Genomic DNA, 144,179 nt, shown 5'->3' on the forward strand with positions numbered 1-144,179 from the left:
ACTTGAACTGTTCTCAACTTAGAAGGTAAAATTACACAGCTGCTGTCCAAGAACATGGCTTCTATGTGAATAAATAGCAACACAACATTGCTGGTGGAAACAGGAAGTGCCAGAATCCAAAAATGCGTTCCAATGTCCAGATGTTGATGTCTGTTCAGCAATTGAACTCTTGACCAGAGCCACGAGCTTCAGCACAGACATGACAAGATTCCTGTACACGCATATTACTGCATTAACTGTACACACACACATTTTTGTGTTTCTGTACACACATTACTGCATGTCAACTGTAGACACACGCATTACTGCATTTCAATTGTATACATGTATTTCTGTTTCAACTGTACACACATGCATAACTGCATTTACTATACACATGCATTACTGCATTTCAACTGTACACGTGCATTACTGCATTTCAACTATGCACACGCATTACTGCATTTCAACTGTACACATGTATTACTGCGTTAACTGTACACACGCATTACTGCATTTCAACTGTACACAAGTATTACTGTGTTAACTGTACACACGCATTACTGCATTTCAACTGTACACATGTATTACTGCGTTAACTGTACACACGCATTACTGCATTTCAACTGTACACATGTATTACTGCGTTAACTGTACACATGCATTACTGCATTTCAACTGTACACATGTATTACTGCGTTAACTGTACACATGCATTACTGCATTTCAACTGTACACACGCATTACTGCATTTCAACTGTACACATGTATTACTGTGTTAACTGTACACACGCATTACTGCATTTCAACTGTACACATGTATTACTGCGTTAACTGTACATATGCATTACTGCATTTCAACTGTACACACGCATTACTGCATTTCAACTGTACACATGTATTACTGCATTTCAGCTGTACACATGCATTACTGAATTTCAACTGTACACACGCATTACTGCATTTCAACTGTACACATGTATTACTGTGTTAACTGTACACATGCATTACTGCATTTCAACTGTACACACGCATTACTGCATTTCAACTGTACACATGTATTACTGTGTTAACTGTACACACGCATTACTGCATTTCAACTGTACACATGTATTACTGCGTTAACTGTACATATGCATTACTGCATTTCAACTGTACACACGCATTACTGCATTTCAACTGTACATATGCATTACTGCATTTCAACTGTACACACGCATTACTGCATTTCAACTGTACACATGTATTATTGCATTTCAGCTGTACACATGCATTACTGAATTTCAACTGTACACACGCATTACTGCATTTCAACTGTACACATGTATTACTGTGTTAACTGTACACATGCATTACTGCATTTCAACTGTACACACGCATTACTGCATTTCAACTGTACACATGTATTACTGCATTTCAGCTGTACACATGCATTACTGAATTTCAACTGTACACACGCATTACTGCATTTCAACTGTACACATGCAGTAATGCATTTCAACTGTACACATGCATTACTGTGTTAACTGTACACACATGCATTTCTGTATTTTAACTGTACACACATGCATTACTGCATTAACTGTACACACGCATTACTGTATTTCAGCTGTACATGCACGCATTACTGCATTTCAATTGTACACATGTATTACTGCGTTAACTGTACACACGCATTACTGCATTTACTATACACATGCATTACTGTATTTCAACTGTACACATGCAATTAATTAATTAATTAATTAGTATTTTAACTGTACACACGCATTACTGCATTAACTGTACACACACATTACTGCATTTCAGCTGTACACGCACGCATTACTGCATTTCAATTGTACACATGTATTACTGCGTTAACTGTACACACGCATTACTGCATTTCAACTGTACACATGCATTACTGCATTTCATCTGTACACGCATTACTGCATTTCAACTCTACACATGTATTACTGCGTTAACTGTACACACACGCATTTCTATGTTTAAATTACACACACATTACTGCATTTCAGCTGTACACGCATTACTGCATTTCAACTGTACACACGTATTACTGCATTTCAACTGTACACATGCATTACTGCATTTCAACTGTACACATGTATTATTGCATTTCAACTGTACACACACATTACTGCATTTCAACTGTACACATGTATTACTGCATTTCAATTGTACACGCATTACTGCATTTCAATTGTACATGCATTACTGCGTTTCAAATGTACACATGTATTACTGCATTTCAATTGTACACACGCATTACTGCATTTCAACTGTACACATGAATTACTGCATTTCAACTGTACACACGCATTACTGCATTTCAACTGTACACGTATTACTGCGTTAACTGTACACAAGCATTTCTGTTTAAACTACATGCATTGCTGCATTTCAACTGTACACATGTATTATTGCATTTCAACTGTACACACACATTACTGCATTTCAACTGTACACATGTATTACTGCATTTCAATTGTACACACGCATTACTGCATTTCAACTGTACACACGCATTACTGCATTTCAACTGTACATGCATTACTGCATTTCAACTGTACACATGTATTACTGCATTTCAACTGTACACACATTACTGCATTTCAACTGTACACGTATTACTGCGTTAACTGTACACAAGCATTTCTGTTTAAACTACATGCATTGCTGCATTTCAACTGTACACGTATTATTGCATTTCAATTGTACACACACATTACTGCATTTCAACTGTACACATGTATTACTGCATTTCAATTGTACACGCATTACTGCATTTCAACTGTACACATGTATTACTGCATTTCAACTGTACACACGCATTACTGCATTTCAACTGTACACGCATTACTGCATTTCAACTGTACACATGTATTACTGCATTTCAACTGTACACACGCATTACTGCATTTCAACTGTACACGTATTACTGCGTTAACTGTACACAAGCATTTCTGTTTAAACTACATGCATTACTGCATTTTAACTGTACACATGTATTGCAGTGTTAACTGTACACACACGCATTACTGCGTTAACTACACACACACATTTCTTTTTCAACTGTACACACGCATTATTGCATTAACTGTACACACGCATTACTGCATTTCAACTGTACACATGTATTACTGCGTTAACTGTACACACGCATTTTTGTGTTTAAACTACACACGCATTACTGCATTTCAACTGTACACACGCATTACTGCATTTCAACTGTACACATGTATTGCAGTGTTAACTGTACACGTGCATTACTGCGTTAATTACACACACGCATTTCTGTTTCAACTGTACACACGCATTATTGCATTAACTGTACACATGTATTACTGCATTTCAGCTGTACACACATGCATTACTGCATTTCAACTGTACACACACATTACTGCATTTCAGCTGTACACATGTATTGCAGTGTTAACTGTACACACGCATTACTGCGTTAACTACACACACGCATTTCTGTTTCAACTGTACACACGCATTATTGCATTAACTGTACACATGCATTACTGCATTTCAGCTGTACACACATGCATTACTGCATTTCAACTGTACACATGTATTACTGCGTTAACTGTACACACGCATTACTGCATTTCAACTGTACACACACGTGTTACTGCATTTCAGCTGTACACATGCATTACTGCATTTCAACTGTACACGCATTACTGCGTTAACTGTACACATGCTTTTCTGTGTTTAAACTACACATGCATTACTGCATTAATTGTATGCATGCTTTGCTGCATGTCAACTGTAAACACATGCTTTTCTGTGTTTAAACTGTACACACACACACACACACATTACTGCATTTCAACTGTACACACATGCATTACTGCATTAAATGTTCACTAGGGATGTGCAAGACTAGTCGACTAAATGGTTCTGATGCTGCTTGTCGACACTGGAATTACTAGTTGGTTAATATTTCCCCCCATTAAACTGATCATCATTTTTACACATTTACGTTTGGCTTTATATTTTTACAGAGGCTGCACTTAAATTGTGGTTGGGGACAGTGGTGGCTCAGTGGTTAAGGCTCTGGGTTACTGATCAGAAGGTCAGGGGTTCAAACCTCAGCACTGCCAAGATGTCATTGTTGGGCCCTTGACCCTATTTGCTCCAGGGGCACCATATCATGACTGACCCTACACTCTGACCCCAGCTTGGCTGGGATATGTGAAAAAAAGGCTTTCACTGTATATGTGATAAATGATTAAATAGAATTAATAATACAAATATTATTTTAAAAAGAGGATATCTGGAGCAGATACAAAGTTTCATTTCACCTCATGCTGCACGTGCTTCTTCCCTCTCTCACTCATGGCATTCTGGAAAATGTCCTCTCGTTAGACAAGCAAACTCAGCAAAGTAGTTATGAAATCATTTAGGTGGTGGTGTGGGAATTGGATTTCCAAACGTTTGAAAGTCCCTATGGATGTTTTCACAAGCATTACTGATTTTCAACTGTACACATGTATAGGGATGCTGCGATGTGAGTTTTTGACAATGAGATTACCGTCTGAGAAAAAAATCGTGGTTAACCGGTTTTACGATTATTTGCAATTTTTCTTATTAAACAACAGCACTGATGCAACAAATGCATATCATATCACAACTGAACATCTTAGTGGACGTATTTCTGGGGGATATGTGGACGCTAAGGACAGCCCTACAATAAAATTCTTGCCGATGCAACAGGATAAAAAAAAAAAAGAATATTTAATTTAAAATGTTTTGATGTGTGAATTCCATGGTTATATTCATTGGTGTTCGAGGGCTCCTGTGGCTATTTATGGTACTGCAGACATTGTATTTTGTCCCTCTTCTCTTGCCGTACCGCAGCAGATTGGTGTGTAGCTGCTATAGGTATGTATGGTTATTCGCGCTCTAACTTTTTAACAAAATAATTGTGATGATATGTTTTAAGTGAATCTTTTTGATGCAGTTGCTTGCATACATGTATTTGAACAGATATATAATGCATTTAACACTTGAACATGGTTGTTGAGATTGTTATAAATGTATTGAATTTCCTCATGTGTCACGCGAGCAGGAACGAGTTAATTTCTTGTGGTCACTGTGTCAGTGTTTTAACATTCTGACAATTATTGGTATTATGAGTTGAGTGAATGTGTAATTTCTATTTTTCTAGTATTTTATGAATGTCTGCAGTAATCTGTCTTCAGCCAACCTGATTTGTGCTTCTTTTTTCTGTCAAAAAGATAAATCAAAGTTGAAAGAACCCCACGTGTGAGCGTGTCTATCCATATCCGTTACACCTAGCCTTTTATGCGACATCTCCTCAAATTCCGCCACCCTGCCCATCTCTGTGCACCACTCCTGAAATGAGCGTACGCCTGCCAACATCCATGCCCTAAGGAGGACCTGTCTGCCAATCATAACACTGGCTAGCACCCAATTTTTTATGTGCTTATCCTCTATATTAATGACCACCCCATTGCTTAAAATACAGAGTCTGGGGCAAAATTAAATTTGAGTGCCCAGTACGTCACACATAAAACTCTGAACCCTCAACCAAAATTCTTGGATCTTAACACACCACCAAAAAACATGGGTTGTGTCTCCATCTTCTGATTGGCATCGCCAGCAGTGGGCATGTCTTTAAGACCAAGCCTATACAATCTAAAGAGGGGTATAGACCAATAGAATCTATGTAAATTCTTGAATGACATAAGGCGCACCCTTGCATCTCTAGGTGCAGTTTTGATGTTTTTAAGAATCCTAGTCCACACCCCCTCCTCCAATACCAAGTTTAAATCTCTCTCCCATAATCTCTTGATAGAAGTTAAAGCTCTGTCCCCCAGACTCTGAATTAGCAGGGAGTAATACACTGATGACTCATGACCTTTTCCAAAAGTAGTAATCACCACTCCCAGAGTATCTGCTGCTTAGGGGGGTGTATGCTACTCCCAAAAACAGTACAGAGTAGGTGGTGCAGTTGTAAATATTTAAAGAACTGAGATCTGGGAATCCCAAAATTTTGAACCATATTTTCAAAGGATCTCAACACACCACTCTCATATAGGTCACCGAGTGTAGTAATCCCCCTCACAATCCACTCTGAACAGCAGAAAGGAGATTTATTAATACATAATTTTGGGTTCAGCGATATGCCCGAGGCAACATTTAAATAAATGTCAGAACTAAACACTCTGGACACTTTTGTCCATACCGAGTGCAAATGCGAGATAACGGCGTGTAACTTAACTTCTCTTATTAGTTTGATAGAAAAGCTTTGCAATGGTGAAATAGGGGCAAGAACTTTCTGTTCATTACAAAACCAGGGAGGGGCTCTCTCAGGTGGAAGTGACCAATGAGCCAAATGTCTGAGACCGAATGCATAATAATAAAACTAAATCTTGGGTAGGTCTAGCCCACCATGGTCAATCGGTTTACGCAACTTACTGAAGTGTAATCTGGGACGTTTACCATTCCAAAGGAAGGACTTTGCTATGCTATCAAATTGCTTGAAATAAGAGAGGGGGACATCTACAGGGAGAGATTGTAGCAGTGAAGTAATGAAGCCCACCTGCCCATATCGCTCAAACCTTTTTATTAAGGGGTCAAAATTAACTCTAACTAAATCACACAAATTTGCTGGGAATAAAATACCCAAATACTTAATGCCCTGTTTGGGCCACTGGAAGGTGCCCGGCTTAAAGCCTTTACCAGGCAGTACGCTGTCAGAGACAACGCTTCGGATTTAGACCAATTGACTCTGTATCCTGAGATCTTATAAAAGGAGTTAATAATTCTGTGGAGGCAAGGCACAGATCTAGTGGGGTCAGAGACAAATAATAAAATATCATCTGCGTAAAGCAGAAGCTTATGTGCCACACCTCCCGCCACCACCCCTGGAAAATCATCCTCCTTTCTTATCGCGGCTGCTAATGGTTACAGGGCAAGACAGAACAATAATGGGGAAAGAGGGCAACCCTGCCGGGTGCCCCTATCCAGAGTAAGCATTACTGCATTTCAACTATACACGCATGTATTACTGCATTAACTGTACACACGCATTTCTGTGTTTCAATTGTACACACATGCATTACTGCATTAACTGTACACACACTTTACTGTGTTTCAACTCTACACATACACATTACTGCATTTCAACTGTACACGCATGTATTACTGCGTTAACTGTACACATGCATTTCTGTGTTTCAACTGTACACACATGCATTACTGCATTAACTGTACACACACTTTACTGTGGTGGTGGCGTAGTGGGCTAAACACTGAACTTTGTAATCAGACGGTTGCTGGTTCAATCCCCACAGTCACCACCATTGTGTCCTTGAGCAAGACACTTAACTCCAGGTTGATATGGGGGGATTGTCCCTGTAATTAGTGCACTGTAAGTCACTTTGGATAAAAGTGTCTGCCAAATGCATAAATGTAAACTGTACACACATGCATTACTGTGTTCCAGATGTACACACATGTATTATTACTGCATCAACTGTACACACATGCATTTCTGTGTTTTAACTGTAAGCACATGCATTTTTCTGCATTTCAGCTGTACATGAGTGAATTACTGCGTTTCAGCTGTACACGAGTGCATTACTGTGTTTCAGCTGTACATGAGTGCATTACTGCGTTCCAACTGTATACACTCATTACTGCGTTTCAACAGTCTATGCACATTACCACATTTTAATGCACATTACTGCATTTTAACTGTAAACAGGCACTTTACCATGTTTCAACACCACACACATTACTGTTTCAACAGTACACATAACCATTACCATGTTTCAACTGTATACACACCCAGTACTGCGCTTCAACTGAACACATGTGCATTACTGCATTTCAGCTGTACACAAGTGCATTACTCTATTTCAACTGTATACACAAGCATTACTGTGTTCCAGCTGTAAACACACGCATTACTGCATTTAAACTACACGCATACATTACTGTGTTTCAACTGTAAATGCATTGCTGCGTTTTAACTGTACACACCCATTACCACATTTCAACTGTACACATGTGCATTACTGTGTTCCAGGTGCACACACATGTGCATTACTGTGTTCCAGGTGCACACACATGTAGGCTATTACTGCTTTAACTGTACACACATGCATGTCTGTGTTTAAGTTGCACACACACATTATTGCATTTGAACTGTACACGCATGCATTACTGTGTTCCAGCTGTACACACACGCATTGCTGTGTTTTAAATGTACACACCCATTACCGTGTTTCATCTGTACACATCTGGAATGTAGAGTTAACATGAAACTGAGCTGTTGAACTTAGTGCTCCAGCACAATCACATTATGACTGAAGAAAATGCTATATTTACACACATCTGTAATTAAAGTCTTTATATGAAGAGAGCTGGTGGTTTCCACTTGCATGCAATGGTGTAATTTGTAGTTCATGGAGTTGATGCAGGTTGAAGTTTGCACTGCACTCATGTATCACATCTGTGTGGGTGTGGATATTTGATTCCTTGTCCAATCATGATGTCTGCTCATTGTGATGTCATCATTATAAATGATGTGAGTGACAGAGAAACACACATTCACAGATCGACTCACGCTACGAGAAACATGAAGAGTATTACAATCCTGATGATGTGCTGCATCACTGCTGTGTGTGTGAGCGCAGGTCAGTGTGTGTGTGTGTTGTGTGATGTAGTTATGTAATGTGTACAGTGTTGTCTTGTTTTGAGTTGTTGTGCAGTTGTTTGTTGTGTTGTGTTGTTCTCCTCTAGGTCTTACTGATTCTTCACACACAAAATCAGTGATTGCTGCAGAATCTCCCAGTGATGAAGGTGACACTGTGTGTGTGTTGTGTGTGTGTGTGTGTGTGTGTTGTGTGTGTGTGTGTTCTTTATGTTATACTCTTTTTTTTTTTTTTTTTTTCTTACAATAAAAGCATCTAGTGGCAGCTAAGCTCCAAAAAAATGTACCCAAATTCAAGCTGTTATTCACTGAAAATTTTCCCCTGTTTGAACCGACACGAGGGTGAGTAAATGATGACAGAATTTATGATATTTTTGAGTGATGTGTTCTTTTACAGGTGTGTTTGTGAAGCGTGACATGGCGTCCACTCTTGTGAGACAGAGAAGAGCTGGAGTGGCTCCTGCAGATCTGTCTGTGGCTCAGCTAGAGAGGTACACACAGACACACTATACAGTATACACTACACTACACGTGTACAATATACACACTTGGCAGGAGTCGGGAACCTTTTCAGAAGCCATAACAAAAAATTCTTTAAAAAATCAATTTAAGAGGTTTGTCTTTTCAGAGCCAAAGAAGAGATAATGTCATTTGTATCACTATTTATTACTATGATTATTGTTATTATTATTATCACTGAATAAATACACAAAACAGAATGTATATTGTGCGAGTCCTTGACTTACAACACTTCACCTCGCTTGGATTTATTGAATCATGTGAACTACAGAACATCACACACTACTGATTGAACACTGCGAACTAAAGTTTATGAAAAATACAATAAACACTACAGATGTCCAGCCGTTCACTTGAGTTTGAATGAAGTAATCCATTTCTGTCATTCTCTCTTCAGTCTCAAAGAAGTGTGTGAAGCAAACGTGGCGTGTGAACACATGATGGACACTTCTGGAATCATCGCTGCCTACACTGCATACTACGGGCCCATTCCCTACTAGAGCGACATCTCATCAACCCTACAGCGACATCTTTATGAGCATCTGACAAAAATCATTAAAAAACATTATAGCTGACGCAATAATGCATGTCTTTTCTAGCCATCATGTGATTAAAAATCAAAATAAAATACTACAATATGAGTTCTGTTCAGTTTTAGCAATGTTTATTCATGATTTCTTTGATCTATCAGAAATATATCATGAAGATTTGCAGTGAAACACACTATAAATCACATAAAAACACACATTAATAGCAGCACAACATACCTGTGAAATATAAAGTTAATTTCCATTACACACATATAACGGAGACGCATGATACTGAATGAACTGAAAACAAATACAAACACAAAAGTGAAGAACAAACATACCAAAAAAAAGTGATAGTCAACATACAACTTGTATATAAAAGACACACTGATGCCAAACAAACAAAGAAAATGATGCAAGCACAATGCAGAGCTCTTCAGTCATGGCATGACCTTTGATCTATGAGGTCATCAGAGGTCACAGAGAGATGTTTAATTACACACTTTCTTCCTGCAGCTCAGTTTCCACACAAACACTTTTCATCAGTATTTCATATGACTCGCAGTGAGTTTGAATATAAAGTTAAGGCATGATTTCTTTATATAAAAAAGGACTTCTGTAAAGCTGCTTTGATTGGATGTTTGTCGTGTAAATATGTTGATTTCGGTTAAGTTTCATTTGTTCCTCATCAGCTTCTCGGTGTTCTTGTGAGATCTCACGTGCTTTGCACATCATGATAATGTCCAGTTTCAGATGTACTCATTTAGTCTTTTATTGAAAATAAACTCAAAACTGACCACGCTGCCGACGTCACTGTTTTAGAGGCGTTGATTGACAGCGACACAGCCAAACAGATCGCTCTGTCATTTATTTATTCATTATTCAATTTTCTCAGTCTCACAATTTTGTTGATTTGTTTGAGAATGGCCTTTCAGAAATCAGAACTAATGCCTGTTTATTTATTTATTATTATTTTTATTAAACATATACATAATCTCTAATAATCTGGGTGGGCACTGGTTCAATGACGCGTCATCAACAGGCAATTTACCACGACATTTTTAACTTTGTGTATAGAGAGACTCCTCGACAAACTACACTAACCATTTAAATGTCAAAACTGACTGGAGCAGTAATTATATGATAATATTTTTATGTTAACAATGTAAAGATTAAATGTGAAGAAATACAGTATATTAGGATATTTTCACAAATTTTCACTGGTCAGAATTATTTATTTATTTTGTGTCATCATCATTATCATCATTATTATCATCATCATCAGCTGTTAAATAAATAAAATAAATAAATAAATAAATAAAAACAACAAAGCGCTTCTTTTAATTCAACAGCTAAAAACAGTGTATTGTATATATTTATATCTATATATATGGGTTAGGGTTTTTCCATCTCTATATAATATATATATTATATTTTGAAATGTGTTTTGGTGTTTTGAATACATAATAAAAGTCCGGCCGGATGTGTTGCGGAGTGATGACGTGTTTCCGCTCAGTGTGCGGCGTTGGACGCGTTTATTGATCGGTGATAAATGTGAACATTTCAGATCGATTCAAGTGATTGAGGTGAGTTAGACTTTAATATAAAGCTTTAGTTTGGGTTTACTTACTGCGACGATGTGAAAATGAGGAGATTTCAGCGGTGTTCACGAGACTCATTTAACAGACACTTTTATCTCTATAATTTATCATCCAAAAGTCAACAATACCTTTAATAAATGTTTATCTTTAAATCTCTTTATGTGAGAGAAACACACTTCAATAAATAATGGACATTTATACTTACCGAATACTAATTGTAAAAAGAATGAATCCAATATTTTCGAAACATTAAAACAAGTTAATAAGAAGTACAGTGTTTGTATTTGAGTGTATTTAAAGATACAGTTCATACACAATATTTTACATCCAGATACTTAATGTACGGGGCTGAAGAAAGATATAATTAAGACCATTGTTATGTTTTTCTAAATAGGTTAGTTCTCCCAAAAACAAACATTCTGTCATCATCCTCATGTCATTCCAAACCCGTATCCATTTCTATCTTCAGGTATTAGTCAGTATATGAGCCTCAGTCACTGTTCAATAAAAGTGTCTGATATTAGTTGTGAAGTTTGGGTTAGTTAGTCAGGGTTAGGTGTTAATTTAGGGTTAGTTAGTCAGGATTAGATGAGAAGTTAGGGTTAGTTAGTCAGGGTTAGATGAGAAGTTAGGGTTAGTTAGTCAGGGTTAGATGAGAAGTTAGGGTTAGTTAGTCAGGGTTAGATGAGAAGTTAGGGTTAATTAGTCAGGGTTAGATGAGAAGTTAGGGTTTGTTAGTCAGGGTTAGGTGTGAAGTTAGGGTTTGTTAGTCAGGGTTAGGTGTGAAGTTAGGGTTTGTTAGTCAGGGTTAGATGAGAAGTTAGGGTTAGTTAGTCAGGGTTAGATGTGAAGTTAGGGTTTGTTAGTCAGGGTTAGGTGTGAAGTTAGGGTTTGTTAGTCAGGGTTAGGTGTGAGGTTAAGGGTTTGTTAGTCAGGGTTAGGTGTGAAGTTATGGTTTATTAGTCATGGTCAGGTGTGAGGTTAAGGGTTAGTTAGTCAGGGTCAGGTGTGTGGTTAAGGGTTAGTTAGTCAGGATTAGGTGTGAGGTTAAGGGTTTGTTAGTCAGGGTTAGATGAGAAGTTAGGGTTAGTTAGTCAGGGTTAGGTGTGAGGTTAAGGGTTTGTTAGTCAGGGTTAGGTTTGAAGTTAGGGTTAGTTAGTCAGGGTTAGGTTTGAAGTTAGGGTTAGTTAGTCAGGGTTAGGTGTGAGGTTAAGGGTTTGTTAGTCAGGGTTAGGTTTGAAGTTAGGGTTAGTTAGTCAGGGTTAGGTGTGAGGTTAAGGGTTTGTTAGTCAGGGTTAGGTGTGAAGTTAGGGTTAGTTAGTCAGGGTTAGGTGTGAGGTTAAGGGTTAATTAGTCAGGGTTAGGTGTGAGGTTAAGGGTTAGTTAGTCAGGGTTAGGTGTGAGGTTAAGGGTTTGTTGTCAGGCATAGATGAGAAGTTAGGGTTAGTTAGTCAGGGTTAGGTTTGAAGTTAGGGTTAATTAGTCAGGGTTAGGTGTGAGGTTAAGGGTTTGTTAGTCAGGGTTAGGTGTGAAGTTAGGGTTTGTTAGTCAGGGTTAGGTGTGAAGTTAGGGTTTGTTAGTCAGGGTTAGGTTTGAAGTTAGGGTTAGTTAGTCAGGGTTAGGTGTGAGGTTAAGGGTTTGTTAGTCAGGGTTAGTTGTGAAGTTAGGGTTAGTTAGTCAGGGTTAGGTGTGAGGTTAGGGTTTGTTAGTCAGGGTTAGGTTTGAAGTTAGGGTTTGTTAGCTAGCTTTCATCACACGTTCTTCATCAGTTCAGATTCTTCAGATGATTGACATTCTCTGTGTTTTTCAGGTGAAACAAAGTCTGCAGACATGGGGCGACGTTCCACCTCCTCCACCAAGAGTGGGAAATTTATGAACCCCACCGATCAGGCCAGTGAGTACAGCTGCACCCAACACCAACACTCAAACACTTTGTGTCAGATGATCAGCGTTCATGTGTTTGTGTGTGATTGTGTGTCTGCAGGGAAGGAGGCGCGCAAGAGAGAGCTGAAGAAGGTATGTATCTGACCTCTGACCCCCTGAACAGTAGAGACTGAAGAAGACGAGCTGCTGGAGGAAGTGTGATGCTGCGTGATGTACTGCTGCATACGATGTGTCAACCACCTGAGCATCGGTGTGGAGCAGAGACACCTCTTCATGACACTTTCACCGCTCCCACCACACTGCTCACACCTAGCCTCAAATTCAGTGTGTGCGTGTGTGCTGTGCATGTGTGTGCGTGCGCAGTGGCCACATGAACTGATGAACACTGACATCCACATGAACGCTTGGACCTGGAAAACTTTTCCCAGAAGAACATTCCCTCTAGCGGCTTGTCTTCTTGTTCTGAATGATTGGTGTATATTTGATCATCTGCAGGTATTGACGTGTGTGTGTGTGTGTGTATGTGTGTGTGTTGTAGAATAAGAAGCAGAGGATGATGGTTCGAGCAGCGGTGCTGAAGATGAAGGATCCACGTCAGATCATCAGAGACATGGAGAAACTTGATGAGATAGGTCAGTGTCAACATGTTAATATATTTCAAATGTGGCTCAGTTTACCTTAAAAATATACATCTCTCCAATAAATAATCTGTCTACTAATCTTTAGCATGATTGGTTCAGTGTGTGTTTGTGATCTGCTACCCAGAAGAAAACGGAGCAGGTTAGCGAGCCTGTGTAGCACAAGTTAACATGGTGATGAACACCAGCAAAACCCACTGCAAACTTGCCCTGAAAAGCAATGAGATCTGCTTCATGAGACAGGCCTGTGATGTGTGTGTTTCAGAGTTCAACCCGGTGCAGCAGCCACTGTTGAATGAGAAAGTTCTGCGTGACAAACGTAAGAAACTGCGTGAGACATTTGAGCGAATCGTCCGTCTGTACGAGCGGGAGAATCCAGAGACGTATAAAGAGCTTCGGAAGCTGGAGGTGGATTACGAAACCAAACGAGGACAGCTGGCACTCTACTTCCACTCTGTCAAGGTGTGTGTGTAGCACAATACACATCGTTTTAAAGCAGTAAATCAAACTGTAATGTCTTTAAGCCATCAGTGAGCGAGACAAACACTAGTGGAGAGTAATCTTGAGAGGAATCAGACTCGTCCTCTGGCTTTACCTTTCATGTACAGTGCATCCGGAAAGTATTCACAGCGCTTCACTTTTTCCACATTTTGTTACAGCCTTATTCCAAAATAGATTAAATTCATTATTTTCCTCAAAATTCTACAAACAATACCCCATAATGACAACGTGAAAGAAGTTTGTTTGAAATCTTTGCAAATTTATTAAAAATAAAAAACGAAAAAAAAAAAAAAAATCACATGTACATAAGTATTCACAGCCTTTGCTCAATACTTTGTTGAAGCACCTTTGGCACCAATTACAGCCTCAAGTCTTTGTGAGTATGATGCTACAAGCTTGGCACACCTATTTTTGGGCAGTTTCTCCCATTCTTCTTTGCAGGACCTTTCAAGCTCCATCAGGTTGGATGGGGAGCGTCGGTGCACAGCCATTTTCAGATCTCTCCAGAGATGTTCAATCGGGTTCAAGTCTGGGCTCTGGCTGGGCCACTCAAGGACATTCACAGAGTTGTCCCGGAGCCACTCCTTTGTTATCTTGGCTGTGTGCTTAGGGTCGTTGTCCTGTTGGAAGATGAACCTTCGCCCCAGTCTGAGGTCCAGAGCGCTCTGGAGCAGGTTTTCATCAAGGATGTCTCTGTACATTGCTGCATTCATCTTTCCCTCGATCCTGACTAGTCTCCCAGTTCCTGCCGCTGAAAAACATCCCCACAGCATGATGCTGCCACCACCATGCTTCACTGTAGGGATGGTATTGGCCAGGTGATGAGCGGTGCCTGATTTCCTCCAGACATGACGCTTGCCATTCAGGCCAAAGAGTTCAATCTTTGTTTCTCATGGTCTGAGAGTCCTTCAGGTGCCTTTTGGCAAACTCCAGGCGGGCTGTCATGTGCCTTTTACTGAGGAGTGGCTTCCGTCTGGCCACTCTACCATACAGGCCTGATTGGTGGAGTGCTGCAGAGATGGTTGTTCTTCTGGAAGGTTCTCCTCTCTCCACAGAGAAATGCTGGAGCTCTGTCAGAGTGACCATCAGGTTCTTGGTCACCTCCCTGACTAAGGCCCTTCTCCCCCGATCGCTCAGTTTGGCCGGGCGGCCAGCTCTAGGAAGAGTCCTGGTGGTTCCAAACTTCTTCCATTTATGGATGATGGAGGCCACTGTGCTCATGAGGACCTTCAATGCTGCAGAAATTTGTCTGTACCCTTCCCCAGATCTGTGCCTCGATACAATCCTGTCTCGGAGGTCTACAGACAATTCCTTGGACTTCATGGCTTGGTTTGTGCTCTGACATGCACTGTTAACTGTGGGACCTTATATAGACAGGTGTGTGCCTTTCCAAATCATGTCCAATCAACTGAATTTACCACAGGTGGACTCCAATCAAGTTGTAGAAACATCTCAAGGATGATCAGTGGAAACAGGATGCACCTGAGCTCAATTTTGAGTGTCATGGCAAAGGCTGTGAATACTTATGTACATGTGATTTGTTTAGTTTTTTATTTTTAATAAATTTGCAAAGATTTCAAACAAACTTCTTTCACGTTGTCATTATGGGGTATTGTTTGTAGAATTTTGAGGAAAATAATGAATTTAATCCATTTTGGAATAAGGCTGTAACATAACAAAATGTGGAAAAAGTGAAGCGCTGTAAATACTTTCCGGATGCACTGTATATGTGCCAATATTATTTATGTATATAATCTGTATTCATTGAGTAGATGTGATATGAGGGTAAGAATAATGATGAACTGTAAGTGTATTGATTAAGAGTCAGGTTTGACTGTGGTGATGAAAGCCGCGTTCAGTGAAGTGTCTTCTGCCGTCAGGCTGGTTGGAAGACTAACTGGCATTCATTTTTCGTCTCTAAATTGCAATTGAGAGACAGTGGTTGAAGCGCCCCTCACTGTCTGGTTGGCACAGCTGCAATAGAAGTCATCACTCAGCAACACTTTATTTTCACCGTCCAACAGATGTCGAAATATTTTATTTATAATTCTCATATGTGTGGATTTATTGCTATGAATTTGAAATAAGTTCTAAACGTTACATGGTGGTGTGACGATGCTGAATTATTAAATCCCTCACAAATAAAGACTGGTGTGTTTGTTTTTGGGAACATACACCGTTACATCAGTGGAAACACGTTCACAGATCCACAGACTGTGTGTTTGTCAGGACTTGTGTATTTTATAGTGTGTGTGTGTTTATGTAAATATGTGTGTCCATCAGAACGCTGAGTCTGTGGAGGTGGACAGTATCCCTCTTCCTGACATGCCACACGCTCCATCCAGCATCTTAATCCAGGACATCCCACTGCCTGGAGCTCAACCGCCATCAATACTGAAGAAGAGCTCTGCACTCGGGTCAGAACACGCACACATTTACATTTATTCATCTAACTGTCACACTTTATACAAAGCAACTTAAAAACAAGGAAAAGACAAAGAAGGACAGAAGCTTATGTAGAAGTGTGAAACAGAAGAGACCATGAGAGTTTTAGGAAGAGACTTTGAACCTTATTGTGATGGAAGCACCAGACGATGTTCACTCACTGATCACAGGACGAGAGGAACACACACACACACACACACACACACAACTGAAGGAGTGTGTTGAAGTGTGAAGCTGCTGTTTCAGGGCAGCTACAGTAAGCCTGGCTTAAAGGAATATTCTGAGGTACAAGTGAAGCTCAATTAACAGCATTTGTGTCATAATGTTGATTATCACAAAAATTTATTTCCACTCATCCCTTAAAAGCACAAATGTGTGTTCCAGTGAGACACTTACAATGGAAGTCAATGGGGTCAATCTGTAAACATTAAAATACTCACTGTTTCAAAAGTATAGACACAAGACATAAACAATATGTGTGTTAACATGATTTTACTGTCATAAAATTACTTACTAATCACATCTGTGGAAAGATATAGACAATTTTACAACTTTAATGCCATGACGACGTAAAATAACAAATATCAGCTCAAGTAATACACAATTTTTAACAGAATTAATGTAAGTGCTTTTATTAAATTATAAGGTTCATATTTCTGACTTTTAAACCCTCCAAATATTGACCCCATTGACTTCCATTGTAAGTGTCTCACTGGAACACACATTTGTGCTTTTTTTAAACAGAAGGTGGGAAAAGTCAAAATGTATTTTGTGGTAATCAACATTGACACAAATGCTGTGGATTGAGCTTCACTTGTATTGAACTCGGAATATTCCTTTAATAGTCCTAGCTGAAGGGCCGTTAACAGAGCGTTGCAGTAGTCCAATCTTGAGATGACAAGAGCTTCAGACCAGTAGCTGAACAGTATGTTTAAACAGGAAGTGTCTGATGTTTCTGATGGTGTCGAGTGTAAATCTACATTATCAGGCTGTTATGTAGGTGTAGTTACTGAAGTTCAGCTAGTCATGAAACTTTAACCCCAGACGCCTGCTGTTAGTGTTGTTGAAGTCCGCTGAACAGTGTTGTGTTTGACCGATGGTTGGGCTGCGTATCATCCAGGTTGTGTGTGTGGAGAAGAGCACTGAACACTGATGTGACTCAAAACTCCATGAGCTGAGACTCAAACCAGTGCAGTGCACTTCCTGTGATGCTCAGATGAGACAGAGAGGCTGCACAATGGGATCTGATGATTGACAGGTGTTGTAAGATGAGAACGGGTGATTCACAGATCTGCAGTGAGCGCTCTGTCCATTTTCATGTGACTGTGTGTGTGTTCCAGGAAAGGGTCTGCGGTGTCCTCAGCTGCTCTCGCTGGAGTTCCTCGTCTGCCGCCTGGACGAAAACCACCGGGACCCCCGCCAGGACCCCCGCCTCCACAGATACTGCTGCTGTATGGAAACACACGGCGAGCAGGTACACGCGCACACACACACACACACACATTTATATATACACCCCCACCACACACACGCTACAGTAACATGTGTTTGATGTCAGAGGGCGGTGGCGGTTCAGATACCGAAATGTTTGATGTTGGCGGGCGAGACACTGACAGCGAGAGTGACGCAGAAGACGACAGCGACTCGCAGGATGACAGCGGCGGAGAAAGAGATGACACAGACGCTGACATGAGAATGACGAGTGATCGCCATGACGACCTAGAGAACGAGAGAGCCGATAAACACACAGGTGAGACTATGTGTGTTTGTGTTTTTTTTATTTTTTATGTTTATTTGTGTTTGCAGTTCCCCCCCGCCATATTTATTCATACTAGGGCTGGGCGAGGTGTAAAAAATATTTGATCAATAATCGCCTTAAAAAATATCGCGATATAAATTATATCGTTAACCCCCCTGCCGAGGATCGGTGAATTTTTTTGCTTTATTGATTTTGTTTAAAAATTTGATTCATTTATTGAAACACGAAAAACATAAACAAAAGGCATTTCTAAATTCAAATTGCACTTTAAATGAAAAAAAGCAATAAAAAAATCTTATTTAACCACCTCCCCAAATCCAAACATATACTGTCTCCAACGGCTCCATTTACCATCACGCAAGTATCCATCAGTGACAACAGGTGCAAAATTACTAATCCCCTATAGATTAAGAACTAAAGACAATTATAAATGTAAAGATAATAATAATCAAAATAAATAAGCCTAATAGATTCCCTTGTGTTATATAAAATAATGCTGCAAAATGTGTGCTTATCGAATGTGTTTATGTTTTGGTAATACAGTTAATGCTGCCTAAAGAAAAGAAAATAATACTCAATATTAGGTTCAAGGTGAACATGTATTATTTATGATTGAATTACTTTCGTCTTTATTTAATACAAAGATATATATTACTGAATCTGAACTAAACTCACAGCACCTCCTGAGATGATCGGAGATCATTTGCAGCATTCTCATAAACAACATTATTCTTGCAAACAGTTTTCAGATGAATGAAACAGAGAAAAAGAGTGAAAACTCTACAAGCATTTGTTCCACAAGACAAGCTCGTGCTGCACGTCACTGAACAAACAGCGAATCAGACACAAGCACTGACAGCTTTTGGACATCTTGAGAACTGGATTCAGCCTCGTGGCGGGTGCTAGATTCACATCCTGGGCTACTGTTTAATATATTTGCTGACTTCACAGACACATGGTTTTGCCATTTCCCGATATTGCCGATCATCTTCTGTCAATGAGATCACATCTCAAAGACGGCAAGATCATGTAGATTTACACTCTACAATATCAGGAAGATAAGACCCTTCCTCTCTGAACATGCCACACAACTGCTTGTTCAGTCACTTGTCATATCTAGACTGGACTACTGTAATGCTCTCATTGCAGGCCTCCCTGCATGTGCAACTAGACCCCTCCAAATGATCCAGAATGCAGCAGCACGTCTGGTCTTTAATGAACCAAAGAGAGCACATGTTACACCACTCCTTGTCTCTCTCCACTGGCTACCGGTTGATGCACGTATCAAATTGAAGGCTCTGATGCTGGCATACAGAACAGTCACTGGGTCTGCTCCAGCATACCTAAAATCATTTCTGCAGAGCTACACGCCCACTAGAAGCCTGCGGTCGGCTAATGAGTGGCGCCTTGTTGTACCAACACAAAGAGGCACCAAAACACTTTCCCGGACTTTCAGCTTCATCATACCACATTGGTGGAACGACCTTCCCAACTCCATCTGTGAAGCTGACTCTCTGTCTTCAAAAACACATCTTTTCCATGAGCACTTAACCAGTCACAAATATATATATATATATATATATATTTTTTTGCACTTTATTCTGTTTTGAATACTATTATGATGCTAGTGAAACTTTGTAATACAGCACTTTTCATACCACTGTCTCCTTAAGATGATTCGCTTATGTGTTCCTCTCTTGTAAGTCGCTTTGGATAAAAGCTTCTGCCAGATGAATAAATGTAAATGTAATGATGTAAATGTAATTGAGTGTCACAATCGGCATCGGGATCTTTGTAAGATATCGTTGATATCCGATAACATCGTCCTATCGCCCCGCCCTAATTCATACTAAACAAAACACGGTTTTATAATATCTATGAAAATACAGTTTATTAAAACAATGCTGTTGTAAACTAAAGATCCGGTCAGTAACTGATTCAAACCAGTCACTTGTGAGTCTTTCTGACTGATTCATTTATACGAGTCATTGGTTCGTGAATCATATTAATCAGACTCCCAGTTGAGGGGAAACATCATGTCTGTTACCATGGCGCTGTAGATGGAGTTGCTCAGAATATTGTTTGTGTTTGTTGTGCACAGGTCGCAGTGTGCGGTTTGCTGACATGCCTCCACCTGGAGAGAAGAGGAAGAAGAGGGCGATGAAGAAGACCAAGACCATCACACCACTGCAGGCCATGATGCTGAGGATGGCAGGTGTGTGAGAGTGTGTGTGTGTGTGTGTGTGTGTGTGTGTGTTTGTTTGAGGTGAATGTTGAATACATGTTTACACGTGTCTGTGTGCGTGCACAGGTCAGTCAGTGCCTGAGGAAGACGAGGAGGATGAAGAGGAGTTCACAGACTCGGAGGATTCGGATGCTGATGATGAAGGTGTGACTGCTGAAGCTGCTCACTCATTGGCCAATCCCAGACTTCCTGCTCCAACTGCACCAATTGCAGCTCAGCAGCCTCCTCCACACATGCAGGCTCCACCAATCACAGGGCCTCCTCCTTTAGGACCGCCTCCTGCTCCTCCAATGAGGCCACCGGGACCACCATCTGGCCCGCCTCCAGGACCACCTCCTGGTGCGTCTCCTCACACTGTTAAATTCAGCCCTTATGTGTTCTTTATTATTGTTATTATTATTATATTGATGTTATTACTGGGCAGTGGGTTTTTGCATAGTCGAGCAACAGTCTTCATCTGTCTGAACATATGATATAATGGGTAATCAAGTATTTGAGGTTGTGCATCATTCCTGAGCAATTCCAGCATTATAGATGTGACATTTAACTTCTCATAGAAAGTACTCATTACCAGTTCATCAAACCATTTATATATATATAATCATAAACCCCTACAGACAGAGTCCAGACCTCAGAACGTTTTCAGTCTGACAGGTTCTCCTTGTGTGCTTTGTGGGCATGAAAAAATGAAATGGGAAAAGGAAAAATCATAAACACTTATAATGGAAGTCAATGGGGTCAATCTGTAAACATTAAAATATTTTTTCAAAAGTATAGACTCAAGACAAACAAAATTTTAGTGTGATTAAATCACTTACTAACCGCATCTGTGTAAACTTATAGACAATTTTACAACTTTAATGCCATGACGATGTAAAATAACAAATAACAGCTCAAATAATACACGAGTTTTAACAGAAGAATTAATGTAAGTGCTTTTATTAAATTATAAGCTTCACATTTCTGTCTTTAAACCCTCTAAAAATTGGCCCCATTGACTTCCATTGTAAGTGTCTCACTGGAACACACATTTGTGCTTTTTTTAAAGAAAAGGAGGGACGAGACGAAATTAATTTTTGTGGTAATCGATATTATTTCACAAATGCTGTCGATTGAGATTAACTTGTATTGAACCCAGAATATTCCTTTAAGGATTCTCGATTAATTTAAGATTGAAATCGCCACATGGCCTTGCATGATTACTAAACCACAAAAGGCTGCTTTTAAGAATATAGTCTGCATTCAGCGCTTCAGTTAGAGTGAATTGGCGGCGCACTAGCGGGTGTGTGCGTCACATAAGCAGTGGCAGTATCAGAAGATCTTATCACAAAACACAACATTTGTCCCCACTGGCTTTAAACGCAGCAAGACTGAAGCAGATCAATAGTCATTATCTGATTTATCACGGTATAAGAACGAGTGATGGAAGTTTGTGATTCACTGATATGTGATTTTGACATGAAACGCATTATTATGGATGTTTAATTAAAGAAGGAAGATCATTTGTTTATCGTATTTAACGTGCAATGCAGAGGCCAGTTACGGTTCGATTAATATGTTGGATGAAGCCGGACAGACGCATTATCTAGATCTGTTAGTCTGACTGATTGTATGTAAACGGGGTGTGTTTTAGTGTAAACAATCTCTGTGTGTGTTCAGGTGCTCCTCCGTTCATGAGGCCTCCAGGGCTGCCGGCCGCTCTCAGGGGTCCGATGCCGCGCATGCTGCCTCCAGGACCCCCGCCGGGCCGACCGCCAGGACCTCCTCCCGGACCGCCGCCAGGTCTGCCCCCCGGACCCCCTCCCAGAGGACCCCCACCCCGCCTGCCCCCTCCGGCTCCTCCAGGTCAATCTGTGTGTGCGTGTGCGTGTTTGAATATTAGTGTGTGTTTTTATGTGTTTTAATGTGAGATCTTGATTTGATTTGCAGGAATGCCTCCACCACCCCCTCCTCCCCGTGCCGGACCCCCCCGCATGGCTCCCCCACTCTCTCTCTTCCCTCCACCGCTCAACCCCAATGTGCTCAGTGCCCCGCCCAGCATCGTCCCGCGTCAGAAGCCTTCGGCGGCGTCTGTTTCCAGCGACAGCTCTCAGAACGCGTCCGCACGCCCCTCCACCATGCAGCTGCCCCCGCCCCCTGGCACCGCCCCCCCGCTCGCCCCCACCATCGAGAAACGCGCCAATATCTCTGGACCCCCTGCGGCACAGCCGGGCGGCGCCACCATCTCCGCCAAACCTCAGATCATCAACCCCAAGACGGAGGTGACACGCTTTGTTCCCACGGCGCTCCGCGTGCGCAGAGACCGCGCCGGCGCGGTGGAGAGAACGGGCGGCAGGAGAGAGGACGAGCGTGAGCAGCCCAAACAAGTGTCTATAAACCCATCCCAACCCACCGGTGCCGCCCCGCACAACATGAAGACTAAAGACCAGATGTACGAGGCCTTCATGAGGGAGATGGAGGGGCTGCTGTGACCACTCGTTTAATGAGTCAATAAACGAAATCTTCTGCGACACGTTTGTTTGAAGGTCATTGGCGCTCTTATTTGCATTATTTTATACATTTTCTTTTAGCAGCCATGTGTTTGTTACTGTCATATATGATAATGTTTCATCTTTAAACATGATTAAACCTCAAATCTCAAACTCCTGCTGCTCTCATTTATCATTTTGTTTATGATCATTTATTTGTAATAAATGTTGCTTTCATTTATAATCTTAATTATATTTAAATATTCTGATATTCACATCCAGCTTCAATCTGTTTTCATCAAATGAAACCTGGAGGAAATCTTGGAATAAGATCTTTTTCTCCAAGTACAAGCTAGATGAGTTCATCTTTAGTTCTTATGCAAACACAGTACAGAAACATGAAAGTGAAAACCACTCTGTGCTGACATACATGGCCAATTAATGAGAAGTACACAAAAATAGCAATGAAAATGTGAAATAATAGAAGAGTGCAGTATGTCGATTCATTTTTATTTTGAGGCAAGTGGCTTATTTTGAGCTTGTTTTTCCAGACCAGGTTGTTTGTTTCTCTTGTGAGATCTGGCAACACTATATTTCATCCATCACTTTAGTGCAGAGAGTACTGTCATTTTACAAATAATCATTCTTTTATTATGTTCTAACCGTTTACCATTTGGAAAGGAGGCTGCTGAACTTCTGAACCGGAACGAAATTTTATTTATTTATTTTTTGCTCGGAACGAACCGAAATGAAAAACTTTTTTTATTCCCTTTTGAATATGTGTAACGGTAGCAAGCTGGTACGTGATAGCTGTATGGTGTGTGTAAACCTCACTCCTTTGGCCTCAAGAGGCGCATTAGCCTCCTCGTTAGCACCCCGCCTCCCATGCCAGAGACCCCGGTTCGAATCCCGCTCAGGTTGAGCAGGACTGGTTACAGTGGTGCCGTGACCCGGATGGGAGTGAGGTTTAGGGGGTTGGGTCTAACATTAACCAGCTGGTTAGGGAGCTGTGTGGTGTGTGTAAACCTCACTCCTCTGGCCTCAAGCTGCGCATTAGCCTCCTCGTTAGCACCCCGCCTCCCATGCCGGAGACCCCGATTTGAATCCCGCTCAGAGCGGGTCGAGCAGGACTGGTTACATATGAAACCTACCACACTATGCTGCAAAATTTGTGGAACATTTTGTTCAGAGTTGAAATATTTGTATGTTTAAGTAAAATGTTTCAAAAATGTATTGAAATGTCATAAAACATTTGTTTATGGAGTTGAGAGTATCTTGAAGTGACTTACATTGGCTTACAGCATTGGCCTGGATGCTGCATTATTTATAATCAATAGTTTTCAGTTTCAGATGCCATTGTGGAAATTCACTGCACTGTAAACCAGGATTAATTTAATCCATAAATGAAAGTGTGCAATAACAGGACAGTTACTGAGATTAAGTAATTTTCAGATGATCATGTGATGCTAACATGGCTGCCCCCTTGAGGGTGCCCCCGCCCCATGTAGAATAAAACATATTTCATAAGGTTTCTGATATGACTGAACACTTCATCTCAAGTGAGTGGTCATGATTTCATACATATGTTTCAATATTACTGTTCATTCCTTTAGAAGTAAAATACTGAGTGCACCTTTAATGGTACTGGAGATATCTTAATAGGACTGTGAATATCGAACCTAAAACAACTTTACCGCGCTAAAGGAGATTCAACACAAGCACCTGAAAGATTGAATCACAAATGATCCATGAACATCATTTCCCAGAAGCCACAGTGCCTCACTTCCGGCCATGCGCAGAGTTTTCACCACGTAACGTGTGACGCGCAGCAAACATGTCGGAGCAGAGAGAAACATACAGAAGAAGAGAAAATAAACACAAACTGGCGAGGACAACACAACAGAAGACACACACAAGAGCTTCAGAGATCTGGTGAGATTCACAAGATGATTTGATTCATTTATTCACATCTGTCAGTTCTCACTCAAACTTTCTCAATCTTTGAGGCTTTTAATAATAGAAATGTATTAAAATGAGCTTCTCTACACATACAGTTAAATTAACATCTTTTGATATTCATGTATGAATAACGAAGATAAAATACTAGATAGGAAAGGGAAATAAATGTGTGTTTGTGTCTGTTCAAACATGTTTAAATATTCTCTCTAATATAGTGTTTAAAAAGACGTGTGTGTGTCTGTCTGTCTGTGTGTGTTTATGTATGTATGTATGTATGTGTGTGTGTGTGTGTGTGTGTGTGTGTGTGTGTGTGTGTGTGTGTGTGTGTGTTTTAGGGTGTCACTGAAGTTCTCTGTGAAGCTTGTGATCAGTTGGGATGGAAGAAGCCGACCAAGATCCAGGTGGAGGCCATTCCTGTCGCTCTAGAAGGTGAGTAGCTCCCAACACACACACACACAAACTCACGCAGTCACACGCACACACTCACACTCACTCACATACACAAACACACACGTCAAGCTGCCTTTTGCACTATTCTGAACATGTGTAAGTGTGTGAGCAGCTGGTTTTCTTGATGCTGGTCTGGAGTTTTAATGGGTTAGTGCTGTTACAGCTGCAGTGTGTGTGTGTGTGTGTGTGTGTGTGTGTGTGTGTGTGTGTGTGTGTGTGTGTGTGTTTCAGGACGTGATGTCATCGGTTTAGCAGAGACCGGTTCAGGGAAGACCGGAGCGTTTGCTCTTCCCATCCTGCAGTCGCTCCTGTCGTCTGCACAGCGGCTGCATTCGCTCATAATGACACACGAGAACTCGCCTTCCAGATCATGGAACAGTTTGAGGCGCTCGGATCCAGCATCGGCGTCAAGACAGGTACGCAAAAACTGGGGCTGTCGATTTAACATTTTAATTCAGTGCAAATAATTCTATAGAAAATAACGCGTTATTAATCATGCCCCACACTTTAATAAGACGTTTTCTAACCATTGGAGCAATTCAAGCTTGAAGTGGTACCTTCATGTCTCAGTCAGCGGGGGGCAGTAAGTACATACACTTTGTTAGTATTTGGTAGCATTGCCTTTAAATTGTTTAACTTGGGTCAAATGTTTTGGGTATCCTTCCACAAGCTTCTCACAATAAGTTGCTGGAATTTTGTCCCATTGCTCCAGACAGAACTGGTGTAACTGAGTCAGGTTTGTAGACCACCTTGCTCACACATGCTTAATTAATAATTAATTAATTAATTTATAATAATAATAATTTTCTTTATTCATCACACATTATACATTTTGCACATATACAGTGAAATTCTTCTTTTTTCACATATCCCAGCTAGGCTGGGGTCAGAGTGCAGGGTCAGCCATGATACGGCGCCCCTGAAGCAGATAGGGTCAAGGGCCTTGCTCAAGGGCCCAACAGTGGCATCTTGGCGGTGCTGGGGCTTGAACCCCTGACCTTCTGATCAGTAACCCAGAGCCTTAACCGCTGAGCTACCACTGCCCCGCTTTCAGTTCTGCCCACAAATTTTCTATCGAATTGAGGTCAGGGCTTTGTGATAGCCACTCCAATACCTTGACTTTGTTGTCCTTAAGCCATTTTGCCACAACTTTGAAGGTATGCTTGGGGTCATTGTCCATTTGGAAGACCCATTTGTGACCGAGCTTTAACTTCCTGTCTGATGTCTTGAGATGTTGCTTCCATATATCCACATTATTTTCCTTCCTCATGATGTCATCTGTTTTGTGAAGTGCACCAGTCCCTCCTGCAGCAAAGCACCCCCACAACATGATGCTGTTGGTGTTGGTGTTCTTCGGCTTGCCAGCCTCACCCTTTTTCCTCCGAACATAACGATGGTCATTATGGTCAGATTCTCGCGTGACGCCATGCGAGGTTTGGACATGTGAACGGCAAGCTCTGCACACTTTGCTAGTTTTTAATACTTTTTATGTCATAAACCGGCGTGATTCGATACACCCTGATTCTTAACTGTTTTATGAAGACAATATGTCAAAGAATTCAAATTTCTCGGGCTCTGGAAGACACTTACGTGCTCATGCTGATACCTCAGACAGGGCCGCACACCAGGGACTCAATTTGGACAGTGCAGTGGGAGAAATTCAGCGTCAACTGGCGAGCATGTCTGCAATGCTGGCGAAGGTCGTCGCAGACTTGGAGGATCTGTCTGTAATACGTCGATCGATCACATCCATGGAGACAAATTCTTTGAGTTGGTTACAAGATTGTCGGACTTCGAGAAACGGATCAATTATCTGGAGTCATCGGAGAGGGAATTAGCTGCTAACCCGCTAGCGACCAAGACAGACTTGTAGCACATTTGGGAAAAACTGGAGGATTTGGAGAATCGTAATCGACGAAACAATGTCCGAATTGTTGGAATTCCTGAGCATGAGGAAAGCAGAGATATGGTGAAATTCCTAGATGAGCTCTTCCCGAGTCTGCTCAACATAACAGGCCATAAGCTGAAAATCGAGCAAGCTCACAGGGTGTGGCTTGGGAGGCACTTAAGGTGGTTCTTAGGGGTCGGATCATACAGTATGCCTCATTCATCAAAAAATCCAAAGCATGAGAACTCGTGGAGTTGGAAGGAAATATTAAAAGTGCCGAGGCAGAGCTGTAGCGCTGTATGTCATCTGATGGCCTCAGAGAATTGACCCAATTGAAATACAGATATAATACTATTTTGTCGCGGAAAGTGGAGTTTTGGTTATTTAGGGCAAGACAGTCATACTTTGAGTTGGGAGACAAAGCAGGGAAACTTTTGGCTAGATATATAAAGCAGAGAGAGTCTTTTTCTACCATTCCCTCAGTGAAATATTTACCTCGGCCATTGATATTAATAATGCTTTTAAAGAATTCTACTTTGATCTCTATAGTTCCACGTCTTCATCTTCTGATGAAGATATTAGAAACTTTGTGGAACCATTAGATCTCCCTAAACTGATGGCTGAGCAAAAAAATTATCTTGATTCTGAGATAACCTTGGAGGAGCTTGAGGAGGTAATTAAGGCCTTGCCTACAGGCAAGGCTCCGGGGCCAGATGGCTTTGCCGCTGAATTTTTTAGATCTTATGCTACAGAATTGGCTCCACTTTTGCTAGAAGTGTATACTGAATCATTAAAGAATGGAAAGCTTCCTCCAACCATGACACAAGCCCGGATCAGTCTGATTCTTAAAAAGGACAAACTTTCCAAGCGAGTGTAAGAGTTACCATCCAATTTCCCTGATTCAGCTCTTATACATATAGATCAGGTGGAGTTTATTCGGGGCCACAGCTCTTCTGACAACATTAGGTGTTTCATTAATATCATGTGGTCAGTGGTGAATGATCAATCTCCGGTCGCTGCCATCTCACTTGACGCTTAAAAGGTGTTTGATATGGTAAATGGGATTATCTTTTTAAGATTTTGGAAATATACGGGTTCGGGAGTACATTTATTGGATGGATTAAGTTACTTTAGATGCCCGATAGCAGCAGTACAAACAAATGGATTAATTTCAGATTATTTTACTCTGGATAGGGGCACCCAGCAGGGTTGCCCTCTTTCCCCATTATTGTTCTGTCTTGCCCTGTAACCATTAGCAGCTGCGATAAGAAGAGAAGATGATTTTCCAGGGGTGGTGGCGGGAGGTGTGGCGCATAAGCTTCTGCTTTACGCAGATGATATTTTATTATTCATCTCTGACCCTATTAGATCTATGCCTTGCCTCCACAGAATTGTTAATTCCTTTTCCTTTACAGAGTCAATTCGTCTAAATCCGAAGCTTTGGCTCTGACAGCGTACTGCCCGGTAACGGCTTTCCAGCCAGGAGCCTCAGGGCTCCAGATGGTGACTAAAATGGTCGCAAAAGCGACCAAAAATAATTGATTGCAAAAATAATTTAAAATCTAGTCTCCACTGGCGACATTCGGGTTGTATGCGCTCATATGCGGTTTCGTCAGATATTATCATGTGAGTTATTGAATACATCTTTAGAGTGCCAGTGTGTCTTGCACCTCTTTTCACCCATTCTGTTTCTGACGAGCTCAATGCATGCAACAAAAGACCAAGCGCAAGAGAGTCGTGACTAAATGACTCTTTTGAACCGGGTCTTTTTCATGAATCACCTGAAAAGAACTGAGGGTTTGAACTCAGGAGCTCAGGTTAACAGTTTGAATCAGATTCACTTTCTCAGCGAATCAGCCATCGGTGAGCTCACAACTGGGAGTGCAGATGTTTATTTCGGGCTTCTTTATAATTAAAAGTCCCGTATTTTGTACCAGTTTTTTTCTTCTGGTAATTATTGATTGGGTTTGGAGTAGCACAATAAACTTGCTCTCTTGTAGTCTCTGTGTCTGGGGACATCTGGTAGCAGTAAAGAAAGACAAAAAGGCAATATTTTAAAACAAATATGTGTGTATATATAATCAAGCTTTTGACACTTAGGACAACTGAGGGACTTGTACACAACTATTAAACAAGGTGCACACATTCATTGATGCTCAAGAAGACAACACACTACTATATGCATACTATACTTTCTGTAAATATCTGTAATGTAGATTCTGAAGAGCAGTACTAAATAACAAAAATATTTTATCAGTTATATTTGTGTAAATTATGAAAGGGGTGTGAACATTTATGAGACAAAAGGGAATGTAAACTTCTCAATATATTCTGTTTATTAAACCTCCAGTTAATGGGTTATCAGCTGTCTTCCTTTTCTTTGGCTTTCTTTCTTATTTCTGAACAGCAGTGTAAATCGAGGAAATCTTTGATTTGGCTACTAAAAACAGCCATTTGGCTCCTTAATGTTTCAGTTTAGGGGCCAATGGCTCCCAAGTCATTTTTTTTTTGTCTGGAGCCCTGCGCCTTCCAGTGGCCTAAACAGGGCATTAAGTATTTGGGCATTTTATTCCCAGCAAATCTGTGTGATTTAGTAAATTCTGACCCTTTAATAAAAAGGTTTTCGAGCGATGTGAGCAGGTGGGCTTCATTGCTACAATCTCTCCCTATAGATGTCCCCCTCTCTTATTTCAAGCAATTTGATAGTATAGCGAAGTCCTATAGGTGGCAGGTAGGCTGGGGTTTGGGGACTTGTTTGTTAGAAAGTGGGGTAGTTACTCTCGGGGAAGGGATGGGGAGAGAGACGTCTAGTTTAGGGTTGGTGATTGGTGGGTGAAAAAAAACAAAAACAAAATTAAAAATAAAGTCTTCCAATGAACTTGAGTCAGCAGTATCAAGAGTTTCACCTCTTAAATTTATAAGTATAATATAATAGTCGATAAAACAATTGAATAATCATATTAAAATATACTTGTGACTAGTGGTCGACCGATATATTGCCGAAGCTGATAAATCAGCCGATATTCTGATTTTTTTATTATCGGCATTGGCCAATTAATTTTCCCGTTTGGCCAATTTGTTTCTTGAGGGTGCCAAAAATGTGAATTGACTGAGACATGTAAACGACCAGTCACGGTTCGTTTTGTTGTTATGTGCCAACGTGTTACTGCAATAATAGACCGGTGTGCAACATAGTGTCATTTAAACGGTCTACATATCAGAGCCGCGGCAGATGCGTTTGAGCTCATAATATTAAAGTGCTCACCTGTTTCATTCTCCCTCTCTCTCCTCAATAGTTCCCTGTAACTTTAACTGTCTTGTCTAATGATAAAAAGGCAAATATCAATCAAACTAATATCATATACCATTACGCATATCTCATTTAAACAGATGTAATAAATGAACCTCACACAACTTGAGCAGATCCAGCATCCTGTGGAGCGATCATTTATTTACCTCTAAAGCATGTATTATAACAGTCTCTCCTTAACAGTTCCCTGTCACTTTTCTAATGATAAAAGGCAAATATCAATAACATTAATATCATATACCGTCTGCAAATATGCACACATCTCATTTAAACAGATTTAATAAACCAACCTCACAAAACTTCAGCAGATCATCATCCTGTGGAGAGCTCATTTATTTACCTTTAAAGCACGTATTCTATCAGTCTCTCCTCGACAGTTCCCTGTCACTTTTCTAATGATAAAAAGCAAATATAAATAAAACTGCAAATATGCACATATCTCGTTTAAACAGATATAATTCACGAACCTCACGAAAATCCAGTGTTTTCTTCCCGTTGAGCGTTCATCTAATATCTTCCTCTGAAGTGCGTATTCTATCAGCCAGAATCAAAAACTTCAGGATCAAAAGTTCTTCTGATTCACAAATCATGCCAGTCTGACCTGTGACAATCCAAGCAGGCGATTCAGGCCGTTTAAACTGTCAGGAGATTGAGGCTCGCTCTGGATCCGCACGAGTGTGTGAGTGCATCTTCAAAGTAAAAGCGCTTCACGTGTGCTATAAATAAATGTCTTATTCACTATGCACTGTATGTGCAATTGGATTGATTCTGTATTTTTTTATTAAATGTGATTGTTAATGTGGATATGCCATCCATGGTTGCTGGACTACTGTGTGTGCTGTTATTTCCTTCCTAATATATAACGTATATTTTTTCAGAAATCTGAAGAAACTGCTATCTACCATTTAAAATAACAAAAATATTTTAAAATATCTTTTTTAGTTTAGTGTGAAATTGAGTAAATATATTACTAAAGAGTTTATTTATTTTTTAGCAATTTTATGTTTGTTATTTACTAAATTAAATTGTGTGATATATCGGCATTGTATCGGCCTATCGGTCACTCTGCTCTCTGGATATCGGCCATTAAAAAACCCATATCGGTGGATCACTGCTGGTAACTGTGGTGATTGTTCTCAATGTAAAACAGCTTTGAGTGTCGTGTCCAATTCATTCATTCATAATATGAAAATGAAAGTGTTGTTTATCTTCATTAAAGCAAGTAATATTTTAGTTTTAAATGTTTAATTGTATTATATAATATCAACATGAAAAAAAGAGCTCATTTAATATGGAGATATTGTTCAATTGTTCAATTCTTTCAATATTAAAAATTAAGAAGACTTTTCGCTTTTATTTGGGAGACAGAGAATAATAGCTGTGCAGTTTTAATTAACAGTATGTTTTTCATCTGGTGATGCATTGAACTGTCATACGGTCAGATCTGAATTCATGTTACTGTCTGTTTCCTGTCAAATGATGTTTTCGCTGCAGCAGTTGTGTTTGTGACGTGATGGTCATGAGCTTCTTTCAAGCTCTGAACAATCCAGCACCTGATTTCACTGAATCACACACTTCATGATCTGAACAGACAGCAGTCTACAAACAACACGTGGAAATGCTTCAAGTGTGTGTAGTTGTCCATCTAGTGCATTCTTACATAAAAAAGACGGATGCATTTGGAGTGAACGGCCCCCAGAGGTGGAGGTCTTTGGCGGTTGTGTCTTGCTCTCTTATGAGCGTCTCGCTACATAAGCATTAGATATGTAGACATACAGCTATATTTAATGAAAAACACTCTGGTACTGCAGGTGTTATAAAGCTGGTGTCTGTACTCGGGGCCGCCCATAAGGGGGGGAAAAGGGTACAGATACTGGGGGGCCAAGAGATATAGATCAACACCCAGAGATCGCCCGCCCGTGCGCTTGCATTGCCCGTGACAAATATCGGTGCACCAACATATACCAGCATGCTCAGCCAGACTGGTCTAATTTTTCAGGGGTCCAGTCAGGAGATTTGGCGGGCCTGTGTGTTCTATAGCACTGGAACCTCTAACAAGCTGCTGCACGACACTAACTTAACATAGAACAGTCTTTTGAAGCATTTTTCTTGTTTTACTTTTGATTTGTGAAAATAAACTGACTAACCCTTCGATCATTTTACACACATTTGTTAACAGTCAAATATGTTCTTTAAAACAGTCGCTATAACACCTCTGTTAAACCTGACAATAAACAGATTCTTGACGCGGCTCTTTAATGTGTGTGTCATTAATGTACAAAAGTAACGAGGTGATTCGTTCCATGCAGGTCTGTAACAGTACATGCACAGTTATTTAGTTCAACATGTTAAAGATGAATAAATCATATGTGTAGTGTGTATAAAATGAGTCATGTTCTCCCTGTTTTACTGAACCGTGACTTTCTGTTCTGAACTGAAGAGGAAATGTGGATCTGCTTTGAGGAATGAACTCAACTCACGTCTCAAGACAGTGTTTTCATTGATCCTGCATCCACAAATGACTTTTTACACTTATGTGTTATGTATCTATCTCTACTAACTTCATACTGTATAAATAAAACACTGTTTCCTCTGTGGCTGTCGCGTGCCAGGGATCACCCCTTGATGTGCCACAGTTAGCGACCCCTGCAGTGAACAACGGTCTGTAAGCTAAGCTAACGTGTGAAAAGTTCATTTGAAAAACTCTTGAGAATGTCACCTCATAAATCTGTCATAAATCCTCCTGTCTGTCATTCTATCTCTCAGCGACTCCGGGCCGATGATCGATCACCTGGAAGACACCAAAGGATTCAACCTGCGAGCGCTCAAATATCTGGTGATGGACGAAGCTGACCGCATTCTCAACATGGACTTTGAGTCTGAGGTACACACACACACACACACTCACACACACACACTCACACATTCACTCTCTCTCTCACACACACACACAGACACACATTCACTCTCTCTCACAAACACACACACACACACACACACACACACACACACTCTCTCTCACAGTGTGAATATTGTCGAGGTGTGAATATTGTTTTTTTTCTCTTACAGGTGGATAAGATTCTGAAGGTGATTCCGCGAGACCGACACACTTTCCTGTTTTCAGCCACAATGACTAAAAAGGTAAAATGATCAGTGTTTTAAGTGTTTAAACCAGCAGCTGAAACATGCAGAATAACGTTTCGACGTGCTCTCAATCGTTTCAGGTGCAGAAACTGCAGTGGGCGGCGCTTCGTGATCCCGTCAAATGCGCCGTTTCCACCAAATACTCCACCATAGAAAAACTGCAACAGTATTACATATTCATCCCATCAAAATACAAGGTTGTCTGAATGATGAGCAAATGATTGTGATGTTCTGAACTTTTATCAAACACATTAAATATATTGTTGGAATGTTACTTAGACAATCATTAGTTTCATAGTTGATCATAAACCTGTATGAAATGTGTTTTTGTGCTCTTACCTGGTTTCTATTCTCAATGAATTGGCTGGAAACTCCTTCATGGTTTTCTGCAGCACTTGTAATAACGCCCAGCGTCTGGCGCTGTTGCTCAGAAACCTCGGCATCACTGCCATCCTGCTGCACGGACAGATCAAATCAATCAAATCAAATCACTTTGTCACACAGCCATATACACAAGTGCAATGGTGTGTGAAATTCTTGGGTGCAGTTCCGATCAACATAGCAGTCGTGACAGTGATGAGACATATACCAATTTACAATAACATCAAATAAACACAACACAATTTAAACATCTGTTTTACATAATTACACTCAACAATATACAAATAATAACATACACTGTACAGTATACAATATGCACTATACAGATACACATTAATCAAAAATAAAAAATAAAAATATATAAAAGAGTATATATATATAGAATGTACAGTATTGTACTGTATTGACATTCAGGCTGTCGGTTGATAGTCAGTTGTTAAGAGAGAATATAATACAATAATATAATTTATGACAGTCCGGTGTGAGATATAAGAGTAATAAAGTGCAGTGCTGATGTATTTTGATCGTGGGAGATCAAGAGTTCAGAAGTCTGATTGCTTGGGGGAAGAAGCTGTCATGGAGTCGGCTGGTGCGGGTCCTGATGCTGCGATACCGCCTACCTGATGATAGCAGTGAGAACAGCCCATGGCTCGGGTGGCTGGAGTCTCTGGTGATCCTCCGAGCTTTTCTCACATACCGCCTGGTATATATGTCCTGGAGGGAGGGAAGCTCACCTCCGATGATGTGTCTGGAAGTTCGCACCACCCTTTGCAGTGCTTTGCAGTTGTGGGCGGTGCTATTGCCGTACCAGGCGGAGATGCAGCCAGTCAGGATGCTCTCTACAGTGCAGGTGTAGAACTGTGTGAGGATGTGGCGGTTCATTCCAAACTTCCTCAGCCGTGTCAGGAAGAAGAGGCGCTGATGAGCCTTCTTCACAACGACTTCAGTGTGGACGGACCATGTGAGTTCCTCAGTGATGTGGACACCCAGGAACTTGAAGCTGCTGACTCTCTCCACTGGTGCTCCATTGATGGTGATGGGACTGTGTTCTCTGTCTTTTCTTCTGAAGTCCACCAGAAGCTCCTTTGTCTTACTGACGTTGAGGGAGAGGTTGTGCTCCTGACACCAGTGTGTCAGAGTGTGCACCTCCTCTCTGTAGGCTGTTTCATCATTGTCAGTGATCAGACCTACCACCGTCGTGTCATCAGCAAACTTAATGATGGCATTGGAGCTATGTGTTGCCACACAGTCATGTGTGTACAAGGAATACAGTAGTGGGCTGAGAACACAGCCCTGCGGGGCTCCAGTGTTGAGGGTCAGTGATGAGGAGATGTTGCTGCCTATTCTAACCACCTGGTGTCTGTTTGACAGGAAGTCCAGTATCCAGCTGCACAGCGAGCTGTTTAAGCCCAGAGCCCGGAGTTTCTCATCAAGCTTGGAGGGCACTATGGTGTTGAATGCTGAGCTGTAGTCTACAAACAACATTCTCACATAAATGTTCTTTTTTTCCAGGTGGGAGAGAGCAGTGTGTATTGTAGATGCAATGGCATCATCAGTGGAGCGGTTGTTGCGGTAAGCAAACTGCAATGGGTCAAGAGAGAGAGGCAGCACAGAGCAGATGTAATCTCTGATTAGTCTCTCAAAGCATTTGCTGATGATGGGGGTCAGAGCAACAGGACGCCAGTCATTTAAACAAGTTATTTTTGATTGTTTTGGAACAGGCACAATGGTGGACGTTTTAAAGCATGTGGGGACTACAGACAAAGAGAGGGAAAGGTTGAAAATGTCCGTAAAAACACCAGCCAGCTGGTTCGTGCACGCTTTGTTGACGCGGCCCGGATTGCCGTCTGGACCCGCGGCTTTGCGGATATTCACCCATCGGAAGGATCGGGTTACATCCGCTACAGAGACGGAGAGTGAACTAACCTCTGTAGCTTCAGCCGCGAGAGCTCTCTCCGCGAGGGCGGTGTTATTTCCCTCGAAACGAGCATATAAAGTATTTAGCTCATCCGGTAGAGAGGCAGCGGTGTTCATGGCGGAGTTTTTATTCCCTTTAAAGTCCGTGATGATGTTAATTCCCTGCCACATGCTTCTAGAGTTGGTGTTAAACTGTCCTTCAATCTTGCTCCTGTACTGGCGTTTTGCGGTTCTGATAGTTTTTAGGAGGGCATAACTGGCTTGTTTATGCTCCTCCGCGTTCCCGGAGTTAAAAGCGGAGGTCCGCACATTAAGTGCCGCGCGAACATCGCTATTAATCCATGGTTTGTGATTCGGACAGATCCTTATTGTTCTGGTTGGAATCACGTCCTCCACGCACTTTTTGATGAAACACATTACACTATCAGCGTAAAGCTCGATGTCGTCATCAGAGGCGGACCGGAACATCTCCCAGTCCGTGTGATCAAAACAGTCTTGTAGCGTAGAATCTGATTGGTCCGACCAGCTCTGGATCGTTCTGAGGGCGGGTGCTTCCTGTTTCAATTTCTGCCTGTAAGCGGGCAGAAGCAGAATGGAAGAGTGGTCCGATTTGCCAAATGGTGGGCGGGGGAGGGATTTGTAGCCATCCCGGAAGGGAGAGTAGCAATGGTCCAAAACCCGGTCCCCTCGTGTGTTGAAACTAATGTGCTGGTGGTATTTTGGTGCGACTGATTTTAAACTGGCTTTATTAAAGTCCCCAGTCACAATGAACGTGGCCTCAGGGTGCGCGGTTTCCTGCTTGCTTATACTCCCATACAGTTCCTTGAGTGCCCGGTCTGTGTCGGCTTGTGGGGGAATGTACTCAGCAGTGATAATGACTGCTGTGAATTCCCTCGGTAGCCAGAATGGTCGACACAGAAGCATGAGAAATTCCAGATCAGGAGAGCAGAAAGACTTGATAGAATGTACGTTCCTCTGATCACACCAGGATTTGTTGATCATAAAACATACTCCACCACCTCTGCTTTTACCTGAGAGGTCTTTCGCTCTGTCCGCTCGGAGCATGGAGAACCCCGCGGGTTCAATGGCTGAGTCTGGAATCTCCGCAGACATCCAAGTTTCTGTTAGGCAGATAATGCAGCAGTCCCTCGTCTCTCGTTGGAAAGAGATCCGTGCTTTCAGCTCGCAGAGCTTGTTATCCAGAGACTGAACATTTGCCAGAAGAATAGTGGGCAGCGGGGGTCGATTTGCGCGGCGTCTTACTCTGATGAGAACGCCGGCTCTGTTTCCCCTTTTCCTCCTGCGTTTCCGCGGCCGTGCTGCCCAGACAAAGGGCTCCGCTTGCGTGTTTATAAACAGCGGGTCGGCATTGAGGAATTTGAAGTCCGGTTTACGGTGTGAGATTGCTGAACCAATGTCCAAAAGTGTTTGTCTGTCGTAGACAATAAGGCAGACAACATCCAAGACAAAAAACATAAGAATTGTGAACAAAACAAACAAAACATTACTATGTTGTGTCGGAGCTTGCAACGCAGCAGCCATACTTGGCGCCATCTTGAGTCCAAAAAGTCGAGTCAGGTACAGACGAGTCATGTGATGTTCACACAGTCCTCATTTACTCTCTTCTGTAAAACGCAAAAGGAGAAATCTTTCTCAGGTTTTTAGCACAAGTGAATAATGAAAATAATAAATGAAAAATAAGGAAAGTGAATAACGACTGTGGTCTGACAAGTTCCATTAAGGAAATAAAAACACTGTAAAAGTAATAAATGTGACTCGTGCACAGTTTCTTCTGAAGGCAATGTTAACCAGCCGTGAGAAAAACATTTTAGCTTTTGTGACATGAGAGTGAGTAAATCATGGCAGAATGAAGTATTCTTTTAATCATGATTTATGTGGTCTGTTGTGATGCTGATTGTGTTTTTGTGTTCAGAACAAGCGTTTAGGAGCTCTAAACAAGTTCAAGTCAGAGTCTCACTCTGTGCTGCTGGCGACTGATGTGACGTCTCGCAGCCTCAACATTCCTCACGTAGACTGCGCCATCAACTTTGACATACCTACACACTCAAAGGTACACACTCACTCACTCACTCAAAGGTACACACACTCACACACTCACTCACTCACACACTCAAAGGTGTACACACTCACTCACTCACTCATTCAAAGGTACACACTCACTCAAAGGTACACACACTCACACACTCACTCACTCATTCACTCAAAGGTACACACTCACACACTCACTCACTCACTCAAAGGTACTCACTCACTCACTCATTCACTCAAAGGTACACACTCACTCACTCACTCAAAGGTACACACTCACACACTCACTCACTCAAAGGTACTCACACACTCACTCACTCACTCAAAGGTACACACACTCACTCACTCACTCACTCAAAGGTACACACACTCACTCACTCACTCACTCAAAGGTACACACTCACACACTCACTCATTCAAAGGTAAACACTCACTCAAAGGTACTCACTCACTCAAAGGTACACACACTCACACACTCACTCACTCACTCAAAGGTACACACTCACTCACTCACTCAAAGGTACACACTCACTCACTCAAAGGTACACACACTCACTCACTCACTCAAAGGTACACACACTCACACACTCACTCACTCAAAGGTACACACACTCACACACTCAAAAGTGTACACACTCACTCACTCACTCATTCAAAGGTACTCACTCACTCAAAGGTACACACACTCACACACTCACTCACTCACTCAAAGGTACACACTCACTCACTCAAAGGTACACACTCACTCACTCATTCAAAGGTACACACTCACTCACTCACTCACTCAAAGGTACACACTCACACTCACTCACTCAAAGGTGTACACTCACACTCACTCACTCATTCATTCAAAGGTACTCACTCACTCACTCAAAGGTACACACTCACTCACTTACTCAAAGGTACTCACTCACTCAAAGGTACACACACTCACTCACTCAAAGGTACACACACTCACTCACTCAAAGGTACTCACTCACTCACTCAAAGGTACACACACTCACACACTCACTCACTCACTCATTCAAAGGTACACACACTCACACACTCACTCACTCAAAGGTACACACTCACTCAAAGGTACACACACTCACACACTCACTCACTCAAAGGTACACACACTCACTCACTCAAAGGTACACACACTCACTCACTCAAAGGTACTCACTCACTCACTCAAAGGTACACACACTCACACACTCACTCACTCACTCATTCAAAGGTACACACTCACTCAAAGGTACACACACTCACACACTCACTCACTCAAAGGTACACACTCACTCAAAGGTACACACACTCACACACTCACTCACTCAAAGGTACACACTCACTCAAAGGTACACACACTCACACACTCACTCACTCAAAGGTACTCACTCACTCAATCAAAGGTACACACACTCACACACTCACTCACTCACTCATTCAAAGGTACACACTCACTCAAAGGTACACACACTCACACACTCACTCACTCAAAGGTACACACTCACACACTCACTCACTCACTCACTCACTCAAAGGTACACACTCACACACTCACTCACTCAAAGGTACACACTCACTCACTCAAAGGTGTATACACTCAATCACTCAAAGGTACACACTCACTCACTCACACACTCAAAGGTGTACACACTCACTCACTCACTCAAAGGTACACACTCACTCACTCACTCAAAGGTACACACTCACTCATTCAAAGGTACACACTCACTCACTCAAAGGTACACACTCACTCACTCAAAGGTACACACTCACTCACTCACTCACTCAAAGGTACACACACTCACACACTCACTCACTCAAAGGTACACACTCAAAGGTGTACACACTCACTCACTCACTCATTCAAAGGTACTCACTCACTCAAAGGTACACACACTCACACACTCACTCACTCACACACTCAAAGGTGTACACACTCACTCACTCACTCATTCAAAGGTACTCACTCACTCACTCAAAGGTACACACTCACTCATTCAAAGGTACTCACTCACTCAAAGGTACACACTCACACACTCAAAGGTACACACTCACTCACTCACTCACTCAAAGGTACTCACTCACTCAAAGGTACACACACTCACTCACTCAAAGGTACACACACTCACTCACTCAAAGGTACACACACTCACACACTCACTCACACACTCAAAGGTACTCACTCACTCACTCAATGTTACACACACTCACTCACTCAAAGGTACACACACTCACTCACTCAAAGGTACACACACTCACTCACTCAAAGGTACACACTCACTCACTCACTCAAAGGTACTCACTCACTCAAAGGTACACACTCACACACTCACTCACTCACTCAAAGGTACTCACTCACTCACTCAAAGGTACACACACTCACTCACTCAAAGGTACACTCACTCACTCACTCAAAGGTACACACTCACTCACTCACACACTCAAAGGTGTACACACTCACTCACTCATTCAAAGGTACACACTCACACACTCACTCACTCACTCAAAGGTACACACTCACTCATTCAAAGGTACTCACTCACTCAAAGGTACACACTCACTCACTCAAAGGTACACACTCACTCACTCACTCAAAGGTACACACACTCACACACTCACTCACTCAAAGGTACACACTCACACACTCAAAGGTGTACACACTCACTCACTCACTCATTCAAAGGTACTCACTCACTCACTCAAAGGTACACACTCACTCACTCACTCAAAGGTACACACACTCACACACTCACTCACTCACACACTCAAAGGTGTACACACTCACTCACTCATTCAAAGGTACACACTCACTCAAAGGTTCACACACTCACTCACTCACTCAAAGGGACACACTCACACACTCACTCACTCACTCAAAGGTACACACACTCATTCAAAGGTACTCACTCACTCAAAGGTACACACTCACTCACTCAAAGGTACACACTCACTCACTCAAAGGTACACACTCACTCACTCAAAGGTACACACACTCACTCACTCACTCACTCAAAGGTACTCACTCACTCACTCAAAGGTACTCACACACTCACTCACTCACTCAAAGGTACACACACTCACTCACTCACTCACTCAAAGGTACACACACTCACTCACTCACTCACTCAAAGGTACACACTCACACACTCACTCATTCAAAGGTAAACACTCATTCAAAGGTACTCACTCACTCAAAGGTACACACTCACTCACACACTCACTCACACACTCAAAGGTGTACACACTCACTCACTCATTCAAAGGTACACACTCACTCACTCACACACTCAAAGGTGTACACACTCACTCACTCATTCAAAGGTACACACTCACTCACTCATTCAAAGGTACTCACTCACTCAAAGGTACACACTCACTCACTCAAAGGTACACACTCACTCACTCACTCACTCAAAGGTACACACACTCACACACTCACTCACTCAAAGGTACACACTCACACACTCAAAGGTGTACACACTCACTCACTCACTCATTCAAAGGTACTCACTCACTCAAAGGTACACACTCACACACTCACTCACTCACTCACTCAAAGGTACACACTCACTCATTCAAAGGTACTCACTCACTGAAAGGTACTCACTCACTCAAAGGTACACACTCACTAACTCACTCAAAGGTACACACACTCACACACTCACTCACTCACACACTCAAAGGTGTACACACTCACTCACTCATTCAAAGGTACACACTCACTCAAAGGTTCACACACTCAATCACTCACTCACTCAAAGGTACACACTCACACACTCACTCACTCACTCAAAGGTACACACTCACTCATTCAAAGGTACTCACTCACTCAAAGGTACACACTCACTCACTCACTCAAAGGTACACACACTCACTCACTCACTCACTCAAAGGTACTCACTCACTCACTCAAAGGTACTCACTCACTCACTCAAAGGTACTCACTCACTCACTCAAAGGTACTCACTCACTCAAAGGTACACTCACTCACTCACTCACTCAAAGGTACACTCACTCACTCACTCACTCAAAGGTACACTCACTCACTCACTCAAAGGTACACTCACTCACTCACTCAAAGGTACACACTCACTCACTCACTCACTCAAAGGTACACACACTCACACACTCACTCACTCAAAGGTACACACACTCACACACTCACTCACTCACTCATTCAAAGGTACTCACTCACTCAAAGGTACACACACTCACACACTCACTCACTCACTCAAAGGTACACACTCACTCACTCACTCACTCAAAGGTACTCACTCACTCAAAGGTACACACTCACACACTCACTCAAAGGTACACACACTCACACACTCACTCACTCACACACTCAAAGGTGTACACACTCACTCACTCACTCATTCAAAGGTACACACTCACTCAAAGGTACACACACTCACACACTCACTCACTCACTCATTCACTCAAAGGTACACACTCACACACTCACTCACTCACTCAAAGGTACACACTCACACACTCACTCATTCAAAGGTACACACACTCACTCACTCACTCACTCAAAGGTACACACTCATTCAAAGGTACTCACTCACTCAAAGGTACTCACTCACTCACTCAAAGGTACACACTCACTCACTCATTCAAAGGTACACACTCACTCAAAGGTTCACACACTCACTCACTCACTCACTCACTCACTCAAAGGTACACACTCACTCACTCACTCACTCAAAGGTACATACACTCACTCACTCACTCACTCAAAGGTACATACACTCACTCACTCAAAGGTAGTCACTCACTCACTCAAAGGTACTCACTCACTCACTCAAAGGTACACACACTCACTCACTCACTCAAAGGTACTCACACACTCACTCACTCACTCAAAGGTACTCACACACTCACTCACTCACTCACTCAAAGGTACTCACACACTCACTCACTCACTCACTCAAAGGTACACACACTCACTCACTCACTCATTCAAAGGTAAACACTCACTCAAAGGTACTCACTCAAAGGTACACACACTCACACACTCACTCACTCACTCAAAGGTACACTCACTCACTCACTCACTCAAAGGTACACACTCACTCACTCACTCACTCATTCAAAGGTACTCACTCACTCAAAGGTACACACACTCACACACTCAAAAGTGTACACACTCACTCACTCACTCATTCAAAGGTACTCACTCACTCAAAGGTACACACACTCACACACTCACTCACTCACTCAAAGGTACACACTCACACACTCAAAGGTGTACACACACACTCACTCACTCACTCATTCAAAGGTACTCACTCACTCAAAGGTACACACACTCACTCACTCACTCACACACTCAAAGGTGTACACACTCACTCACTCATTCATAGGTACACACTCACACACTCACTCACTCAAAGGTACACACTCACTCATTCAAAGGTACTCACTCACTCAAAGGTACACACTCACTCACTCACTCAAAGGTACACACACTCACTCACTCAAAGGTACACACTCACTCATTCAAAGGTACTCACTCACTCAAAGGTACACACTCACACACTCACTCACTCACTCACTCAAAGGTACACACTCACTCATTCAAAGGTACTCACTCACTCAAAGGTACTCACTCACTCACTCAAAGGTACACACTCACTCACTCACTCACTCAAAGGTGTACACACTCACTCACTCACTCACTCAAAGGTACACACTCACACACTCACTCACTCACTCAAAGGTACACACTCACTCACTCAAAGGTACACACACTCACTCACTCACTCACTCAAAGGTACACACTCACACACTCACTCACTCACTCAAAGGTACACACTCACTCATTCAAAGGTACTCACTCACTCAAAGGTACACACTCACTCACTCAAAGGTACACACACTCACTCACTCAAAGGTACTCACTCACTCACTCAAAGGTACTCACTCACTCACTCAAAGGTACACACACTCACTCACTCACTCAAAGGTACTCACACACTCACTCACTCACTCAAAGGTACACACACTCACTCACTCACTCAAAGGTACTCACACACTCACTCACTCACTCACTCAAAGGTACACACTCACACACTCACTCATTCAAAGGTAAACACTCACTCAAAGGTACACACACTCACACACTCACTCACTCACTCAAAGGTACACACTCACTCACTCACTCAAAGGTACACACTCACTCACTCACTCAAAGGTACACACTCACTCACTCAAAGGTACACACACTCACTCACTCACTCAAAGGTATACACACTCACACACTCACTCACTCAAAGGTACACACACTCACACACTCAAAAGTGTACACACTCACTCACTCACTCAAAGGTACACACTCACACACTCACTCATTCAAAGGTAAACACTCACTCAAAGGTACTCACTCACTCAAAGGTACACACACTCACACACTCACTCACTCACTCAAAGGTACACACTCACTCACTCACTCAAAGGTACACACTCACTCACTCAAAGGTACACACACTCACTCACTCACTCAAAGGTACACACACACTCACTCACTCACTCAAAGGTACACACACTCACACACTCACACACTCACTCAAACGTTCACACACTCACACACTCACTCACTCACACACTCAAAGGTGTACACACTCACTCACTCACTCAAAGGTACACACTCACTCAAAGGTACACACACTCACACACTCACTCACTCACTCAAAGGTACTCACTCACTCACTCATTCACTCAAAGGTACACACTCACACACTCACTCACTCACTCAAAGGTACACACTCACTCACTCAAAGGTACACACACTCACTCAAAGGTTCACACACTCACTCACTCACTCACTCAAAGGTACACACTCACTCACTCACTCAAAGGTACACACACTCACTCACTCACTCAAAGGTACTCACTCACTCACTCAAAGGTACACACACTCACTCACTCACTCAAAGGTACACACACTCACTCACTCACTCACTCAAAGGTACTCACACACTCATTCAAAGGTACTCACTCACTCAAAGGTACACACACTCACTCACTCACTCAAAGGTACTCACTCACTCACTCAAAGGTACACACACTCACTCACTCACTCAAAGGTACTCACACTCACTCACTCACTCACTCAAAGGTACACACTCACACACTCACTCATTCAAAGGTAAACACTCACTCAAAGGTACTCACTCACTCAAAGGTACACACACTCACACACTCACTCACTCACTCAAAGGTACACACTCACTCACTCACTCAAAGGTACACACTCACTCACTCACTCAAAGGTACACACTCACTCACTCACTCAAAGGTACACACTCACTCACTCACTCACTCAAAGGTACACACACTCACACACTCACACACTCACTCACTCAAAGGTACACACACTCACACACTCACACACTCACTCACTCAAAGGTACACACACTCACACACTCACTCACTCACTCAAAGGTACACACTCACTCACTCAAAGGTACACACACTCACTCACTCACTCAAAGGTACACACTCACACACTCACTCATTCAAAGGTACTCACTCACTCAAAGGTACACACACTCACTCACTCATTCACTCAAAGGTACTCACTCACTCACTCATTCACTCAAAGGTACACACTCACACACTCACTCACTCACTCAAAGGTACTCACTCACTCACTCATTCACTCAAAGGTACACACTCACACACTCACTCACTCACTCAAAGGTACACACTCACACACACTCACTCAAAGGTACACACACTCACACACTCACTCACTCACTCAAAGGTGTACACACTCACTCACTCATTCAAAGGTACTCACTCACTCAAAGGTACACACACTCACTCACTCACTCACTCAAAGGTACACACTCACACACTCACTCATTCAAAGGTAAACACTCACTCAAAGGTACACACACTCACTCACTCACTCAAAGGTACACACTCACTCACTCATTCACTCACTCAAAGGTACACACTCATTCAAAGGTACTCACTCACTCACTCAAAGGTACACACTTACTCACTCAAAGGTACACACTCACTCATTCAAAGGTACACACTCACTCACTCAAAGGTACTCACACACTCACTCACTCACTCAAAGGTACACACTCACACACTCACTCACTCAAAGGTACACACTCACTCATTCAAAGGTACTCACTCACTCACTCAAAGGTACACACTTACTCACTCAAAAGTACACACTCACTCACTCACTCACTCAAAGGTACACACTCACACACTCAAAGGTGTACACACTCACTCACTCACTCACTCAAAGGTACACTCACTCACACACTCAAAGGTGTACACACTCACTCAAAGGTACACACACTCACACACTCACTCACTCAAAGGTTCACACACTCACTCACTCAAAGGTACACACTCACTCAAAGGTACACACACTCACACACTCACTCACTCAAAGGTACACAGTCACTCATTCAAAGGTACACACACTCACACACTCACTCACTCAAAGGTACACAGTCACTCATTCAAAGGTACTCACTCAAAGGTACACACTTACTCACTCAAAGGTACACACTCACTCACTCACTCAAAGGTACACACTCACTCACTCAAAGGTACACTCACTCACTCACTCAAAGGTACACAGTCACTCATTCAAAGGTACTCACTCAAAGGTACACACTCACACACTCAAAGGTGTACACACTCACTCACTCATTCAAAGGTACACACTCACTCACTCAAAGGTACACTCACTCAAAGGTACACACACACACTCACTCAAAGGTACTCGCTCACTCACTCAAAGATACACTCACACACACACTCACTCAAAGGTACACTCACACACACACTCACTCAAAGGTACACTCACACACACTCACTCACTCACACACACACTCACTCAAAAGTTCACTCACACACACACTCACTCACTCACACACACTCACTCAAAGGTACACACACATGTTCAGCTGCTGTTGTTGTGAGTGTTTCTGATTGTATTTTGTCTCCTCAGGATTACATTCATCGTGTCGGCAGAACAGCACGAGCAGGCAGATCTGGCAAATCCATCACGTTTGTCATGCAGTCAGTCTCTTGTTCTCTTTGTGTGAGTGTGTGTGTGTGTGTGAGTGTGAGTGTGAGTGTGACGTGTGTGTGTGTGTGTGCATGCGCGTGCGTGTGTTCATTTTGACACGTTCAAATCAGACTGGCGGTTCAGTGACACGTGTGTGTGTGTGTGCAGGTATGACGTTGAGCTCTTCCAGCGCATTGAAGTGTTGATTGGGAAGAAACTGCCCTCCTTCCCCACGCAGGAAGAGGAAGTGATGATGCTCATGGAGCGAGTGAGCGAAGCTCAGCGATTTGCGCATATTGTACGTGCTGATGCAAATCTTTTGTGTCTGTGTGTGGTCGAGTGTGTGTGTCACTTTATGAACACATGAATCTGTTTCTTTCAGGAGATGAACAATGAGAGAAACGGAAAAGACCAAAAACAGGAGAGGAAGCGGCTGATGACGGCGAGCAGTCGAGCGGCGTGAGGAAGAAAGTGAAGGGCGGTGCGTTCAGAGGAGCGAGAGGCGGTGGCTCGAGAAGAGGCCGCTGAAGGATGTTTGTGTGTTTCCATGTAATAAAAACTCTTTTACACGTTACAGCTACTTGTATTATTACCCATTTTTAACAGGGTCAACAAACAGAACAGTCAACAAATGTCAATGATTATTTGTCAGTTTTATTCAGAAACTCAAATTGTTCAGTCATATCAAAATAAACAATGACGTCACCACAAACCTTTAAATGAAAGCACGAGGAGGATACTTCAAAACAAGTGAATAAAATATTACAGGCCCAGTTTGATGATTCAAGATGTATTAAAAAATATTTAAAAAAGATGTCGGTGTATGTCACATAGATGTCCATTGATGCGATGGTGTCAAAGAGGGCACTAATGTAACAACACTTGTAGAGCAATTTTACATGGAATTATTCGTATTTTTCAGGGTTGTCAGCGAGTATTATTTGTGGGTCATAAACCTGTTGTTGATTTCCTGCCTGTTCCTCTCTTGAAGTGTTTTCTGAATTTGTCACTCTGAAAATGGACTAGCCACACTGCTTTAGAGTGATTTTTGTTTGTCAAAGCAGTAAATGGGGATTACCGTATTTTCACTGTTTTCTTGCACATTTAAAAAGATGAAATCATTTGCAGCTGATGCTGCAGGAGCCTTCAAACCTAAAATATTACATCACAACAGATGAGAACTAAGGCCTTTACCGTTATAGTCATTTGAGCATTGCATTATGGTTGTAGAGATATCTACAGATTCAGGCTTGAGGAATAATGGAGTACATGTAACGGCGTTACATAATCATGATGCAAAAATGTGTAACTATAATCCATAACATATTCCAATTACAGTTATATTTGGTAAAAATGGGATTACTAACAGTTATCATTATATAAAAAAAGGTCCTCCTGACATAAAATGACATAGACCGCTGCTTGCTTTAGTACAGAATATAGGTATGATCAGATGGGTGCTCGACATGCCACTTACTGTCGTATGTGTAAATAACACCTGTCTCACATCAACACTGTAAACGAGGTCAAACCATTAAAAGTGCCTTTTCATCGCAATGGCCTCTAGAGAAATATTCTAACGTTTGTGGGAATTCCAACATTCTTGTCTCTTCAATGGAAAAAAGGGAAACAACATTACAGTTCAGTGCGGTGATTTTTCAATGACCGACATAATTTAAAGGAAAGACCCATTGGAAAATCATGTTAGCTAGGATAGATCAAATTAGTCATAAGTGTTTCCTAATATCCATCAGGCCGTTTGTCGATCGTTTTCGTGGGAGCATGACATTTTTGTGACTTCTCATTTCCATCTTCAGTTGAAACTCTAAAATTGTTCTCTGAAATGCATTCATGTTGTAATGACACCAGTAATTGGGACAGCATTTCTTTTTTTTCTTTGTTAAAAAAGTCCAGATTGTATACATGAATACCAAATGAATTGAAAATATGATTAATTTCTTAGGTGAAAAGTGCAATGGATAATTTATCTGATTTTGATACTTATTATAAATGTATTGTTAAGAACAGTTCAAAAGTATGGGTGAGGGAGAAATACTGGCAAATGTTACATTTTAAACTCATCAAAAGTAGGAATAAGTTAATCATGACAATAAAAAGGTTTAAATCTATTTTGATCTATTCTTTAAAACAAGATGACAGGCACTGGAGGATTTATGATAATGATGATGATGATGACGAAGAAGAGCGTGTGATCTACCTATTGCAGTTGGAAGTTCATGAATAGTTAGTGCCAATTAATCTACATGCTAACTGCAATACATGGCAGAATTTAACTTTGTTTTTTGAGATGTCAAATTTTTTAATGTTAACCAAGACATAATTCAGTGTATCTGTTCAAACTGTATTTGCTTGATGAGAAAATAAACTCTTTTCTGTAACAGATAGAGGACTCACCTGATTTGGTTAAAAATGTGGAGTTGTTCTACATTTGAACATATTCTTTTTTACGAATAAGAATGCACTGTCCCTGTTTTTCATGTCTTTTTCTTATTATATAACAACAGCTACATCACCCATAACATTATCAGACACGGTTTGTTTACATTCAGAAGGTACAGTTGTCAGGAATGCAGAGGCAGGACCCAATCACAGAGTTCAAAAGACAAGAATTTATCAAATACAAAATAAAGGGAAAAAAAACTCAAACCAAAACTCCCAAAAAACAAACAAACTACACCATTAGCGGAAAAAGGTATCCAGGCTGTTGCAGAGGGTAACGGAAACGGCTGGACTGGAAAAGGGGGCAAACACACACAGACCGACTGGAACAAGGCCAACAAACAAGACCGACTGGAACAAGGCCAACAAACAAGACCGACTGGAGCAAGGCCAACAAACAAGACCGACTGGAGCAAGGCCAACAAACAAGACCGACTGGAGCAAGGCCAACAAACAAGACCAACTGGAGCAAGGCCAACAAACAAGGCCAAAAAACAAGACCGACTGGAACAAGGCCAACAAACAAGACCGACTGGAACAAGGCCAACAAACAAGGCCAAAAAACAAGACCGACTGGAACAAGGCCAAAAAACAAGACCGACAGGAACAAGACCGACTGGAACAAGACCAACTGGAACAAGACCAACAAACAAGAGAGTGGAACAAGACCAACAAACAAGACCAACAAACAAGACAGACTGGAACAAGACCGACTGGAACAAGACCAACAAACAAGGCCAAAAAACAAGACCGACTGGAACAAGGCCAAAAAACAAGACCAACTGGAGCAAGGCCAACAAACAAGGCCAAAAACAAGACCGACTGGAACAAGGCCAAAAAACAAGACCGACAGGAACAAGACCAACAAACAAGACCGACTGGAACAAGGCCAACAAACAAGAGAGTGGAACAAGGCCAACAAACAAGAGAGTGGAACAAGACCAACAAACAAGACCAACAAACAAGATTGACTGGAACAAGGCCAATAAACAAGACCAACAAACAAGACCGACTGGAACAAGACCAACAAACAAGACCGACTGGAACAAGACCAACAAACAAGACCGACTGGAACAAGGCCAACAAACAAGAGAGTGGAACAAGACCAACAAACAAGACAGACTGGAACAAGACCAACAAACAAGACCAACAAACAAGATTTACTGGAACAAGGCCAATAAACAAGGCCAACAAACAAGACAGACTGGAACAAGACCGACTGGAACAAGACCAACAAACAAGGCCAAAAAACAAGACTGACTGGAACAAGGCCAAAAAACAAGACCGACAGGAACAAGGCCAACAAACAAGGCCAAAAAACAAGACCGACTGGAACAAGGCCAAAAAACAAGACCGACAGGAACAAGACCGACTGGAACAAGACCAACTGGAACAAGACCGATTGGAACAAGGCCAACAAACAAGAGAGTGGAACAAGACCAACAAACAAGACAAACAAACAAGACAGACTGGAACAAGACCGACTGGAACAAGACCAACAAACAAGGCCAAAAAACAAGACCGACTGGAACAAGGCCAAAAAACAAGACCAACTGGAGCAAGGCCAACAAACAAGGCCAAAAAACAAGACCAACTGGAACAAGGCCAAAAAACAAGACCGACAGGAACAAGACCAACAAACAAGACCGACTGGAACAAGGCCAACAAACAAGAGAGTGGAACAAGACCAACAAACAAGACCGACTGGAACAAGACCAACAAACAAGACCGACTGGAACAAGGCCAACAAACAAGAGAGTGGAACAAGGCCAACAAACAAGACAGACTGGAACAAGACCAACAAACAAGACCAACAAACAAGATTGACTGGAACAAGGCCAATAAACAAGGCCAACAAACAAGACAGACTGGAACAAGACCGACTGGAACAAGACCAACAAACAAGGCCAAAAAACAAGACTGACTGGAACAAGGCCAAAAAACAAGACCGACAGGAACAAGACCAACAAACAAGACCGACTGGAATAAGGCCAACAAACAAGACCGACTGGAGCAAGGCCAACAAACAAGACCGACTGGAGCAAGGCCAACAAACAAGGCCAAAAAACAAGACCGACTGGAACAAGGCCAAAAAACAAGACCGACAGGAACAAGACCGACTGGAACAAGACCGACTGGAACAAGGCCAACAAACAAGACCAACTGGAGCAAGGCCAACAAACAAGACCAAAAAACAAGACCGACTGGAACAAGGCCAAAAAACAAGACCGACAGGAACAAGACCGACTGGAACAAGACCAACTGGAACAAGACCGATTGGAACAAGGCCAACAAACAAGAGAGTGGAACAAGACCAACAAACAAGACAAACAAACAAGACAGACTGGAACAAGACCGACTGGAACAAGACCAACAAACAAGGCCAAAAAACAAGACCGACTGGAACAAGGCCAAAAAACAAGACCAGACTGGAGCAAGGCCAACAAACAAGGCCAAAAAACAAGACCAACTGGAACAAGGCCAAAAAACAAGACCGACAGGAACAAGACCAACAAACAAGACCGACTGGAACAAGGCCAACAAACAAGAGAGTGGAACAAGACCAACAAACAAGACCGACTGGAACAAGACCAACAAACAAGACAAGACCGACTGGAACAAGGCCAACAAACAAGACGAGTGGAACAAGGCCAACTAAACAAGACCAGACTGGAACAAGACCAACTAAACAAGACCAACAAACAAGATTGACTGGAACAAGGCCAATAAACAAGGCCAACAAACAAGACAGACTGGAACAAGACCGACTGGAACAAGACCAACAAACAAGGCCAAAAAACAAGACTGACTGGAACAAGGCCAAAAAACAAGACCGACAGGAACAAGACCAACAAACAAGACTGACTGGAATAAGGCCAACAAACAAGACCGACTGGAGCAAGGCCAACAAACAAGACCGACTGGAGCAAGGCCAACAAACAAGGCCAAAAAACAAGACCGACTGGAACAAGGCCAAAAAACAAGACCGACAGGAACAAGACCGACTGGAACAAGACCAACTGGAACAAGGCCAACAAACAAGACCAACTGGAGCAAGGCCAACAAACAAGGCCAAAAAACAAGACCGACTGGAACAAGGCCAAAAAACAAGACCACTGAGCAAGGCCAACAAACAGACCGACTGGAACAAGGCCAACAAACAAGAGAGTGGAACAAGACCAACAAACAAGACAGACTGGAACAAGACCGACTGGAACAAGGCCAACAAACAAGAGAGTGGAACAAGACTGACTGGAACAAGACCGACTGGAACAAGGCCAACAAACAAGAGAGTGGAACAAGGCCAACAAACAAGACAGACTGGAACAAGACCGACTGGAACAAGACCAACAAACAAGATTGACTGGAACAAGGCCAATAAACAAGACCAACAAACAAGACCAACTGGAACAAGACCAACAAACAAGACCGACTGGAACAAGACCAACAAACAAGATTGACTGGAACAAGGCCAATAAACAAGGCCAACAAACAAGACAGACTGGAACAAGACCGACTGGAACAAGACCAACAAACAAGGCCAAAAAACAAGACCGACTGGAACAAGGCCAAAAAACAAGACCGACAGGAACAAGACCGACTGGAACAAGACCAACAAACAAGACCGACTGGAGCAAGGCCAACAAACAAGACCGACTGGAACAAGGCCAACAAACAAGACCAACTGGAGCAAGGCCAACAAACAAGACCAACTGGAGCAAGGCCAACAAACAAGGCCAAAAAACAAGACCGACTGGAACAAGGCCAAAAAACAAGACCGACAGGAACAAGACCGACTGGAACAAGACCGACTGGAACAAGGCCAACAAACAAGACCAACTGGAGCAAGGCCAACAAACAAGGCCAAAAAACAAGACCGACTGGAACAAGGCCATAAAACAAGACCGACAGGAACAAGACCGACTGGAACAAGACCGACTGGAACAAGGCCAACAAACAAGAGAGTGGAACAAGACCAACAAACAAGGCCAAAAAACAAGACCGACTGGAACAAGGCCAAAAAACAAGACCAACTGGAGCAAGGCCAACAAACAAGACCGACTGGAACAAGGCCAAAAAACAAGACCGACAGGAACAAGACCAACAAACAAGACAGACTGGAACAAGGCCAACAAACAAGAGAGTGGAACAAGACCAAAAACAAGACAGACTGGAACAAGACCAACAAACAAGACCGACTGGAAAAAGGCCAACAAACAAGACCGAATGGAACAAGGCCAACAAACAAGAGAGTGGAACAAGACCAACAAACAAGACAGAATGGAACAAGACCAACAAACAAGACCAACAAACAAGATTGACTGGAACAAGGCCAATGAACAAGGCCAACAAACAAGACAGACTGGAACAAGACCGACTGGAACAAGACCAACAAACAAGACTGACTGGAACAAGGCCAAAAAACAAGACCGACTGGAACAAAGCCAAAAAACAAGACCGACAGGAACAAGACCGATTGGAACAAGACCAACAAACAAGACCGACTGGAGCAAGGCCAACAAACAAGACCGACTGGAGCAAGGCCAACAAACAAGACCGACTGGAGCAAGGCCAACAAACAAGACCGACTGGAGCAAGGCCAACAAACAAGGCCAAAAAACAAGACCGACTGGAACAAGGCCAAAAAAACAAGACCGACTGGAACAAGACCGACTGGAACAAGGCCAACAAACAAGACCAACTGGAGCAAGGCCAACAAACAAGGCCAAAAAACAAGACCGACTGGAACAAGGCCAAAAAACAAGACCGACAGGAACAAGACCGACTGGAACAAGACCAACAAACAAGACCAACAAACTGGAAACAAGACCGACAGGAACAAGACCAACTGTAACAAGACCGACTGGAACAAGGCCAACAAACAAGACCAACTGGAGCAAGGCCAACAAACAAGGCCAAAAAACAAGACCGACAGGAACAAGACCGACTGGAACAAGACCGACTGGAACAAGGCCAACAAACAAGTCCAACTGGAGCAAGGCCAACAAACAAGGCCAAAAAACAAGACCGACTGGAACAAGGCCAAATAAACAAGACCGACAAGAACAAGACCGACTGGAACAAGGCCAACAAACAAGACCAACTGGAGCAAGGCCAACAAACAAGGCCAAAAAACAAGGCCAACAAACAAGGCCAAAAAACAAGACCGACTGGAACAAGGCCAACAAACAAGAGAGTGGAACAAGACCAACAAAAAAGACCGACTGGAACAAGACCGACTGGAACAAGGCCAACAAACAAGAGAGTGGAACAAGGCCAACAAACAAGACAGACTGGAACAAGACCGACTGGAACAAGACCAACAAACAAGACCGACTGGAACAAGACCAACAAACAAGACTGACTGGAACTAGGCCAACAAACAAGAGAGTGGAACAAGACCAACAAACAAGACAGACTGGAACAAGACCAACAAACAAGATTGACTGGAACAAGGCCAATAAACAAGGCCAACAAACAAGACAGACTGGAACAAGACCGACTGGAACAAGACCAACAAACAAGGCCAAAAAACAAGACCGACTGGAACAAGGCCAAAAAACAAGACCGACAGGAACAAGACCGACTGGAACAAGACCAACAAACAAGACCGACTGGAGCAAGGCCAACAAACAAGACCGACTGGAACAAGGCCAACAAACAAGACCAACTGGAGCAAGGCCAACAAACAAGGCCAAAAAACAAGACCGACTGGAACAAGGCCAACAAACAAGGCCAAAAAACAAGACCGACTGGAACAAGGCCAAAAAACAAGACCGACAGGAACAAGACCGACTGGAACAAGACCGACTGGAACAAGGCCAACAAACAAGACCAACTGGAGCAAGGCCAACAAACAAGGCCAAAAAACAAGACCGACTGGAACAAGGCCAAAAAACAAGACCGACAGGAACAAGACCGACTGGAACAAGACCAACAAACAAGACCGACTGGAGCAAGGCCAACAAACAAGACCAACTGGAACAAGGCCAACAAACAAGACCAACTGGAGCAAGGCCAACAAACAAGACCAACTGGAGCAAGGCCAACAAACAAGGCCAAAAAACAAGACCGACTGGAACAAGGCCAAAAAACAAGACCGACAGGAACAAGACCGACTGGAACAAGACCAACAAACAAGACCATCTGGAGCAAGGCCAACAAACAAGGCCAAAAAACAAGACCGACTGGAACAAGGCCAAAAAACAAGACCGACAGGAACAAGACCGACTGGAACAAGACCGACTGGAACAAGGCCAACAAACAAGAGAGTGGAACAAGACCAACAATCAAGACCAGACTGGAACAAGACCGACTGGAACAAGACCAACAAACAAGGCCAAAAAACAAGACCGACTGGAACAAGGCCAAAAAACAAGACCGACAGGAACAAGACCGACTGGAACAAGACCGACTGGAACAAGGCCAACAAACAAGACCAACTGGAGCAAGGCCAACAAACAAGGCCAAAAAACAAGACCGACTGGAACAAGGCCAAAAAACAAGACCGACAGGAACAAGGCCAACAAACAAGAGAGTGGAACAAGACCAACAATCAAGACCAACAAACAAGACCGACTGGAACAAGACCGACAGGAACAAGACCGACTGGAACAAGACCGACTGGAACAAGACCGACTGGAGCAAGGCCAACAAACAAGACCGACTGGAGCAAGGCCAACAAACAAGACCGACTGGAACAAGGCCAACAAACAAGACCAACTGGAGCAAGGCCAACAAACAAGGCCAAAAAACAAGACCGACTGGAACAAGGCCAAAAAACAAGACCGACTGGAGCAAGGCCAACAAACAAGACCGACTGGAACAAGACCAACAAACAAGACCGACTGGAGCAAGGCCAACAAACAAGACCGACTGGAACAAGGCCAACTATAACAAGACCAACTGGAGCAAGGCCAACAAACAAGACCAACTGGAGCAAGGCCAACAAACAAGGCCAAAAAACAAGACCGACTGGAACAAGGCCAAAAAACAAGACCGACAGGAACAAGACCGACTGGAACAAGGCCAACAAACAAGGCCAAAAAACAAGACCAACTGGAGCAAGGCCAAAAAACAAGACTGACTGGAACAAGGCCGACTGGAACAAGGCCAACAAACAAGACCAACTGGAGCAAGGCCAACAAACAAGGCCAAAAAACAAGACCGACTGGAACAAGGCCAAAAAACAAGACCGACAGGAACAAGACCGTCTGGAACAAGACCGACTGGAACAAGGCCAACAAACAAGACCAACTGGAGCAAGGCCAACAAACAAGGCCAAAAAACAAGACCGACTGGAACAAGGCCAAAAAACAAGACCGACTGGAACAAGGCCAAAAAACAAGACCGACAGGAACAAGACCGACTGGAACAAGACCAACAAACAAGACCGACTGGAGCAAGGCCAACAAACAAGACCGACTGGAACAAGGCCAACAAACAAGACCAACTGGAGCAAGGCCAACAAACAAGGCCAAAAAACAAGACCGACTGGAACAAGGCCAACAAACAAGGCCAAAAAACAAGACCGACTGGAACAAGGCCAAAAAACAAGACCGACAGGAACAAGACCGACTGGAACAAGACCGACTGGAACAAGGCCAACAAACAAGACCAACTGGAGCAAGGCCAACAAACAAGGCCAAAAAACAAGACCGACTGGAACAAGGCCAAAAAACAAGACCGACAGGAACAAGACCGACTGGAACAAGACCAACAAACAAGACCGACTGGAGCAAGGCCAACAAACAAGACCAACTGGAACAAGGCCAACAAACAAGACCAACTGGAGCAAGGCCAACAAACAAGACCAACTGGAGCAAGGCCAACAAACAAGGCCAAAAAACAAGACCGACTGGAACAAGGCCAAAAAACAAGACCGACAGGAACAAGACCGACTGGAACAAGACCAACAAACAAGACCATCTGGAGCAAGGCCAACAAACAAGGCCAAAAAACAAGACCGACTGGAACAAGGCCAAAAAACAAGACCGACAGGAACAAGACCGACTGGAACAAGACCGACTGGAACAAGGCCAACAAACAAGAGAGTGGAACAAGACCAACAATCAAGACCAACTGGAACAAGACCGACTGGAACAAGACCAACAAACAAGGCCAAAAAACAAGACCGACTGGAACAAGGCCAAAAAACAAGACCGACAGGAACAAGACCGACTGGAACAAGACCGACTGGAACAAGGCCAACAAACAAGACCAACTGGAGCAAGGCCAACAAACAAGGCCAAAAAACAAGACCGACTGGAACAAGGCCAAAAAACAAGACCGACTGGAACAAGGCCAAAAAACAAGACCGACAGGAACAAGGCCAACAAACAAGAGAGTGGAACAAGACCAACAAACAAGACCGACTGGAACAAGACCGACAGGAACAAGACCGACTGGAACAAGACCGACTGGAACAAGACCGACTGGAGCAAGGCCAACAAACAAGACCGACTGGAGCAAGGCCAACAAACAAGACCGACTGGAACAAGGCCAACAAACAAGACCAACTGGAGCAAGGCCAACAAACAAGGCCAAAAAACAAGACCGACTGGAACAAGGCCAAAAAACAAGACCGACAGGAACAAGACCGACTGGAACAAGACCAACAAACAAGACCAACTGGAGCAAGGCCAACAAACAAGGCCAAAAAACAAGGCCAACAAACAAGGCCAAAACACAAGACCGACTGGAACAAGGCCAAAAAACAAGACCGACTGGAACAAGGCCAACAAACAAGAGAGTGGAACAAGACCAACAAACAAGACAGACTGGAACAAGACCGACTGGAACAAGGCCAACAAACAAGGCCAAAAAACAAGACCAACTGGAGCAAGGCCAAAAAACAAGACTGACTGGAACAAGGCCGACTGGAACAAGGCCAACAAACAAGACCAACTGGAGCAAGGCCAACAAACAAGGCCAAAAAACAAGACCGACTGGAACAAGGCCAAAAAACAAGACCGACAGGAACAAGACCGTCTGGAACAAGACCGACTGGAACAAGGCCAACAAACAAGACCAACTGGAGCAAGGCCAACAAACAAGGCCAAAAAACAAGACCGACTGGAACAAGGCCAAAAAACAAGACCGACAGGAACAAGACCGACTGGAACAAGGCCAACAAACAAGAGAGTGGAACAAGACCAACAAACAAGACCAACAAACAAGACAGACTGGAACAAGACCGACTGGAACAAGACCGACTGGATCAAGGCCAACAAACAAGAGAGTGGAACAAGACCAACAAACAAGACCGACTGGATCAAGACCGACTGGAACAAGGCCAACAAACAAGAGAGTGGAACAAGACCAACAAACAAGACAGACTGGATCAAGACCAACAAACAAGACCAACAAACAAGACCAACTGGAACAAGACCAACAAACAAGACCGACTGGAACAAGACCAACAAACAAGACCGACTGGAACAAGGCCAACAAACAAGAGAGTGGAACAAGACCAACAAACAAGACAGACTGGAACAAGACCAACAAACAAGATTGACTGGAACAAGGCCAATAAACAAGGCCAACAAACAAGACAGACTGGAACAAGACCGACTGGAACAAGACCAACAAACAAGGCCAAAAAACAAGACCGACTGGAACAAGGCCAAAAAACAAGACCGACAGGAACAAGACCGACTGGAACAAGACCAACAAACAAGACCGACTGGAGCAAGGCCAACAAACAAGACCAACTGGAACAAGGCCAACAAACAAGACCAACTGGAGCAAGGCCAACAAACAAGACCAACTGGAGCAAGGCCAACAAACAAGGCCAAAAAACAAGACCGACTGGAACAAGGCCAAAAAACAAGACCGACAGGAACAAGACCGACTGGAACAAGACCAACAAACAAGACCATCTGGAGCAAGGCCAACAAACAAGGCCAAAAAACAAGACCGACTGGAACAAGGCCAAAAAACAAGACCGACAGGAACAAGACCGACTGGAACAAGACCGACTGGAACAAGGCCAACAAACAAGAGAGTGGAACAAGACCAACAATCAAGACCAACTGGAACAAGACCGACTGGAACAAGACCAACAAACAAGGCCAAAAAACAAGACCGACTGGAACAAGGCCAAAAAACAAGACCGACAGGAACAAGACCGACTGGAACAAGGCCAACAAACAAGACCAACTGGAGCAAGGCCAACAAACAAGGCCAAAAAACAAGACCGACTGGAACAAGGCCAAAAAACAAGACCGACAGGAACAAGGCCAACAAACAAGAGAGTGGAACAAGACCAACAAACAAGACCGACTGGAACAAGACCGACAGGAACAAGACCGACTGGAACAAGACCGACTGGAACAAGACCGACTGGAGCAAGGCCAACAAACAAGACCGACTGGAGCAAGGCCAACAAACAAGACCGACTGGAACAAGGCCAACAAACAAGACCAACTGGAGCAAGGCCAACAAACAAGGCCAAAAAACAAGACCGACTGGAACAAGGCCAAAAAACAAGACCGACAGGAACAAGACCGACTGGAACAAGACCAACAAACAAGACCAACTGGAGCAAAGCCAACAAACAAGGCCAAAAAACAAGGCCAACAAACAAGGCCAAAAAACAAGACCGACTGGAACAAGGCCAAAAAACAAGACCGACTGGAACAAGGCCAACAAACAAGAGAGTGGAACAAGATCAACAAACAAGACAGACTGGAACAAGACCGACTGGAACAAGGCCAACAAACAAGGCCAAAAAACAAGACCGACTGGAACAAGGCCAAAAAACAAGACCGACAGGAACAAGACCGACTGGAACAAGACCAACTGGAACAAGGCCAACAAACAAGACCAACTGGAGCAAGGCCAACAAACAAGGCCAAAAAACAAGACCGACTGGAACAAGGCCAACAAACAAGAGAGTGGAACAAGACCAACAAACAAGACCGACTGGAACAAGACCGACAGGAACAAGACCGACTGGAACAAGACCGACTGGAGCAAGACCGACTGGAGCAAGGCCAACAAACAAGACCGACTGGAGCAAGGCCAACAAACAAGACCGACTGGAACAAGGCCAACAAACAAGACCAACTGGAGCAAGGCCAACAAACAAGGCCAAAAAACAAGACCGACTGGAACAAGGCCAAAAAACAAGACCGACAGGAACAAGACCGACTGGAACAAGACCAACAAACAAGACCAACTGGAGCAAGGCCAACAAACAAGGCCAAAAAACAAGACTGACTGGAACAAGACCGACAAACAAGAGAGTGGAACAAGACCAACAAACAAGACAGACTGGAACAAGACCAACAAACAAGACCAACAAACAAGATTGACTGGAACAAGGCCAATAAACAAGACCAACAACAAGACCGACTGGAACAAGACCAACAAACAAGACCGACTGGAACAAGGCCAACAAACAAGACCGACTGGAACAAGGCCGACAAAAAATGAAAATGCTGAAGGGAAAGTGTTGCTGGAATAGTCTATGCATAACAGTTATGGATTACCATGAGAGAGATTAGCATAGCATGTGACCACTCATTATTACGTGCAATTTCCAATGAAATAAAATAGAAAGTTACTTCAGATGATTCTCCCACTCTTTGTATTTTTCCTGAAAACACTGGATTGCATTAAGCAGTTATGCTTTATTAAATTTGTATTCTACATCTTTTAAAAAAGAAGTGAAAAAAGCCCAGCAGTCTCAGTACCTTTGAATTACTAACAACTGCAGTGGTATTTTTACTAGATTTGTAAAATATCCAGCATCATTGTAAGCTTTTTACTTAAAGAAATCCTTCCAAAAGCAGAGCCCCATTTTAAAACACAATCGAACAATAATAACACATGTTGTCACCATCATTTACTCTTATTCCTATCTTCTTCTTCTGTATTGGATAATCATCGATATATTTCAGCCTTTGTGACTGGTCATTCACCAGTCAGCCCAGCCAATCACAGCTCCGCTCTCTGTGCAGCAACATTTATAAGTGCTCAGTCACACCTGCAGATGGTTTGGGTGGGAAGGGTTGACGTTGCAGTTTGAGAGGTTGAAGACAGTGATGGGTGAGTCGTTTGAAAAAAACAAAACAAAAAAAAAAAAAAAAATATATATATATATATATATATATATATATATATATATATATATATATATATATATATATATATATATATATATATATATATATATATATATATATATTAAAGTAGTACACTACAATTTACTTATTTACTCCCTAAAGTTCCCTAAAATCTCCATGTTTATAATTGTTTCAAAGTTGCTGTACTTCTTGTAAAGTGACCGTGTACCTGATGTTAACAGTGGGTTTAGTGGGAAGTTTGCATTTCACAGAAAGGTTTGTTTTTAATGTCTGTTTGCTCGTTCATTGTAAAGTACCACTTAACTCATACATGTCTGGTTGATCCATGGAAAAGATCTCAAATCTGTGCACTTGAGTGCATTATTAGTGTGACTTCACTACAGAACATTGTGAAGAGAATACTTTACTGAAACATGTCTTTTTTTCAATGCTTTTGTGACATGGCAAAAAAAAAAAAAACTTGCGGGTGGAAACTACACCACATTATGCAACTGTTCAAGTACTTGTGCATCTTGTTTACTGTGCAGTGTTTATATTGTGTATGTTGTGCATATACCAAAATCTGTGACCGTCCAATTTGCAAATGAGTCAGTTGTGATTTGTTTTCTAGATATTACTTTGCACCCTTTTTTCAAGCCAATGCAGTTTGAGTTCTCTGTCCTGCTATAAGTACTGTCACCACTTTTCTTCAGATCTGCACCCTGACCAATGATCCTGATCCAGAGTGGTATTTTAATACAGAGTGGTTGCTTGTTTTAAGTCTTGCAGATTGAGGCCAGTTGTTGGGCGATTGTATTGCCATACGTGCTCTGAGCTCCATTTTTACACTGCTGAAAAAAAAAGCAGAGGATGAATATTTTTGCAAATGGAAAATTTTAGGTTTTGAAAATTAACTTGTTGACCTTTTGATCTCCAAACTGATGTTTTCAGATCATGTTTATCACACAGAACAAAAGTTCAATCTGTATGTATATATGGATGAGTACAATGTGAGAATTTGGTCTGAATACTGTTCCAAGGCACTTTTTTCACAATGGGGCTGCCAGTGCAAATTTCAATTGACAAATATTTCTTGTACACTAGTTTTTGACCATTTTTAACCCATAAACGGCCCTCTGGCATCATCATGTGATTTACTTGATTACCATACATCCCATAATATGGATCTAAATTATGTTTGAATGGGATTTGTATTCATGATTTGTATAATCGCACATTTAACCGTCATTTTTGCCAAGAGTTTAAATGTCGTCCAAATACCTAAAGTAATCTAACCTGGTAAAGATTCACAGTCAAGGGTCTTCACTGGGTCACGGTGTGACTGACATTGTTAATTTTTATTTATCACCGTCTCTGGTAAACTGAATGACTTGTTCATTTTACTTGAATGCCAAATAGTGGCTTTTCTTTCCCGATGCTACTAATGCTCATTTGCTTTACTATCAAACTGCTCTTTCCAACTGAACATGCCATCTGTTTTGCATCGTTCTCACGGTGGTCCCTCATGGTTTAGTTGCTTCACTGTCTGACCACACCTGATTCATATTTGGTGAGTTTTGAGCTCATGTGTTAAGGTTTATATGCGTTGAACTGAATTTCACATGTAAGTGTATGACTTAATTCTATTTAGTTTTAATCTTTTAAAGGTCTTTTTTTTTTTTTTTTATAATTTTGCAAAAAGCTCTTTAATGTATTAAGCATTTGTATTCATGACTTTGCAGTAACCTTGTGATGTTTTGCAGAAAGCTTTTATGATCCAATTCATGATTTTGCAGCAAGTTCTCTGGTATTCATGATTTTTGTAATTGTGTGTTGTACTGGTCAATGTTGGTTTTTCACCATGCCAGTCAAATCTGGAAGTGTTTGTTACATTGTCACTGACTGATTACTGTATTATACAAATGTCAGTTTTGTCTAGCTGAATGTTGTGCATCACAGCTTTTTAGATACAGATTTCAACAGTAGGTAAGTTTACTGGGAAGTCAATACAGTATAATACTGTGATACACAGAAAAAGGATATGGGTTTCTTTGTGTTAAAAAAAAAAAAAAAAAAGTCATCGTGAACGGAAAATTGCCACAATGACAGCCACGCAAAAAATAAACCTGCAACCATGAAAACCTGTGGTAGTTCTGTAAAATAAAATCATTCCTCACGGTACATAACTCTACAAGTTCCCATCTTCACTGTGAACATCCTGTCGCTCTGGTCTGGCTAGAGATTTGTCAACATCACATCTGATATTTTCTCTTGCGACGCACTGGTTGTGGTTCAACCATCGCCTGTGATGTCCTCACATGCAGCATTCATGGCATCTAACATGGATATGTGATCTTGTGCCCAATGGTCCTACTTTCCACCTGCATACTGGGGGGGGGGTACTATCGGATTCAGGAATGGGGAGTATGGTGGAAGGAACTCCATTGACATCCTTTTCATACACCGCAAACAATTCCCTAACAATGTTGGTTTGGTGGAAGCTGACATTTATCCCACACTTGCATAATTTGGCAAATCTGGTGTAACTTTCGTGTTCTGTATTGGGTCTCTTTAAAGTGTATTTAGGAAGGCCAGGAGACATTTGATGTTAAGGCCCAATGTGTGGAATGGGTGCGTTTTTGCCATTCTCTGAAATGGCAGTACACTTTGTAATATTGCCCACACATTGGCCTGGTGTGGCTGTGTCCAATGAGATTGCGGCCATGTCTCTTGCCTTTTGGCCAGATTTAACTCGGCCTCATTCACAAAAACAAATGTGGGTCATGTCCTTCCAGCTCCATTCTCTATAGTAATACACAAAGTTTTACATGGCCTGTTCTAGAATCAGATGGTTTAGTAAAGTAGACATGTGTTCTGTTCTTATTGAAGTACAGAAACTCCTTGTACAATATACCATGTCCACACCAATGGTTTACCTGGACATACTGGTTCTGCAGCTCCTCTCACTCTGTCGCTCTTCCCCTCAGATGGCACCTTCAGTTGTTTAAGTCTATAGTGAATGCTGACAAGTGATTTGCGACGATATTATCACTTTGATAGCACTTTGGATTTCTCTTATCCTGATTGAATTGTTGGCCATGTTGCAGATTTCTTGTTCTTGCTAATGGCTGAATACTGCTGCTCTGCCACCAGCATAAGGTCGTTGTGTAGTCCCATATGACATGAATTCACAAATGGATCATGTTACAGAAAATATTGTAGCGTATTTCTATATTCATACGGTACATTGTGATTCTGACTTGCACCTTTACAATATTTGCTGTGGTGTTGTGAATGAAATGCTGTAACAAATGAGTACATTTACCTGTTTCACTGTGGAATGTTTGCACATTTGATGACCTGTGGAGCCGTTTACATTTAGTCTGTACTCTCCATCCAGCCTCTTCCATTGTAAGACCATGGCTTATGACATGATCCACAATTGTGGCTCTGATTTCATCAGGGACTCTTATTCTTTGATTTCTTCCTGTCTCCCACCACCATGCATTATCATATTTCTCTTCCACGAGCATGTAGCTGCTGTTCAGGGTTGTGAAGTTCCATGTTCAAAAATAGTAATGATTGTGCTGTGTGCAAGCTCCATATGTATGCTTCCAAACTTAATTTGAGTGAGATTTTCTCTTTCATTACTATGGCAAATTACCTGCCAGGTGACAATTTAGCTGACATCACAAATATTCAGTGTCATAGATATTTATGGAATATACATTTATATCTGACAGTTTTAATGGATCATTTTGCATGTGGTGGTTCACACGATGGAAGCATGTTTAGAAGTTGTGAAGAGTCTGAGAATCGACTCGTTTTGATCAGGCCATGTGTTTTAGTTAGTCTACAATTTGTAGACAACTCTACTTTTTTGCACATGTGCCTAAACATGTGGAATTTTGCTTAAATGAATTTCAAATCTGATGTGAACAAACTAATTGTTCAGATTTGAACTTGTTTGAAAATTATTCTCATTTGAAAATTGAGCCAAAGCAATTCATGATAGCTCTTGTTTCAAACTGATTTTAAAGCAAGCTTTTATGATCCATTTTGTGTTTTAACCGATCTTGTGTTCCAATTCATGAATTTGCAGCAGGCTGTTATAAATCATTATTTCCCTGCAAGCACTTGCCATCAGTCACACCAGACTGACCCATAGGTATTTTTTTGAAGGGGAAAGAATCCGCAAAATGCCAATATTGAAACTCTCCTTTGACTAGCATGTGCTCCTGATCTGCCCCATTTTTAACATGAGACGCTTTATCTGGAAACTTTGAAGATTTGTTTTGCAAGATGTGCCCGGGAAAGCGCTCGGAATTTATCAAAGGTGCTTTTTTTTTTTTTTTTTTTTTGTGCATTTTTTACAAAATGTGTTGCATTTATCAATTGATTACTTATATTTGTCATGAAATGGCTTTTGGCAATAAAATAAAACACTGCAAGCACTTTAATTCATGATTTGTCATGCCAGAATCCAGTGTGTCTTGAAGCATTTTTTTATTGGATTGTGCTGTGTTCTCCTTTTTTGAGGATATAGTTTTTCAGCTTTCACTTTTGAAAAAGATTAACCATGTTTGGCTTGACTGAATTAACAAATGGATTTGAAAGTTATCTAGGGTTTAATCACTATTTACCTCGTATTAACTTTGTTTGCCATGAAAATGGCTATAGAAGATGGCATGGCATTAAGCCACAAACCAAGATTTGCAGTGAGCTGTTTAACTTTGATTTTAGTTTTTTTTTTTTTTTTTTTTTTTTTTTTGCTGCAGGCTCTTTGAATGAATTCTTGTTTGCAGAGCAAGTTCTTGTGCCGTATAAATGGGTTTTATTATTCTTGTGCTGGGTAAATGTTAAGTTAATGTGCTAACTCTACTTCACGGTAGGATGTTAATTGATTAGTCAAAGTAAATTAACAAGTTTGCTGATTTTGATCTAATTTCAGTACAAATGTGTTTTAGTAATCACACTGCAGATGTTTAAGACAATCTATAGTCATCCACCGCTAGAGAGTGCACTGCCACTTGTGGGAGGTCAAAAAACACCGATGCGTGCTTGCAGGACCATTCACACTTCACACAGTGTGGTTAAGTAAAAAAAAAAAAAAAAACCACTGTGTACCGCACGATTCACAATGTGACGATTTGATGACCAGCGTCCCAGAGGAAAAAGGGTCGTATCTGAAATGAGAATTCACAAGTTTTTTTGCAGCACCTGGATGCCACACATTACCCTCCAGGATGAGTGACTGTCTACTGGCACAGCTGTTAAGACTACTGGACTGTGGTAAAGCAAGTTTTGACCAGGGTTATCTCGTACCCATCACAGCTGGACTTAACAGTGAGAATTAATTTGAATATTGCTACTTTGTTTCCATTGACCTCCAGATTGAAATGAGATGGAGTGAGTGGAAAAAGGGTGAGTCTGTTCAAGCGTTTGTTGACTGACTGTAGACTTTGAGACTTGCAGTACAGTGGATTGCAAAGTAATTCTATGCATGGGTTAGGGTTAACCCTAACCCTAATTCTATGCATGGTCTGAATACAGGTACATTTTGTGAGGTCTTTCAGCAGATGTTCAGAGACTGATGTAACCTAGCCTGGAGAAGCCAATGCCAGTAACAATGGAGTATGCAAAGACTGGATTGTGGGGCTGTAGAGGAAAAGCTCCTCAAGAAAGGAGGCTTTGTCTTAAAGCCTTCGTTTTTACTGCAACGATGAAACCATATGGACACCAGCATGGTAAATCTTACCTTTTTTATAGTTTGGACAGTGTGGCGGTATCTTTTGGCTCACATTAGCCTAGTTTCCATCCACTTTGCACTATTTTGTTAACTAAGTGAATGTGTACATTTTTTGCTAAATTTGCTGTCTTCTGCCTGTTATTCAAATGGCTTTATCGATTAAAAAAAAAAAAAAAAAAAAAATTGCATAAGTTTTGGTTTATCGCAAAAGAAATCTGCCCTTAAGCAGTTTCCATACAGAAGTGTATAATTGTGTACCTTTTGCTTCCCAGATGTCCCTAGTGTTTTTTTCCTCAAGTTTTGGTAAAATGGGGAGTATTGAGACAGTTCATTGAAATTAGCAGCTTACTGTAATTTCACAAATGCAGTCAGAAGAGAAATTGCAATCAAAAGGGAGCAGTAGCCCTTCTGATAGGACTGTAATATTGGTCCTGATGTTGCGCCTATTGCAGGTTGTCACCGGTTCTGACCCGAAAGTGAGTCTTCATGGCCCTGTTCAAGCTGGCAACCTGCATTAAGTAGTGGGGAAACATTTGGTCTTGGTATAAGGATCATCCATCGTGTATATGCTGTGTGCACAGATATTAATGCGGTTTAATATCAGGGTTTATATATATGATACAAGAAGCTCAGCAAATGTGATCTGAGGTGAAGAGGGTTAGATTTAAAATAAGTTTTAAAATGTTCAAAAGCTGGTTTACTCAAAGTGAACTTTGCATTGGACATAGTTCTGATAGTTTATAATCTAGAACATCCTGAGAATGTCATGCAGCCGACTTTATTCGTCTACAGAACAGGTTAAGGCTAATTTAAGTTTGTGAAAAGGCATACAGGTTTTTTTTTTTTTTTGTCCTTGGATGGAAACTTTAGTTATTGGTATACCTCAATTTGGTGTCAGTTGTCTGGTTGACTGATTTGATAACTGCAATTACAGATGAAGATTGGCAACACTGGTTTCACAGCATTCATGTCCATATTAAATTACACCAGTTTGTATTAATGGGATCTAAATGTTAAATTTGAGTTTGCTTGGGTGGAGTACTACCAGAGTTTTTCCATTTGCACAGTTAAAGTAACAACTGACCCTGATTTTCACATTTGAATGGTTCCCCTTCCCATGCTATGGGTCCGTTTTGCTTACCTGTCCTTTTCTACTCCAGATACATACTAGGGATTAAAACAACCAATTGAGTACTTGTTCTGCTTCAGTTAGTTGACTATAAACACCACTTGATTATTGCAAATTGACTCCTTTTTCCGGGTACGGCACGAGATCCATCTTCTTGGTGGTAGCTTGTGAAAGAAACAGTGGCACACTCCCTTCCGTAGTGTTAGGGTCTTCTCCTTAGGCAAGAGAGAACAACCCTTAAGCCCCCTCATGAGTGTTACAACTTTCTTGATTATACCTTTTTGTACATGCCTTCATCTTGATGTGCTAATTCTGTGTGTGTGTGTGTGTGTGTCCAGAGTAAAATAGATCCTCAGTACCCCAATGCTGTTCGCAAGGAGTGATTTAAAAAGGGCTGACTTGTTTGCCGTAAGTTGTGACCTGTGTCTGTGGAGGAAGAGATCCTGGTACCTGAGAAATACAGTTTGCTGTGGCTGCCACTATTTCAACACCTGTATTTTGGCTCATACTTCACCTAGATGGGAGGTTGGAATGGCTCACTCCAATCAATCGGCTGGTCAAGACATGCGGAGTTCTGTGATAGCTCAACTACTAACTTTCCAGAATCCCCAGTAGGCGTTGGCTAAGGGTCAATCGAGTGGATGGAGGAGCTTACAATCTGCTTTAGCTGCTTGAGTATATCATTCTTATAGCCCTGATGCATATTCTGCTGGAATTCCACAGCGCTGTGCATCCCATTTTTTTTGGGGGGGGGGCTCCAAGGTGGGTGTGGAATAAGATTGATGAAATAAAATATGGCTTCAAACACACTTCCAAAAAGTGGTTTTTAGACTTTGAAACGGACTTTCAGAGTTTACTCATGCCAAATAGTGAAGTGGACAAGGTTTATAATCCTCAAAGCAGCATCACCAGATTTGTCAATCACTAAACTTTTCTCCATTTGCTCTACACAAGGGTATCACAGGAATAGCAGGAACAGTGAAAGTTATGATCTGGACAAATTCTAGTGGAATGCTGTTAAAAGGCAAATGCAGAGAATTAACTAAGAGCCACACTACTCGCTGGAGTTCAAATAAAGGCATCACCTCATCCAGCATTAAACTACAGCAAAGGAGTGATCTGCACCAAAGAATTGGATGAAGATGAAATTACCTGTGAGCTCAAACCCCAAGGAGTAGTACATGTGAAAAGAATAATCAATAAATAGAGTTATCAAAACTGGTACATCCTCACTTTTAATAAGCCTTCTCCCAGAAAGAATTCAAATCGGATATCGGAATGTCACAGTTGGTTTATTCGTGCCCAATCCATTACGACGTTTTAAATGTCAAAAATATGGACATTGGTCAAACTGTTGCAAAAATAAAAGCATCTGTTGCAAGTGTGAAGACCGCAACATGGAGAGCTGTCAAATTGCCCAAATGCTGTAATTGTACAGGAGACCATTCGGCTGCATCAGTGTCCTACATGGATCAAGGAGAAGGAAATGCAGAGAATCAGATGTGCAAAAATAAGTTGCCCCGAGGCAAGGGGAATGGTAAATGCTGTCCCTTCTACATGGAGTAAATCGTCTGCTTCTGTTAAGAAATCTGTGAAGACCACGGAATGCCAGACAGACTTCACCTGGATGCACAAAGGTAAACCGCAATAAATCTCTCCCAAGGACCAAGAATACAGGAACCCAAAGTGAATCTACCTCAATACTCAGTCTAATCAGAACTCGATAGAAAATTAAACTACAAATAGAAATGCAAGAAGAGTTGTTCGCAAGCAAAAGACGAAATGGCAAAGACAAAACAAAACAAAGATGTTAAAATAAAAGGGATAGTCAAAGTCCATCCCCAAAAGGAATAATCGGGGGAAAAATTCCTATTTTTTCCTACGTGAGGATGGAAGAGATTTGTATCCAATGGAACTGTCGTGGACTCGGCAAATTTTGCAGAGTTGCAACGCCTAGCTACAATTCTCAGCCCCCTTGGTTTTGGTCTTCAGGAGACCAAACTACCACCGAGTGTGTGGTGGGGTGTTTTTTTTTTTTTTTTTTTTTTTAAATATAAATATTTTGGTCCTATTAATAGACTTCTGGTGGTACAGCCATTTTAATCAAACAATATGATTCTTAGTCAATGTGAACAGTAATTTACAGGCAACAGCAGTGCGTTTAACCCTGCAGAGAACCGTTACAGTATGTCCATATACATTCCTTCTAATCTTACTGTAACACAAGGACCTGGATGGCCTAGTAGCTCAATTCCCTTCTCCATATATACTCATGGGGACTTTAGTCAACACTCTATGGGGAAATCCCCATTGTGACACCAAGGGGAAGAGGATAGAAGAATTCCTAGACAATCGCACCTTTTGTCTTCTAAATGGATCCAGCACTTGCCTACACCCAGGGCACGGAACATACTCTGAAACTGACCTAACAATTTGTGAACCCAAATTATTTTTAGACCTTTCATGCAAAGTATGGTAGGACCTATGTGGTAGTGACCACTTTCCATTTAATACTAACCCTAAAAGGAAGTGAAGCTCTAAAAATACAAAGATGGCAGTTTAAAAAAGCTAACTGGTATAATTTTCTTATGCTTTGCTATGAAAGGTTTAATGAAGCCTCTGAAGATTATCCAGATGCTAGTAAACAGTTCACCAACACACTCCATATCAAATGAGACCTTTCCAAAAAACAAATGCAAAAGATGCCATGGTTTGATAAACGCAAGACTGCTATAAAAGAACAGAAGAAAGCGGAAAGATTATTCTTCAGAAGGCCAATGAGTGAAAATCTTGTTTAGGTTAAAATTAGGGCACAAGCTTTAATAATAAATGAAGCTTAAAGGAAAAATTGGAGACCATTTGTATCTGGTCAAAGTACCTCAACAAAGGTCTGGAATCTGATTCAAAGGATGAAGGGCAGGAATGGAGCTCTTTTCTAACTTTAAAACAAGAGGTTGCAAATACCCCAGAATTTTGAAGAGAACTCTTCCATTGAGAATTGCCTTTTTTAATATCTTCCAAGTTTTTCAAGCACAGGATGAAAAGGTATACATTTTTTCATCTAATAAGGAACTCTGTAATCAACTGTTCACTATGGAAGAATTGACAAGCTATAAACGGAGCACATGATACGGCAGTTGGACCAGATGATATACACTATTTTTAAATTTGCCTCATCCTGTCTCTACTATTGAAAGCTTTTTAACTCTATTTGGATATCGGGGAATATTCCACTTTCTTGGAAAAGTGATTTAGCATTCCCATCCCAAAAACAGGAAGGGATCATAATGACCCCAACTACCACCAAATAGCCCCGGACAAGTTGCTTATGCAAAGCCATGGAGAGTGGTTAATGAACGTCTAGTATGGATCCTGGAATCGCAACTTCTCATAAGTGAAGTTCAGTGTGGCTTCAGAAAAGGGAGAAGTACTGTAGATCACCTCATCAGCCTTGAAGGCTACGTACAAGATGCTTTCATCAGAAAAGAACATGCAGTGGCTTTCTTTTTTTTGACTTGGAGAAAGCTTATGACACCACTTGGAAGTTTTTGGTATTTTAACCCTCTGGGGTCTGAGGGTGTTTTGGGCCCTGGAGAAGTTTTGACATGCTTTTTTTTTTTTTTTTTTTTTTTTTTTTTTTCCCCAGTTGCTTAACATATTAATGGCTAAAGTCTGAACACTGTATTCAGCACAAACTGGGCTACAATAATATGTGAGCAACATGTACGTTTGTATTTGAGAAAATAACGTTTATGCGTGGTTTTGAGAATTTAAGTCACTGAAATAAGGCCATATAACACATACTAAACATTTGTTCACAAGACTTTTGAGAACTGGATCTTGTAGCCTAGAGTTTTTGCTACAAAATGATGTGAAAAACATCCCGATCACTCATTCATACAAAACAATAGTCATTTAACGTAAGACACTTTTTGTTAGGCCATATGCGAGGAGGCGTGGATCATGAATATTAATGTGATTTCACACCTGAGACAAAGATCCCTCCCCTGAGAGAATGAAGGAGGAGACTTGATGATTGAATGTATTATCTGACTATACATTTTCTTAGACTTAAACTTTAGACCTACACTACCATTTTAAAAGTTTTAGCTCAAGATTTTTTTTAATGTTTTAAAGTCTCTTCTGTCATTACTGCAGTCTTCAGTGTCACATGATCTTCAGAAATCATTCTAATATGCTGCTTTTCTAATATGGGCATATTTACAGAACATTTTACACATTTACACCCGAAACAGATATTTACAAGCACAAGCTTTGTTGATGATGAGGCAGCATAAACACTAGTTAAAATATAATCTAAACATTCATATTTTTATCATTTTACATATCATACAACATACAATTTAAATACCTGCTTTTGCAGAAACATTTAAATGTAACAAACTTGCCTATTAGGACATATTTCAATACTCTGAATACTGGCTGGCAAGTCTGGAGATAGTCCAACTAGTAAAATATGTACGTTTATATAAAATGGCATGTCAACTAATGTAAAGATTTACTCATCCGAAATTGTATCCTCTGCTGGATCAAGTCGCTCTTCAAACGTTCATCGTCGGATTCCTGCTCTTCTTCTGAGGAAAATGTGAACTCTTCCTCACCATCAGGACCATCTGAAGAGCTTCCTCACCTGTGTAGTGCGCCATCTTCCAAATGCGCAGGAAAATGAATGAATCTGATTAACTTGATGTTTAAGGCACTGTTGGGGGCGTATACCATTCGCATTGATCATCTCAACACATTACCGTATGAATAGCTCTGCTGGTGGGTGTGATCACATTAGGGATAATTAGCTGAGCCAGGAGAAACTGTACAACACTGTTTCATACAGAACATTGCAGGAGGATATTTGTTTTACATTTTGAAATGGTTTTATTTAAAAGTAGACTAGGCTTTCTTTAGACATGTTTCATGTTTGTGTGATTAAGTATTTACGGAGTTTGTTCATTTGTGACGCGTTTCAGAAAGATGCTCAGACAGATGGCTGATAGCGCACCCTGTTTATTTTTTTACAAAAGCACAAGGTTTTTGTTATTGAGTGTACACAAATAAAAGTAGACCCTTTATAGTTTCTAATGATGTCTTACACTTATCTATATGCCCAAAAATGACTGAATATTTTAAGTTGTTTCCACTTATGCGGAAAAAAATCCAGCAGGACGCGCCGGCGCATCCGTCGAACCCTGAGGGTTAAAGGATTTATCAACTTGGTTTTATAAAGAAAGGCTTTTATTATTGTCACACATTTGCATTATACAGTGAAGTTCTTTCACATATCCCAGCTAAGCTGAGGTCAGAGTGCAGGGTCAGCCATGATATAGTGCCCCTGGAGCAGATAGGGTCAAGGGCCCAACAGTGGCATCTTGATGGTGTTAGGGCTTGAACTCCCAATCTTCCGGTCAGTAAGGTTACCACTGAGCCAACAAGTGCCCACTAGAGGACACTTACCCATTTTTATTGCTAGTTTCCTATCAAAGAGACCTTTTAAAGTCGGAGTAGGTAATACCCTATCTGACCCTCATAAACAAGAGCTAGGAGTACAAGGAAGCATTTTATCAGTTATCCTTTTTATTATCAAAAGCTGTCTGGTATCCATTGCAGTCTTTGACGTCAGTATTTGCTACAGAAGCAAATCCATAAATGACATTAAACAGAATATCCAGCTGACAATTAACAAAGCAGTCCTGGTCAGAATCAAATGGTTAAGTTTTCAAAGACTAATGTTTGCCTGCATTTTTGCCAGCTACACTCTCTCCATCTTGATCCAGACATATTCATGGGTGGTGAACACAGAGTTAAGGTAACCAAATTCCTTGGAGTAACTCTTGACAGTAAACTGAATTTTATCCCTCGCATAAAGATTTTAAAAGGGAAGTGTCTTTAAAGCCTCGAACATTTGAAATGTTATAGCTAAAACAAAATGGGGTGCAGAAAGTTCAGTTCTTTTTAAATCTCTACAGAGCACTAATTCGATTACGGAAGTATAGTGTATGGATCAGCCAGGAAATCATATATCTGACTCTTGGACACAGTACATCATCAAGGCATACATCTGGCTTTAGGGGCCTTTAGAACATCAACTCCAAGTTTGTGTGTAGAAGCAAATTAACTTTCTCTTGAGAACAGACACCTCAAACTAGCCCTACAGTATACAACAAAGCAGAAGACCAACAAAGAAAACCCAGCCTATGATCCTGTTTTCTCAACCCCTTCAAGCCTATACGAACAACAAGCCATATCCGTTCTTTTGGACTATGGATCAAACCACATTTACAAAATCTAAAAGTAGATCTGAGCATACTGGAACAGACACTTCTGTAAAATTCCCCATGGAACTTTAAAAAACCAAAAATAATCTTAAACAAAAAATCTGAAACCCACCCAACAACTTTTCATTAGAGGAAAAATTCCCATCACCTATCCCTACATATACAGATGGATCAAAATCTGAAGACCATGTATCATCTGCATTTGTCATCAAAAAGAATATCCATCCCCAACCACAGCTCAATTTTTACAGCAGAGGCAAACGCTGTCGTCTTACCACTGGACTTCAAAGACTATGCAACAAACTTTCTGAATTTCAGATTCAAAATCATGTCTTCAAGCAATGTCATTTAAAAAATGATCACCCAATGCTTAAAGATTGTGCAAACTGCTGGATTTGGAGGCCCAAAATTTCAATATCTGCTTCTGTGTAACTGGACACTGTGGAATCCCAGGAAATGAGGAAGCAGACACTGCTGCAAAAGAGGCTTTATCAGTGGATTTCAAAAAGTGTACAATACCTCCCACTGACCTAAAACCCATAAATTCATATTAACAACAAATGGCAAACTGCGTGGGATCAATGCACCATGAACTAACTCCATGAAATCAGCCCTATTGTTGGCAAAAAGTTGTTCCTCTCTCTTCAAATTGCTGGGACCAGATCATCTACACTGTTGAACAGGTCATTCCAGGATAAGTTTTTAATATTAGGAGAAAATTCACCAACATGTACCTTCTGCCAGAATCCATTATCCCTGAAACATGTTTTATTAGACTATACTGCTCTTAACCACGTGAGAAACCTTTTTTTATTCAGTCAGCACTCAAATTTAACAGTCAAACGGAACTCAATTCTAGAGTTTAGGATAAATGGATTTGAAACTTTTTATAGAATTCCTTACACACTTCTCGCCATGCAAATAGCCTTGGAAGCTGGCATGGCGTTAAAAACAAACTCTCTCCTTTTTAATGGTGGTGTACTGTAGAATGCTTTTTAGAATTGTTTTTTTCGGGCACCAGGTAGGTTAACCTACCAAAATCAAATACTATTTCTTCCGGTAGCCCCTTACCACCGGTTACAAAATTTGGTTCAATTCCTTTTGAATGTATATTCTCAGCCCAATGGAAGTTCATGAGTCAAAACATGCTCTTTGTTCAAACCAAATGCAAACAAACAATAGGCTCATACCCCAACAGAAAGTCAAATTTGTAAAGAGATTTATCTTATGTTTTGGTGTGTGTCTGCTGCATGGTGGGCAGATTGATCCTGTGTTTTTCCCTAACCTACCAGTGAAACGGATTAGAGGAAGCTGCAGCCGCATGGAAGTCATGCATGCGTAGCATCATCTGGAGTGAACTCAAAAGACCCTGCTGTGAGACCTCATGGATGAATGCTTGGAAAGGTCATGCGAGTCTCCTTTTCAGTTTATGGTCTCCAACGCTTTCAGCTGTTGGAAAACTGTTTTGGGGTACACACATGGGCAGTTTGGACATCTCCTCCAGTAGACTCAGTGCAATTTGGTAATTTAGATGTCCCAATTGTTGGAATTTTTTTTTTTTTTGCCAGTTTGGCGGCGAATTGGTCCACTGTGCTGGACAAAGGAAGGTTTTGCAACCATACTCTATCCTTTTCTTTTGAATTGGAGGTCTCTTCTGGTCTGATTGAAAGTCCTTGGTTGTCTCAAGCGGGCTTTTTTTGATGCATTCTTTGGTTGTAGACTGTCATTGTGCTGTTTGTTTGACAACATGAGAGGACTGGTCAGGTGAAAGATCTGGAATACACAAGACTGTCCATAGGACTCGAATGTCCTTCCCAATTGCAGTTCAGCTGGTGACATACCAATGTTTTCTTGGACAGAAGTTGATTACAAACCTGAGTTCTGGCAAATGCTCATTCCATTTTATTATGGTTGTCCTCAACATAGGTGGAAATCGTACATTTGAGTGTTTGGTTTACACCATGTTGGTTTGCAGGTGATGGGCTGTTTAATTTGGGTGTTTTTTTTCATAATTCTTAAATTGTTAATGATCTGTGGTCCCTTGTCTGACAAAGCCTGGTTCTCAGAGTCAGCGTTTCCTTACTGAATAAGGAAGCAACACTTTGGGCAGTTGCATGGCAATTAACCTGATGATTGAAGCTTGTTTTATGGTATAGCTTCAGTCACCGCATATCACAGATTCAAAGGGTACTTATCATCAGCAAGAGCCTTTTGACACTTTCAGGATCCTTGTGGTGTTTTTACCAAATGGTATCTGGACATGGGTAGAGCTGCAGTCTTTTTACTAGAATATAGATTCCAAGCTGGTCAGCTTGGAATCCTGCACATCTGGTGCCATTTAAATATGCCTTTTGTGGTACTCTGAAGAAATTTTTGCAGAATAAAAGCCCGTCTGATTGGGCGACCTAGTGGTTTTAGTGGATGTCATAATCCACTGTAATGAGTAATCTGTGACTACAGTGAATGATCTGTTCCTAATAATATTGCCACTTCAAGTGCCCATATTGCTGCCAGACATTCTTTTTCAATCATTGAATAATTTTGCTTCTGCATTTGGTAAATTCTACTGGCATAAGCAATTAATTATTCCATGCTTTGGTCTTCGTTGGCTTGGCACGACACCTAATCCAGTGTCACTCGTGTCAGTGTATACTGTGAAAGGTAACTATAAATTTGGATGACCCAAAATGGGAGGCGAGATCAAACAAGCTTTCAATTGATCAAAAGCCTGTTGACACTGGGGTGTCCAATGAAAGGATTGTCCTTTTTCTTTTAGATTGAGGGGTTCCTCAATCATTGAGCAATTTGGCACAAATCTATTTTGCCAGTCCAAGAAACCGTTGGACCTTCTTGGGTTCAGGGTGATGGCGGATTGCTTCAGTCTCACTCTGATCTGTGGTGATACAATCTCCGTTCACAACATGTCCAAGAAATGCAATCTGTTCAAGATAGTCAATCTTGCAGCTTGAACCACCTAAAGTTCATGGACGTGAGCTTTGGAGGGAGAGTAAACAATTGTCTATGTACATAATACATTTGTCCTTGCAACTCCCCCAGCACTTGTTCCATCAACCTTTTGGATTGAAAAATGCAGCAGCAACTTTTCAAAGTGTATTGTTGAAAGGATATATCCCAGATGGGGTGATTTTAAATGCTGGTTTGGCCTTACTACTTGGATCCATGGCCACTTGCCAATATCTGCTATTCAAGACAATGATGGAAAAAATACACTTCCAAGAATTTCTATAATGTTGGGAAGTGGATAGGCATCATTCTCCGTGATGGCATTTATCTTGCGGTAGTCTACGCAGAATTTAAGACTTCCATCTTTTTAGGGACCAGGACTACCGGTGAGGCCCAACCAGAATGTGATGGTTCCACAGTTCAGTCTTTTAGAATTTCAAGCTGCCATCGTACAACATCCCGTTTGGCAGGGTTCATACGATATGGACATTATTGGATCGGCACTTGGAGTGCCATTATTACAGTGTCGAAGAACGTCCGTATGACCAGGTTGAAGGGTACACACCTGGGAGTGAGATTCTAAAAGACTGCACAGTTGGATTTTGTCTTCAGGAGTTAAGTGAGCTTCATTTACCGATGTCAAGGTAAGTTTGGTTGTCCATATTGACTGACAGGGTTTTTAGGAGGAGGGATGGCACCCGGGAGGGATAATGTTTGCTTGGAACTTGTGTTCTCCTGTCTTCCTGATTTCTTATGCTTGCACTACCTGGCTGAAAAGGGTGTTATCAGGCTCATTCTTGAAAATATATCTTCCATCAATTTGTATTCCACTGAGGGGAAAAAAATAATAAATTAGTCCTAAGACTACAGCATACGCTAAAGCTTCAGATGAAAAAACGGCAATGGGTAAAGAGACCACATGGTCTTGTAGACACATTTGAAGGTGTAACCACCCTTAAGACTTTCCATTGGCCAAATATAATTGACCTAAAGATTAAGGTTGAAGTTTGCTCTGTGATGAGAATTTCTTCCAAAATACACATGGATTACTGGTGTAACCTGCTCCTGTGTCTACAATTGCTTTTCCTGACCATTCAACAATGCTAATGGGCACAATCAGCTGTTGAGGTATAATAGGATTGAGATGCATCCATCTTTGAGTTGGCTTGGGTTGCAGGGGTGATGATGGTGGAGAATGACTTTAGGAAGTTGACCACCAGACTTGGGTGCTTTTGCAAAATATTTATTTCTTGCAAGTTGACACGGAGTAGATGACTGCAGGGATGACATGAAATAAGGGCACTTTCCAGGTTGATGTCCTTTACAACACCAGCAAATGATGTCTTTTCAGCAGGTTTGTTGGAGACTGGTACTCTTGGCACATTTCTGTGAAGGTCCTTTGAGTCATTGTCCCAATCGCACTGATTCCTCCTACAGTGTTGACACGACAGTGTAGTTGACGTGCCAGGTAAGGTTTAATATTTCAGGATAAGTTTCTTTCCAGCAGTAATGGCTTCCATCTTTTGCACAGTGCTCTATAGGTAAACGCAAAGTCTCTGATCGACTTTCTCTTCTTGGATTTTGGTTTTGACTCATTCTGTTAACTTAGTCTTCTGAAAGAAATTTAAGGAATGCAGATTCAAATTCCTTCCACATTATGGTAGGTATCGTACCTTACCACCAATCACGTGCCGTTCCATACAATACAGTACGAAATGTTGCCAGAATGTCCGCATCAGTGGATGTATTGCCAGAATCTTGACACCTTGTTAAATACTCTTCTGAAAATCGATCAAGCTGACATTTCAAACATTTGGAAAACCCGATGATCCTGACCCCCTGTTGTATGGTGATGGATGAAGAAATTGTTTTCCTTTTTGTTGGGTAGTCATATCTATCTTGACCTTTTTGTTCTTTCATTTCTTCCAGCAATGCCTTAACATGAGTGCATATCCATTTTAAGGTTGGATTCTTTAATTTGCTGGTCTTGGCTGTATTGAAAGTTCTTGTACACAGTTTTGATATCCTAATGAAGTTCTAGTTGATGCTGTTCTCTGAACCTTTTGGCATTCATCTGAATGACTTTCACTGCTATCATTTCTCCACTTCAGTTCCATTTTGCGTTTTTATTTTCAGAGAATGGTAAGGATTTTCTCCAGAGTTCTCAATCTTGTCATCCATAGCTTTAAGCGGCGCCTTTTCTCAATTAACCAACTTATGGAGTTTTGTGTTCCTTGCCTCGGTCTCATTCAGCTTGCTCACTGGGGTTCTGAATAAAAATAAATGATTGTATACACCTTTACAATCATACTAAAATCAAACTACACAATGATGAGTTAAGACTTTAACAGAAAATGAAACCATAATATAATGTATGATTTTCTGTAAAGCTGCTTTGAAACTGTGTTGTGAAGTGCACTATACAAATAAAAATGACTTTGAGATGATGCTTATTCCACTAAGTGTGCTGACCGATTTCTCTTGCGTAAGCATGAAGTCATTCATCTTTACCCAATTATCATGCACTTGAGCAGTGAGTTTAACTTCTTTTCCTGGTAGATCATACTGTGCTCCTGATATTGAATGTTTATTATCAGATACTGGTGAGGTTTATCCAGCAGCCATATCACCCTGCAGCTCTTGCCTGGTTGCCCACTATAGCAAAGCAGGTTTGAGCCTGGCCAATACCTAGATGGGAGACCTCCTGGGGAAAACTAAGGTTGCTACTGGAAGAGGTATTAGGGAGGCCAGCAGGGGGTGCTCACTCTGTGGTCTGGTGTGGGTCCTAATAACCCAGTATAGTGATGGGGACACTACTGTAAAGGCACCGTCTTTCAGATGAGACATTAAACAGAGGTCCTGACTGTCTGGTCATTAAAAATCCCAGGACACTACTTGTAAAGAGTAGGGGTGTAACCCCGGTTTCCTGTCCAAATTCCCCCCATTGGCCCATCTCAATCATGGCCTCTTAATAATCCCCATCCATTAATTGGCTGTATCGCACTACTCTCTCCTTCTCCAATAGCTGGTGTGTGGTGAGCGTACTGGCACCCTATGGCTGCCGTCGCATCCAAGTGGATGCTGCACACTGGTGGTGGTTGAGAGTCCCCCTATACTATGTAAAGCACTTTTGAGTGCCTAGAAAAGCACTATATAAATGTAAGGAATTATTACACAACTGCATGTGGTCCAGTTCCTGTTCCCATTTGAGAGCTTGAACTGTCATACCATGATCTGATATTGAAGCAGCAAGTCTTACATTTGTTTTCTGCTTGAATGATGTTGGAACGAGAACTTTTGGATGAGACTGAGGATAAGCAGGCATTTATAGTGGAGTTGAAATATTAGGAGGAGCTTCAATTTCCACATGTTGAGTCTGGAGGCTGTGAATCCTCAATGATGCTGTATATGTGAAAATATACCTTTTTAATAAAGGGATTATGTTAGTAAATGAAAGGGTATCAACATGTGTATGACATCAAGATGCAATGTACAATTACCTTCACAAATGCAACCCAAAAAACAAAACAAAATTCACAATCTCAATTTCCCTAAAAGAAATATTCAGAGAAAATAAGACTTATCATTGTGGTCTCAAAGTATTGCAAATAGCACATTCACATGAAATTTCAAAGTTTCCAGTTTCACAGACAACCCTATTTTCAAAAATGCAATGTCGTCCTATTGTTTTCTATGGCATAAAGGGTGTGATAAGTGTGTTCAAGCCAAGTTCATTTCACAGCATTAAGTCCCTATTAAATGTTGAAGTCATGTTCAAATAACATTTGTTTGTCAAGCAAGTGTTTTTATTTATTTATTTATTTTTATTTTTTATTTTTTCCCCAATTTGTTCAACTTAGAATACCAAACACAAAGTTTTCAGATGTCAATACAAAATTCTAGTGTTCAAACGTGTGGTTTGTTTTCATGCACCTTTATTAGGCTCCAATTCTGTAATGTTGCCCCCCCCCCCCCCCCCAACCACATTCAATTAAATGCTAATAATTTTAACAAATAATTTGAGTGCCAGACAGGAATAAGCCGGTCAAAATATCAACCACTTAACCCAGGATAGCTCAAAAGCCACTGGTCACAGTAATTGGAAGAGATCTGTTTTAAATGCTGGTTAAATTATTGCCAAAAATCTCTACAAAAAGAAATGATAAAACCATAAGGCACCAGTTTTGGCAACTCAAATACCTTAACATTTATTTTAACAAAAGCAAACTGTTACAAACATAACCAAACATAAGTCACGCTGGGGTGAACGCTGGTGCAACAGCTGCCTCTCCGTGAAACCATTAAGTTTTATATGTTGAGACACTTTCTTAGGAAGCTCTTAAACTGTTAGTTCTTATCTACGATGAGCAATCAGATATTGGATGATGATATAAGGTGACTTGCCTGCTTGATACCAGGAGGTTTGGTGCTTCCTGGGGTTGCTGGTCTGCCTGGATTTATTAACTCGGAACTTTCACTCTGAGGCTCTGGGTGCCGCAAAACAAATTAACGAGCTGTTTGTACAGACTGTATTCATCTGGATCATCCTCTCCTATATACCATCCAGTGATGTTGATCCTGCGTTATATGGAGGCAGACTTGTTTTGCTTGCGCTCTTGCCTCTCTCTGAACCTCCACCAGCCTTACATCTCCATCTGGATATTGTGTATAAACCTTGTAGGAAATGCATTTCACCGTGGGTCTCGACAGAGCTACAATACCGATACGAACCCAATACGGTCCTTTTTGGTCATCTTATCCACGTCACGAAGTCTACAAGAACTGCTGACCATAGTGTGCTAACCAACCTAGCCAGGTCAGCTAGCAGCAATGCTGGTAAAACCAATCTCTCTTTTGGATTGTTCAACATCTGATCTCTCACCAACAAGGGATCTCTGGTTTGTGACCTCCTGTCTGACTGGAAGTTTGACTTCCTCTGTTTGACAGACTTGGCAACAGCCTGATTTTTCATCTTAATCAGTCCGTTCCTCCAGGAAATGTTTACATTTGTAAACCCTGTCTCTGGTCGGGGAGGGGGGTCTCGCGACACTTCACAATGAGAAGTGGAAAGTATCCCATATAACTGTGCCCATATTTGCTTCATTTGAATCAATTGCTCTTAAAATCAATGGGTCAGTTCCCACTATCCTTGCCACTGTATACCACCCTTCCAAGACATTCATTTTTTTTTTTTTTTTTTTTTTTTTTTGGGGTGATTTCAACATTCTCACTGATAATACTAGTAGTATATGAACAAGGGAATTTTTCTTTTCTAGATAGTTTTGGTATACAACAATATGCCAACACTCCTACTCACTCCAAAGGGCACATTCTTGACCTTTTATCTGTTCTGGTATATCTCATAACTGTACTGTCTCAGATTTGTCCATATCTGATAATTTGTCTCTTTAATGCCCATCTTGCAGTATTTAAGAAACTTGTGTCAATCGATCACATTTCACAATATCAAGACTATTGATATATCTGTCTTCGCTGATGAACTTGCCATCTTCTAGCAAAATTTATTTATCGACTGTGGATGACCTGGTATCTTATAACAGTGGACTCCATGAGATCTTAGATGGTTTTTGTCCCTTTGAAAACCCGGACTGTTTCTTTTACTTTGCTCCTTGGTATACTCCTGAGTTATGCCAGCTTAAAACAAAAGGCTGTCGGCTGGAGCGTTTGTATGCCAAAACTGGTCTTACAGTTCATAAAGAACTGTATGCTCATCATATGCAATAAAGATGCTATCGCTAAAGTGAAATTGGAATTTTATACTAATCTAATTAGGACAGGTGAAGGGAACACCATCTCTTTTTACCATTGTAAACAATATACTAAAGTCAGTCTCTACCATCACATGTATTCTACTACTGTATGTAACACTTATGGATTATTTTAATACCAAAATTGAAAATATTCACAAGCAAATACTCTTAAATGATGGTTGTGGCCCGTCAGACTCTTTCCTTTTGAAATACCTCTTTCTGCATTTTCTATCTTTAATATTCCAACTGTTGATGAGATCCTCTATTCGGAAATCCAAACCCACCACCTGTCAACTTGATCCTATTCCAACATTTAGTTATAGCATGCTTGCCTTCTGTCTTTAATCACTGAGATTGTTCATCCTTCTGGCTTGGTTCCTATATCATTCAAAACTGCTTCAATAACCCCAGTACTCAAGAAACCAGGGGCAGATCCTACTAATTTATAATTTTCATCCTATTTCTAATTTACAGCATTTCAATATTTTTGGAAAGGAGTGTTGCAGTTCAGATTTGATTTATCTTACAGCTAATAATTTGAACAATTTCAATCAGGTTTCAGTCCTCATAGTACAGAAACGGCTCTTGTCAAAATTACTAATGATCTGCTGTTGGCTGCAGATTCTGGTCAGCGGTTTATACTCCTTGATCTGAGTGCGGCCTTTGATACGATCTCACATAACATCCTCCTAGACAGGCTAGTCTCGGTTGGAATTATGGACACCCACCTGTCTTTGTTTCGATCATATCTTTCTGGTCGCACTGTTCATACAACTCAATTTTAGATCCAAGTTATCACTGGTGTTCCACAAGGCTCAGTTTTGGGCCCTCTATTTATTTACTGCTTGGTAATATTTAGGAAATATGGTGTCAATTTTCACTGCTATGCCGATGACACCCAGCTCTACCTGTCTTCCAAGCACACTTCCCTTCCTCCACCCTCTCTGTCCAGCTGTTTATCTGAAATTAAAAACTGGTTCTCATCTAATTCTCAAATTATATTGTGGTAAAACCGAAATTCTCCTTGTAGGTACCAAATCTAACTTGGCAAAAACGGAGTTTTTCTGTGACTATCAATCAGTCCCCTGCTTCTGCTTTCTAATGTTATAATTGCTTTAGAATAAACTAAGATCACAGAGCACTAAATGCAGCACACCCGTTTGAATAAGCATGATTGGTCACCACATTAAGAATCTTCAAAACAACAATTATTGTTTGAATTTGGTGATTAACACTTTATATGCTTTGCAATCTGAAAAGTCATTAATCAACAGTTAGTTTTTCAGTCAAATAACATTTCTATGTAAAGACTCGACATGAAACCCAGTAAATTCATTAAACATCATCCCTTTTTAGGATTTAAGACAACTGTGAGGTTATCCTAACTAAGATGTTTACGACTAAAGCAAATTCTCAAAAATTCTAAGTTTAAGAACCATCTTAAGAAAAAAAATAAGAACTACGTTTATTCGGGAACACAAAATATTAACTAAGTTACAAATTAAGAATATGGTAGTCAAGAAATCTCTTAAGAACATTTTTCGTGAATCCGGCCCCAGATCCGTAAAGTGCCAGGTCTAATATTCACTCCACCGCACTTTTACGTGTTTGTCTGTGGAAGACAATGCTGAATGTATAAATGCTCTTCTGAATATGTTGCCAAATCTTGCAGTTACAATTGAGTCTTCTGAGGGGTGCTTTTGGATATTTGTCGTTGAGGAGCTGGAAGAGAGAAATACGTCTGTGCTGTCAGTGTGGCAATAAATATTGATTCTTATTGAATTCTACTCTTCGGTTTTTGGAGTCATGCAAACCAGTAGACAAGGATCTGTGTTTGTAGGAAAAATGCAAAGCAGTGTGAGCTGTTTCAGAACAGTGTGCGTTAAATCTCTGAACACTGGTAGAGCATATTTAATAAGCCAACATTCACCACTTTTTCTGAGAAACACATGAAATGATCAATTTGATAGCCTTTGTGTAGACCGCTTCTATTTGTGTATTATCCTAATGCTGTCAGTATTGGTTTTCTATGCAAGCTCCATGCAGATGTATTGTACTGTAATTTTAAAATCTCTTCCAATTTTTATAAATGCATATTCTAACCCTGTATAAACCAAATGAGAATTTTGTTCAATTCATGGGATGTGATCGACAATCATCTAATCTCCTCATACTAACATCTTTTGGAGTTTTTCATTCCTTGCCACAGTTGCCTTTTGGCTTGTCCATTTAAACCTAAAGACAACAGATTAAGGTGTTACCTTTATTTTCAATAAAGCTACTAAAAGGGTACTTAAGATGTTAAACATTGCAACATTTTTGGTGAAGCTTCTTTTGAAAGTGTATTGTGAAGAGCGCTATACAAATTAAATGACTACTGAATGGGGCTGTGCATTCAAGGTCAGGAACTGCATTTAGTTTAGGTTGAGTAGACTGCACCATAATGTTACAGGTTATACAGAATCCCCTACGGTGTTTTTCCGAATTATCAAGCAATTTGGAAGGGTATGTATCTGAAGTGTAGCACATTTGTATGTTGATTTCTTGCTGTGCTCTCCCTTTAGAAGTGTGATAGGACACACTGGTTCTGCTCTTCTGAGTGGAAAAACTGTCACATGGTCAGCTTAACATTGCAATGCAAGGTATGTAATTTGAATCCCAACCACACAAGGCAGGTCATTAGGACCACAAAGGATTAACCATATTGTGTAAGTACAAAAGTAATGGCTTTCTTTGGAACAATAGTTTGTCATTGACGTAATCCAGGGGAATTATATAGCCAATTCTTGATTTGGTTCATGGTACTGCAAAAAGAATGTTAGAAGTATAGTGGATGAAAGGGGCAGAATTGGCAGCGACACAGAATTGGCAGCAGTGTGGGGTAGTTGTTAGGGCTTTGGACTCTTGACTGGAGGGTTGTGGGTTCAATCCCTGGTGAGGACACTTCTGCTGTACCCTTGAGCAAGGTACTTTACCTAGATTGCTCCAGTAAAAACCCAACTGCATAAATGGGTAAATGTAAAAATAACATGATATCTTGTAACAATTGTAATTCACACTGGATAAGGGCATCCGCTACTACAATAATAGTGATGACCCTAATGATCCTTGTGAACCCAGTCAAACCAGGATAAAAGAAAAAACCTCAACGGGCACAAGCCTGGAGTTAAATGGCCAAGAGCTTGTGAGAACTGCATGGGACACGGTAAACACAGATCTCTGCTTTTACGTTGGAAAGGTTAAGTGGAACAGCTGAAAAGAAGCCGAATAATTTGGGAACATCTACGCATATGGAAGCGAGAGGTTTGGAGTTGAAAAACGGAAAAAGTACAAACTATTCCTGGAAAGTCTAGATGACAGCAGGAGATTGACCGATTAAAGGAGACTGCTGAGGAAGCAATGGAGAAGAGCAGAACAAAGTCAGAAGGAGGGACTCTATCTCTTACGAAGGGTCATAAAACATAAGCTTGCAACATTGCGCAGAGCTGCGTGTCAATTCCTTCAGACATCCCACCTATCAATCCACCAGAATATCAAATGGAGGACTGTGCACCTAAGTGGAAAAGTAGAGCGAGCTGTGGAAAAAGGCAAGGGCTTCATCTCCAGGGCCTAATGGAGTTCCGAACGGTGTAAAGAGTGCTTCAGGAGTTCTACGAATCCTGTGGAAATTGATGACCATGGCATGGGACAAACAGATTGTACCAAGAACATGGCGCCGATCAGGTGGAGTCTTTTATACCTAAAGAAAAAGATTCTACAAACATCAGTCAGTTTTGCCTTATTTCCCTATTGAAATTAGAAGGCTAGATTTTCTTCAGCATTATTGCTCGGAGATGTCAACTTGCCTATTAACCCTTTTGTGGTCCATTGTCGGACCTGGTCCGACATTGGACTGGATAGGAATAATTGCAACGTCGGACCCTGTCGACATCACAAAGATGCAAAAAAGGGGTTTCTAGTAGTGTTTCTCCGGAAAAAGACGAAAATTCAATGGTTGAGTGGGAGTGACATGAGCCGAGACTAGCCAAAAAAAAAAAGGCGTATCATGAATAGTCATACTTGCCTTGGCATCAGATAACGGGCCACAGGAAGTAAGCAGCCTGGTTTTGCATCAGCGTTCCGGGAATACCACTGACACTTGCAGAGCTTTTTTTCAGATGTTCTAGTAATAAATGACTTTGCATTATTGAGGAGTTTGGTTATTCCCAGCACTCCACTCTGGTGCACACTTGCCGATTCTTCCTGTGCAACGTCTGAAGAATCCAACCCTTCCTCAAATACGCCACACAGCTTCTGGTCCAGGCCATGATACTCTCCCACCTAGACTACTGCAACTCCCTCCTGGCCGGCCTGTCTGCCACCCATCCGCTCCAGCTCATCCAGAACTCTGCTGCTCGCCTGGTGTTCTCCCTGCCTCGCTTCTCCCACGCAACTCCACTACTCCACTGGCTCCCGATCCCTGCTCGCATCCAGTTCTCGCCTACAAATTCCTCGACCACACTGCACCCAGCTATCTCCAGACCCTCATCTCTCCCTACACCCCCACCCAACCTCTCTGCTAAAAGACTGGCTGTACCTCCTCTATACTCCCCTGCCTCCAGTGCCTGCACCTTCTCCACCCTCACCCCAAAGTGGTGGAATAACCTTCTTACAGATGTCATTACTGCCCAGTCCCTGACCACCTTTCGCTGCCGCCTCAAGACTCGCCTCTTCAGACAGCGCCTGTAGAACACTTCATCACCCTTCCTTAATGTGCTTTACTTGCACTTATCTGCTCCCTATTTTACTTCATTTAATCTTGTGTTTTACTGTAATCTGCCACAAGTGTTATTCAAGCTGTAGCATTTTTGCATTTAATCATATCCTCATGTAACTATCACTGACATGCTGCTTTATTTATTTGTATTTTGTAAAACTTGTACTCATTAAAACTGAAGTCATTGTATTGTTTCTTGCTCTTAAATGTAAGAATACTGTGATTTCCTGAAATGTATTTTTGTTTGACTAAGTCACCCTGGATATGGGTGTCTGCTAAGAAATGTAAAATGACTTATTTATTTCTTCGCATATGTGAAAAGCTATAGCGAATGAAAGGGTGGTGCGGGGCTGGAGATGCCTAGTGAGTCCTTTTGATATGCAGGGCCTTTAAATCCATTTGACGGGGGGTTACTTTTAAATGGCGCATTTAAATGGAACCGCACGTGTGAAAATAAATTTGGACCTGACGTGCCTGACATGCACTTAATAAATGGACTGCAAAAGGTTAAAGAACTGCTTCATTGACACTTCAATACAAAAAGCGGGCATTCCAGGTTTCCCATTATGCTTGGAACACAGTAATGTGATTTGGCAACAAATTCAATCAGCTAAAAAGGAGAGGAAGGCGCTCCATGTGACATTCCTGGATTTGATGAATGCATATGGTTCAGTGCCCCATGACCTACTATGGGCAGCATTTAAAAATTTAGTGAAAGCCTACTTTGGAGGTTTGCAATTTAGTTTTCCAACTTCAGAATTCAACAACGCCTAGAAGTTGGAATAATAGCAGGATGCACCATTTCTCCACTGGCTTTTACCATGGCAATGGAAGTAATCATTAGGGCATCAAAATGGGTAGTGGGAGGAGAGTGCTTGGCTTCTGGAATGCGACTACCACCAATTCGAGCATACATGGATGACATGACAACCATGACTACAACAGTAGCCTACACTAATCTGTTATTGGGCAAATTAGCCAATAACATTGGGCACGAATGCAATTCAAGCCCATTAAATCAAGGAGCATCTCTATAATTAAATGGAAAGTAGTAGATAAAACATTCTTCATTAATGGTGTGGCAGCACCAACAGTATCTAAGCCAGTGAAAAGCCTTGGGGAGATGGTACGATGGGGATCTAAAGGACACTTTGTGTGGGAGAAGTTAGACAAGCAGTGGAAGGGTTGAAGAGTGTAGACAGCACAGCACTTTACCAGGCAAACTAAAACTGGTGCTTTCAGTTTGGTCTACTGCGGAGTTTGCTGTGGCTACTGACAACAGTAGAGAAGCTGGAAGCTTTTAATCAGTTCATGCATCAGGAAATGGTTGAGTTCCACATTGCCTCAGCAGAGTGGGACTTTATGGTAAAGGAATATTGCAGCTACCAGTCTCCACCTCTGAGGAGTTTAGGTGCACCAAGGTCTGACTGGAAATGACATTTGTAGAGTCAGTTGACAAATGTGTAAGGGAGGCAGCACCTGTGTTGAAAATTGGAAGTGGGCAGAAAAGAAAGCTGTGGAGGATGCAAAGTCTGACCTTTTGAATTGGTGATTATCATAGGGCAAGTTCAGTATGGAAGAGTGGGTCTTGGTCTCAGTTCAGCTCCTCCTACATGGCACAAGGCAGCCCCAGCTCAATGGAGGAAGCTGGTAGTCAACGAGGTGCAAAGCAGGAGGAGAAGATGAGGTGCATAAAGGCAGTTTCCCAGGCCGAGATGGGAGAATGTGGAACAATGCAAGATTGGCTGGCAAGACTGATTGTCAATGGGATCAGTTTCCTCAGGTCAACATATGTTTTCCCATCACCACAGAACCTAAACCTCTGGGTAGGGGAGGATCCTTCATTTCCTTTAATGTTGCAGGTGATGAACACTAAGGCACATTTTGACAGGATGCAAGGTAACTCTTAGCCAAGGATGGTTTACTTGTCGCCATGACCAGGTGCTGCAATGTTTGGCCTTAGCATTGGAAGACAAGCATATCATTGACCACTAAGTTGCCACCATTCTCATCAAAACAATACACGAGACAACATTCCTCCACCCAGGAGAGAAACCACAAAGAAAAGGTGTTAAAACCAATTCTCGCCAAGGACAACTGGAAGCTGCTAGAGACTGGAAAATGCTGGCAGATGTTAGACTACGGCTTATTTTTCCATCTGGGATTGCCACCACTAACCTTCAACCAGATATTGTCTTGTGGTCTGGATCAGCATGTCTTGTTCACCTGGTAGATTTAACAGTGCCATGGGAGGATGCTGTTGAGGCGTATGAGAGGAAGAAACTGCGGTATGCTCAACTAGCCTTTGAAGTGGAACAGAGGATGGAGAGCCCAGGTTTACCCAATGGAGGTGGATTGTCGAGGATTTGTGGCACACTCCACAACCCGGTTTCTCGCAGACGTCTGATTCGGTGGCCAAGAGTTGCGATGCACAGTGGAGAACTTATCTGAAGCAGCAGAGAGGAGCTGCAACTGGCTGTGCTTGAGACTGAAAGATTCTGGCTGGAGATCTCAAGCACAGTAGAAAGAAAAACCTATATGGTGTTTGGTAAGCTGGGCTGAGTTGAGTGGTGGATGGAGGGGGCTAATGCTTGGAAGCCAGAATCACCGTCGAGCCCTCGGTGTTATGGGCTAGTCTACGAAACGCAGAGGATGGAAGGTGCCCACTTGAAGACCCCAGAGATGTCATGCTTGAGCAAAATAGGGTACAACCGTCTGGATGATGCGCTGGGGAGACTGCACTGTGGTTGATCCCTGGAGCCAGCATCACAACCATTGTGTGCCGATGCGCCAGGGAGGCAAATAAGCTGATCCCTGGAGCCAGCATTACACTTCAGCCATCAACACCAGACAGAAGGATATCTACATCAAATGGAAGGAAATGCAAATGGATAGAGACAGATGAATCACATTAGTTTACTATACATCTTAGTTGGTGCTTATCTTGGCGAGAGCAGAGTTCAAATCAACAGGAAGTTTTAACATCTACTCTCGCGTAATGGAAATCAGTACTTGGGTACATAAGTACAAAGTATGCAGATAAAGCTATGATGATCTAATACATTTATTGGAAGGTACAGTTTGTGGCCGTGGCCATACAATGTGATGGAGTAAAAGGATCAGCTGCTTATTCTTCAATTGAATAGCAGACAGCCTGGCCAGGCGACCCTTTTTCTTTAAGAAAAAGGGAGCTGTGAATATTATTGTATACTTTATCATGCCCTTGTTTCTTATTTTAAAACTTTTTAGGGCTGATTATTTGTATGGGTTCATTGTACCTGGGGGTTTTTTTTTTCCTCTGTGTTTGGGTTTTCTTCATTTTTTTTGAACACTTTGGCAATTGGATACATTCCATGACTGTGCTTTGGATTTTTGGTTCTTTATTGGTTTGGACTATTTTTATTTTTTATTTTTTCTATTACTTATACATAATTCAGGACGCAATAATGAATGTTTCATTTTTGTTTTTGCTTTGAATTCCTCTTTGATATTAGTGGCAATAAACTTGCATTATTTGGGAAATCTCTGTTTTGGCCCTTTTAAAAAGTTTTGGAAAGCATGGATTTTTATCATAACGGTCAGTCTTTAGACTACAGAACTACTGAACTAGGTAGGCCTAATCACCGATGATGACGAGATGGCCTGCAGAGAGGAGATGTGTTCCCTAACACACTGGTGCCAGGAGAACAACCTCTCTCTCAACGTCAACTAGACCAAGAAGCTTGTGGTGAACTACAGGAGACTGGACAAAGAACACAGCCCCATCACTATCGACGGAGCATCGATGGAGAGGGTCAGCAGCTGAAAATTCTTCAGAGTTCACATCTCTGACGACTTCATTGTCTATCCACACAGACTGTAGTGAAGGTGCACCAGCTGCTTTTCTTCCCGAGATGACTGAGGAAGTTTGGGATGAGCAACGACAACATATCGTTCTATACGTGCATTGCGCAGAGCATTAGGACTGGATGCATCACCTTCTGGTATGGGAACAGTACTGCTCTCAACCACAAAGCGCTGCAGAGAGTTGTATGAACATCCCAACACATCATTGGAGGTGAGCTTCCCTCCCAACAGGTCATCTATATCAGTCAATGTGTAAGAAAAGCAAGGAGGAATATCAGAGACTCCAGCCATCCAAGCCATGGACTGCTCTCACTGCTACCATCTGGCAGGCTATATCGCAGCATTGGAGCCTGCACCAGCAGGCTGAGACAGCTTTTTCCCCTCAGGCTATCAGACTGCTAAACCGCTAAAAAAATAAATAACCTAGGACCTTCACTGGACTCAAATTTGTCAGAAGTTTACATACACTTAGGTTGAAGTCATTAATTTAACCACTCCACAGATTTAATATTAGCAAACTAAGTTTGGCAAGTCATTTTTATTTGTATAGTGCTTTTCACAACACACCATTTCAAAGCAGCTTTACAGAAAATCATGCATCAACAGAAAATTAAACTAATATCTATAAAGTCTTAATCATCATTGTGTACAGTGCATCCGGAAAGTATTCACAGCGCTTCACTTTTTCCACATTTTTATGTTACAGCCTTATTCCAAAATGGATTAAATTCATTATTTTCCTCAATTCTACAAACAATACCCCATAATGTCAATGTGAAAAGTTTGTTTGAAATCTTTGCAAATGTATTAAAAAAAAAAAAAAAAAAAAAAAAAAAATCGCAAGTATTCACAGCCTTTGCCATGACACTCAAAATTGAGCTCAGGTGCATCCTGTTTCCACTGATCATCCTTGATGTTTCTACAACTTGATTGGAGTCCACCTGTGGTAAATTCAGTTGATTGGACATGATTTGGAAAGGCACACACCTGTCTATATAAGGTCCCACAGTTAACAGTGCATGTCAGAGCACAAACCAAGCCATGAAGTCCAAGGAATTGTCTGTAGACCTCCGAGACAGGATTGTATTGAAGCACAGATCTGGGGAAGGGTACAGAAACATTTTCTGCAGCATTGAAGGTCCCAATGAGCACAGTGGCCTCCATCATCCGTAAATGGAAGAAGTTTGGAACCCCCAGAACTCTTCCTAGAGCTGGCCGCCTGGCCAAACTGAGCGATCGGGGGAGAAGGGCCTTAGTCCAGGGAGGTGACCAAGAACCCAATGGTCACTCTGACAGAGCTCCAGCATTTCTTTGTGGAGAGAGAACCTTCCAGAAGAACAACCATCTCTGCAGCACTCCACCAATCAGGCCTGTATGGTAGAGTGGCCAGACAGAAGCTGCTGCTCAGTAAAAGACAAATGAGAGCCCACCTGGAGTTTGCCAAAAGGCACCTGAAGGACTCTCAGACCATGAGAAACAAAGATTGAACTCTTTGGCCTGAATGGCAAGCATCATGTCTGGAGGAAATCAGGCACCGCTCATCACCTGGCCAATACCATCCCTACAGTGAAGCATGGTGGTGGTGGCAGCATCATGCTGTGGGGATGTTTTTCAGCGGCAGGAACTGGGAGACTAGTCAGGATCGAGGGAAAGATGAATGCAGCAATGTACAGAGACATCCTTGATGAAAACCTGCTCCAGAGCGCTCTGGACCTCAGACTGGGGTGAAGGTTCATCTTCCAACAGGACAACAACCCTAAGCGCACAGCCAAGATAACAAAGGAGTGGCTCCGGGACAACTCTGTGAATGTCCTTGAGTGGCCCAGCCAGAGCCCAGACTTGAACCCGATTGAACATCTCTGGAGAGATCTGAAAATGGCTGTGCACCGACGCTCCCCATCCAACCTGTTGGAGCTTGAGAGGTTCTACAAAAAGAATGGGATAAACTGTCCAAAAATGGGTGTGCCAAGCTTGTAGCATCATAGTCACAAAGACTTGAGGCTGTAATTGGTGCCAAAGGTGCTTCAAAATATTGAGCAAAGGCTGTGAATACTTATGGATGTTCATTTAAAAAAAAAAAAAAAAAAAAAAATTTATATAAATTTTGCAAAGATTTCAAACAAACTTTCATGTTGTCATTATGGGGTATTGTTTGTAGAATTGAGGAAAATAATGAATTTAATCCATTTTGGAATAAGGCTGTAACATAAAATGTGGAAAGTGAAGTGCTGTGAATACTTTCCGGATGCACTGTAGTTTGATAAAATACAATTGTAAATTGTCTAATATATTTAATAAGAATACGTGTGATTGTATTATAAAGTTGTTTATATAGTAAGGCAAAGGCAAGTTATAGTATATGTATATGCATTTACACGAGTACATTAATGTCGTCTTAAAACCGTTAATCTGCGCAACAGGAACATTGTCTGTGTTTGTTGCAGCTGTCAAGTGAAATGGACTTCAACAAATATCCCATGTTCAGTGAGTAGAGAGCAGTGAACACTGTATAGGGACCCTGTGGATTGTAATGTGCCCTAATCAAAATATCTTATTAGATTAATGGTTTATCCTATAAGAGCTTATTTGATTTTTAGAATCCTATTGGACATTGTGAAATTATGTCATGCTAATGGACATTTATAGGAAATTGCAAAGGGTGCTGTGGGAGTTAAAATCCTAAAGGATTTTCTTTTTTTAATTTTTTTTCCTCCTGTTTTGTAATCGTTAAAGTCCAATTGGGAACTACAGTATGTGATCTATAAGATTTAGGTTGGAATCACCGACCTATAAAGGTCAGGACGCTATAAATTATAATTTGTTACACAAGATTTTGTTTATTATAAACAAATTATTTGTCCTTGTGGCACACAGAGTTAAGTGATATCCAGTGTTACTATGGAGGACATTTTAGTAATTTGCAAGGAGTCAAAAGGGATCTGCACGTACATGAAACTTTGTCATTGCAATACTGTCCTGACAATACCACGTGAATTTGCTACCCTTGCAACTGGCCAAAAGTTACAAGAACGTTTTCCTAAATTAATCTCAAAGGATGGACCACAGAATGTGCGATTAAATGTATATGCAAGGATCTTACATGCTGCTCTTCTTCTTCTTCTTCTTCTTATTATTATTATTATTATAATTTCCACAACGAACAATAAAAATACAATTAATAATTCAATCATTTGACTTGCGTGTGCATTCACTTGTAATGGTCGATGGAGACTGGAAGAGATTCTGAAGAAGTGGCAACCAAAACAAACAATATGTAAGTATCGACTCATTTCACACAATCTAGACATGTGTAAATGTGTGTAAAATATCATATATTTCCACTGTAATGTCTTTATCACGTGAATCAGGTTTGTTTTTCGTATTTAGGAATTACACATACTGTTTATAGGTTAAACTCTGTTGGATACTTAGTCTTACAAAGAAGAAACCAGCCCAGCAAATATTATAAACGCTGTGTGCAGTGTAGTGTGCATTATGCAGAGTTAAAATTATGAACTGTATACTGTACATATCATGGTAATTATTATTATTTAAAGTGATAACCCAAAAAGGGTAATTCTCATTTACTCGCCATATGCCGTATCAAACTTGTATCCTGTTCTTTCTTCTGCGGAACACAAATGAAGGTATTTTAATGGAGGTATGGACAAACAGACATCATATAATGCAAGTAAATAGTGACTGACAATTTCAAGCGCCACAAAGCACAAATACAGCGTAAAGCTAATGCATATGACTTCAGTGATTTAATCCATGCCTTTTGAAGTGATCCAATCAATTTTGGGTGAGACAAAAAATATATATATATTTTTTTTTTTTTTCCCCACTATAAATCTTGACATCAGCAGTCTCTTTGGCGATCATGATTTCAAGCTGATGATTAGCGCTATAGTAAGGGTATCTAGCGCTCTGCGCACGTGTCAAGCACTAGGAAGTGTAATCGAGCTTGAAATCATTATCGCTGAGGAGTTTGGTCACCACTTGCATTGTATGGACAAACAGACAGATCTCCATTAAAATGTCTTTGGTTATGTTCCGTGGAAAGAACATTTTATACGAGCTTGAGACAGCATAAGGGTGATTAAATGACGTGAGTGATCATTTTTGTGTGAACACTCTCTAATAATACCAGGAGGTAGATCTGCAATGCTGAAACAGCTTTATAGTGTAGAGAACAGCCAGTCCAACAGAAAAAGGCCAAGAAAGGATGGAGCATTAGGGAGGGGGCAGTGCCAGAAACACCCCAGAACATTCTCAGGGTCAGAGAGTAGTGAGGAAATTGAGGTAGATAAGGTTGTTGATGTATGCGGTGGCAATGATAATATGGATTATATTTGTTCTCATGTACAGTGTGAGTAAACAGTCACTGCAAAGAAGGTCAGCAGGATAAGAGTCAAATTCTTCCAAAAATGCAACCACATAGTCAAGACAAAGTTCATTCCATGATTACACTGCATGAAAGAAAATCATGCATACTATAAAATACTAAACTTCAACATACTGTAATGCATTTTTAACATTGTATTTTATTTGAAGTATTACACATTTTCCCTAGCTTGTTTAACATTGTGCAATTAAAAGAAATAAATAGAATTTCTATCATGTCATTCCAAATCTTTTACTCCCCCCACAGTTTGGAGTCACAGTTCATGTTCATTATATGACGAAAAGCTGTGTGAAGATTTCTTACCTGTCCTTTGTGTCCCTTAAAGAAAGTCACACAGGTTTGGAACAAACAACATTAGAGTGAGTAAAAAAAGGACAGGATAAATATTTTCTGTAAGTATTTAAGGAGTTTATAGCTACACTTTGGGGTTTAGGTTCTGTTCTTGTAGATAGTTTTCCCCTCATGTAGAATGAGATTTCTCAACGTTCTCAATAACTCACTCCCAATAATTATTTTTAGAGTTTCTGACCATTATTAAAGGAAATACTCAATGTAGTAACCCAGAAGTCACTTTACTTTCTATAACAACATTTTTCCAGAAAGCAGAAGTTCCTTGTGATTCATACTGAAAGCTTGTTGTTGTTGTTGTTGTTGTTTGCAGAATTCACTGTTTTATATAGCTAGTGTACTGTAAATTAGTTTTTTACACAAACCTCTAACACCCTGTCTACACTGGATGCTTGCTTCGCATCGCATCAAAAACAAACGTATTTTAATTATAATCGATGCTGTTTACACAAAGCGTCTGCTGCGCATTGCGTCATGCCAACAGTAAACTGGTGTCCTGCTCTTGTGCTGCATGCGCTGGCGCTACTGCCAACAAGACAAATAAACGGTTTGAAATGTTCACTTCGACACGTCAAGCCGTTATGGTGCGTCGCATCACATCAACTGACGCGCCGCAAGTAGACTGGGGTTAGTGTCAAATGCTTAAACACTGCTACAAAAATTCTCGTTAATATAAGTGAAAGACATTGTTTTCCTGTGTTGATTAATCTTGATAAGCTGATCCTTTACTCATGCATCAGCATGAAATAAGGCATGGCTGGGCACTGTGCACAGACTTTCATCTAATTTGTGGGTGTTCTATACAAATATTTCCTTGAGAAATAAAATGTTTGTGCTAATCCAACAACAGCACATGTCGAACCTGCTCTTATATTCCACTTTTTCATTTGAAACGCCTCTGGTTCGCGATGTGTGTGCAGTGTCTAAAATGGTTTTCAATGAGACCGGAAAGGGATAACAGGCAAGCGAAAGTAGGCAGCTGTCATGGCCCTGACCATTGGCTGTTCAAGAAAGTAGACGATAGAGCCACAGAAACACTGTCAGTGTGAAATAATTGCACTGAAATCAGTTGGCAGTCTCTCTCGAACTTTAGACTATGCCAGAGCCCCTTATGATTCACATCAATGCCTTCTCATTATTGCACCACTTGAATTAAAATATATTATAAGTCGAAAGGCTACATCTGAAACTGTCTTAGACAGTTCATGTTCAGAATTAAAACTCCTGAGCTAGCTTGTCAAACAATCCTAAAGGATCCCAATAAGAACATTTCACAGCATTCCAATTGGAATTTCTATCATAATTTGGAAGCATTCCCATAAGACCTTAAAGGGATTTTTTTTCTTATAGGATCACACATGATAATTCCTAATAGAAATTCATATCCTGTAGGATCAGTTCTATGGGATTTATGTTCTCTTTTGTTCTAAAGGATTTTTGAAATGGAATGGAGTCTAATTGGATTTCTATACAGAAACTTTTTTATGGGAATTCAATTAGTCTTAAGAATCTTAATGGTGCCCTTTTCCACTGAAACAGATTTGTCCCTAAAGAAATGTATACTGAAATATGTTTAAAATGATGTACACTCACATGAGATGTAGACTCCAGTGTTCTAGAAAAGGCAGTTTTATTGTACACTGAACAGATCTGCCACTCGTGGTGGCTGCCACTTTGAGATCACCGAAACTGCCGTGACTTGCAGTTGGAGTAAGTGAAGTCAATGAACACAAACTTAAGACAAACTTAAAAATGGAGGCAGATTACTAAGGGACTGATAATGGATTCTTGATGTAAATGAAAAATCAAAAAAAATGTGTTTTCTAATTGTTTCTTTATTGTCATAACTTTGTCCTTTTTCATTACTTTTAACTTATTACAATAAGTTTATTATTCACAGGCTTTCAACAAAAAGAGGAATATAAAGAGCATGTATAAAGAAATGCACTATATTGCAGAACAGTGTAAAATAGGCTACAATGTTGGAAAAAAATTTAAATGCTAAATTCTGATGCACGTTAATTCTGGTGTCTCATGGACAGCTTGCATTCGTTCACACGGGAGATGGCTTTCTTGATTAGCATCACTTCAATGTTGAAAGAATAAAGAGCCAATAATATTTATATTAATAAACAATCAATAAAGAATGAGGGACTGGTAGGCCATACCCATGTTCACATCTGACCCCTATATATTGTAGTGCTGTGCCTATAAATAACTTGTAACTGCTTAAGCACCATGTTATGTGGCATTGCAGCGTAACTGCAGCAGCAGGCTTGCATTATATCCTACAATGAAATAGGCTACTGTACAATGGCCTCGTCAGTTATCATAATATATTTTTTAAATGTCTGTCTCTGATAAACTGAAATATGAGAATGTGTATGTTTAAGTAGCAAAGCTATTGTTCATTTACGAAAGTTTTTATGAAGACTACTTGATAACAATGCTTTTGGGAAATGCGCTGTAGAGATGAAGTACTACTTGAGTGTTATTAACGTTCTTAGTGCTTTCCAGCCCACATCTGATTTCATATGTTTGGTTGTCACCTATAGCTATGCTATTGATCACATCATTGGGTGAAAGTTATCTGATTGGCTACTCCACATTTAAATATCCTGGTTGTTGCTGCTTTATTCATTTATGCCTGAAAGAAATGAGTCATAAGAACAAGGAGTTACTGTTCATTTACATATAAATGGAAAATAGTCTCATGCGGCGCTTAAGTCTTTTTACACAATTGTCTTTACCCCAACTGCAGGTGTGCAAGGGATTTTTGGTTATGTTAGGCTACTTTGTATTGATCATGACTGGCTTCCCACACTTTAACAACAATATGGTAAAGTGTTGCTACAACGTTCTTATCAGTACATTCGCACTAAAATGGGATACATTTACTGATTTACAGTATGACCAAATATGTCACTTTTTCCATCCTTCTCTCATAATTCTAAAAAGTGGTAACAACAGGTCAAAAAGGCACACCTTAAGGAAAATTGGCTTTTTTTTTTTTTTTTGGTCACAAAATGTATCAAGATTGAAAAAAATACATTTCTTTTGATGTAGAAAAATCATTTGTGTGAAAATTACACAAGATTGTTTTCATTTAAAATAAAAACAGGTGGTGAGGGTGCCTTTTACCCCATACTTGGCGGCGATTGTATAACAGTTGTTGACTGGGGGGGTCGCCCATGCCTAAATCTGCTACTGCACCTATTGTATAATCAATTTCATCTCTTGTGATTTGAATAAGTGAATTTGAGCTCATTTTGAACATTCTTCATAAATCTTTTCCCCCCACTTAACGTTTTTCTTAAGCGTTTTCTCCGTTGTACCCTATAGGCTAACTTGATGGATTGTCTGATTCGGTTTAATATTTTTGACTCCAATAAAGTTCATTTTGATGTTACCTAAAGCAGCTTATTATTAACTATGTATTTTAGACTGTTCTTAGTATTACAGTTTGTTCATTGAACTCAACATTAACATTACACATTCTGGATTCACAGCGGCATTGAGCACAATTTCCAGGTCCAAACAAAGTAATGTGAAGATCTAATCCAAAATACCCATTGTGCGACGTGTTCTCCCCCCCCCCCCCCCCCAACACTCATAAGCCAAGAGAAGTTGGCTTCTCTGTGCTGCTGAGTTGTTAAATGCAATCCTGAAAGATTGCAAAGAAGACTGGCAGACCCAAGTGAATGGATGTTTCACATATAAATCTGTTTACCACACATCGCAATAGTTAATTTGGTCAAAATAAACAATGCAAAAATGTGTTGTCTTTCATTTTTCCAAATGTCTATTGGGAACTGCTTTCATTTTTGCCACAGTGCTCCATATTGTGCCAAATGACACTTTGGAGAGATCAGAAAACACTTTAATAAAAGCAAAACATCCTCTATCCAAACACTATGTGCTAGTTGTAAAATCATAGTATTTTTAATGCATGATTAATGGATTAAATGTCTTAGCCTCCAGCAAACGGCTTTAAAGAAAACATGTCTTAATGTCTTTAAGATCCCTATGAGCCAGCCAAAGTCAACTGTGGCAAGGAGAAAAACTCCATAAGATGTTGAACAGCAAAACTACTGAATACGTGTGTCGTAGCACGGACGAACTCCCTGTGCTATTGTTGACGTGTTGCAGAGATTCTCATTTCACTTTCGTATCCAGTCTGTCTGAAATAAACGTATCAAATGTATGTGTGAATGTTTTGACCATTAATTTTATTCGTTAAAATTTTACGAATTAAATTTGAGTTAAATCCGGCTCATGATGTTTCTGGTCTAATAATTCAAAAGATCTTTTGCTTCTAACCATATATACACAGTTTTAACTGACTTGTTATAATTATTATTCAGTTACAACAACAACAAAAACAATAATAGTAATAATGCACAACAATAAGTAATGGTGTATGACACTGCATTTCTATTGAAAATAAAGGTTATTGAACCACTAAAGCATTGCTCTGTAGCCTTGAGCTCACAGCTGATTGGTGTGTGAAGTTAGAGAATGTTCACTTCGAGGCGTAATGTAGACAGTGTACGTAATTGTATTCTCACCCATTGGCATTCTTCCTAATTATGTGAATTGCTGACATCACAATAATCATCACATGTAATCCACACACACACATACCTGGCACACCTGCTACAAACCTTATTAAAATTTAGGCCATGTGATTAAAAAGATGCCACTGCTAATGCTACAGTAACTCCATAACTCAAAGACTGGTACTAAACCGTGTAATTTTGGTCATTGTTAAAAATAAATTTCTATAATAATGGCGAAATCAAAAAGAGGCAAAGGAGCACTCAGACAAGACTTGTGGACAGCAGCTGGAAGTAAAGACATTCTAGTTAAGTTATTCAAGGCAGAAAACAGTTCAGCAAGACACCAAGCAAAATGCACAGATCTGGCACACATTGTCCAATAAATTATTTGGACAATGGCTATATGCTGTGTGGAAATACAACAGCAGAGATATAAGAACAACAACTGAGGAGCAAGGAAGTAAGGAAGATATAGCATTTGCTTCTCAAATGGCAATGTCTTCCCAGAAGACAAATAATAAAAAAGAAACTGGAGAATCAGGAGAGGGCTCAGCCAGAGAGTGAACCTGAGGCTTTTGAGAAGACGGGGAGTGAGACTGATGTGCTTCCCCCAAGTGAGCCAAGTCTCCAAAGTGTCGAAACAAAAGTTGGACAAGGTCCAAAGAATACGTTTCGAAAGATGCCACAGACCCCCCCAAAAAACTTTCATTTGCTAATAGAACCAAAGATCTGGTCTAAAATAGCCCCTTTGAAATGGGTAAACAAACTGAGGCAGCCATGGACTCACTACCTATACAAAATTTCAAAAAATAAATCCTTGCTGTACACTCCGGGTTACCTACCAACATGTACGTGCAATGGGGAGCCGAAAATTGCATTGTCCTTTACATAAGGGTGCGTGCCAAATGCACTTTTCCATCATGCTGTGCTAGCTATTCTTTTACCATCAGAAGCAAACCATTGCGACAACAGTACATTCCAGTGACTGTGTGCCATTCTGGTGAAATATTGCATAGAAAATCTGATCGGCACTTCCGACATGCTAGCAACATCAGACGTGGAACAATATCCAAAGCTGTAATTAAAGGTGTCAGCAAGGAATATTACACGAGGTTGAGAATTACACACCAGTGGAGGAACTTCTGGCAGGTAGCATAACCCACAGCCTCAATAAAAGCGTCCTTAAGGTAATTTCTTATAAAATAAAAAAAACATGCAGTTACACGACAATATATTATTGGAGGCACAACTGACAGTGTCAATCATCAGGGAAACTGACACCACATTTTACAACACACCGGGGTATGTGCAAAATGTTCAAGTGGATCCGTTTGGCACACCTCTACATTGAAACAGGAATGAGTATGTTGGCACATAGCTTAAAACGATCTCCTGTCTCCTTGTATTTGGTAGTGTTATCTCCAAGATTCTAAAACGAAAGGAGAATCCTTTATTATGCTCTCACCTTACCTGGTAAGTGAAATGATTTCTACTGAGCATTCAATCCTGCCAATAACATTCTGGCTCATGCAGTTTTTGCTCAAACTGTCCACATACTCTACAGATACACCGTGTAGAGACTGACTACAGTTGGGCAATAATACAAGCAGTACTACTGTCATTTAACAAGGAATCAATGCTCGCATACCTTGAAAGGGTTAATGTGATCTGCCATAAACAAAAAAAGTGGGCAGAGATCAAATCGAAGACCATTTTGCATCTGTGTGCAGCGCATGTCATCAAAGCATCTTTGAGGAGGTATTGACCTCTCTGGAAGAGGAGACACCGAAGGAATATGATAAATCCTTATCACTGCCCGGATATCATCACTTTCCTTTTGGAAAATTACATGGCCATCTTCCCTCTTTGTAGCGGGGTACTCTTGGGAGATCTAAAAAGGTATGCCGTCGACATTGCAGTCATACTTCATTCGGTTGACAGTTGCGCAACAAGAGACACAAAATGTCACGTCGAAAAATGGTTTGGAATTGTTAAAGATTCCATACTTTGCAAAAAGTGCCACCTCAGGCCAGCCGAATTCATTCGCACTATGTATGCATCTCTGAAGGGAAGATATAGAGAATATATCTTGAGGAACAATTTTCCCCAAGATATCCTTATCTGACCAAAGAAGCCGTCCAGAAATGTGGCATTTGCAGAAGATCTAAAAGATGTACCAGAAGATAATCTAGAAGACACTGTTGCTGGAGAGGTAAATGAGAATATACAGAGTGGTGAAAATGGATAAAATGAGTATCTATTTTGAGTATGTTTGAGTATCTATTGAAAAACAATTTATTTTTACAGGCCGCAACAGTCCATCAACAAGCAGACATTGACAAACTCAAAAATAAACCAAATGACACCACAAAGAAAGTGCAGTGACGCAGCCGAAGAAAATGATGTTACAGAAAGTGTTGCTGAAGAGGTAAGATGTGTCTTAGTTTAGGAAATGTTTAATATTCTTCTGAGCGTTCTTTTGAGTTAAAACTATTTTAACAGTCCGTCACCAAGCGGACATTTCCAAGTTAAATTAACACAAAAAAACACCACCAACCAAGTGCAATGACACAGCCAGTGTAAGGGATGTTCCAGACGGAGGGGGTTGCAGAAGAGGTATTTAAGAACTGTGACATTTATAATATTTGTACTGTGCATATGAACCTTATTTAGCACCGTATGTATTCAAGGAAATAAAAAAAGAGACTGTGAGGGAAATGGTCCATTCAAATGGTTGTACTTTTGTTAAAATTGGAGATGATGATTTATATGATGAAATAGGAAAAAGATTAAAAAATACTTTCTAAAACACCAGTTGTGAAAATGATATGCAATCTAAACTTTACAAATTTTTATACAGCCCGTGAAGTGACTTATTCTCTACCTCACTGCCTCGTTTTCATTGTGGTCAAATTAAATATGGTTCTCCTCTGAATAAGGTCCAACAATATATTAACAGGTTGCAACACTGTGGCGATGTGAAGCGAACGAGCAGGTTGTGGCACAAATAAAAGCTCTGCCTTACAAGTTCACTAGTGTTTTGAGGCACGAAGACTTCCTGACTCTATGACCCCATGAGTTGTTAAATGGTGAAGTGCAGATTTTGATAATCAAACTTAAGCTCACAGCCTCTACATACAGTAGATAAAGCCGTGAATAATTCCAACCCATTCATGGACTTATTTATTATTATTATTATTCTAAATTGATTTTAGATGCATTTTTTCAGTTATGCACAACAGATGTTGTTGATTTTAATGCATGTAATTACTGTAATGAATGAGACCAAGCCTAAATAAAAAGTATATGAGGCACAGAATGGTAATATAAAGAAATACTACAACTACTACTAATAATAATAATGATAATACAAGGAAATTAAGATCAGCCAAGTAGCTTAATTATGCATCTTCTAATTGTGTTAATCATGTTCTTTAGGTTATGGAGAGTTACATTCATGCTATCCTAAACAAACACAACAAGCCTGGGAGACTGTACCAGTTAAATCACTACACCACCGGAGTCATTTTGTATGAACGAAGAGACCAAGTCGCTCGACAAGGTTTGAAGGACACTTGTAAGTAGCCTATAGTATAGAGATATGCATATGTAATGTAGGCTACACCTTTAAAACAACAAATGCAACTATGTAAAAAAAATGTATACAACAGTGCAAATGTTTAATGTTTTAATACTGAATAATATAAATCATGCTTGTTTATTTTTGATGGAGCCATTTCATTTGTGAATATAAGAAACAAACACTGGATGTTGGTGGTAAGTGAAGGAATTGGCCTTACCTAAATTAAGTATAACATAAATACTTCAGTGACAGTTCTCGTTCTGTGACACCGGTCGCTATACTTTTAAATCCTGCTTCAGTTTCACTCAAACACTTGCAATTCCGAACAAACCAAATTTGGTTTTGATCTAATGACGCTCCAGGGCTGGATTAAGGTCCAGCTGGTGCGACGCCACCAATGAATGGCTAAACCGTTGTGCTCGGTTGCTGTCCACGGTCCTGAATCGAGCATTTGCATCATTTTGCAATCTTTAGCTCCGCTACTTGTGTTACCTCTGAAGTGACTTTTTTTTTTAAAAAATTTTTACAATTTTTTTTTTTACAATGTAGCGACTGTCTTGGTGGGAGGAATTGTCTTAAATGTTGAGAATGTGGTTATTTTTAAGTCATGGAAGATTTAGTACATTCATAATCAGTCACTTGTATGATTTGCAAATCAGTTCACTACACTTGGATTGCCTACAATGAACTCAAATTGTTGTTCAAGTGATAGTTCACCCCAAACTGAAAAATCTCTCATCATTTACTCACCCTCATGATAAAGAAAGAAAGAAAGAAAGTGAAACACATCTGAGATGACACAAGGGTGAGTAAATTATGAGAGAATTTTCATTTAGGTGAACTATCCCTTTAAACATTTATAGAATAATAAACAAATTATTATGATAAACTGTGGAAACGACATGATTCTACAATTTTAAAAATGTGATTTTATATTGTTCATTGTGTTTTGTTAGTATCTTCATGTTCCTTCTGAACACATTTTTGTTGTGGATCCTGCAGTTGCTGAATCTGACACGGAGAGCCTCAGAACTGCATCCCAAAAGTTTCAGTAAGACCATCATTTCATTTCATGACTCGCATGAATGCACCAATAAATAATTATTAAAAGATGTACACTTGTTAAAGTGACGTTTTCTGTCGGACACTTTGGAAAACTGGGTAAGTTGTTTTCAAACATAGACAGTACTTCAGGATGCATCTGAACCGGCCCGGAAAGGAAGAGTGAGTGAATATTCAGTGGAAGTCTGGTCACATTTCACACACAGTCCAAGAAGATGCAACGAGTTGTGGGGTGTTTGACTTACAGGTAACCTTTTAATGAATAGATTAATCTTTTGAAACTGTGAAATCCGATAAAGTGGGTCACTTCAGACATTGATCTCAATGACAAAGTCTTCTAATTGACATTAATTAACCATATGTCTCTTTTATAAGCTCTGCTGCTATAACAAACATTGTTCATTTTTTTTTTTTTCAAAGATGGCAAAAGAAACTGTGGAACAGTTTCCTGAGATTCCACATACATTCAGTATCAATCCATCTAAAGAGCATATCAAAGCACAGAGAAGGAAGATGGCAGAGGAAATATTCCTTGCATCAGGTTAATTGCTCAGAAATCAATGAAACATTTTTGTGACATGGCATTTAAATCAGTTAATGTGAGCTAAACAATTGTTAATTATTACATAAAAATTTCCATTGTAGAATCAAAAGAAGACTACTGCTCTATCTGTGCTTTGAGAGACCTCCCTAAAGGGACAAGCACCGACATCACTGACTGGGTCATTTCTGCATGGGGCTTCTTTAGCATACATTGTTTTTGCCATTTTTGTTGAACTAGAATAGACCATGACTGATACATATAAATACAGTGGCATGTCCTGACATACACACAACATGTGTTAAAACAGCACGACAACCAGGGCCTTGTTTCCCAAAAGCATTGCATAAGCCCAAGTAGATCGTAAAATCCTTCATATGATTCATTTTGTTTTGTGGCCCGTTTCCCAAAGCCATCGTAACTTAAGTAGAATTTAAAATGCTCACAGATTAATGAGAGTAGAGTAACAGAGTAGAGCTCTAGAATAATCATACAGTGCTAAGAGCATCTTAAGCCCATAAACTTATGATGACACATGCAGGACAATAGTGAACATACACTTAATACAGTTAAAGTAAAAGATCTCTCATCATTTACTCGCCCTCATGCCATCCCAGATGTGTGTGACTTTCTTTCTTCTGCAGAACACAAATGAAGATTTTTAGAAGAATATTTCAGTTCTGTAGGTCCATACAATGCCAGTGAATGGGTGGCAAGATTTTGAAGCTCAAAGTACACAATGGCAGCATAAAAGTAATCCCCCGGTTGCATGGTTTGTCTTGATGAACAATAGGAGTTGTTCAGCAGAATGACAGTCCCAGTCACCACTGACTGTGCAGCTTCTGCCTAAAATCTCCTTTTGTGCTCCACGGAAGAAAGCCATTCAGTTTTTAAATAAGAAGGTGAATAAATTATGGCACAATTTCTGTTTTGGAGGAACTAACCCTTTTAAATGCTATCACACATTGTATAATTAAACCACTTAAATATATGCTTTGTAATTAATTACCAATGGCTATGTGTTATGTCATTTAGATATCAGTATAATGCACAAGTCGCAGTGTAGGCTATGGCAAACTACACAAAGTCAGGACTGCCATTTAAATATGATCATGACTTAGCTAGCATATTTTCACCCTCTTTCACCCTCATGCAGGTTCAGTGTGAGAAGTGTGCTCTGCAGTTCCATGATTCATGCACACAGTTCAATGCTAAAGAGACCTCTGGCTCTTATGGTTCTGTTTGTTGTGCACTGAAGCACAACTTATTTTTTAAAACAAACAAACAGTTAATTGACAGTTGATAATATTGTCATTAAAATATTATGTTATTTCCACAACATGTACTGTAGAGATGTGTACATGTTGCTGCATTTTCAAATTCATTTCAAGTACTTTATTAATGCATAGCAATGTCTGATGTCTTGTTTTAACAATCCTTTTCTTCTCTTATTTAGAAAAGCTGAAAGATCTAATGATCTAATTTGAGCATGTGAACAGCTTTAAGAGAGTAAACATACATGTGTGTTGTACTTGGTTTATTTCGTTCACATTATTTTCTTATATATATATAGAAATTGTTTTATAATGTTTAATCTTATGTTGTGTGCTGCTTTATCTTCAAGTTAGTTTTCTTCATTTCAAGGTCTTCAGCATCACAGGACAGTCTGGTCAAGCTGCAATTGTTCATTGTCTTTTGATTATTATAATAATATTTGTTGAATTTGTGCTAGTCAGACAACGTCAGACTAAGCATTGAGAAATAAGCAACTATTTAATAAATTCTGCTGTTATTTACCATCACCTCGTCTCATGCCTTCTGCTATTCCCCTGCTGCCTGTTGAGCTGGTAGAAGAGTTAACATTACAAGCTGTTAAGACTCTGATATTCTGAATATGTTCTGACGAAGGTATAATGGGAGACCAAATCTGGCATTCCTTGCATTGTCAGCTGAATGATCTAACAAAGTGAAAGCCATAGACAACATTTCCAATACAGGCAGAGGGCAATTATTTCCATCGTAATATATGCTAATATACAAAGTACAGTTGTGCTCAAAAGTTTGCATACCCTTGGAGAATTGGTAATATATGTACCATTTTTAAAGAAAACATGAGTGAGCAGGCAAAACACATTTCTTTTATTTCTTATGGGATTCATATTCAACTGTAGGTTATAACAGAATGACACAATCATAAAACAAAACATGGCAACAAAGAAAAAAATGAAATGACCCCTGTTCAAAAGTCTGCATACCCTTAGTTCTTAATACTGTGTATTGCCCCCTTTAGCATCAATGACAGCGTGCAGTCTTTTGTAATAGTTGTCTATGAGGCCCCAAATTCTTGCAGGTGGTATAGCTGCCCATTCATCTTGGCAAAATGCCTCCAGGTCATGTAAAGTCTTTGGTCATCTTGCATGAACCGCACGTTTGAGATCTCCCCAGAGTGGCTCGATGATATTAAGGTCAAGAAACTGTGATGGCCACTCCAGAACCTTCACCTTTTTCTGCTGTAACCACTGTAGGGTCAACTTGGCCTTGTGCTTAGGGTCATTGTCATGCTGGAAAGTCCCAAGAGCGTCCCATGCGCAGCTTTCGTGCAGAAGAATGCAAATTGTCTGCCAGTATTTTCTGATAACATGCTGCATTCATCTTGCCATCAATTTTCACAAGATTCCCCGTGCCTTTAGAGCTCACACACCCCCAAAACATCAGTGAGCCACCACCATGCTTCACAGTGGGGATGGTATTCTTTTCACTATAGGCCTTGTTGACCCCTCTCCAAACATAGCGCTTATGGTTGTGACCATAAAGCTCTATTTTGGTCTCGTCACTCCAAATTACAGTGTGCCAGGAGCTGTGAGGCGTGTCAAGGTGTTGTCGGGCATATTGTAATCAGGCTTTTTTTGTGGCATTGGCGCAGTAAAGGCTTCTTTCTGGCAACTCGACCATGCAGCTCATTTTTGTTCAAGTATCGTCGTATTGTGCTCCTTGAAACAACCACACCGTCTTTTTCCAGATCAGCCTGTATTTCTCCTGAGGTTACCTGTGGGTTTTCCTTTGTATCCTGAACAATTCTTCTGGCAGTTGTGGCTGAAATCTTTCTTGGTCTACCTGACCTTGGCTTGGTATCAAGAGATCCCTGAATTTTCCACTTCTTAATAAGTGATTGAACAGTACTGACTGGCATTTTCAAGGCTTTGGATATCTTTTTATATCCTTTTCCATCTTTATAAAGTTCCATTACCTTGTTACGCAGGTCTTTTGACAGGTCTTTTCTGCTCCCCATGGCTCAGTATCTAGCCTGCTCAGTGCATCCACGTGAGAGCTAACAAACTCATTGACTATTTATACACAGACACTAATTGCAATTTAAAAAGCCACAGGTGTGGGAAATTAACCTTTAATTGCCATTTAAACCTGTGTGTGTCACCTTGTGTGTCTGTAACAAGGCCAAACATTCAAGGGTGTGTAAACTTTTGATCAGGGCCATTTGGGTGATTTCTGTTATTATGATTTAAAAAGGAGCCAAACAACTATGTGATAATAAATGGCTTCATATGATCACTATCCTTAAATAAAAGACCATGATCAGTCATATTTTCAAAATCAATGCCAACATTTCACAATTTCTGCCAGGTTATGCAAACTTTTGAGCACAACTGTATGAAAGAATCGTTTGCCTTTTTATTATTTTCTAATTAAGTGAACACTCATTTAGTTGTTTGAATATGCATTACATATTGTGAAATCATGTCCAAGTTGTGCACAATGTATGGGAGGTGTTTGTGAAGAAATTACTTGGACATAAAAAACATTGTAGAAATACAACACAATGATCCACTAGTACACACACACAACATTTTTACATTAACACATAATGTGAAGAAGTCAAGGGAGACCAGGAAGTTATATAGATGTATTTTATACATTTAAAGCTTTAAAACAATACAATAAAAATCCAATAAAAACAGGAATTAGAAGAACAGACAATGCTTGTTTTTTATGGATTGGAGGTACACAAGATCCACAATGAAATAAACTTTGCAGACAAGATCAAGACCGATAAGAGGCAGACCCAGACCACAAAAAGTGCAATAAATGAACTTGAACTGTGTCCAGAAATTCAATATTTAAAAATTGGAAAGAACTGTGCCAAAGGAACAACACCTTTTAAACAGGGAACACAAAATGGCATATTAAAAAGTGCTTTAAATAGTGACAAAACTACATTATTTGTTCATATTTCCCAGAATCCCAAAGTCAATCTTAAAATCAAGCAGTTGACATTAAACATCAAAATTATAATATTTAAATATTACAAAATGTAGAGGAAAAATGTACTTTAAATGGTTGCTGGTTTTGCTACACCAGAACAGGAACAAGTATTGACAATGAATTACTGCCCTGAACTCATCAGATCCATTCTTGATCATTATTTGGGCATCTTCCCACTTTGGTGTAGGAACTGAGAACTGTGTAAAACAAATTTAAAGATTTTAGAAACTGATAAAAAAATGCACATCCATATTTCTTAAAAACTGAATAATGTAGCCTAAGCGAGATTAAGAGCATGTGAATAGTTAACAGGTGATATGACGAGCAGGAAAAATATTAAATCATGCAATTCCACCCCAATAAATGTACATCATTTCATAATGCTTTTTCCATTTCTTTTACATTAGGTTCCACCTATAAAACTAAAATCCTTTCATTAAATCGCGAAATACGGAAGTCAATTTAACGGATGTTTGTCCGTTTTGCGACACTCCCTTACTTTGTTTCCTGGGTGGAGATCGCTGTTTCAGGTTTCACACATTTTATGTACAGAGTAATAACATTATCCGCTGTTACTTTAATGGTGTAACATTACATCTGGACGACACAACGTACAGACCGCCACTTTTTAGCGATTATATCCACGTAACGGTAAGGAAAGTTGCAAAGTCAAACGAATGTCTAATAAAAAACAACTTTACCGCGCGGCGGAATTCCGGAAATGCGATCAGCTGAATTTGACTCGACGGTAAAGTTAGTTTTAAGTTCGATATTCGTTCGATATTCGGTTTCTCTTACCCGCGGACATCTTACAAAGATCTCATTAGCACACTTGCTTTAAAGGGAGTATAATTATACTATATGGGTATAAAAACTGGACTCAGAACAGTCATTCAGAATGTTCTAGTAACTTCCCAGAGGATAGATGGACTTACTACAGGTGAGATTATTACGTCCATCTATCCTCTGGGACGTTATTACAACCTTTAGAATGTTAAAATATAATTTGTGAATTTTAGTGAATAAAATATTTCTAAAATAATTGATTACTGTACTTATAATTGATCATACTGTAATAATCTCACCTGTAGTAAATCCATCTATCCTCTGGGAAGTTACTAGAACATTCTGAATGACTGTTCTGAGTCCAGTTTTTATACCCATATAGTATAATTATACTCCCTTTAAAGCAAGTGTGTTAATGACATCTTTGTAAGATTGCAGCGGGTAAGAGAAACCGAATATCGAACTTAAAACTAACTTTACCGCGTTTTAACAAAATGGAGGTTGAAATGGAATCCGGTGAGATCAAAGCATGTCGTTTGTTAAATGAAGATATAAAGGAAGGTAAAAAGAAACATCTTCCTTTGGTAATTTGAGTTCGAAGTTATTTTGAAGGAAAATATGTTTTAAAGGGATAATAAAAACTGAAAACACTAATTATTCTGTAAATGAGCTCTTTGTAGTGTATTTATTAGCCTTTCTATTGATAAGCGCTTTGAGATATCTTTCATATAGAAATTAAATATTATTATTATTATTATTACTATGAACCTTTGTATTACCAAACAAAGGTACAGGTATGTCTGCTAATAAATCATACAGAAGAACCTGTCTTTGCTTTTTGGTTTCCTTGTTTGTTTGATATTTGTGTCAATGACGTAACGGAAGGTGTTTTGTGTCCATATGGGTTACTTAAATATTGAAGGGTTAAAATGTGAAAATAAATGTACAAATTACTTGCATACATTCTTTTATTGAGGACCTAGTCTAAAAGTTCTGGTTTTAATAAATTTTGAGAGAATATTTGGGGGATGATGGCAAAAATGTCAGTGTGGTGTAACCGTAAAAACTTTGTACCAAATAATTAAACTTGCTTAAAAAAGGTGAAATTCTCAAAACACCCTGTCAAATAGTTTGGCATAATCTTACATTAGAACTATTTAATAGTAAATAAAAGTAATGGAACACCATTGTTCTGAAAATTATAATTAATTTGGGGGATCCTGTCAGTCAAGTTGAGTAACCACCATTCAAGGAGCCATTTTGTTATGTGCAAACCATGTGACAGGAAATGATATCATAGAGAAAGACCCCTGATGACCCTAACTGCTGCATAAATATTCGAGATAATTTGATATGTTTAGGGTATGGTCAGGTATGCTTGTGTCAAATGTCCAATGGTATGACCCCAGTAAAACATTGATCATTCATCATCATTTAAAAAATGAGTAGGGTATTTACTTTAAAAATCACACCAAGGCCATGTGCTTGTGTCCATGATGATGCCTGTCAAATTAGATTTTAAATTGAAATGTCAAATGGTGAAACTGGTTATAAGCCTGTCTGTTAGAGGCCAATTTTGACAAATATCAGTACTTTATGATGCTGATTAAAGTTAAAGTAAATATTACACAACATTTACATAAATATTATATTAAGTAAATACTACTTTGACACCTCCTGTTGAGCATGAACAGCAGCTTTAAAATACCTCAAACTCCAACAATTCAGTGATTGGAGAAACTTTACTCAAAGATAAAAATCTATAAAATACAGTTCATTGAATTTCTATAATTTCACAATTAATACAATATAATAGAGGGCAATTCCATGCAAAGGTCACCCTTACCATGGAAAAAATAAGTTTCACACACACAAATAGAACTGTTGTTAAAATGTTCACTTAGGTCAATATTTTGTTGTAAGCACAGTAAACTCTTTTTACATCATATACAGGGTGTGCACCCATGCAGAAACGTTTTTCAAATGGACTAATCACACATGATTCTCTCACACACACAATTTTTGAAAACATGTTTTTACTCTGATTTGTTGTCAGATGTTTTTCCTTCATTGAAATCAAATACAACTTCAAGTTTACTTCACCTTGTTGACTGTCATGCTTGATTTTCATTGTCAATTTCTTCAACAAACAATGACTGTAGAAGCGATATGGTCAAGTGGCGTAACTGGTTTCTGTCAATTCACGTAACCAGTATTTTTCATAAAAATATAATAATATATAGGAAAATTAATGTGGAATAAAATGTACTCTTCTAATGCAGTTTAATAATATGTTTATTTTTACATAATTTATCAAAGATTATTTAGAAAACAGAGGTGCTTTCAGCATATGTCCCACTCAATATTGCAAAAACGCAAAAAAATTTTTTGTAAAATGTAGAGAAAATAATAATAAAATCTATTTTCATATGATATTTTAAAATGATGTAATTAGTTTGAGTACACTTACATACACTCTAGGTGGATAAAATGTGTAATATTCTTCATTCTTTTGTGGTTACACCACTTGACATTTTCAGGCACATTCAGTGTTACCTTTTGTAAAAAATGGTGCAAATGACATTTATGCATTTGGCAGACGCTTTTATCCAAAGCAACTTACAGTGCCCTGATTACAGGGACAATCCCCCTGGAGCAACCTGGAGTTAAGTGCCTTGCTCAAGGACACAATGGTGGTGGCTGTGGGGATTGAACCAACTACCTTTTGCTTACCAGTTCAATGCTTTAGTCCACTACACCACCACGTGACATGAAATGACATGAAACCAACACAAATACAAAATGTACATTTGAACAAACCTTATGCATGCTTTTAAAACAAGTTTTAAAAAGATTTTTAAATTGCTCATCTTGCCAACCCTTATTTGTCATTGACCCATTTTCCATTTCAGAACACAGAACTTGGGACCAGACCAGCGGCACCAATTGGGGAGCAAAAACCATGGCAGGAAAAAAGCAGACCAGTAGTACCAGCTTTTTAAAGGAAAGACCAGAGGGCTTTGGTGCGGAGGTATCAAGGTATGGCAATGTCACGTATTCAGAATTTCGGGATCACCCGTTGACTGCCGAGTATAGGACCTTACTGTTAATCACTTTGAGAAATCAGTAAACTATTTTAAGTACTAGCTTGATCGTTTTAAAAGGCATTCACTGGTACATGCAACATATACACTATATTGCCAAAAGTATTCGCTCACCCATCCAAATAATTGAATTCAGGTGTTCCCATCACTTCCATGGCCACAGGTGTATAAAATGAAGCACCTAGGCATGCAGACTGCTTCTACAAACATTTGTGAAAGAATGGGCCGCTCTCAGGAGCTCAGTGAATTCCAGCGTGGTACTGTGATAGGATGCCACCTGTGCAACAAGTCCAGTCGTGAAATTTCCTCGCTACTAAATATTCCACAGTCAACTGTCAGTGGTATTATAACAAAGTGGAAGCGATTGGGAATGACAGTAACTCATCCACGAAGTGGTAGGCCACGTAAAATGACAGAGCGGGGTCAGCGGATGCTGGGGCGCATAGTGCGCAGAGGTCGCCAACTTTCTGCAGAGTCAATCGCTACAGACCTCCAAAGTTCATGTGGCCTTCAGATTAGCTCAAGAACAGTGCGTAGAGAGCTTCATGGAATGGGTTTCCATGGCCGAGCAGCTGCATCCAAGCCATACATCACCAAGTGCAATGCAAAGTGTCGGATGCAGTGGTGTAAAGCAGGCCGCCACTGGACTCTAGAGCAGTGGAGACGCGTTCTCTGGAGTGATGACTCACGCTTCTCCATCTGGCAATCTGATGGACGAGTCTGGGTTTGGCGGTTGCCAGGAGAACGGTACTTGTCTGACTGCATTGTGCCAACTGTGAAGTTTGGTGGAGGGGGATTATGGTGTGGGGTTGTTTTTCAGGAGCTGGGCTTGGCCCCTTAGTTCCAGTGAAAGGAACTCTGAATGCTTCAGCATACCAAGAGATTTTGGACAATTCCATGCTCCCAACTTTGTGGGAACAGTTTGGGGACGGCCCCTTCCTGTTCCAACATGACTGCGCACCAGTGCACAAAGCAAGGTCCATAAAGACATGGATGAGCGAGTTTGGTGTGGAAGAACTTGACTGGCCTGCACAGAGTCCTGACCTCAACCCGATAGAGCACCTTTGGGATGAATTAGAGCGAAGACTGCGAGCCAGGCCTTCTCGTCCAACATCAGTGTCCGACCTCACAAATGCGCTTCTGGAAGAATGGTCAAAAATTCCTATAAACACACTCCTAAACCTTGTGGAAAGCCTTCCCAGAAGAGCTGAAGCTGTTATAGCTGCAAAGGGTGGGCCGACGTCATATTAAACCCTATGGATTAAGAATGGGATGTCACTTAAGTTCATATGCGTCTAAAGGCAGGTGAGCGAATACTTTTGGCAATATAGTGTATGTATTATATTTTTAGGATGTCAAGATATGTATTGACTCTTGCTGGCACACAAAATTCTCATCAATTAGAATTCAGTCAGTTATGCAGTAGTTGTTAGGGCTTTGGACTCTTGACCAGAGAGTTGTGGGTTCAGTCCCAGGTGAAGGACACTGCTGTTGTACCCTTGAGCAAGCTACTTTACCTAGATTGTTCCAGTAAAAACCCAACTGTATAAATGGGTAATTGTATGTAAAAATAATGTGATATCTTGTAACAATTGTAAGTCGCCCTTGATAAGGGTATCTGCTAAGAAATTAATAATAATGCTTAACATTTAAATGCACAGAAAGCTTTTTTTTTAATTTATAGAACTATACAGTACGTGAATGAGTATTAACTCTAGTTGATGCCATCGGCGTCGCCAGGTCATTTTTCCGGGGCTTCAGCCTCGAATGTTTTGACTGTAGCCCCGAATGTAATTTTAAATGTAGGCAACACAAAGTTTAGGTGCAGTTCAACAACAAAAATATTTTCTGTATGAATACGCAATAATCTTCATGATACAGCCTGTAAAAAGAAGATAATTTTCTATCCGTTCCAGAGTGGAACTTCAATAAATTGCCCTTGAAGGTCTCTGCGTTGTTCTGTCTTTTCTGAGCGCTGAAGTAAATCAATTATTGTTAATTCACACATTTGATTCTGTTATTAATTTTATCTGACTCCATTTTTATATTAATCTGACTCCAATTTTAAATTTGAACTCTAATTTATATTTAAGCTGTAATTAATTTCTGATCATTCTTTTAATTTAACATTTTTAGGTTATTGATTACTCTAAATCCTCTTCTATTCATTGTCCTTTTGATCTTTGGAGACTTATGCTGGCCACCGGCCGTAGGGTTAACTAATATCGTCTGGTTTGGCTTGTCTCATAACCAGGTGATATTGCCGCTTAGTCACATACATACAACTTGCTAAGATGGGCGGTGAGCAATGACAGAGTCTTTAAATGGCTTTCTCCTACCCGGTTGTCCTGAGTGGTTTAAATTCAAACTGAAATCATTACTGGAGCTTTAATATAGGAGGAAGCCATTTAAAGACTCTCAGAGGAATTCAGAATAAATCAAATAATAACAATTTTATTTGTCAGGTAGGATATAAAACATTGTTGCAGAAATTCAAATCAAAGCCAATTTCACATGATCAGAATAAACAAGCATTACTAAAAATAAAAGACAAGTCAAAGAAACATACCTGACAAAACTGCATGCAGCGGTACAGCATGGGAGATCTGCTTACAGATTCCCCGAGCTTCATGCCAACGTTCCTTAAATATCCAGACAGAATAAACATTGTGTACCAAATGGTATTATCCTTTGAACAATGAGGATTTGGGGGTGAATGGGTTCTTGACTTCCTGGGGTTTAACCTTGTTAACATACAGGAGATAATTTAAATTGTAGGTGAAGGAGGGGGAGACACCTCCAGAATTATGCAGTATTTGGCCTTATAAAGACCTTATAACTTTGTTACCATTAGTTTTATCAACATGGGAAAGAGACCACTATACCAGTCGCACAGAGACCTCTTAAATGATATCAAACGCATACAGTTGCATTCTTTGTTTTCATGGTATTTGTTATATTTTACATATAAATCTTGTGTCTTTATGTTGGTCCAGAGCTGTTGAAGGGGAGAAGGGGGAGAGAGAAGAGGGGGCAGCAAGGTGATTTGCAATTCAGCACACTGTGGTGATATTCAGGTGTAGATTTCAGCTTTTGTGAGAGGTTCTATGATGTTGATTCTTGCAGAGTTCTTTGACTTTTACCAGAAATGGCGCCTTTTGGTTGTAGACATTCTGGTGCCAGCCTTACACAGCCTGTCTCGCAGGTCTTCGAAAAACGTAGGCTATGCAATAATATTGCTAAATTTTTTTGAAGCTCACGTGACGTGACGTGACCCCTCCCGCTACTAGAGAGAGGGAGCTTGTGTCACTCTGGAGGAAAAATGAAACGTCAAGAGAATAAGCAACGCAGCCTTTTGGACTTTATCGAAGAGTAATGGTGAGGATTTACTGATGTTACCTACATGTTTAGCTTAATATTTTTAAGCTTGTGGGCTGGTCAAAGATGTCCAAATGTCCAATTTCAAGAAATAAATATAACGTTATGCTATGTATTTAGAAATAAGTGTAAATTTTGTAGAGAAATAGCCTACATCATAATTGCCATAGCCAGTGGGTGACACCTGTCTGGTTTATCCGGGCTTTTCTCGTAGGCTAAGTAAATCAAATCGGTTGAAAAAATTGTCTGCATGGGGTGTGCTAGTCCACTTAGGATAGTAACTAGCAAGCTAACATTATCCTCAAAGTAGGCAGCTTGTAGTTAGCTACAGATTATAAAAAGTTACAGAGAAGTAGATAGCCTACAGTACAATCTACTAACCCAGTCTTTAACCAGAAATATGTATTAGATTAGTTGCAAGGCAAGGAACTAGGACGTTAGTTTCTATTGCCAAGCAGTTTATTTTGAGTTTAACTTAATTTGACTTCATGGTTTTGCAGAGGGTAGCAATGTTGAGCCTGACGAGCCAGCTGCAGCTGAATCAGAATCAGGCATGGAAACTGGTAACAATTATTTGGTGTCACTTTGTATGTCAGAGAAAGTCAATGAATGAAGTACTTTTGATTAACTAAAATTCAAATCCTCCTCATGCCTGTAGGCTGCATTGGAATGGATTTAGCTAAATGCAATGTCAGTATTAAACAGGTTAATTTTGTGGAGTGTAGGCTACCTGAAGTTAGACTATAATGATAAATATTTTAACTTTAACTTGTTTTGGCATCTCATACATCAACCACCATTCAATTGATGTCAAAACACATTTAGGCTATATTGAAATACCACTATTTTGCCTTCCTGAAAAATATATAAAAACATAGCCTAACTATTGCAATGTGTATGACAAAATACATGAAAATTCCAACCAAAAATCATCAAAACATCATCACAGATGGTTACACGTATCTGGTCTTCCTTTCAATTTAAATGAGCTTTTTTGCAACTGGAATTTTGTTCACTTTTGAATCTTCCCTCCCTTTCTAGTGTCTATTTTAAAGCATAATCCTGTGATACTTGAGAATTTTTTTTTTAAACTTTTGTTTTAAAACTTACTTGTCCTGCACCTGTCCTTTTTACATCACAGATGATTCAGAGAGGAGAGAGCAGGATTTATTGGAGGACAGCAGAGTAGAGGATTTAGGGACTTTGCAGACAGGCCCTGAAAGGGCAAAACTGAAAGAATATCCACTCACTAACTTTGGACTGCAAAGAAGGTCTTTCCAGCTGAAATGGTTTGATTCATTTGAGTGGCTAGAATATTCTGTAAGCAGAAATTCTGCATTCTGTTTCTCATGCAGGCTGTTTGGGAAGCAAGTGTCTCGAGTTAACAAGGACACTATTGCCACCACTGGATTTTCCAACTGCAAACGAGCATTAGACAGCTTCAGAGAGCATGAAAAACTTCAGTACACAAAGTTTCAATGGTTAATTGGAAGTCATACAAGGCAGTGTCATAGAGAAAATGAATGTGGCACAAGCTGGTCAGATTACTGAAAGGCGAGAATACCTCCGTCGAGTTGTAGCGGTCACTAGATTCTTGGGAAAGCAAGGCATTGCTTTGCATGGCGATAATGAAACAATGAGTCCTGTGACAATCAGGGAAACTTCATTGAAATAATGAAACTCCTGCAGGAATTTGACCCCTTTCTCCAAAACTACAAAGCTCCATCTCATTCCACTTATCTCTCTCCTTCCTTACAGAATGAGATGATTCAATGTTGTACAGAGGAAGTTACTGCAAGCATTATTAATGAGATGAAGAAGTCAAAAATGTATGCAGTGATGGCTGATGAGGCAAGGGATGGCCATGTTGAACAGCTTGCAGTTTGTGTGCGCTATGTGGAGCCGATAGCACAGTCAAAGAGCGTTTCCTTGAACTTTGCAGCCTCAATGGTTTTGATGCGTTGTCAATCACAGATACAATTGAATGTGTGCTAGAATCCAATGGCCTTAATGACCTTCGATGTGTGGCTCAAGCCTATGATGGGGCATCAGTTATGAGTGGTTCAGTTGGTGGAGTTCAGGCTCATTTCCGTGACAAACACCCAGAAGCAGTTTACGTGCACTGCTATGCACATGAGCTGAATTTGGTGCTTTGCCATACATGCAGGGCTGTGCCAGATGCCACTGATCTCTTTGAAACACTGGAGAGTGTATATTGTTTCTTCAGCATTTCTCTTGTCAATCATCAGGCTTTCACTGACATGCAGAGAGTCCTTGGCTTAGTGGAGAGTGAACTTGTTCAGTTGTCCAAAACCTGATGGGCATGCCAGCTGCGATCAGTCAATGCTGTGATTGTCAATCTCACAGCAGTTTTAAGGTGCCTAGAAGAAATTGGAACATCCACAGCAGTTGGACTGCTGTCAAAACTGTCGAGATTTTCAAATGTTTATATGCTTGTGATGTTTAAGAGGATGCTGTCCACCACAGAAGGGCTTCATAAGAACCTTCAGAAGAATGATCTAGACTTGGCACAAGCAACACTTTACAAAGATGCTGTCCTTGAAATGCTAAAATCATTGTGTAGTGAGCAAAGTGCAGAGAACATTTATGAGGAGGCAAAAGCCATTTCTGAGGCCAACAATCTGTCAGAGACCCAAACTGTTAACAGGCGCAAGCAGAGGCGATTGAAAGACTATGTTGTGGAGTCCTCTTCAGGCACAAGGGCTAATGTGAGCACTGGGGATGAGTTAAGGTACAACATCTACTACCCATGTCTTCACAGGATGTTAGGTGAGCTCACAAGGAGATTTTGTGGTGTGGGTGCAGAGCTAATGAAAGGCATTCAAGCTTGCCATCCAGCATCGGATGACTTTCTAAATGAAGACTCCCTCCAGCTCATTGCTAAACAGTACTGTATGACAGTCAGTAAAGAGGAGCTTATGGTTGCTAAGCACTATCTAAGCAGAAGAAAAAAAGAAGAGGCCATTTCAGATGTGGCAAGTGTATACAAGCTCCTTGACCCTGATATGTTTCCAAGCCTGTGATCAGTTTTTCAAGCTGCACTTACAATTCCTGTTAGCAGCTGCAGTTGCGAAAGATCGTGCAGTGCTCTGTGCCGGCTGCACACGTGGTTGAGAAGAACCATGGGCCAAGACAGGCTCAGTCACCTAGCAGTGATATCCGTTGAGAGGGGGGCTGTGTGCAGTACAGACCATAACAGTGTCATAGACCGATTTGCAACTCTCAAGCCACGAAAGTAGCCATTAATGGTTCCACCTTCTTGCAGATAATGGAGAGACAGACAAAGAGACTGACTGACAGAAGACTGATGGACAGACAGACAAAAGACTGACAGACAAAGAGACTGACTGACAGAGGACTGATGGACAGACAGACAAAGAGACTGATGGACAGAAGAGACAGATAGCAGCAAAAAATGGAGAGAGGATAGATAGAGATGGAAGCAGGAGAGAGATGGCAACAGCAGAAGATGGAGAGAGGAGAGAGACAGCAACAGAAGGAGAGACAGCAGCAGAAAATGGAGAGAGAAGAGAGAGATGGAAGTAGAAGATAAAGAGAGAGAGAGGAGTGAGACAGCAGGAGGAGAGAGACAACAGCAGCAGGAGGGAGAGGAGAGAGACAGCAGCAGCAGGAGAGAGACAGCAGCAGAAGATGGAGAGAGAGAGTAGCAAAAGACGGAGAGAGGAGAGAGAGAGATGGAAGTAGAAGATAGAGAGAGAGAGGAGTGAGACAGCAGCAGGAGAGAGGAGAGACAGCAGCAGCAGGGGAGAGAGGAGAGAGACAGCAGCAGAAGATGGAGAGAGAGAGAGCAGCAAAAGATGGAGAGCGGAGAGAGAGATGGAAGTAGTAGATAGAGAGAGAGAGGAGTGAGAAAGCAGCAGGAGAGAGAGGAGAGAGAAAGCAGCAGATGATGGAAAGGAGAACAAGGTAGGGACTGTATATGAAAACTGTGTAGGCAGGGTTTCCGCGGGTCTTAAAAAGTCTTAATTCTCCCTTCCACAAAATAAGTACTTAAAAAGGTCTTAAATTGGAGCAACAAGTCTTTAATTCATAAGGTCATGGCATTAAATATTGTATGAGGGATTGTTTTCTCGTTGCGTTTAAGTAGGGTGACCAGACATCCCATTTTGAAGAGGTGTGTCCTGGTGTCCTGACAGTTCTCTAAACATTGTAATTATGTCCTGGTTTCAGCTGGTAGGCTCACTGATTTTTTTCTACTTACATTTGATGTACTCATTTTCCTTCTCGCTATTGTCTTTGGTATCGTTTGCAGAGAAGAGAAGCGATTTCAAAGCGTTGCACGTTGATTTGACGATACTTTCGTTCTAGTCTTTCTGCAAATCTGCTGAAATGTATCTGGATACCATGGCAATGACGTCATACGCTTGGCGCACACTTTTTGTCATCCTGTCAGTCAGCACAAGTAGAAATGCACCAATAAAAAATGTGTTTTCAACAATGAGCTGAAATAAGCCGATCCATTTCTTCGTGCAGCACGTGAAAATGTAAGCGAGTGTTTTTCTGTAATGTTCATTTATACAAATAGCCTATAAAAGATTATATTTTTTATGTAGTACAGCCCTTCAAAAGCTACATAACACAAAATTGACTCTTATTTACACAAATCAGAGAGAAAAAAGAGAAAGAGACAGCAGCAGAAGGAGAGACAGACAACAGTAGAAGGAGAGAGAGGAGAGAGACAGCAGCAGAAGGAGAGAAAGACAGACAGCAGCAGAAGGAGAGGGAGGAGAGAGACAGCAGCAGCAGGAGAGAGAGGAGAGAGACAGCAGCAGCAGGAGAGAGAGGAGAGAGACAGCAGCAGGAGAGAGAGAAGAGAGACAGCAGCAGAAGGAGAGAGAGGAGAGGGACAGCAGCAGCAGGAGAGAGACAGCAGCAGAAAGAGAGAGACAGCAGCAGGAGAGAGAGGAGAGAGACAGCGGCAGAAGGAGAGAGACAGCAGCAGAAGGAGAGAGAGGAGAGAGACAGCAGCAGAAGGAGAGAGAGGAGAGAGACAGCAGCAGCAGGAGAGAGAGGAGAGAGACAGCAGCAGCAGGAGAGAGACAGCAGCAGAAAGAGAGAGACAGCAGCAGGAGAGAGAGGAGAGAGACAGCAGCAGAAGGAGAGAGACAGCAGCAGGAGAGAGAGGAGAGAGACAGCGGCAGAAGGAGAGAGACAGCAGCAGAAGGAGAGAGAGGAGAGAGACAGCAGCAGCAGGAGAGAGACAGCAGCAGAAAGAGAGAGACAGCAGCAGCAGGAGAGAGAGGAGAGAGACAGCAGCAGGAGAGAGAGGAGAGAGACAGCAGCAGAAGGAGAGAGAGGAGAGAGACAGCTGCAGCAGGAGAGAGAGGAGAGAGACAGCAGCAGAAGGAGAGAGAGGAGAGAGACAGCTGCAGCAGGAGAGAGAGGAGAGAGACAGCAGCAGAAGGAGAGAGAGGAGAGAGACAGCTGCAGCAGGAGAGAGAGGAGAGAGACAGCAGCAGAAAAAGAGATACAGCAGCAGCAGGAGAGAGAGGAGAGAGACAGCAGCAGGAGAGAGAGGAGAGAGACAGCTGCAGCAGGAGAGAGAGGAGAGAGACAGCAGCAGAAAAAGAGAGACAGCAGCAGCAGGAGAGAGAGGAGAGAGACAGCAGCAGGAGAGAGAGGAGAGAGACAAGAGCAGAAGGAGAGAGAGGAGAGAGACAGCTGCAGCAGGAGAGAGAGGAGAGAGACAGCAGCAGACGGAGAGAGACAGCAGCAGAAAGAGAGAGACAGCAGCAGACGGAGAGAGACAGCAGCAGACGGAGAGAGACAGCAGCAGAAAGAGAGAGACAGCAGCAGCAGGAGAGAGAGGAGAGAGACAGCAGCAGAAGGAGAGAGAGGAGAGAGACAACAGCAGAAGGAGAGAGAGGAGAGAGACAGCAGAAGGAGAGAGAGGAGAGAGACAGCTGCAGCAGGAGAGAGAGGAGAGAGACAGCAGCAGAAGGAGAGAGACAGCAGCAGAAAGAGAGAGACAGCAGCAGCAGGAGAGAGAGGAGAGAGACAGCAGCAGAAGGAGAGAGAGGAGAGAGACAACAGCAGAAGGAGAGAGAGGAGAGAGACAGCTGCAGCAGGAGAGAGAGGAGAGAGACAGCAGCAGAAGGAGAGAGACAGCAGGAGAGAGAGGAGAGAGACAGCAGCAGAAGGAGAGAGACAACAGCAGAATGAGAGAGAGGAGAGAGACAGCAGCAGAAGGAGAGAGAGGAGAGAGAGCAGAGAGACAGCAGCAGATGATGGAAAGGAGAACAAGGTTGAGACTGTGTATGAAAACTGTGTAGGAGTAACTGAAAATGTAATTTTTGCATTTCAACATATTAAAAAAATTAATGGGGGGGCTCTGGGGACTAAGCCCCTTACCTTTTCCAACCCTAGCAATGCCCCTGGTTGATGCATACAGTATACATATCAATTATAATTCAATCAGTTATGCTTAACATTTAAATGCACAGAAAATGTTTATGTATATGATTATAGGTGAATGAGTGTTATGCTTACCATATTCTAGTAGTTAATCAATTTAATCTAGACCACACCTCAGTTATTCTTCAAACCAGGTAACCCCAGACCGGTTGTTTTTAATATGAAGAAGGTTTACATTATTTAGGTAAACAATAAAGACTCAGCTCTCAATTGTGAGATTTAAATCCGATTCTTTGTTTTTTCTTTGCAAGTATTTAACATAAACATAACCTAACCTAACATAAACCAATATACATCAGTGTTACGGATCAGGTTGCTTTAATTCGGTGTTTATACACATCATTTTATACTAATTCAGTTGTACCTAAAGGTTAACTCCCAAGCGCCGTTCACAGTGGTAACCCTGTCTCTCGAGGAGATCTTTTATTAACCCTCTGGGGTCTGAGGGTGTTTTGGGCCCTGGAGAAGTTTTGACATGCCTTGGCATTTGTGCTTTTTTCAGTTGCTTAAAAACATATTAATGGCTAAAGTCTGATAACACTGTATTCATCACAAACTGGGCTATAATAATATGTGAACAACATGTATGTACATGTTCGTATATTTAAGAAAATAACGTTTATGCGTGGTTTTTGAGAATTTATGTTTTAAGTCACTGAAATAAGGCCATATAACACATACTAAACATTTGTTCGCAAGACTTTTGAGAACTGGATCTTGTAGCCTAGAGTTTTTGCTACAAATTGATGTGAAAACCATCCTGATCACTCATTCATACAAAACAATGTAGTCATTTAACTTTTGTAAGACACTTTTAGTGTACCCCTCCCCTGAGAGAGAATGAATGTGAGGAGACTTAATGATTGAATGTATTGTTTGTAGTTTAATTTAAAAGTAATCTGACTATACATTTTCTTTACATAAAGACTTAACTTAAAAACTTTAGACTACACTACCATTTAAAAGTTTATAGATCTGTAAGATTTTATGTTTTTAAAAGAAGTCTCTTCTGCTCACCAAGGCTGTGTTTATTTGATCCAAAATACAGCAAAAACAGTGATATTGAGAAATATTTTTACAATTTAAAATAACTTTTCTATTTGATTATATTGTCAAATGCAATTTATTCCTGTGATCAAAGCTGAATTTTCAGCATCATTACTGCAGTCTTCAGTGTCACATGATCCTTTAGAAATCATTCTAATATGCTGATTTTCTAATATGGGCATATTTACAGCACATTTTACACATTTACACCTGAACAGATATTTACTAGCACAAGCTTCGTTGATGATAATGAGGCAGCATAAACACTAGTTAAAATATAATCTAAACATTCATATTATTTTTATATCATATTACATATCATATTTATATCATACAATTTAAATACCTGCTTTAGCCGAAACAACATTTAAATGTAACTAAAACTTGTCTATTAGGACATATTTCAATACTCTGAAACCTGGCTGGCAAGTCTGGAAATAGTCCAAAATGTTTATATAAAATAGCATGTCAACTAATGTACGTAAAACTAAATGATTTACTCATCCGGAATTGTATCCTCCGCTGGATCAAAACGCTCTTCAAAATGCAAACGTTCCTCGTTGGATTCCCGCTCTTCTTCTGAGGAAAATGTGAACTCTTCATCACTATCCAGGACCATCTGAAGAGCTTCCTCACATGTGTAGCGTGCCATCTTCCAAACACGCAGGAAAGTGAATGAATCTGATGATGAACTTGATGTTTTTTAAGGCACTGTTGGGGGTGTTCACCATTTGCATTGATCGCCTCAGCACATTACCGTATGAATAGCGCCCTCTGCTGGTGGGTGTGATCTCATTAGAGATAATGAGCTGAGCCCATAGAAATTGTACATCGCTTTGTTTCAAACAGATTACATTGCAGGAGAATATTTGTTTTAAATTTGAATTATTTTATTTAAAAGTAGACATTTTAAGCTTTCTTTAGACATATGTTTCATGTTTGTGTGTTAAATATTCGCGGAGTTTCAGTTCATTTTTGTGACGTGTTTCAGAAAGATGCTCGCGGAGACAGAGACAGCTGAAAGCGCACCCTGTTTATTTTCTTTATTTTGCAAAAGCACAAGGTTTTGATGTTATTGTGAGTGTACACAAATAAAAGTAAAGCCTTTATAGTCTCTAATGATGTCTTACACTTATCTGTATGCCCAAAAATGACGGAGTATTTTAAGTTTTTTCCACTGTTATGCGGAAAAAATCCAGCAGGACGCGCTGGCGCATCCGTCGACCCCTGAGGGTTAAAGGCGTTTTCTCCTGCCGATCACTTAAGAGCTGCTTGATGAGATTCTGGGATCAATAAGCTACTAGCAACCAAACAACCAAGATGGGCTGAATGGCCTCCTCTCATTTGTAAACTTTGTTCTTATAAAATACTGCATTTTTTTAAGCGTACGTTAATATATTGTGGTAAAGTGAGAGGGAAATATGATATATAGTCAATGTATGCAAAGCCATGATTGATTGGGATATTTAACAGTGTGGGAAAGTGCAGTTAAAAAAGGTACAACAGGTTTCCCAGAAAACACCAGGAGTGCAGCTAACCCATCTGGTAACAGGTATTTTAAGTGCATAAAGGCAAGAGTGTGGGGAGAGAGAGTTTAAAGTCCTGTTTCTCTTTCTTTAAAAGATCACCAGCAGAGAGGCTGGACCCCACAGAGCAGGGAGCTACAGCCTGCCCTGCACCGGATATTAAAGTAAGTTACAAAATAATAAAAGATTACAATGTATGTTAGTTTCATACATGCATGGTCATTTTCAGTCATAGTTATGCAATACCTCTAATAAATACCAGTAGTTAAAAAAGGGGGGCAGTGATAATGTTAATAAAGCTAATGAGAGGTAAGTAGCACAGATTGTTGTTTTCTAATGCTCGGTTTTGTTTTTTTCTTTTCGCAAGCCTGAGACTGAAGAGACATCACTTTGCACGGATGATGGGAAATCTCCTCCATACAAACGGACCAGAAGCCAGACCAAGGGATCGTTCACAATTCATCTTACAAACAATTCTTTAAGCGAAGAAAGCTTTTATGATGATGAAATCCTGTCGGATGTCTTGAACAAAAATTTTACGTTAAACAAGCTGAAGAGAAACAAAAAGAGAAACCAGCTGCTGATCACTGGGCAGAAATTCTTGACTGGAATTGTTCCTCTCCACCTGCCATGCAGTTTTATAACCAACCAAGAGTGTTTTAAAATTTTATTCATTGCAGGCGAGGAAGGGAGTAGTTGGAGGCAGGGTTGGGATCCAAACACACCTCAAAGAGTAAAACACATAGTTTTTTACATAGAGCCCAAAGGAAGAGCAAAGAGAAAAATCGTGAAAAACAATCACGTTAACCAACAGGGTGGAAAGCTGTGCGTTTATGCCTTTGAGGGGGAGACAGTTCTGCAGGCTTTGCACAGGGATGGCAGATTTGAGGACGTGGTTTTCAAAAAGAGGTGTCAACTGAGTGAAGTTGATACTAGTATAAATGTTGAAATGCATGTTTCTGTGAATATACTGGATAAGAGGAAGTTCACACTGATTGTTTCAAATGAAGATGTACCAGACAGTCAGCAGGTGCTCTGTAACACAGGGCCGAGCAGTAAGGCTACTGCTGATCATCAGGCTCCCAGTATAGCTACTGGTGAACCTCAGTCTACCAGTACAACTGCTGGAGATTCACAGCCTCCCAGTTCAGGTAATGGGGATTCCCAGCCTGACAGAACAGCTAGAGGTACAGGTGAAGTATACCACCTACCTGACACTGAAGGAGTGTGCGGGATCCTCAGATCTCAAATGGATGGTCTTATTAAGATAATGAATGAAAGAAAGAAAGAGACCAAAGATAATCGACCAATCAGGGAGCTGCCAGCCAGAGCTCATTACAAAAGTTTCTGTAACCTTTAAATATGAAAAGCCAATAAAAATGGCATGTGATTTATTCTATGTAAAGCAGATAGTTGCTCATAACAGAAGCTTTGACTATGCTTTACTCGAGCTTGATATATCCCAGGAGCACCCTCCACTCCCCCCAGCACTGATTGATATAATTGCCGTTCCTCAGACAAGTGGAGGGATTTGTATCATTGGTCACCCAGAAGGTAGAGTAAAGTCAGTTGATCTGTGTTCCATTATAAAGCCTGAGAACTGTGAAGCCAAAGCACAAGAGCACATTGCCTGCCATTCTGAAACACTAGATAAAATCGAAAATGAAAGATTTTATCAGGCACTTAGCGTCTACTCTTTTGACGTGCTGCAAGACAGAAAGCGATTGTGTTACAACACCTGTTTTTACCATGGCTCTTCTGGGTCTCCGGTCTTCAATGCCCAACATCGGCTGGTAGCCATGCAACAGGGAGGGCATGCATACCCACTGGTCTCGGGAAAGACACAGAGTGTGATCGAGTATGGCATCCACATGACGGCTATTCTTCAAAGCATGCTGCAGCACAAAATAGCTACCCTCTTGCTAAGGAAAATGTGCAGAATCTCTCTTGAGAAACCAGAGTTCAGATCTGTTCTGAAGCCACTGGTAGAATATGCATGCCGTCAATCAAGGACAAGTACAATCTTAAAATGCTGCTTGAAATCTGATCCGCAATGCTACGTGCTACTGGAGTCTCTGTCCAACAAAAGCAGTGAACTGGGTGCCCTGCTTACTGAATGCAAGAAGAATACAGAAAAACAGACTGATCTGCCATGAGTGTAGCCTTGGGGGTGTTGAAATTGATCTTGTGGCATACAGGATCACTCCTTTCATTTGTGAAGCCAACATCTAGCATTTCTGCTTCCTATAACGCTGTCCTATGATGGTCTGCCTATGTTCATATCCATTTTACTGGTAAAGCATTTTAACCATCCCCTCCCTTTCAATTTTTCAATATCCTAATATGTGATGTAACTTTTCAAATTGGGAAAAAACATTTTTTATACTGAACAAAAATATAAATGCAACATGCAACAATTTCAAAGATTTTACTGAGTTACAGTTCATTTAAGGAATTTAGTCAATTTAAATAAATTCATTAGGCCCTAATCTAATCTAATCTAATCAATGCGTATGGAAAATTTCTGGGATCTTTTATTTCAGCTCATGAAACATGGGACCAACACTTTACATGTTGCATTTATATTTTTGTTCAGTGTATATAGATTATATATATATATATATATGTATATGTAATAATGTACACTGATTGAATGGGCATGTCTCTCAGCTCTTTTGCTGTACCCCCTTTTTAGTGACTGGTGCAACATGTACAACTGTGCTTTTACAATTTTTACATGAATTTTAAAGAAATATGAATTTTTTTCTAATAAAGTTTTTATAATTTGACAAAAAACAAAAAAACAAAATTGTGCATTCTTGTCTTATAAAAGCGTATGATTTCAAAATTATTATTATTTAAATTATATCACAATCGTAATGAAAGCAAGTATGTGCCAGCACGCTGGTATTGATTCAGTTTTGCAATCTCTTCAATATTTTACCTGCGTGTGGTGTAGTAATATGTCAGTATGTGGCAGCAGCAGTCCAGCTGGTAAAAAGACGGTAGGCCTATTGTGCCTTTTTATATTATTATGTAACAATTATTATTTCATATATAATTATCTTTTTTTACAAATGTTCTCTTTTAAAATTATTTTTCTGGATTGCTAAAGTTCTTCATTTAAGAATATACATTTTTTGGTGAAAGAGTTTAGTTTTTCATTGAAGAATGGAAGTATTTTTGTGGAAGAGCAGAAGTTCTCTGTTGTCCCTCAGAAATAGTGCTGGATTTCCAAATTCTTAGATCTTCAGTTTGAGGTGGCGTCAACCTCCTCCCGGTGGGGGTGGGGAGCTGAGGTAGGCTAGACAGACTATTGGAGGGGCTGCTCTATGTATCTTGTGTGCACACATAACTCTAGTTATTCTTTCTCTTAAACAATGTGCAAATATACCGGTCAAAAGTTTTGAAACACTCATTCTTTATTTTATATTTATATATATATAGATATATATATATTCACATTTTAGAATAATAGTGAAGTCATCACAACTATGGAATAACATAAATGGAACTATGGGAATTATGTTGTGGCTAAACAAAATCCAAAATAAATCAAAACTGTGTTATATTTTAGCATCTTCAAAGTAGCCACCCTTTGTCTAGAATTTGCAGACATGTACTCTTGACATTTTCTCAACCAACTTCTTGAGGTATCACCCTGGGATGCATTTTAAACAGTATTGAAGGAGTTCCCATCTATGTTGGGCATTTATTGGCTGCTTTTCTTTATTATTTGGTTCAAGTCATCAATTTCAAAAACGTTTTTGTTTTTATTAAATATTAGTTTTATAATGAAATAAATTAATATGGTGGCACAATTATATTTTTGTCTACAAAACTAATTTCAAACATTTAAGCATACACCTTCAGATCAAAAGATTTTTAAGATCATGAGAAACATTTCAGTGTATACAGAAAGATATCGTTTTAAACTTTACTGATAGCAGCTCACTGGTGCAACACTAAATAAATAAATAAACGAATAGCCTAACTAATGCTAAATAATTATGAACAATAATACTAAAAAACCATCGGTTAATAAACAGCTAATCACTTTAAATCAGAGAATGTACTGTAGGCTATTTTAAAATATTTGCACACAAAAAGAAAACACCGCAGCAACAGACACACTATTCAAGCTAAACACTAAAACTACTAAGTTTTAAATACACCTTTTCTTTGCTGTAGCAGACTGAGGCTGTATATGCATTTAAATAAAATTTAGCCTCAATTAAAATACATCCAATCTGCCACAGTGGCCAATATTCATCAAGGGTTTTACACCAATTTGCAATTACCAACACTTTTTTTTCTGAAAAGAATAAATGAAGAACTGCCCTATATCCATTTTCGTTGTTTTTGTTAAATGGATGTTTTTGTTTGTTTGTTTGTTTGTTTGTTTCTTAGATACTATTCATTCCTATTGCACTACATAAGGCCACTTGCCAGGAGTAAATCTAGGCTATAGTGATATCTGGAAATGTGTGGAATTGACATTTCACTCGTTTTGCTATGAAACTTTTCAAATGTACAAATAAGCTGAAAACAATGAATGCGGAATGACTTCCTCATCATACCCCGCATCTTTAAATCAAACTCTACGTGCTGTGAGTTCCGCATGTTCACTTTAATTTTGTATATTATTCAATTTAGAAAGTGTTGGTAATTGCATATTGGTGTAAAACACCTTGATGAATATAGGCCAGTGTTACAGACTTCAAAATGATCCTATTAGGCCTAATATAAAAACACTTATTTCAATTAAATATTCAAAGGGCTGTCTTTTTCTGCTATTAGAAACAAACCATGGCGCATATATATATATATATATATATATATATATATATATATATATATATATGTATATGTATAGGATGCTAAAAGTTCAACCCGCTGACAGGCTGTATATTTGATAAAACAAAAACAGGTAACACTTTACAATAAGTGTCCCTAGTTACAGTGTATTTACATAGTAGCTACTCAGTAACTATATCTGTAGTTACACAAATACAGTGTAATTCTGCATTGTTACAATGTACTTAATGTTTAAAAACACACAGTATAAGTGCACAACTGTAACTACATTTGTAACAATTTTTTTTTTTTGCAATGTAACTGCTGTTACACAATTATTACTCACAATAAAACCATATTTAGCTTTTTAAAAATGAATTGGGACCTGTAAGATTTATATGTAATCACATATATAATAATTATAATTAATTAATTATATTTATTTATCACACAGTATACGTTTGCACATATACAGTGAAATTCTTTTTTTTTTTTACATATCCCAGCTAAGCTGGGGTCAGAGTGCAACATATATAATTCACACTCATGTAAAAAAAAAATGTAGTTACAGTTGTGCACTTATACTGTGTGGTTTTTAAACATTAAGTACATTGTAACAATGCAGAATTACACTGTATTTGTGTAACTACAGATGTAGTTACTGAGTAACTACTATGTAAATACATTGTAACTAGGGACACTTATTGTAAAGTGTTACCCAAAAACTCAATAAATGTTCTTGAGTAAAAAGTTTACAATGTTTATTTCTATATACTCTATAAACCTAAATCACAGCATGAATATCATAAAAGCAGTACACTCAAGAAGATGTCAACTGATTAAAACATTTCGGCATCAATGTTATGTGTTCTCCTTTACGGACCAGCGTGATGCACAATGACACTCACACGACAATCCTAAAAATTAACATTAAAATGCTCATTCTGAATTCATTGTATTTGCTTAAACAATACTGAATTTCAGCAAAGTTTGTTTTACATTTACTCTACACAGGACAAATATTCATAGAGAGTTCATCTTGATTACAATGTAGTTTTAACCGCTCATCCACTGTGTTAGAGAAATTCCTCCTCTTCATCACAGAACAGCCCAAGTTTTTTCAATCTCATTCTTCATCAGACAGAGCTTGACGAACACTTTATCCTTTAAAGTCAATGGAAATCAGCCTGCAAGTGATCAGACAGTCTCTACATCTGCGTTAGTCCTGTCAAGAAATGTAATAAAAAAGTGGAAAACTGTTTAGGGTGAGAGAAGAGGCTCTGAGTCTGCCCTTTAGATGGTAGCTTGCTCTCCTTTGTAACATTTCTCCCAAAGCAACTAAAAGAATTCTCCTAAATCTCCAGAGGACCCCTCTGTCAAGCTCCTGAAGTTTGCAGACGACACCACTGTCATCGGCCTCATCCGAGATGATGATGAGTCTGCATACAGAAGGGAGGTTGAACAGCTGGCTGTCTGGTGCAGTCAAAACAACCTTGAGCTGAACACGCTCAAAACGGTGGAGATCATTGTGGACTTTAGGAGGAACACCCCAAAGCTGTCTCCCCTCACCATTCTAAACAGCGTGTGGCAGCAGTGGAGTCATTCAGGTTCCTGGGAACTATCATCTCACAGGACCTGAAGTGGGAGACCCACATTGACTCCATTGTGAAAAAGGCCCAGCAGAGGTTGTACTTCCTTCGCCAGCTGAGGAAATTCAACCTGCCACAGGCACTGCTGATACAGTTCTACTCAGCAGTCATTGAGTCTGTCCTCTGCACTTCAATAACTGTCTGGTTCAGCTACGAAATCAGACATCAGAAGACTACAAAGGATAGTTCGGACTGCTGAGAGGATTATTGGCTGCCCCCTGCCCCCCTTCAAGAACTATACACTTCCAGAGTGAGGAAAAAGGCTGGAAAAATCACTCTGGACCCCACTCACCCTGCCCACTACCTTTTTGAACTGTTGCCTTCTGGCCGACGCTTCAGAGCTCTGAGCACCAGAACCGTCAGGCACAGGAACAGTTTTTTCCCTCAGGCTATCCATCTCATGAACAGTTAAAACTGCGCCTTTGAGCAATAATTAATGTGCAATACACAGTTTAGTCTTTTTTTATATTTATCCAACACATCCAACCTCATCTGCCAACCCTAACCCTCTAAAAAAAAAAAAAAAACATTTGCACTGTACATAACAGATAACAGATTTGTATTAGATTTGCACTATGTGTCTATGTATGTATGTACGTGTGTATATAATAATTATTATTATTTTTTATTATTATCTATGTCTTGTTGTTGTATTGTTTGTGCACTGGAAGCTCCTATCACCAAGACAAATTCCTTGTATGTGTAAGCATACTTGGCAATAAAGTTGATTCTGATTCTAATTCCAAACCAATATTGCTTCATCTACCACAAGGCAGATTCCACATTGAGTCATTCTCCGTAACTGAGGTCAGTCATAGGAACACTCACAAAAATAACGTACAACTTTTTGTGACAAGTCTTTGTTACATAACAGTAATAGTATATATAGTAACTGCCTTCAATGCTAAATTAAGAGCAAGTTTAACTAAGAGCAAGTACTAATATATATATATATATATATATATATATATATATATATATATATATATATATATATATATATATATACAGTGCTTTGAAAAAGTATTTGCCCTGTCTGATTTTCTGCATTTTTGCAATATTTTTGACACTGAATGTTGTCAGATCTTCAACCAAAACCTAATATTAGATAAAAGGGACCCTGAGTGAACACATAACACAAAAATGTGATACATGTTTCATTTATTTATTAAAGAAAGTTATGCAACACCCAGTGCACCCATGTGAAAAAGTAATCACCCCCTTAGACTCAATAACTGCTTACACCACCTTTAGCAGCTATAACTGCAACAAAATGCTTCCTGTAGAAATTGATTAGTCTCTCACAGTGCCATGGAGGACTTTTGGCCGACTCCTCCATGCAGAACTGCTTCAACTCAGTGACATTTGTGGGTTTTCAAGTATGAACTGCTCATTTCAGGTTCTGCCACAACATCTCAGTGAGGTTTAGGTCTGGACTTTGACTAGGCCATTCCAACAAAATTAATTTCTTGTACTTTAACCATTCTGATGTAGACTTGCTTGTGTGTTTCAGATCATTGTCTTGCTGCATGACCCAGCTGTGCTTCAGCTCATGGATGGATGGGCTTGACATTCTCCAGTAGAATTCTATGATACAGAGCAGACTTCATGGTTCCTTCAATGATGGCAAGGTGTCCAGTTCCTGATGCAGCAAAGCATCCCCAAACCATGACACTACCACCACCATGCTTGACCATTGGTATGAGGTTCTTACTGTGGTTTTCGCCAGACATAACAAGGCCCATTTCGGTCAAAAAGTTACACTTTTGACTCATCTGTCCATAGAAAATTGTTCCAGAACTCTTAAGGATCATCCAGGTGCTTTTTTGGCAAACTTGAGATGAGCATTCATTTTCTTCTTAGTGAGCAATGGTTTCCATCTTGCTATTCTGCCATGAATCCCATTTTTACCCAGTGTCTTTCTGATGGTGGAGTCATGAACACTGACCTTAACTGAGGCGAGAGAGGCCTGCAGATCCCTGGATGATGTTCTAGGGTTCTTTGTGACTTCCTACGATGATTTTACGCCTTGCTCTTGGAGAGATATTGGCAGGACGGCCACTCCTGGGAAGATTCACTACTGTCCCAAACTTTCTCCATTTGGACAATATGGCTCTGACTGTGGTCTGGTGGAGTCCCAGAACCTTAGAAACGGCTTTGTAACCCTTTCCAGACTGACAACTTTTTTCCAGAGGTCTTCAGGAATTTATTTGGTTCGTGGCATGATGTGCCTCTAGAACCTGTGTGCTGACAACTTCACTCTGATGGTAAGGGCCAAAGTTAGTCAGATTTATATTGAGCAGGGCTGGCCCAAATCAGGCCTGGTTGTTAACCAAAGAACTCAAACAGCTGACCCTAATTTTGCCTTGAACTGGGGGGGGGGGGGATTACCTTGCACACCAAACAAATGAAAGAAGCACCACACTTTGGTGTCGTTTTTTCCTCTCAGACTCCCTCTATATACAACTACAATCCACAAGAAAATCTGACCAAATACAATGTGAAAAATGTGCAAAAATACAGAAAATCAGACAGGAAGCAAATATTTCTTCACGGCACTATATATATATATATATATATATATATATATATATATATATATATATAGTGGATATCAAAAGTCTACACACACTTTCAAAATTTCTAGTATTTGTTGCCTTAAAGACTGAAATCAAGACAAATCAAGTCAGACTTTTTTCAACTGTATTCAGACATTGTAACCAACAATATTTAAGAGAAAAACAAAAGGATTATTTTTTTGGAAAATAATTAAAACTAAAGAACCTTCAATGCATTGGTTGCATAAGTGTGCACACCCTTCAATTAATACTTAGTGGAATCACATTTTGCTTTGATAACAGCAGTAAGTCTGATTGTATAAGTCTGTACCAACTTAGAACACCTGGATTTTGCCATTTTCCCCCATTCTTTGCAGAAGAGTACAAGCTCACTCAAATTGCGAGTGGACCTCTTATGCACACTCCTCTTTAGGTCAGTCCACAGATTTTCTAGAGGACTGAGGTCCGGGCTCTGACTGGGCCATTCCAGGACATTGATCTTCCTTTTTTTAGCCATTCATTGGTTGATTTAACTGTGTGCTTCGGATCGTTGTCGTGTTGAAAGTTGAAATTCTTCTTTAACTTCAGCTTTTTGGCAGAGGGCAGCAGGTTTCCCTCCAAAATATCTTGGTATTTGGAGGTGTTCATTCTCCACTCTATCCTGACCACAGCCCCTGTCCCCGTTGAAGAGAAACAGCCCCATAGCATGATGCTGCTACCACCATGCTTGACAGTAGGTACTGTGATCTTTGGGTAATGGGCTGTGTTGGATTTGTGCCAAACATATCTTTTGGAATTAAGGCCAAAAAGTTCTACCTTGATCTTGTCAGACCACAAGATATTTTCACACTTGGTTTCGGGAGATCGAGTGTGTGATTGCTCACCCAAGTAAAACTAGCTAACTGTCATTTCTCTAGGACATTCTGATCCAAAGATATCACTCTCAGCCTTTTTGAATGGAAGTCAATGGGGTTTGCTTGCTACGTTGCTCTAAATGGTTGCTAGGGCGTGGCTAAGTAGTTTCTATGATGATACATGAAGTCTGATTGCTCACCCAAGTAAAACAAGCCAAATGTCATTTCTATAGGACATTCTGATCCAAAGATATCACTCTCAGCCATTTTTAATGGAAGTCAATATGGCTGGTTGCTAGGTTGCTCTAAATTGTTGCTAGGGCATGGCTAAGTAGTTTCAATGATGATACCTGAAGTCTGATTGCTCACCCAAGTAAAACAAGCCAACTGTCATTTCTCTAGTATATTCTGATCCAAAGATATCACTCTCAGCCAGTCTAAATGGAAGTAAATGGGGTTTGCTTGCTAGGTTACTCTAAATGGTTGCTAGGGCATGGCTAAGTAGTATCTATCATGATACCTGAAGTCTGATTGCTCACCCAAATAAAACAAGCCAAATGTCATTTCTCTAGGACATTCTGATCCAAAGATACCACTCTCAGCCAGTTTGAATGGAACTCAATGGGGTTTGCTTGCTAGATTGCTCTAAATGGTTGCTAGGCATGGCTAAGTGGTTTCTATCATGATACCTGAAGTCTGATTGCTCACCCAAGTAAAACAAGCCAACTGTCATTTCTCTAGGACATTCTGATCCAAAGATATCACTCTCAGCCATTTTTAATAGAAGTCAATGGGGCTGGTTGCTAGGATGCTCTAAATGGTTGCTAGGGCATGACTAAGTTGTTTCAAAATTCATTGACTTGTCATAGTAGGAAACAATTGTTTTCATGGCAAGAGCCTTGCCATAGTATGCCTATGGGGCACTTTTGGGCTGGTTTTAAGGCAGCATTTTACAGTTTTCGGATGCAGCCATATAGAAATGATGTGAGACAGAAACGGGGATAATGAAAAAATAAACACATAATATAATTCCAGACATAAGTAAACATATCCCTAAAACAAAGTGACAGTTAATCTTGTCTGGTAACTTGTCAAATATGTTTTCAATATTTTTAGAATATGTAAAAAATAAGGTGATATTTGAATATCTATAATCATTTTGGAAATCACAGATTTATTTGCAAACTAAGATTATAAAATTCAGAAGACATTGTCAGTGTACCACGTTTCTTCAAATAAATTTATATGTAGTCATATGCTCATTAAAGCCATAGACTTAAAATGATTTCTTATCCTGTTGCTCTCTCTGGTGGACAAAAAATAGTATTACAGCTTTCATAAGTCAGATAAATGGCTGATAATTTAAAATTTGCTGTTTTAAAAGGGCTCAATCGCAAAATCCTTCCAGTGCACTGAAACGTTCACTCCCTAAAAAAATCCAACAGTGTACCACAAAACCATCGATGCTCACTATCGCTGTGTCTGAAACTGCCCCCTATTCACTATATAGTGCACTATTTCGAGTGTCAGCCATTTTGTAGTAGTGTCCAAATTCATTCCTTACATCTTGTTCCCTACTTTTGTTCTCTCATTCCTACCCACAATGCACTCTAATTTCGAGTATAGATTTGATGTACACTTGACGATGATTAATTGCCCATAATCCACCGCGAGGAAGACGTACGAGCTGGGAGTTTAATAATAATAATAATAATAATAATAATAATACCTTTTATTTATAGGTGCCTTTCAAGACACTCAAGGACACCTTACAACATAGAGGCAAATCAATAAAATACAAAGCAAACATACAAAACACAAACATACAATTATTTATAAAAATCTAGCAAATAAATAAAAGCTATTCTAAACAAATATTCTGTTATAACATGTAGGTTATGATAACTTTGGTGCTGTTTATGGTCGGATGAGAAACTCTACTCATCTTGTATTGGAGTTTAAAGATACCAAAGTATAACAAATAAATACAATAATGTGCATTTGATAAAATGTGTTTACTCTTTATATTAATATATATATTAAAAATGACAAACAGAATGAAGATTTATTGTATTAACATATTATTTAATAAGAATAACAAGTAAGGCCCAAGTATTTAAAAGTTCATATGTGACGTTGTTTCTGCATCAGCTCCAGAGCTCCAACGCTCGGTGTATATGTCAGCATCCGTATTCACTCACTCATTTTGTTCACTCACTGCCGAGATATAGGGTGCTTCCTAAAAGGAATGCTACATCCTACTAAGGCTGCATATCTCGGCTGCCACGTCATCAAGTGCCGTCGAAGGCTGTCTCAATTTGAAGGATCCTTGGAAGGCAGCCTTAGTTTTGTGGCCTTCATTCGACATATTTTGAAGGATGCATCAAGTGTATCCTTCGCGGCCTTCATTTACCCACAATCCTTTGCGTTCACATTCGCCATGACTGTGGAGGCGGAAACATTTATTACTTATTTAGTTATGTTTATTTGCACTTTCTAGAGAGTCTCATTCTAGCGTTCAATGCTGAGGAGTAGTCTAGCCTAGAAGCGTCAGAAGGACTGTTCTAGGAAGGATGCAGTATCTCAACTCCAAAGGGTCTTTGGGTACAGGTTCCTAGAAGAACATTTTGATGTTGGTTTTAGTCACAGAACTATAGCATAAGACATGCTATTGAAAATACACCAACTGAGAAGAAGCTCCCTAGTGAAAGTTTCTGCAGAACACTTGTTAATAAATTAATTTAAAATAGCAATGGTCTTCCATTGTAGATCCAAAAGGTGTGTCCGGTTATCGCTCCTAGAGGAGGAGTTGGTTTGGCTCTCTGAAGTAATGCAGAAGACATGATTCTTCACTTTAATTTGCTCATAATTTAAATTGCAGCATTACCTTTTTTTCCCAGTGTCAAAAATGACTCGTTCAATGATCCGTTCTAAAGGATTCATTCTAAACTCCTCCTTTCAGAGAGCCTACTCTGCTCTGATTGGTCAGATGTCCCAGTCTGTTGTGATTGGTCTACTGCTTAGTGTAGTGTTTGAGGGCGGGTCAAAGCTGTTCGCGAGCAACCAATGAAGACCGGAGGTGGGTTTTTTGTTACCAAATTACATAAGTTAGTACAGGAAGTAAGTCTGGAATTACTAACGACTCGTTTCAGGTGTTCAGAATCGGTTCTTTCTTTTGGGAGTCAATAACTCCATTTGTCGTGCACTTTGATTTTTGAAACTTTGCAGACTTTTTTACATTCACAAACAGCTATATAACACACTACATGAACGGTAATGTTTGAAAAAACATAATAGGTGCTCTTTAAAGATGTTAATTTATCCAACTGTATAAAGAATTCAACTAGATAGATAATATTTGTAGGCACAAACTTTGATGTTGGCTTGACAAACCCTTGTCTGGAAGTTGTCTGAAAATCATTTTTTTTTTTTTTTTTACAGAAAGACAGACAGACAGTGCTGCTAGGTATGAAATGATACACAGATTTCATAATACCATACAATGTGATGCATAGCCCCACAATTCGATCCAATACAATTATATAAAAAAAAATGTTTTTTTTAAAAACAGTCCACAAAAAGATTTTGCTTTAAGTTATTCAATGATTTGCCACTACTGTGTTTTACATCTTAAATAAAATTTTGGGGAGAAAATCTCATGTAAAACACTATGAAGTTTTGGCCATAGTTCAGCACTTGTACTGGTCATGCAGCTCTGTTAATGAAGAACTCAAGTATTTAATAATTAGCAATCTATGTGTGCTTTGGGAAAATAACTGACATTGGTAATAGTGACTTTTATATTTATTAAATCACCTAAATCGCCCTACAGCTTTAACATATTTCAAATCAAGAACTCAAAAACACATCCCAATGATCGCATTGACTTTGATAGGTGCTGTTTTGTTTTTTGATTGTCCAAGGATAAGAATCAAATCAAATCAAATCACTTTATTGTCACACAGCCATATACACAAGTGCAATGGTGTGTGAAATTCTTGGGTGCAGTTCCGATCAACATAGCAGTCGTGACAGTGATGAGACATATACCAATTTACAATAACATCAAATTAACACAACACAATTTAAACATCTGTTATACACATAATTACACACAACACAATATACAAATAATAACATACACTGTACAGTATACAATACGCACTATATAGATACACATTATTCAATAATATTTTTTTTAAATATATAAAAAAAAATATATATACACTATATTGCCAAAAGTATTCGCTCACCCATCCAAATAATTGAATTCAGGTATTCCAATCACTTCCATGGCCACAGGTGTATAAAATGAAGCACCTAGGCATGCAGACTGCTTGTACAAACATTTGTGAAAGAATGGGCCGCTCTCAGGAGCTCAGTGAATTCCAACGTGGTACTGTGATAGGATGCCACCTGTGCAACAAGTCCAGTCGTGAAATTTCCTCGCTACTAAATATTCCACAGTCAACTGTCAGTGGTATTATAACAAAGTGGAAGCGATTGGGAATGACAGCAACTCAGCCATGAAGTGGTAGGCCCCGAAAAATGACAGAGCGGGGTCAGCGGATGCTGAGGCGCATAGTGGGCAGAGGTCGCCAACTTTCTGCAGAGTCAATCGCTACAGACCTCCAAAGTTCATGTGGCCTTCAGATTAGCTCAAGAACAGTGCGTAGAGAGCTTCATGGAATGGGTTTCCATGGCCGAGCAGCTGCATCCAAGCCATACATCACCAAGTGCAATGCAAAGCGTCGGATGCAGTGGTGTAAAGCACGCCGCCACTGGACTCTAGAGCAGTGGAGACGCGTTCTCTGGAGTGATGAATCACGCTTCTCCATCTGGCAATCTGATGGATGAGTCTGGGTTTGGCGGTTGCTAGGAGAACGGTACTTGTCTGACTGCGTTGTGCCAACTGTGAAGTTTGGTGGAGGGGGGATTATGGTGTGGGGTTGTTTTTCAGGAGCTGGGCTTGGCCCCTTAGTTCCAGTGAAAGGAACTCTGAATGCTTCAGCATACCAAGAGATTTTGGACAATTTCATGCTCCCAACTTTGTGGGAACAGTTTGGGGATGGCCCCTTCCTGTTCCAACATGACTGCGCACCAGTGCACAAAGCAAGGTCCATAAAGACATGGATGAGCGAGTTTGGTGTGGAAGAACTTGACTGGCCTGCACAGAGTCCTGACCTCAACCCGATAGAGCACCTTTGGGATGAATTAGAGCGAAGACTGTGAGCCAGGCCTTCTCATCCAACATCAGTGTCTGACCTCACAAATGCACTTCTGGAAGAATGGTCAAAAATTCCCATAAACACATTCCTAAACCTTGTGGAAAGCCTTCCCAGAAGAGTTGAAGCTGTTATAGCTGCAAAGGGTGGGCCAACGTCATATTAAACCCTATGGATTAAGAATGGGATGTCACTTAAGTTCATATGCGTCTAAAGGCAGATGAGCGAATACTTTTGGCAATATAGTGTATATAGAATGTATAGTATTGTACTGTATTGACATTCAGGCTGTCGGTTGATAGTCAGTTGTTAAGAGAGAACATAATATAATAATAATAATATAATTTATGAAAGTCCGGTGTGAGATATAAGAGTAAGGGTAATAAAGTGCAGTGCTAATGTATTGATCGTGGGAGATCAAGAGTTCAGAAGTCTGATTGCTTGGGGGAAGAAGCTATCATGGAGTCGGCTGGTGCGGGTCCTGATGCTGCGATACCGCCTACCTGATGGTAGCAGTGAGAACAGCCCATGGCTCGGGTGGCTGGAGTCTCTGATTATCCTCCAAGCTTTTTTCACACACCGCCTTGTATATATTTCCTGGAGGGAGGGAAGCTAACCTCCGATGATGTGTCTGGCAGTTTGCACCACCCTTTGCAGTGCTTTGCGGTTGTGGGCGGTGCTATTGCCATACCAGGCAGAGATGCAGCCAGTCAGGATGCTCTCAACAGTGCAGGTGTAGAACCATGTGAGGATGTGGCGGTTCATTCCAAACTTCCTCAGCCGTGTCAGGAAGAAGAGGCGCTGATGAGCCTTCTTCACAACGACTTCAGTGTGGATGGACCATATGAGTTCCTCAGTGATGTGGACACCCAGGAACTTGAAGCTGCTCCATTGATGGTGATGGGACTGTGTTCTCTGTCTTTTCTTCTGAAGTCCACCACAAGCTCCTTTGTCTTACTGACGTTGAGGGAGAGGTTGTGCTCCTGACACCAGTGTGTCAGAGTGTGTACCTCCTCTCTGTAGGCTGTTTGATCATTGTCAGTGATCAGACCTACCACCGTCGTGTCATCAGCAAACTTAATGATGGCATTGGAGCTATGTGTTGCCACACAGTCATGTGTGTACAAGGAATACAGTAGTGGGCTGAGAACACAGCCCTGCGGGGCTCCAGTGTGAGAGTGTCAGTGATGAGGAGATGTTGCTGCCTATTCTAACCACCTGGCGTCTGCTTGACAGGAAGTCCAGGATCCAGCTGCACAGCGAGCTGTTAAAGCCCAGAGCCCGGAGTTTCTCATCTAGCTTGGAGGGCACTATGGTGTTGAATGCTGAGCTGTAGTCTACAAACAGCATGCTCACATAAGTGTTCTTTTTTTCCAGGTGGGAGAGAGCAATGTGTATTGTAGATGCAATGGCATCATCAGTGGAGCGGTTGTTGCGGTAAGCAAACTGCAGCGGGTCAAGGGAGAGTGGCAATACAGATCAGATGTAATCTCTGATTAGTCTCTCAAAACATTTGCTGATGATGGGGGTCAGAGCAACAGGACACCAGTCATTTAAACAAGTTATTTTTGATTGT

General features: G+C 40.5%; 5 protein-coding genes across 6 annotated transcripts; all 5 read left to right on the forward strand.

Moving 5' to 3' along the window:
* The first annotated feature begins 8,581 nt into the window (after positions 1 to 8,581).
* On the forward strand, positions 8,582 to 9,840 carry bglap (bone gamma-carboxyglutamate (gla) protein). The gene is made up of 4 exons (XM_051713797.1): positions 8,582 to 8,663; positions 8,770 to 8,829; positions 9,078 to 9,171; positions 9,597 to 9,840. The coding sequence occupies exons 1-4, from the start codon at positions 8,606 to 8,608 to the stop codon at positions 9,697 to 9,699; spliced, it is 315 nt and encodes a 104-aa protein (XP_051569757.1). The 5' UTR covers positions 8,582 to 8,605; the 3' UTR covers positions 9,700 to 9,840.
* A 1,367-nt stretch (positions 9,841 to 11,207) lies between these two features.
* Positions 11,208 to 23,449, forward strand: LOC127450062 (WW domain-binding protein 11). Of its 2 annotated transcripts, XM_051713787.1 has the most exons (12): positions 11,208 to 11,315; positions 13,141 to 13,224; positions 13,315 to 13,346; positions 13,753 to 13,846; positions 14,118 to 14,314; positions 16,637 to 16,770; positions 18,139 to 18,272; positions 18,357 to 18,548; positions 20,659 to 20,772; positions 20,869 to 21,141; positions 22,462 to 22,647; positions 22,732 to 23,449. In XM_051713787.1, the coding sequence occupies exons 2-12, from the start codon at positions 13,161 to 13,163 to the stop codon at positions 23,271 to 23,273; spliced, it is 1,962 nt and encodes a 653-aa protein (XP_051569747.1). In that variant the 5' UTR covers positions 11,208 to 11,315; positions 13,141 to 13,160; the 3' UTR covers positions 23,274 to 23,449. The 2 variants fall into 2 exon arrangements, with proteins under 2 accessions (XP_051569747.1, XP_051569746.1); XM_051713786.1 differs by having other exon boundaries at positions 18,139 to 18,548.
* A 1,617-nt stretch (positions 23,450 to 25,066) lies between these two features.
* Positions 25,067 to 47,871, forward strand: LOC127451028 (probable ATP-dependent RNA helicase DDX47). The gene is made up of 13 exons (XM_051715497.1): positions 25,067 to 25,202; positions 25,565 to 25,658; positions 25,911 to 26,095; positions 33,490 to 33,542; positions 33,644 to 33,761; positions 33,947 to 34,018; positions 34,102 to 34,218; positions 38,253 to 38,416; positions 41,299 to 41,342; positions 45,663 to 45,726; positions 47,349 to 47,441; positions 47,577 to 47,706; positions 47,791 to 47,871. The coding sequence occupies exons 3-13, from the start codon at positions 26,021 to 26,023 to the stop codon at positions 47,869 to 47,871; spliced, it is 1,011 nt and encodes a 336-aa protein (XP_051571457.1). The 5' UTR covers positions 25,067 to 25,202; positions 25,565 to 25,658; positions 25,911 to 26,020.
* Positions 47,872 to 123,116: 75,245 nt separating this feature from the next.
* LOC127450667 (trichohyalin-like) lies at positions 123,117 to 128,883 on the forward strand (the record flags this gene model as incomplete). Its single annotated transcript, XM_051714944.1, has 3 exons — positions 123,117 to 124,777; positions 127,618 to 127,684; positions 127,888 to 128,883. Coding segments are annotated over 3 exons (2,721 nt in total), but the record flags the coding sequence as incomplete, so codon positions are not given.
* LOC127450668 (serine protease FAM111A-like) lies at positions 128,883 to 130,315 on the forward strand. Its single transcript, XM_051714945.1, has one exon. It carries the CDS (start codon positions 128,900 to 128,902, stop codon positions 129,674 to 129,676), a length of 777 nt encoding a protein of 258 aa, XP_051570905.1. The 5' UTR covers positions 128,883 to 128,899; the 3' UTR covers positions 129,677 to 130,315.
* Positions 130,316 to 144,179: the final 13,864 nt, after the last annotated feature.

This window comes from Myxocyprinus asiaticus, chromosome 13 (assembly GCF_019703515.2).
Source record: "Myxocyprinus asiaticus isolate MX2 ecotype Aquarium Trade chromosome 13, UBuf_Myxa_2, whole genome shotgun sequence".
Lineage (NCBI taxonomy): Eukaryota > Metazoa > Chordata > Actinopteri > Cypriniformes > Catostomidae > Myxocyprinus > Myxocyprinus asiaticus.

What these genes read in the sequence shown, in the direction of transcription:
- bglap (XM_051713797.1), top strand. Translation starts at nt 8,606, where the DNA reads ATGAAGAGTATTACAATCCTGATGATGTGCTGCATCACTGCTGTGTGT. An exon ending in TGCTGTGTGTGTGAGCGCAG is followed by an intron (nt 8,664 to 8,769) that starts GTCAGTGTGTGT and finishes GTTCTCCTCTAG; the next exon opens with GTCTTACTGATTCTTCACAC. An exon ending in AGAATCTCCCAGTGATGAAG is followed by an intron (nt 8,830 to 9,077) that starts GTGACACTGTGT and finishes GTTCTTTTACAG; the next exon opens with GTGTGTTTGTGAAGCGTGAC.
- LOC127450062 (XM_051713786.1), top strand. Translation starts at nt 13,161, where the DNA reads ATGGGGCGACGTTCCACCTCCTCCACCAAGAGTGGGAAATTTATGAAC. An exon ending in GAACCCCACCGATCAGGCCA is followed by an intron (nt 13,225 to 13,314) that starts GTGAGTACAGCT and finishes GTGTGTCTGCAG; the next exon opens with GGAAGGAGGCGCGCAAGAGA. An exon ending in GCAAGAGAGAGCTGAAGAAG is followed by an intron (nt 13,347 to 13,752) that starts GTATGTATCTGA and finishes TGTGTGTTGTAG; the next exon opens with AATAAGAAGCAGAGGATGAT.
- LOC127451028 (XM_051715497.1), top strand. Translation starts at nt 26,021, where the DNA reads ATGACACACGAGAACTCGCCTTCCAGATCATGGAACAGTTTGAGGCGC. An exon ending in CCTGCAGTGAACAACGGTCT is followed by an intron (nt 33,543 to 33,643) that starts GTAAGCTAAGCT and finishes TCTATCTCTCAG; the next exon opens with CGACTCCGGGCCGATGATCG. An exon ending in ACACACTCACTCACTCAAAG is followed by an intron (nt 41,343 to 45,662) that starts GTACACACACTC and finishes ACTCACTCAAAG; the next exon opens with GTACACACTCACTCACTCAC.
- LOC127450668 (XM_051714945.1), top strand. Translation starts at nt 128,900, where the DNA reads ATGGCATGTGATTTATTCTATGTAAAGCAGATAGTTGCTCATAACAGA.